The 144,179-nt window shown below is 41.6% G+C and overlaps 1 long non-coding RNA gene across 1 annotated transcript; it reads left to right on the plus strand.

Moving 5' to 3' along the window:
- The first annotated feature begins 13,005 nt into the window (after window positions 1-13,005).
- On the plus strand, window positions 13,006-103,701 carry LOC115084567. The gene is made up of 3 exons (XR_003854597.1): window positions 13,006-13,132; window positions 101,800-101,978; window positions 102,672-103,701. It is a non-coding gene; the product is annotated as an uncharacterized LOC115084567 (long non-coding RNA).
- The last annotated feature ends 40,478 nt before the right edge of the window (window positions 103,702-144,179 follow it).

A 144,179-nucleotide genomic window follows, 5' to 3' on the forward strand; every position in this document is an offset into this window, starting at 1 on the left:
TCTAAAGGGGACTATTGAACCCCAACCAAAGATAATTAGATCCCACTGTCAGTTACATTTTACCAAGGTCATTAGGAGGTCACCTCTCCAGAGCATTTCCAAGGGCACTCTAAGAGGCAACCACATTTGACTTACTCCTTTTGCAAGCCATTGGTGGCAAACCACCTGCCAGTGCCAGCTGCAATTTTAAAGTGCCATTTACAGTGAATCCATGATATCAGGGGGTTTGTCAATGTGTAGAGTTTAATCTTTCTAGGACATCTAGTTCAACCCACAGGGAACTCACTGAGCAGTTTGTACTGTATCTGGTTTGTACACTTTGTTACCTGCCGATTCCCTTCCACTGTATCTACCTGCCAGCATCCCTTTACTGGCTATTCCCTTTATAGATACAGTTCGTTCTTTCGCTTTCCTTTTTCTGTGCTCTGTTAAAAAGCCACTCTTTCTGTACTGAGTCACTCTGCCGTCTTAAACTTTTCTTCCCATATATATGACTATTTTCTTCCAGTTATGGGGAATTTGGATGAAATTGTTCCCCAGGTAATAGCATACCAATTAATAATTTAGGTGGTAACTTTCAGACTCGTCTACTGAAAATTGCATGCACACATTTGCATCTGCTGTTATATTTGGGTAATTTCTTTGACCATAAAAACACACATATTTGAATTTTCAAAAATAGATGCATAGCTCCAAACCTTGTCCTAACTCTGCCCCAAGAATGTCTTCCATTCTGTGAGTACCTGCTTAGTGGCACTATATGCATATTTTATCTGCACATTGGAGGGGGCAATTTTCAAAATGCCCATTTTAATGGATAAAGCACTGTCTTACCTATGAAAATGGTTTTGAAAATCCCCCCCATGTTTTATTTGAATATTTTTTATTAGTTACATATATACTGTACATATATTCACCAGTAACATATAACATTCACCATATAGTAACAGTTAAAAATAATACAACTTATGTCAAAACTACGTCAAAATCGATAACGCATTGTTTCTTTTTAAAATTTCTTCTTTATCATACGAGTCTTTTCTCTGTCCTCCACTTGCCACTTCCAAGGTTGGACTCTGTCTTCAACGAGACATCTCTGTTTTGGAAGTTTATTGGGTCCCACCATAATCAGAAGAAGCAGCAGCTTTGGGTGTAGGCATTTATCAACATGAAGTCTCCACTAGCTCTAATAAGCTGTCTGCTGGGGAAATCTTTATTATTCATTACACAAGTCATGTAGAATCATTTCTACAGTCCAAATGAGTTTCCTGCTGTGTGGCTCAGCTAGTTGTACAAATTTGTTCTGTGACCTCCCGTGTTGCAGAAAACCTCAGAACTTTTTTTGTTTTCTTGCCTGCTGATTGTACTATATCCACAGATACTTCTCCCATATAATATATTTATCGGGAGTAAATTATGGTATTTGTTAGAAACAAGATACCACAGTTTGCTTTTTATGTATTTTCTGTATTTTGCTGTTGAATCTATAAACCACAGTGTGATTCTTTTTGCAAGTATTTGTATACAAATGAGATTAGGCAGCAGGTGTCATAGCACCTGGGGCTTCATTTGTAAAAGAATCTCATCAGCAACACCACAGAGTTCAATTCATTTCTTTTTACTTCCTGGTGAGAGTTCTGTCTGCTTTCTCCAATTTGCTTTGCATTTGCAAAAGGCAACAGAACACAAAATAAAATAAAAAATAAATAAGTGCCTAAATATGCTTTCATGATATCCTAGATTACTGATCTTGTTCATGTTCCCAGAAGCCATTCAGAAAAATCAAAAGGATTAGGTGGAATCTTTACTGTGTCATATAGCTGATTAAGTTCAAGCAGTTTCAAAGAAATGTACACAGATCAGAAAGGCAAAGCTCTGTAAACATACCGAGGTCCAGATCCAGCAGCTGTGCGGCTCAGCTAGTTAGCCAGGTAAGTTTATCTGCTGAATTTAGCCTTTACATTCAGCAGCACATCTGGGCTGCTGAATATATCCAGCTATCTTAAACTAATCCAGATAAGTTTATTCTGCTAATCTTAGGATAGCTGTAATTATCTGCTAAATCAGCTCCTCCCAGTTATGCCTCAGGAATACCTCTGCCTTACCTGGCCAAATTTCAGCCAGATAAAAAATTATCCAGCTAGATTTAGCCAAATAAATTCCCAAATATTATTTTAGCTGGATAACTTACGAGTTATCCGGCTAAATGCTTCTGAGTATGGACCTCCCTGTGACCGGTGTCATAGCTAAAGTAACAGAGGCATGCATTATACCCTGTTTGGCCATCCTCTCATTGATCACATTTAACCACATTTGAACCAAAAATGTATTCGGATCTTAATGAAACATAGAAACATAGAAATGATGGCAGAAAAAGGCCAATCGGCCCCTCCAGTTTGCCCAGCAAGCTTCCCATACTTATCTGTTTCATCAACCACCAAGTTCAGGGCCCTTGTTGGTAACTGATTCAAATTTCCTGATGTCCCCTGTCATTGATGTAGAGAGTAGGGATGTGAATCGTGTGCCATATCGTCTTAACGATTGAAATCGTGTGGCAGGAGAAGAAAATCGTGTTTGGCACGATTATTTCATTGAAAAATCGTTAAAAATCGTTTTTTACGATTAGTGCGCACGTGCGCACTAATCGGAAAAAACGATTTTTAACGATTTTTCAATGAAATAATCGTGCCAAACACGATTTTCTTCTCCTGCCACACGATTTCAATCGTTAAGATGATATGGACCGGTAGCCAGGTCAGTTAAGGTCAGTTGAGGAATGAATATGTATTCCTATTGGCTGCCCTCTTATTTATTCATGTTACCAAGGTTCCCACTGACAGTATATGGGGGATGGGAAATGGAAACAGTTGGTAGCTTGACAAAAAAAGTAATGTGATCAGTCAATGTGACTAGAACTTGTGCCCTAACCCTGATACCAGGGGTGTTGTGATCTTCATGTACACACAGTGCCCTATCCCTATTAATACCAGGAGTGTTGTGATCTTCCTGCACACAGTGCACTAACCCTGACACCAGGGGTGTTGTGATCTTCCTGCATGCAGTGCCCTATTCCGCCTGCATTACTAGTGAGAGGCTGGCTTCACAGACAGGGGGGAGCTGCCTGACTGTAGTAGATTGAATAAAGATCTGATGTTTCTGCTCTCCTCACACCAAACAAAAGCAACACACAAGCAGAGAAGCCCTTCTTATAAAGTTGAGCTAGTGAGTTAAGTAGGAGGAAAAGTAAACATACTGGTGGCCAGTGTGGCTACTTAAAAAATACAATTACCTACAATCAATTACCACATATATTTGAACTGTGTATAATAGTTCCAGCCAGGACCACCTTTCTAAAATGCACAGTGATTGGCAAATTCAACATGCACTAGCATTTCACATGCCTGCTAACAAAAATAATAAACAAACAAGTTCTAGTCACATGAGTGATGATCATCACATTACTTTTTTTGTCAAGCTTCCAACTGTTTCCATTTCACATCCCCCCAACCATTACCTCAGTGGGAACATTGGTAACATCAATAGATAAGAGCACAGCCAGCCAATAGGAATACATATTCATTCCTAAGTGACCTTTACTGACCTGGGAAGTGTCAACACTTTGTTTCATTTTCTGTTGGTGTTCGTGAGTTTCCAGTTCCATTTCCCATCCCCCCAACCATCACCTCAGTGGAAACCTTGGTAACATCAATAGATAAGAGGGCAGCCAGCCAATAGGAACACATATTCATTCCTAACTGACCTTTACTGACCTGGAAAGTGTCAATTTGTATCATTTTCTGTTAGTGCGCACTAACTCCCGTTAGTGCGCACTAACACGATTTAACGATTTTTAACGATAAATCATTAGAATTTCTATTGTATTGTGTTCTATAACGATTTAAGACGATATTAAAAATATCGGACGATAATTTTAATCGTTGAAAAACGATTCACATCCCTAGTAGAGAGTAATGTTGGAGTTGCATCAAAGGTGGGCATAAGACTTAATGGTTGAGGGTAGTAACTGCCGGATCAAGCAAGTTACCCCGATGCTTGGTTACCCAGACTGCACAGATTAATGCCTTGTTGGATGTTGTCTGAATGTAAAACCTGTTGTCCACATTTCCCCCTACCGTTGAAGCAGAGAGCAATGCTGTATATGTATTCAAAGTGATGTATCAGGCTTAATTGGTTTAGGGTAGAAACCGCCCTAATAAGCAAGCTACCCTCCATGTTTATTTGTTTACCCAGATTGTGAAGTTCAGTCCTTGTTGGTGGTTGTCTGAATGCAAATCCTGTTTTCCACATTTCCCCCTGCCATAGAAGCAGAGAGCAACTCTGTATATGCATTCAAAGTGATGTATCAGGCTTAAATGACTTAGGGTAGTAACCACCGTAATAAGCAAGCTACACCCATGCTTATTTGTTTACCCAGATTGTGAAGTTCAGTCCTTGTTGGTTGTTATCTGAATGCAAATACTCTTTTCCACATTTCCGCGTGCCATTGAAGCAGAGAGCAATGCTGAATATGCATTCAAAGTGATGTATCAGGCTTAATTGGTTTAGGATAGTAACTGCCGTAATAAGCAAGCTACCCCCATGCTTCTTTGTTTACCCAGATTGTGAAGTTCAGTCCTTGTTGGTTGTTATCTGAATGCAATTCGTCTTTTCCACATTTCCCCTTGCCGTTGAAGCAGAGAGCAATGTTGGATTTGCGAAAGCTTATTGAGTAAGGGTAGTAATCATCAGGTAATGGCCTCCACTCCAGTACTCCATCCCCATGGCTCTTCTCTTCATTCACATCCTCTAGCTTTTATGGAGCCACAGTGTTTATCCCATGCCCCTTTAAAATCCTTCACAGTTTTAGTCTTCACCACTTCCTCCGGAAGGGCATTTCAGGCATCCACTACCCTCTCCGTGAAAAAATACTTCCTGACATTTGTTCTGAGTCTTCCTCCCTGGAGCTTCAAATTGTGACCCCTTGTTATACTGATTTAGATATCTAATAAACGGCTGACTGCAGCCATTTATTAGATACCTAACAAGGAAATCTAATGAGGGTGTTCAGGAGGTGTTCAGATTGCTCCTTCTGGTCAACCAAGGCCCACCTCCATTCCATGATGCTTTGCTCTATCAAACTCCCAGATGGGGGCCCGACCAGAAAAGCTGCCATGTAGGAAGCTTACAGTCCTCCCATCCCACTGTATGTAAGCCAACCCACTAGATTTCTTTATGGACCAAACTCCTGGGTCCATTGTCTGTAGCACCTTGGGTCATAATTCTTTGTGTCAAGGCCATGGCCTTAGCCATGCCTTATTATGCCCACTCCCCTGTCCCATGTTATCCTTTATCCCCAATATTGTTCTTGTGCACCCTACTATAGGAAGGACCACCATGTGTGGTCTTCCCCCATCCCATGGACTGGAGACATGTAAGAGGGGGGGGGCTGTGAAAGCTGTTGAGATTTAAATCTATCAGTTCTTCCCCCTCTCCTGACATCTTTGTGCTGACCAGAGACCAATCAGTGGCACTGACACTGACAGATGACGCCGGTGCCTTTGGCTGGCAGACAGATGATGCTGAGACATTGTCCCATGCCAGAAAACTGAGAGACAGTCTATGCACCAGCTGCATTGACCATGCAGCTAGCACCATCACGGCCTGCCTGCGGAATTACTTCTTTTCCTTCCCCACAGCTGGACTCAAACAATTGGTGGTGGTGAGTTGGGTGGCTTCCCCAGCCGAGTGCATGGGCACCCTACTACAGATGGCACCCATGCATCCCCACTAGAGGGGAGCCCATAAATTAATTGCCCTGCACAAAGAAAGCACCTTTCTTCTCCTTCACCAAATGGTTGACAGTAACAGTTCTATCACTGCTTATTATCTCGGCCAACTCAGTCTACACCTCTTTCAAAAATGTGCTCTGCTCTTAGCTATTCCAAGTTTTAGAAATGAAATGAAATTCCAATCTGGTGACATTTTACTTAATTTATAAAATGCATTACAATTAGATTGTTTAAATAAGAGGAACTACTGTAAAATACTACAAATAGAATTAATACGATTTCAATTCCTATCCTTAAAATGCTTTGATGTGGGGTAACTGGGGGGGGGGGGGGGGAGGAATGCAGGCTAAAGAACCAAGGGGGTTGGGAGGAGCTAGCTGAAAACTGGGCAAACTGGAGGATGAATTGATAAAATTGGTCCTCGCTGGATGCTCAACTGTTTTAAAATACCCTCAGTTGCACATCCATAAGCCAATTTATGCTGCTGGTAATGCACATGATTAAAATTAGGAGAACAAATATGCATACCTAGGCTATTTTATAACATGTGCATGTATATACGCACATGTTATAAAATTGGCATGCCTTTGGGTGAGCACCGAAGTATACATGTGTATATGTGCCTGTGTGCCTGTTTGAAAGTTACTGTCTAACTTTTTGGGGAGTAGATATTCACAGCTAATTGGCTAAGTAACTTAGCCAGATATAACTTATCCGGCTAAGTTACAAGGATATTCAGCGGCATGGATATCTAGTTAGCTGGGTTAAAGGTGGGCGGGCATCGGGGTGGCATTACCTAGCTGGAGCCGAGCCAATTTTCCACAAGGCGCATAAAGGCCGGTATGCTCACAACTGCTGGGCTTCCTGCAAGGGGTGGGCGGGGGAGGCCGGGACAGTGCCATTGTTTGTTGACCTAGAGCCTCACACGTCGGCTGGCTGCCGGCATGCGTAGCTTACTTCAGCTCCTGAGCTGAACTAAGATGCAAAAAAAGAAGAAAAAAAGAAAAAAGGTAGAGTTTAGGGGTGAAGAGAGGGAAAGGGGAAGGGAGATTAGGTAAGGGGTAGGAAATTGGGGAGCATCGCTGCGCGGAAATTGCAAAATTCCCCCCCTCTTGTGCGCGCTGCCTGCACATACGCGCGTGACTTATAAAATCCAGGGCGCATGTGCGCGTGGCCCATGGATTTTCCACCACACGTAGGCTTGCGCACGCTTGGTAGAAAATTGGCGCATCCATGTGCAAGCGCCAGGAAGCATGCACACATGGATGCAGCACGTTTATGTGGAAAATCTACCCATTACTGTGTGGAAGGACCTGTTTCCATCTGTTTTGCTCTGTTTTCCTAATGGGTGGTGAATTGATGTTCTAGGGCCTGGTGCAATATCTGGCTCTGTGATTGTTTGCAGGTAGTGAGTCTACCATGCGAGCAGCATCCAGGGCAGTCACCCCTGCCCTCCTGTCCCCTCCATCCCTTTGCTTATTTTTAGTAGACTTCAGACGCATTTCAAATTTTGAAGCTGCTCTAATTATGATTGGGAATTTTCCTATTGTTGGATGCACGCACAATATCTGCGCAACCCAATAAACAGGGTAAACCTGTAAGCCCAGTAATGGTATCTTTGTGAGTTTTTAGCCAAGTCTTTGATGGATTCCAGTGGATCGAGCACACCTATGAACATGCCGATTTAGATTCCATTCAGCCCCTGAAGCAGCCCTTTGATGGGCGAAATTCAGGCCTAGAGTCGGGCAATCAATAAAGATCTTCTGAAGGACTTTCGGCTATTTCTTTTTTTATCCCTCCATCCCCATCCCATCCCCAAGGATGGCCATGCACTCTGCACATGAGTACTGGCACATTTCTCTAGAAATAACAAAAAGCACTGGACTCCGCTGCTTATATTTTTTTTTTCACTTAGTATAAATGCATTATGCTTGCATTTTCTAACATTACTATATTTGTAAGTCATTGTATAATAATTGAGATGAAGAGCACTTTCAGCAAAATAAAACTTCTAGGGAACATTGTTTTTAAACATTATAGCTAACTTAACATGCCTGTAACACAACAATTAAAAAACTGAAAACATCCCTGAATGCATTTATAGGGAAGGGAAAACCAACATGATGTTTTCCAACTCTTCACTGTTGTTGGGGAATAGAGTGCTTCATCAATTGGCACCTTTCCTATGCTGAATCTCCAAATAAAATAGATCTTTCAGCTGGTTTTCCCAGCAGAGAATTATCTAAGGTGCTCTATATATGATTTGAATATTCATTTCAAGCTCAATTCATTCAAATTTAGGAGTTAGGAAAATTACCAGCAGAAAGATTTAGGACAACATCAGTGAATACTGAAAAGCATATCCTATATTTATAAAACACTCAGAGGTCATATGCATCTCAAGGTTCTTATGAAGGTTTTATTGACTCAACACAGAATCATGTAACACATTATCACTTTCACTGTGATGTGCATGACCCTCATTATCCTGCTTCAGAGTTGATTTTAATATCACCAACATCTAGATTTGGGGAAATGAATCTCTCTAAGCATATTCCTGCCAAGGAATTAGCTCAAACACTTGTCAACACCTCATTCTCTCTGGTGCCTCATTTAAATGTGCTAAAAATACCCCATATATAGTGAAATTTTATTGAAATCAAAGAGAGAAATTAAAAGAAAAATTGAATTTTGGCATTCCTAGAGAAAAACAAAAAAAAAACCCTGCTATCATTGGAGAAGAAAAAAAAAAGTATGCAGTGCTTGAGTTTGGGAAGGTTAACCTTTATGCAGAAAATAAAAATATCATACAATTTACACATTTTGTCTTGATCTCATTACTTTGGGGCCCAATGCAATAGATTGCGCTCAGCCGAGTGCACCGTTTAACCCGCTGTAGGTTAAATAGGCGCTAATCCACCCCCTAATGCTATAGGGGGATTAGTGCCTATTTAACGCGTGGACACGGAGTGAATGAGTTGGCGCTCATCATTCGCAAATGCATGTGAATGAGGCTATTAGTCATTCACTCCAAATGCAAAAAGATAAATGTGCATCATAATAGGCCGTCTGCCAGTAATGAAAATGGTCGCCGATAAACTCGGCGGCCGTTTTCATTACTGGCAGATTAGTATCGGGAAAGAGAAGGTGTAGGAAACAAAAGGAAGGAAAACCAGCAGTAAGGGTGACAGCCTGCTATTGTGGATAAGAGAATGTCGCGAGGTAGTGGGCGGCCTCTGGCACACCGTGCACCGAGGGGGACCCCGAAACAGCTGCGGCACGAGGCAGCGAGAGAAGCCTCACGCTGAAGGGAAGAAAGGCGGAGGGTTCCACAATGGCAGTGGCGCGAGCCAATGTGGTCTCTTTAAATCCCCCCACCCGCCGATAAAACCAGCTGGGTTTATTGGCATCGGTTTCCCTTACTGCCGTACGGCGGTCACGAAAAACGTTTGGGGTTCGCATTAGCAAGGATGCACTAAGGGTCGCAAGTGACCCTAGCGCATCCTTGCTAATGTGACCCCTTAATTTGAATATTGCATGGTGGCCCCCTTTGTGGGGCCATGCGCGCATTAAGAGAGCTTTCTACATGCCTTTATTGCATTGGCCTCTTTCTTTGCAGCTCTGCATATTAGGAAGGAACAACCAATTCAGCAATCCATGCCTACTTGTTTCAGTACTGAAAGCAGGATTGGTAACTTTCAAAAAACGCCGTGTGGCCCCACATACCTGCATATATGGCCAGGCGGAGATCTAATACGGTATATTATAACCTACCTATTATCGGGTATGCGCAGATTATAAAATACACATATGTGTATCCCGTAACATACATGTGTACGTTTCATAATGTGTGAATATCTACAGAAGATTTAAAGTGCATAATTTCTCTACTTATTTAAAAAAAAAAAACATACAAGTGTATATTTTACACACACAAAAAAATGTTGACTCACTCACATTAAACCCTGCTTATGTGCAGAACTCAATTGGGCAGATTTTCAAGGGGGTACGCGCGTATGATACGCGGGTACCCCCCGAAAACCTGCCCAAGCTCCCCCTGCATGTGCCGAGCCTATGTTGAATAGGTTTGGCGGCGCGTGAAAGCCCCAGGATGTGAGTAAGTCCTGGGGCTTTGCTAGGGGGGCGTGTCGGGGGCATGTCGGGGAGGGCGCAACATTCGGGGGCGTTCCAGGGGCATGGTGCCAGCCTGCAGGTGTTCCGGGGCCATGGCCAAGGCCTCTGGACCAGCCCTTGGGTCGGGTGATGGCGCGCCAGCAGCCCACCGGCGCGTGCGAGTTACGCCTGCCTCAGGCAGACGTAACTTTTCAAAGAGGTAGATCTTAAAACAGTACGCGCGCGCGTACTTTTGTTGGCGCAACCGGCGCCAACAAAAGTACGCCGGATTTTATAAGATAAGCGCGTAGCCACGTGTATCTTATAAAATCCAGGGTCAGCACGTGCAAGGCTGCGCAAAATTGGCAGCCTGCGCACGCCGAACCGCGCGCCTGCCTCCGTTCCCTCCGAGGCCGCTCCGAAATCGGAGTGGCCTGAGAGGGAACTTTCCTTCCACATCCCCCCACCTTCCCCTCCCTTCCCCTATCTACCCCACCCCCCAGCCCTACCTAAATCCCCCCTACCTTTTGTTGTGCAAGTTACGCCTGCTTGAAGCAGGCGTAACTTGCCCACGCCACCTCGGCATCCCCCGGCACAGGCTGCAGTGCCGGGGACTCGGGACTGCCCCCCACCCATCCCCGAACCATTGCCATGCCCCGGACTGCCGACATGCCCCCGGACATGCCCCCTCCCGCCCCTTTTACGCACGTCCCGGGGCTTTGCGTGCGCAGGTGGCCTATGCAAAATAGGCACGCTGGCGTGCGAGGGCCCTGCGCATAAATCTGGCAGGATTTACGCGTGCAGGGCTTTTAAAATCTAGCCCAAAGGTAGGGGAGGTTTAGATAGGGCTGGGGGGGGGGGGGGGTTAGGTAGGGGAAGGGAGGGGAAGGTGCGGGGGGAGGGTGGAAGGAAATTTCCCTCCAAGGCCTCTCCGCTTGGAGGGAACGGAGGCAGGCTGCGAGGCTCGGCGTGCGCAGGCTGCTGATTTTGCTCAGCCTTGCGCGCCGACCCCGGATTTTAAAAGATACGTGCAGCTACGCGCGTATCTATTAAAATAAACGTACTCTTGTTTGCGCTGGTCGCGCGAACAAAAGTAAGTGAGGGCGTCTTTTATAAAATAGCAACTTGTGCTCTTGGCCCTTTCTTGGACCGTTCTAGACTATGCCTTTCTTTCACATGTAAATGTAAGTGTAAGACCTTAAAAACCTGCTTATTTTTTATGTTTATAAAACAGCATGTACACAGTACAGGCTGCTTACACTCTTAGATGCCAATTTTATGTACATTAATGTTTTGAAATTTCACTTGCTTTTGCAGTGTAGGGCAACTTTGGACAGGAAGGAGAGGGTTACAGATAAAAGGGAAGCTCATCTGTCTCATAAAACAGAATTATCCTTGGTGTTCAACTCTCCATGACATGAAACTCACAATACAGGAGAGGCACATTCCATACGGAACATTTGCATCAGCTACATCCCAACCCAAGACTCTGAAAAAAGCCTGCAGAAAACTGGCCAAAACATGTAATTGTATTTCTTCTATTAATAAATCTTCATATTTTTCATATTACTTGTGGATTTTGTTACATTTTAATTCATGTATCAAACTGAAGATTTGGCATTTCAGTAATAATAAACAGAGGCTCTAACAGAGAAAAATGGAAGAATTAAGAAAAAAACAAACATATGCCATATGAAAAGTAACAGGCACTCCAAAGAAAGTATAATACTAAATAAACATTTATTGAAAACCCATATTGATCATTTTGGTTCCTGATTACTAATCTATTTTGAATGATGATGGATTGCTTTTCCATAAGAAAGTTCAGCTAGTGTATAAATTTATATAGCAAAAGTTGAGTTTTGATTCCAACTAGGTTTCCTTTCATCAAAAAGAAAAACAAAAAGTGTTTTAAATGAGTACTGTGGTTCCATAGGCAGTAATGGGAGATGCATCATTGTGTCAGACACTCCAGCCCTGATTCATGCCAGGCTCAGACAGGAGTAACTCTATTCAGGGCTTAACATTTCTGGAAGCAAATAAAAGATACACCCATATTTGAGTAACCAGGTGTTTGTGGACATGCGTTTTGGCAGAATGGAGGGCGTTAATGGAACGAATATGGTGCTTGCTTTCATAATCTCACTCCCTTTATCTTCTTTCTAGAGTTCTCAGTCTGAGGGAGAGGTCATCAGTTGTTCTCCTTCCCACTGTCAGTGATGCATTTCTCATACATGTACATTTCAGGGAAGTTCACTTGTTTATTTTCCAACACACAAACATGACATTACAATATCTTGCCATCAGTGGGGGCAGGGGAGGTACATGTTGTTTATACAGTTGATCAATTCTGTACCCCAAGTAGACTAGTTAGTTGTTGCTTAACCTTAGTACTTAAACACTACCACTTCCAGGTATTCTGTTCTCACTTGCTGAGATTCACCATTTACAGTATGGAGAGCCATATTGTGATGAGGTGCAGGCTGGCTCAGGGGAGAATAACCCGGACTGGATCACCCCAGGAAGAGACCGAAGAAGAGCTAAACAACACAGAAGTCATATTTCAGACCCTCGCAACACACTTCGGGAGGAAGGCTGATAGCCCCCCTCTCGACAAATGAAAATTCCATTGCGGCCTCTGCATCCCGCAGGAGTCGCACAAAATGACCTGAAAAAAAAATGTCACCGAATGCTATTGTGACCTGGCTGTCCAGAAGTGTCCCTGGCTCCCGAGCTCAGAGCATGGGGGGAGGAGGAGGGGGGGGGGGGGTTACCACTGCTCAGGTTCACTCCCAGGACACTTCTGAGAGGGGGTGGCTGTCTTCATGGGCCTGGGAGGAGGCGATGGGGAGCTGTAACCCTGGCAGGGAGGCTTCGGGGTTGCTCCCATCTGCCAAGCGGGACCCCAAGGCTCATGGCCAACTAAGGGAGGGAACGCCTCGCTCTTCCCGTGCACGCGCTCAGAAGAGGACGTATGTAGACAACAGAAGTTGCAGGGGAGCAGGGGGAAGACTACATTTCTCAGGATCTTTGAGCCTCAGCTAAACCAAAGAGGGAGAGGGAGAGAGAGAGAGAGAGTTGATGGTGCAGCTGAGCAGGACACCCAGGGAAGGCACACACACCTGAACCCATGATTGCTGAGGAGAGAGGCACTGAGGGTTAAAAGTTGAATGCAGCTCTTCAGAGGGGCAGGAAGCTATGGAAATGGCTGATACAGACATGGAGATAGAGTGAGTAAGGATTACTTGGTTTTGTTTTTTTTTTGCCTGTTTTCGTGTTTTCTAAGGACTGGGAGGACAGTGGCCTGCAGAACAACAGAAGGGAGTTGGGGGGACAGCTGTGCTACTGCCAAGCAGGGTGGTTTTTGCTGGCTGGAATGTGCAGCACATTAGTTTTTCCCCAATGAACTGAGAGCACCGGGGACTTTGTGTGGTTTTTGATCTTGAACTGGAAAAAAAAAGGCTGTTTTGGATACAAACTTCTTTTGTGCTTGATTTGCTGGGAGCTGCTCTGGACCTGCCACAGGGGAATCAAGGAGCACTTGTTTGAGCCCTGTTGGTGCCCCTGAGGCCAGGCTGGGGTGGGCGGTTGTGGAGCTGACGCTGAGTCCTGCAGGGTGGGACTACCTGCCAAAGGTGGTTCTGCAGGCAGCGGAAATATAGGACCTTCTTCAGCTGGCGCTTTACTACAATATTCAGAGGCATTTAGCTGGATAATTCAAAAGTTATTGAGCTAAATGAATATTTGGGCACTTACCTGGCTGAATTTTAGCTAGAGATCTTATTATTCCTCTAAAATTTAATTGGATAACTTAAGGGCACTGTGTGTGTGTGTGTGTGTGTGTGTGTGTGTGTGTGTGTGAGGGGGGGAGGGGTGTTTAGGGGAGCAGTTATGTTAGTTGTATAAGCTATTCATCTAACCCCAGTATTCAGAGATCTGTCTAAATCTGGTCTTGCCAAAGAGCTATCCTAAAGTTAGCATGATTGAACATACCTCCAAAGTTAGATAGATAAGTTAATGTGGCTACCTTTGCTATCCGGACTGAATATGAATAGTGACTGAATTTGTACCTCTGGTGCACAACTGTGGTACTCTGTGTAGATGGTTTGAGTGTAAAGCTCCAGATCAGGAGGAGTGCAGGTGAATTAGCTGACACAACCATGCTGGAGTTTTCAAAAGTGTTCTTTATTTATTTTGACAAATTTTATTTTTCTATACTGTCCTTTGGGGTGCCAATTATTGAAACAATTTCTAGTCTGCTTTTCCCTATTCAATGCAGATAACAATTACACATGCACAGCTTTAAAAAAAAAATGTACAAACAATAATTAAAACTATTGGGAACTGGCTCAACTAGGCCTACATGATATTATCAGAGGTCAGGCAGCACTTCTTCTATCTTTCACTCCAGTCAAAGAACTCTCCAGAAAGAAAGTCTACTGGAGCATGCTCAATTCAATCTCAGCATGGGAGTGCTGCAATGTACCAGTTTATTAAGTAACCATGGATTAGACTTTGCATATCTCTGTTTCAGGTCAAGATGAACATGTACTTTTCTTAAATAGAATGTAAACATTCCCTTTTAAGACAGATGCTAAATGCAAAAGATTCAACTATAATCCCTCTAGTGACAAAGAATTTGGGTAAATCAAGGTCTTCATCTCTAATGTTGATGCAAGTTATCCTGCCATATATCATAGCATATTTATTAGCATGGGAGTTGAAAGAAACATTAAAGTTAATGTATTTCTTTGCACCAACAATTTTTTATGTTGGAAACTGAACTGCTATGCTGCATTATTCTTACAGATGCTTAAATCAACCTGCAGGGAGCAACATTTTAAGCATTAGCTTTGTTTAGTAAACTGCTAGGATACTATATGGCTTATATGCCAGCATGAGGCAAATGACATCTCACTTGCTTGACCATTACCTAGTTCCTTAATAAACTGTAAGTATTATACCACTTATACTGTTATCTATGCAGTGTTTTATGTTAGTTACATTGCAGGTTGCAGAACTCTTGGTGGCAGATGTCAGTAGAGATGTTTTCTTTTTATAGTTTTTTTTTTTTTTTTCATTTTGTGGTTTGGGCCCCCCAAGGGTAATTTTTATTTTTTTTTGCGGGGGATTGGTTTTTTTTTCGTGGTTCTCAAATTTTGTGTTAGCATGCACTAACATGAAATACAAATTTTTCTGAAATTTTGGAAAAATTTCTTTCATTTTTGAATGCTCTGTACCATCATGAATTAGACAAAGTCATTGAAATTGTCTAATTTATTTAAAATTAATGTGCATCTCTAGATGTCAGTGGCTGGTACTGTGTTCTGCTGAAAAAGAGAGACAAGTAAAGGCTATCAGTTTCCATAAAACCCACTCAATACAGTACACCTCAGCTCTTTTTATCTTGTTTTTCATAGTGTACTCTTTTTTTGCAGAAATTAGAATATTATTTTCTCTGCTGAATGACTGCATTTGGCACTTAGGAACTCTTGATTGCGGGATGGAAGTGAAGAATACTGATTGTCATTTGTGCACTGTAACAGGGTTAATCTGCCTTGTGCACTAATATTACCCATGTCCGTAGGGGGTAACCTCTATGACAAGGTTAAATTCTGCCAACCACAGTATTCAGTTTCACTCTAATATATATAAATAATATAACTACTCATTTGAAAATAATCATGAAAACATGTCTACTTACAAAATATAACATAAATGGCAAATTTAGATGATCCAGCACGAAGGGAATATAACTTTCGAACAGATGTGTGTGTGTGCCCATATATCCATTTATATGGCCGCACACAAATCTATTCTGTTACTTTATAACTTGCATGTATATGAAGTACAGAGTTTATAAAATATGCATAAATATACACGGGAACATACATGTGCTTGTAAAAAGTGAGAGAACCAAAATACATTATTCTACTTATCCAGACAAGTTCCGAATTATCTGGGTAAGTAGCAGCATTTATCCAGATAAGTTCTGATTTATCCATCAAAGCTGCTACTTAGCATAAGTCTGAAAAGCACCACTTGTCCATCTAATTAGTGTTTTTCAGACTTATCCCATATGCGGGCCGATACAGTAAGATGCGGTAGAAAGAGGTGTGTTAGTGCCGGGCGCACCCGCGTTTGCCGCATGCACAGTTCGGATCACCTACCGCTTGATACTGTATTTAAATGGCATGCAAATGCAAGCCGCGTCCAATGTGCGTCCATGAAGCGCAATCCATTTTACTGTATAGGCGCTATACAGCACCTATACAGTATCCTGGGTGCGCTGGTACCTGTCATTTCAAATGACATTTGAAATGACAGGTACCAGGAAGTGGATCCCAAATTTAAGCAAAAGAGAACCTAAAATCCAACGCACAGGGGAAAGCCACTCTTTGGATCACGACTAATCCCATCCCCCAGCTCCCGCTCACCTGCCCTGGCCACGTCCATGGGTGCCGGTCTCCAGGGCAGCCCCAGTCCTCTCTCCCCTCTGCCCGGGGGCAGCCGGCGGCGAGAGCGAAAGCAGCCCGGGGCGGATCGCAAAGCGGCTTCCAGCCCCCGCCAGCGAAGGTGGATGAACGTACGCCCGTAGCGAAGGCGCATGAACAGGCGTACGTGACATAACGGCGTACATTCATACGCTTTCGCTGACGAGCGCCCGTCAAGTTGGGCGCATGAACAGGCGTGCATGATGTCACAAGCTGCAAGATGGCGCTGGGGAGGCAGTGAGCGGCAGAACGGAGGGAGGCAGGCAGGTGAGCCGGACCTGCCCCGCATGCAGGAAAGGTAGGGGAGCCGCCGCCCCACCCCCTCCCGTGCACCCCCCCCCCCCCTCCCGGCCTGGGCAGTTGCCTGCCGGTGCAATTTTTTTGGCATGATAGCTTGCACCGCCTGTACGTCCCATTTGGGCGCTGAAGGCAGTGAAGGTGCCTTGAGCACCCAAATTGGAAGTACAGGCGTGCATTCATGCATCTTCGCCGGCGGGGGCTGCTGGAAGACACCTCACGGAGAGCGCCTCGCGGAGAGCTCCCGATCCGCCCCGGGCTGCTGAAGCGGGAGAAGGAATGCTGAAAGAGAAAGTGAGACCGGCACCCATGGACGCGGCCAGGGCAGGTGAGCGGGGGCTGGGGGAAAGTTTGCCGCCTACCCTTACCCCTGCCTCTAACGAAGGGGTAAGGGTAGGCGGTAATTTAGCAGGTTAAAGACGCGGCTAAACTGCAGGTTAAAAAGGCAATAGTCGGGGCGCACGTTACTGTATGGAAGGGAATAGCTAATCAGAGCGTTTACATATCATTTACATGCCGCGGACGGAAAGGGTTACCCGTTGATTTAAAGAAGCGGTAAGGATGGGTTAAAAGTGATAGTGAATCGTGGGTTGGACTTACGCGGCCAAATTGTGGGTACAAAGCGGGTTAGAAATGGGGTAATCGCGGCCGTGTTTTACTGTATTGGCCTGTAAGTAAGATAACCAGCTATACAGCGCTCTTCAGACTTATCTGGCTAAGTAGCTGCTACTTAGCTGGATACCCGCATATTTCTACTTCTAATTTTAAAGTTATACATGAGTAGATTTTATACACAGAAATTAGGCACATTTACCCCTGTAAGTTGGCTTTTTTTTTAGTCTAAGTGGGGAGATGTTCTAACATGCATTCGGTGATGAAATTACTAGTTTTACCAATTAGTCTATCTGTTCACCCAGTCCATCTACTGGTCATCAATCTTTTCCTGGCTCTTCAAGCTGAACTTCCCCCATTTCACCCAGACCCCCTACCCAATCAGCATTTCCTCTTGAAGACATTTACGATCACTTACTGCAGATGAAAGCACGATAAAAACACACGAGCAAGCTGTTAAATCTATGGGTCTGCTTGAAAATTGTACAGCATAAGTTATTGAATTGTCCATAGAATATTCACATGTAAGTGCATGTACATGAGTATTTGCTATTTACATGCATATGTTCTGATTGTTACACACAGAACTCTTTGAAAGTTCACCTAAGTATGGAATATGGAGTCACTCTTAGTTTATTTGATATATAAGAAGGAAAAACGAAAGAAGAAACTGAAATAGTCTAAGCAGGGCATTGGACTCACTCTTGAAGTTTAGGGGAAAAATAGATCAATTCTATAGCAAAAATCTTCAATTTAAAAAATTCCATGTAAGAATTTGTTTGCAATTTCACAGATACCATACTTAATCATTATGAGGTCCATATTGAATGTGGTTTATCCGGCTAAGTTGGGAGTTAGCCAGACAAACTCTGAGGGATATAAAATACCCCCAAGTTATCTGGTGAAAAGGTTAGCTGGACAAAGTTTTTATCTGGATAACTTAGGACCGTTCCAGGTCAGGCCAAACTTATTCAGATAAGTTATCTGGCAAAGTTATCCGGTTAAGTTTAGGACTGCCACAGTGCTGCGTACCCAGATAATTTAAACCTTAGCCAGATTTATTCAGACTATAGCCAGTTAAATAAGTAAAAACATTTTTTCAGGTCAATAGCCTCAATCTCCCACACCCCAAAATACATAAAAGCAATATTGGGCATGACTAAGTTTAGAACACGATCACTCAGTGTGAAAGGTTTGAACTCGTACAGAAAAAGGCAAACCTCCTTGACGGTGTCCATTGTGTTGGTGCAATACATTTAAAGAGGCATTATAAGTATGTTAGCAAAACTGTAGATATTGGGCCGGATTTTAAGATGTACGCCCGATTTTATAACGTGCTCGCAGCTGCGCGCATGTTATAAAATCCGGGGTCTGCCTGCGCAAAGAATCCGGAGCAGCCTCTGAGGGAACTTTCCTTCTGCCCACCAACCCTACCTAACCCTCCCCCTCCAATCTTTATTTTATAAGTTGCGCCTGCCTCCGGGCAGGTGTAGGTTGCACTCTCCAGCCCCGGGACTTATGCGTGCCGCCGGGCCTTTTGAAAATAGCCCCCCCCTTACGTGCATAAATCCTTTGAAAATCTGCCCAATTATGTGGTAGGAGAAAAGAGGGAACATTTCTATGTTGCTCTTAATTTTCGATGCAGTGAAAGCTTTTGCCATGGTGCACTGGTCATTCCTCTTCAAAAGTTTGGGAAAAATGAACTTTGAGTGCTACTTCTTTGAGTGGATTCAAAAGTTGTATGATCACATGGGTGCGTGTGTTAAGGTGAATGGGAGTTATGCCTCACAATTTTATACCTTGTCGTGGAACATGGCAGGTATGCCCTCTATCACCACTGCTATTCGCCTTATCCTGGAACCTTTTGCTATCAATGTTTAGGGTGGATCCCTCTATACAAAGAGTATCAAATGACAGCTTTTTTTCTTAAGTTAGCCAGCTATATAGCTGGGTAGAGTTAAAGTTATCTGGGATATCTGGCAATGTTATTTAGGAGCTATATGTTTTCTGACAGTATCCAGTTTATGCGTCCAGTAGAACATGATTTGCAAGAGGCAATATGCCAACAATGTATGCTTGGACAATACCTCAGGATGGTTGCAAGATAATTGGTTGGCTCTAAATAAGACAAAAATGGAGATTTTGAGTGTGAGGTGTATTTTTTTGCAAAGTAGGATAGGAGGGTATGAAGTGAATATCCTGGACCAGGTCTTATTTTCAGCTTAAAAAATAATACATAAAATTATTCTATGAATTCTAAAACATGAATCATGTCCTAAGAGTCAATTATACATGTTTTGTGACAGTTCCAATGACATTTTATGTTCTAGTCAATTCTCACCCAGGCCTACTGTTTCAAAATTGTACAAATTAAATTGAGGGCGTTTGGTATAGCTTTGTTCCTTAATTTTCTTGAAACTTAAATCTATTCCAAAATTTTGAGACTTTTTTTTTTTTTTTTTTTTACTAGCATGAGTATTATCATTGCAGTACAAAATTGTCAACACATCCCCAGGAAAAGTGTGCTTGACCCTTTACAATCATTTCAGATTCCTTTGCCTCTGCCTCTGATACAAAAAAATCTAACTTTGAGACTTCCATACAGCAGTAACACTAATGATAAGCATCCAATTTAGAATGGTCATTCTACCCTCTAGTAAAGATAACTCTCTTTTGTAATATTCTGAAATATAAAAAAAAAATATATATATATGATGAACTACTGGTGCCTTTAATGTAAGGCTGTAATTTGCTAAGCTATATGATGTATGTTTTGTACATCAATTATCTAGAAAGCTCTTTGCAGTCAAAAGGTCATATTGACATGTTTGCCAGAAAACTTTGTGGATAAGCCAAGTTTTTTAAATGCATTCTACTTTACAGTGAAAGAGGAAAAAAGTCTCGAAAGAGGCCATTAATCCAATAAATTAGCCTAATGAATTTTTATTGAACTTGTAGACGTTTATCCTTATTTAGTGCATCTTACTTTAAGGTGCCCCATGCAATTTGTCATGATATAAGATTGGTATTGGATGTGAAATGAAACTTGGATTCAAGATCCTCATTTTGGGGGGTAATTTGTTAAAGGGACCTCTGCACATAAGACGGTATTCTGCATGCAGAAGTGACCTTCCAGGACAGCATGGCTTCCAGAGTAACTCTCCTATTCACTCTAAACTGGAAGCATATGCTTCCCACCTAGCTCACTTGGGATCGGCATGCTACTGCGATCTGGGCTGAAGATCATTCATTTTTATGGTACCAAAAGGGTAGGAGGGTTAGTGTGATTGGGGGGACAGGAGGGTATGTTTTACAGTACCAGGGAGTAGGCAGATTGGGGAGGGAGATGGAAGACTGGCACCTGGTCATTACTATTAACATTTTTATGAGTTTGAGGGGTTTGTGGGAGCTGCTGGATTTAGAGCTCAGAGGTGTGTGTGTAGGGGTCAGTAATAAGGCCACTAGATCTGTGATCTTCTTTAAAAATAATAGCAAAAAAAAGAACTGCAGCTCCACTTAACCGGCTATATTCTTTTATCCCACTGAATATCAGGGACAAGTTATCTAGTAACTGGAGGAGGATAATTTATTCACTAGCTGGCTTACTGAATATCACCCCCTCTCTTTCTTTTCGAGTCTAGCTAAAATATTGAAAGGTCAGCAGTACTGTGAGCCTTTAACAATTGTTCTGCTAGAATCACCAAACATAGGACAAAGAATGCTGCAGAGGCAGTGGTCACAGCCCACGTGTGAGCTAGAAGATGTGGTGGGGCATTATGAAGAGGAACGATTCCTAGTCATCATGCAATAGTGACACTTATAAGGGAATTTAAAAGCCCAGCACGCACAAAAACTGGGAGATACATGCATAAGTTGGGCTGGCGAGTGACGAGTGGATTTAAAAGGCGCCAGCATACGCACGTATCTACCACTACTTGCACATGGGCATGGACATGGACATTCCTGGATTTCACATTGAAACTAGTACGCAAATAATGATGTGAACAAGTGCCTGGGGTCACTTGCTGTGTAACTTTACTTCTGCAATGGAATTGGGACTGAATTGGAAAAACTGGTAATTGCATCAGTGCGTGTCTTTTTTTTTTTTTTTTTTTTAAATCCTCACTTACACAGTAGAAGCAAAATTTATGCCCATAGGTGCACTCCCACTTAAATGTGTGCACATGTGCGTGCATTCAGCCTATTTTATAACATGTGTGAATACTAGGGATGTGAATCGTTTTTTGACGATTTAAAATATCGTCCGATATATTTTAAATCGTCAAAAATCATTAGGGCCACGATACAATACCAATTCCCCCGATTTATCGTCAAAAAAATCGTAAATCAGGGGAAGGGGGAGGGCAGGAAAACCGGCACACTAAAACCCCCTAAAACCCACCCCCGACTCTTTAAATCCCCCACCCTCCTGAACCCCCCCCCCCAAATGCATTAAATTACCTGGGAGTCCTCTGTAGTGGCGGTTCGTGGCTAACTCGGGGGAAGGGGGAGAGCACGAAAACCGGCACACTAGATCGTGAGATCTTCAGCCGGCGCCATTTTTCAAAATGGCCGCCGCAAAATGGCGGCGGCCATAGACGAAAACGATTCGACGCAAGAGGTCGTTCCGGACCCCCGCTGGACTTTTGGCAAGTCTTGTGGGGGTCAGGAGGCCCCCCCCCAAGCTGGCCAAAAGTTCCTGGGGGTCCAGCGGGGGTCAAGGAGCGATTTCCTGCCGCGAATCGTTTTCCATATGGAAAATGGCGCCGGCAGGAGATCAACTGCAGGAGGTCGTTCAGCGAGGTCCGGAACCCTCGCGAGATTTCCGGACCTCGCTGAACGACCTCCTGCAGTCGATCTCCTGCCGCGCCATTTTCCGTACGGAAAATGATTCGCGGCAGGAAATCGCTCCTTGACCCCCGCTGGACCCCCAGGAACTTTTGGCCAGCTTGGGGGGGGGGGCCTCCTGACCCCCACAAGACTTGCCAAAAGTCCAGCGGGGGTCCGGAACGACCTCTTGCGTCGAATTGTTTTCGTCTATGGCCGCTGCCATTTTGCGGCGGCCATTTTGAAAAATGGCGCCGGCTGAAGACCTCACGATCGAGTGTGCTGGTTTTCGTGTTCTCCCCCTTCCCCCGATTTAGCCACGGACCGCCGCTACGGAGGACTCCCAGGTAATTTAATGCATTTGGGGGGGGGTTCGGGAGGGTGGGGGATTTAATTTAAAGGGTCGGGGGTGGGTTTTAGGGGGTTTTAGTGTGCCGGCTCACGATTTTAACTATTATGACGATACTTTACACACACAAACGGCAACAATACGATTCCCTCCCCCTCCCAGCCGAAATCGATCATTAAGACGATCGAGGACACGATTCACATCTCTAGTGAATACACATGTTTAAGTTATAAAATGCATACACAACAATAAGATAAGGTTTTTGGATCAATTTTTCAATTTTTACACGCCATATATGAAAAACAATGGTCCTAAGATCAAAATTTTTGTAAGATCAAAATTTTTGTAGGACCGCTACCAAAGGGATCTGTATAGCAATCAGACCCAGCATAGGAGAGGTCACTTTACTTTATTAATGTCAAAATTTTCCGAAAATTCTATTGCCACGGGAGAATGAACCAATAGATTCAAACAAAGCCACAAAAGGCTTTTGTCTCAAAACAATCATTTGCAAAAAATTGCAGTACTTAGCTACAAAAGCCAAAAGAGACAAAAGCCTTTTGTGGCTTTGTTTGAATCTATTGGTTCATTCTCCCGTGGCAATAGAATTTTCGGAAAATTTTGACATTAATAATAAAGTAAAGTGACTAGAGATGTGAATCGTGTGCCCGATCGTCTTAACGATCAGGTTCGGATGGTGGGAGGGAAAAATCGGATCGTTAGAGATTGTGAATTGGAATCGTTCCGATTCCAATTCACATTGTTAAATTTTTAGTGAGGCCTGAGCAGATAAACAAAACCCCACCGCCCCCCCCCCCAAAAAATGTTAAATTACCTGGTGGCCCAGTGGGGGTGGGGGGTCCCCGGCGCCGATGGACCGAAAAAAAAAAACCCACCCCGACCCTTTTCAAATTACCCCTTTGCTTCTCCCACCCTCCCCCCCCCCCCCCCCCCCCCCCAAAAAAAAAAAACCTTTTAGATGTACCTGGTGGTCTAGCGGGGGGTCCAGGAGCCATCCCTTCAATTGTGCCGGTGCTGGAGGTTTCAAAATGGCGCCGATCGCCTTTGCCCTTAACTTGTCACAGGGAGCAACGGTCGCTCTTTGTGACAAGCGGTCCTACAAAAATTTTGATCTTACAAAAATTTTGATCTTAGGACAATTGTTTTTCATATATGGCATGTAAAAATTGATCCAAAAACCTTATCTTATTGTTGTGTATGCGTACTTCCGGTTTTTGGAAGCTGGGCTTATTGTTTGTGATATATATATCGTAAGTTATAAAATGGCCATGTCCCTGGGTGCAAGTTGGCAAACAGGCGCACATGTGCGCCAACGCACCTGTTTAAATGTTACCATCCCTGTGGTCAGACTCACAGCTCATGATTCAAGGGCTCTGGTGCAAGTCCTAGGGTTTGGCCACTGACAGAGGATTTTCACTGTAAAGACTGGGATAAGTGAGTTGGGGAAGATGGTGTAAAATAAGGAATAAAAAAAACAATATCCCCGGTACTTGAAAATTATGCTCTTGAGGCTGTAGCTCACCAGAAGCTGGCTAAAGTTGAGCTGGAAGCCCAAAGAGCAGAAAGAAAATACCAAATCAAAATAACAAAGGAACAGAGTAAAATCTGAGAAGTTTTGTTAATAAAAATCATTAATATTAGTGGGTATAAAGACATCCAAATACTTAAAAATATGTATCTAAATATGAACACCTTTAAACTGTTTTTCCACTCCATTAATTCATGTTTGACATGGTGTTATTGTGATTATTAAGATTCATTTTAAAAGGAGCAATTTTCAAAACTTTTGGGTTGTTGCAAAAGGTGGTTACCCTTCAAACTCCGCGTGTTCTTTCCCTTTAAAAACTGCCCACAGGAAACAATACTGACAGAGATTCTCACTTGCCTTTCTGTGGATACCAGCGGAACAAGGCACCTAGCTCTGGAAATGCAGCCCTTGTTGCCCGAGCCCACCCACGTTTCCTGCAGGGAAGTGTGCACCTGCTGCTGATCCCCACGTGATATTTTTACTCATGTACAGGATGGGAAATTCTCAGAGCTACCACTCTGTCCTTCTAAAAATTTACAAAATATTGAGGTAAAGAAAGTTTTTAAGCTGTCATGAATATAGTGATAAACCATTAATATTTTTTTCAAAATTAGACTATTGCAATTCCCTATTGCTAGGTCTGCCTTCTTCCTATTCCAAACCATTACAGATGGTGCAAAATTCAGCAGCCCGACTACTAACAGACACAAGAAAAAGAGACCACATGTCACCCATCCTGAAAGAGCTACATTGGCTACCCGTATACTTCCGTATCATGTACAAAGCCATATGTATCATTTCAAAACTATACATCAATGCACTTCCCTCGATCTTCAATTCCCTCTCCAAGTATACAACTCGACAAGACCTACCAGAGATGTTTATAGAGGCACACTCCAAGTTCCCCCTGCGAAATCGACTAGACACATTACCCTAAGAGATTGCGCCACCTCCACAGCTGGCCCCCTTCTGTGGAATTCCTTACCCACAGATCTCAGACTAGAACCCTGCCTCCTAACTTTTAGGAAAAGACTTAAGACTTGGTTATTCAAGCAAGCTTTCCCAGACACAATTTAATGACACAATCCAAGGACTCCTCTAAAACATCCAGCCATTAATCATGCCATTTGCACATAACTTGTAATTTGACTTGTATATCGTTTAACCATTTTATTCTTTCCTATTTCTTCCTCTTCACCAAGTTTTGCTACCCTTGTTAATTGTAACTGTACCTTCGGTCACCTCAGTTCTAGTTTGATGTATTTAATGCACTCCCGTTTCATGTAAACCAGCAAGATATGTTCTCATGATTGCCGGTATATAAAAACCTTAAATAAAATAAAATAAATAAATAAAAATATGCTGGGATAATTTTCCAGCAGTAAGGGGTTCTGGGAGGGGGTGTCTAGAAGGTGAATAAAAGAGAATTTCTTCCCCCCCCCCTCCCCAAGTGGATGTGTTTAATGTGAGAATATAAAGGTGCTCCCACCATAACCGGAAGGATGAGAGAGACTTTTCAGTTAGGAGTTTCAGCCTTTCAGGAATTCAGGGCTAGTACAGTTGCTGTGTGGATTTTTTGCTAGAGGAGCAAAGGGAGCTTTTGTTTTGTATTAGCTAAGGGCCATCTGTGAGATAAACGATCCCTCAGTCGACAGGGATTTGTGTGCAGTCATATACATGCATAAATAGACATGTGCAGGTTTTAAAGTTATCCTTCCTGTGGGTAATTCCCTACTCAGCCCCCTGGAATTGCCTCTGTTTTGTGCTTCTAAAGATATGTGTAAAATCAGATTGTATGTACACTTTTATGTACACAACAGTCACAATTTTACAACAAGATGTTAATGTGCATAAGCCTGTGTTGTTTTGTTTAGTCTGCAGTGTCTGCAATTGTTAAAATGAGAAGTATGGCATATCAAAATAAGTTAAATAAGATAGAGGAATATAGCAGAGAGGAGCATATAATTGTTATACAGAGTGATTAATATACTGGTTGAAGAAGGGAATGAATGCACAAAAGTCAGGCCCTTACAGTATTACAGGTAAGAAAATAAGTTCAAATAACTTATTATAATACCAAACATTTTGTTTTCAATGTATTTAAACCCCCTAACACCCCCCCCCCCCCCCCCCTTTCACCAAAGATCACCTTCAGGGACTGCAAGGGTTGAAAAAACCTGACTACAGCCCCGGCATACCAGAATTCTTTCCACAGGGGAACAGCTCTTGCTATGGTGCACAAGGGCAGTGACATGCCAAAAACAGGATCCCACACCAAGATTGTTCCAAAATAGGAAAACAATAATAATGGATTTCAGAGTCCAACATTCAAAGTCCAGAAAGTTGGAAAAATATATGAAAAGATATATAAACTAGCACAATCCAGGCCCTAACCCTAGAAAAGACTTATTGATCACACAAAAAAAAAGAAAAAATCAGTTTTTCACAGTTCTCTTCCCTGTTTTAAACTCCTCTAAAACAGAACTGCTTCTCATCTCCCCAGATAACAATGCCATCTCTAATCCTCCAACTATCCCAACTACTACACAGGTGAGAGATCTAGGAGTATTAATTGATAACCGGATGAACCTTAAAGCTTACATCAACAGAACCACCAAGGACTGTTTCCACAAACTCCAAGTTCTGAAAAGAATTAGACCACTCTTCCACACTCAGGACTTCAGAACCATTCTACAAGCTATCATTTTTTCTAAGATCGATTACTGTAACTCTATCCTACTGGGCCTACCTTCCTCCTATACTAGACCCCTCCAGATGTTACAAAACGCTGCAGCAAGATTACTGACAAACTCCAGGAGGAGGGACCATATATCTCCAATCCTAAAAGATCTCCACTGGTTGCCTGTTCACTTTAGAATCCTCTACAAATCTCTTTCCATAATATACAAAACCATCCATCAACACACCCCACTCGACTTACAATTCCCATTCCAAATTTATAACTCCTCCAGACCAACAAGAGACACACTCAGAGGATCTCTTCAAGTGCCCCCAGCCAGATCTACCAAACACATTACCTTGAGAGATCGGGCCTTTTCAACAGCCGGCCCCCTTCTATGGAACTCCATCCCACCGGACCTAAGACAGGAGCCCAGCCTCCCAACCTTCAGGAAGAGACTTAAGACCTGGCTGTTTAAAAAAGCTTTCCTGGACACCGATTAATTCTATTCAGCCAGATTCTACCACTTCCACATGTAAAAATGTTATTACTAATGTAAATACCTATACCTAATGTTATTCTCTCCCTTTTCTTCTCTCCTCCCAGTTCTTTTACCTTGTTATTTGTAACTGCTTCCTTCTACACAAATAGGTTATTGAATTGTTCACTGTACACCCCTGTTATATGTAAACCGGCATGATGTGTTTGCAACATGAATGCCGGTATATAAAAATTTTAAATAAATAAATAAATAAATAAATAAATAATACTTGAACATGGTCCAAAAGGATTTTTCCCTCTCAGGCTCCCACGACGGCCTCTATCTTCCCCCAGGCCCAAGTAAAGAACCAAAAACAATCTCTTCTCCTTCAGTCACAATTCAGTCTGTGAGCGTACGGAAGCAGAAGTGTGTCTCTGTTGACTGAGGGATCTTTTATCTGACAGATGGCCCTTAGGTAATATGAAACAAAAGCTCCCTTTGCTCCTCTAGCAAAAATCCACACAGCATCTCTAGTACTAGCCCTGAATTCCTGAAAGGCAGAAACTCCTAGCTCAAGTGCTTCTCTCAGCTCCTCCTGGTATTGGTGGGAGCACCTTTACATGTGTATTTTGAGCTTTTAAAATAGTATATACACAAGTATATGCTATTTATAGGGGGGTGTGTGCTGATTTTCCACATGCGCAACCCTTTGAAAATTCACCTTTTTTACTTTTTTTGTTTTAAAATGTATGCATGTAAATTAACCTGCACAAGTTAAGGCCCTGCAAAGAGCAGGTGTAACTTTGCCTGGGTGAGTTTGTGCACATTCTTGGAGATAATTTTTAAAGTGAACTTCTGAGCTTTATTTTGCTTTGAAACCTGGCAAATCTTATGCACTTTGGCAATACATAAATGAGGCAGGATATTATTAAATTGCCCTCTGAAAGGGCATTCCTTTGTTTCTTTATAAGTCTTGGACTCATTTCATATAATTCTTTTAGACCTTCCTTATTGTGATTAATTTCATTAAATCTGAATTCTATATAAAATGTCTGGCATAAAACTCTGCCTGCACCCTTATACCCCGACAAACACCCTCAGCCCACGTAATTCAACACACTCAAAAACACTCCTCTTTTATAGCTGTGTTGGACAGTCTACTTTTAGAAAATATTTATTTCCACAAGTATAAATTACTCTCAAGCATTTTTTTTTCATAGGCAGCACATACATAAAAGCCCAGGCGCGGTTGGGATCTTGCCTAGGGAATAGGCTGGGGTCCAAACAAGGGGCCTTGGACTAGGTCCGAGCTTGACACTGGGGCATTGGCCGAGACACCAAAAATTGAACAAACTTACATGCTTCATCTGGGATCCAGCATTGAGGCCTAGGCGCAGGCCTGAGGCCAGGTCCTGATGCTGGGTCCTTGGACAAGACACAGACCGGACACTGAAGCCCAGTCTGGAAGCCGGGTCCTGATGTCAGGGCCTTATCCCGGATCCAGGTCTGATATCGAAGCTTGACCCTGATGCTGGGTCCTGACGCCTCAGCCTAAGCCAAGGCCAGGCCAAGACCTAGGGATTGGAGCCCAGGCCTCTTGTGACATTCTCTTCTTTCATCACCTGTAAAATGATGGTGTCCGCTGGAGACAAACTGGAGATAACTCGATATCTCCTTTTTCATTTAAACTTCCATATACCAAATGTGACTTCTGCTGAAGAGGGAGAGGCCACAGTTAATTGACTCTGGTGCATCCCTAGCATATGCAATCCAGCCACCATTATTCACTCCCTGATCCCCAGCTGCATTCACTATTGTAGTTTTCTATATAACAGTATTCTACAGCAATGCCTCAAGTGCCTCCAAATGTTGCAAAATACAGCAGCAAGGCTTTTGCCAGAGGCCAAGTCCAGCAAACATGGGAAGTCTGTCCTGTAAAGGGTCCATTGGCTCCCACTGAAAGCAGGACAAAATTTAAAGTATTTTGTTTGCATTCAAATGCTTGAATCAAACCACACCAGCATACTTATCACATTTCCTGCCCACATGTACCTGAAGGAGGAAACTTGCAACAGGCCCTTTTTATCTGCCCCTTCACCAGCTGCAGCAAGGTTAGCTTGCACCCGCCTTCATGCTTTCAGATGCTTGGCAATCTTCTTTTTGAAAAAGAATCAAAACTAGGCTATTTAGCCAAGCCTTCTCCTGAACTCTGCATATCCACCCAACATACTGCTAGGTATTGTCCATAAACTATGAAAACATTATTTTCCTTTTATGTGCTGTGTTTATCTTACTGCTTGGTATCCTCTCTTTCCTATGAAGTCAACGTACACTGTGTATTCCCAGTTTAATGTTCATATGCCAAAATCGATTACAGAAACAAGAAATATTTCCATATGGTGGTTCCTCCAGAAAACACATTGATAATGGTGCAAAATATTGCTATTACTTATAAAGTCATGCAACTATTTATACATTTGTTTTTCCAGAACTTTACGCAAGGTGGTGAAATTAGAGATGGCTCTGTAACTTCAAGGTTCATCTGCACATGCAGATATTACTGCAGTACAGAGAGTTATAAATTTACCCTACCCAAAGTTGTATCCAGAGTCATAAGACATCTAGTGCCCCCTTGAATTTGACTTTATTGTACTGTACTTATAGTATTCTTGTTCTTAGGAAAGCTTCCATAGAAAATTATTATTCCCTATGATAGGTTTTTGCCTAGGGAAGAACTAATGCAAATCATAAATTGTGAAGTTTCAGCCTTTTGGCTATGCAGTTCATTTATATTTATGCAGAGCCTACAAAGTGGAAACACAATCTTGTTTTGGATCTTTAAGGCCTAATGTTCCTTAGAGCTAATTTGCTTTGAGGTCCCTTGATGCATTTAATTTAATTTGTGGGAAGCACATTAATGTGAAATGATAAAATAATTATTAAAATGGAAATAAAAGTAACTGAATGAAACCAATCAACAGAGAAGAAAGACAGGTTGATTACTTTAGTTCAAAGGATAATTCCCACTTTAATTACATTTAACCTAGTTGTTAGGAAGAATATGATAGGACATATATCTACCACTTAATTGCACATGACAGACAAATAATGACAGAAAGACAGGACTTATCAGGGATTCATCAATACAAAAAATGTGATCATTTATTGCATATGATAAAATACAAATATGTAAACTAAATACACAGTTTGCAGAAGTATTAATATGGGATAGCAATTCATGAACTTTCTTCCATATAATAATGTAGTCAAGACAAATATATCAGAAACTCTAGACAGGATATTTATATTTCAATCTTCAACACCATATTATATAAATACCAACTTACAAGTATAGTACATAAAATGCAACAAAATAGCTTCAAATTGATCCATTTTTCATCATTATCGTTATACATATGTTTTTTCTTCAGGCATTATCTGTCTTTCAAAACTTTATATCTATATCTCTGTTATTCTTCATGGGGCAGGCATGAGTCCCATTTGTTCCTACCCCATCTGAGGTATGCTTATAAATGATGCTGAAAGACTGAGGCCAGAGTTATTAATTGTTAATAGAACAGCATTTAAATGAGATCATGGAGGAAAACTAATAGTAATTCAGAAACACATGGTTCAGAGAGAGGTATCTTCAAAGGATACTAGCAAAACAGAGAAGATAAATTATCCCAATAGAGAGGGTGAGGAAAGGCTGAAGGTAGCCCATTTTAGATTTAAATAAAGAGTGCATAGGTATGAATGACTCCAAGCTCCCTGACTGCCTACATCATCTGCTAATAAACAAATTGTGAATACAAATACAATAAGAAATACAAAAAAGACATTTTAAAGAATGTTTAATTTGAATGTCAGAAGTCTAAACAATTAAATTTGTGAGTTAGAATATCTAACATTTATGAGGATATAGACATAATAAGCATCTCAGAGATGTAGTAGAAGTAAGATAAGAAAAGAATACTGTGATACCAGGGTAGAAATTAAAACATGAAAGGGCAGATTAAATTGGAGGGTGAGTGGTGCTATATGAAAAGGAGGCATAGAGTAGTGTTTCCCAACTCTCTCCTGAAGGCACACCTAGCCAGTCGGGTTTTCAGGATTGTACAATGAATATGCATGAAATCGATTTGCATATCCTGGCTCTCCAATGTATGCAAATATACCTCATGCATATTCATTATAGATATCCTGAATATCTGGTTAGGTGTGCCTGCAAGAGAGAGTTGGGATAAGTCTTGCTCTGTGGAATCTTTGGGGTAGATTTTAAAAGGGTGCGTGCATGTTATAAAATTGGGGGTCAGTGCATGTAAGGGGGTGCACAATTGTGCACCTTGTGAATGCTGAGCCACGCTGCCTTCCTCCGTTCCCTTCCCCCTAGCCTGACCTTCCACTCCAACCCCCCCTGATTTTTGTCTTACCTTTTGCGCCTACCTCTGGGCAGGCGCAAGTTGTGTGCGCCGGCAGCCTGCCAGCATGTGATCCTCTAACACATCTTAAAAAATGGTGCGGGCCGGGAGGGGGATCTAAGATGACTGACAGGACCGAATGTGCATGACATGGGCTCTGAGAAAATTTGAGTACACTTGTAAGTACAATGCCGCATACATAACACTATGGAAAGAGTTGGAAAAGTTGAGGAAGAAATGAAAACACAAGCAATTAAATCTGCTAAGGTTGAAATTGATATTAAAGAAATGAGAAACCTTCAAAGTAGCATTATTAAAGAAAATACAATATTGGAGAATCGTATGGAAAATATGAAACAAATCAGAGGGAGAAATTTACGTTTAACTTTCCTAAAGATCCTATGGTGACTCCACGTGACATGTGGAGACAATATCTTTTACAGATATTAAAGGTTCCTGAAGTGGCGATTTCCCCCCCCCCCCCCCCCCGCGCCATTTTTTAAGATTGTGCCGGCCGTCCATTGCTCCTACCATGTGACAGAGGCCGGCCAATGACACCGATAGCCCCTGTCACACAGTAAGGGCAAAGGGCCATTCGTGCCATTTTGATTAGTGGCAGCCAATGGTCCGAGAGAGGGAGATCGCTCCCGGGACCCCCGCTGGACCACCAGGGAATTTCGGCAAGTTTTTTTTTTGGGGGGGGGGGGTCGGGAGGGTGGAGGTTGCAATTAATTAAATTTGAAGGGTTGGGGTAGGTTTCGTAATTCGTTTCAGGGGGCAGCCGAAATAAAATTGGCCCAAACCACAGGAAAACGAAATTTCCCATGGCGGGCCGATGATCAATTCCGAACTGAAAGGTTCGTCCGCGTCACATCTCTAGTAAATATAATGTGCATATGTACAGTATAATATACATATGTACTTTATCATTTTTCAAGTTAAATCTGTTATAAATGCAAAATTTTTCAATTGTGTGTGTGTGTGTGTGAGGAGAGTATGACCAATGGGGTGGGGGGTAATGCCAGGCTGTAAGGTTCACCTAGGGTGCATGACACTCTAACACTGGCCCTGACTATGGGGCTAATTATCTGAACGGCAGATGAAATTTAATGTTAAAAAATGCAAAGTAATGCACATAAGGAAAAATAATCCCCAGTACATGTACACAATGCTGGATTCTGTATTAGGAGATACCACCCAGGAGTAGGACCTTGGAGTTCTTTTGAACAATACATTGAAATCCTCAGCTAAGTGTGTAGGTAGAGTTCAAAAAAGCCAAAAGAATGCTAGGCATGATCTGAAAAGGAGAGAAGAATAAAATAGAGACTTTCATAATACTCTGCATCAACCCATTGTACAACTGCATCTTGAGTCTGCAGTTTCGGTCATCCCTACTAATAAAAAAAAATACAGAGCAGAATTAGAAAAGGTACGGAGAAGGGCAACAAAATGGTAATGGGGATGGAACATCTCTCCTATGATAAACTATGCAGGCTAGGGCTCTTCAGCTTGTGCAAGATGGCTGAGAGGGCACACGAGAGAAGATTATAAAATTATGAGTGGGGTGGAACAGATAAACAAAAGATGGTTATTTACACTTTTTCAAATAATGCAAAAGCAAGGCAATACTCCCTGACATCAGAGGATTTTAAGAAAACTTGGAGACATTTTGTCAGTTCCACTAGATGACATTTACAAAGCATTTTTAGAGTCGGGAGTAGATCCTGAGGACTGGAGACACATGAATGTGGTTCCTCTTCACAAAGTGGAATTAAGGAGGAGGCTGGAAATTAGAGGCCTGTTAGTCTGAACTCTGTGGTGAGTATATCAATGGATTTGCTGCAAAAACAGATGATAGTGCAGGTTCTATAATCCAATGCATTACAAGATCTGAGGCAGCATGACTTTACCAGAAGTAGATCAGATCAGACAAATCTGATCAATATCTTTGATTCAGTGATGAGAGAGGAGCATTAGATGTTGTGTACGTGGATTGGATGGTTCCGCACAGGCAATTTATAAATAAACTGAGCACTTAGTATGAGCCCTTAAGTGATTGACAAGGTTAGAAATGGTTTGAATGGGAGGCGACAAAGGGTAGTGGTAAATGGAGCTCTCGTTGAGGAGGGGGGTTTTATTAGTGGTTAGCCACAGGAATTGGTCCTTGGACAGGTTCTTTTCAACTTTTTTATAAACAATATTGCAGAATGACTATCAGGAAAGTTGCCTTTTTGCAGATGACACCAAAATGTGAAACAAAGTAGATAACCAGGAAAAGGAAGAGGATCTAGCAAAGCTTGATGAATTGTCTAGAGTTCAGAAGCTAAGATTTAATGCTAAAAAATGCAATCGTGCAATTGGGCTGCAAAACCCAAGGTAGTGGTACATTAGAGGGCAGGGCTTCCCAAACCTGTCTTGGGGGCCCTACAGCCACTTGGATTTTCAGGATATCCACAATGAGTATGCATGAGGTAAATTTGTATATACGTAGTCTCCATGATATGAACATTTATCTCATGAATATTCATTGTGGATATCCTGAAACCCAACTGACTGTGGGTGTGAAACTTTTCTAAGCAGAAAACAGAGTAAGATCTGGAGTTGATTGTATCTGATTTTTGGTCAGGTGGCCAAACAGGTGGAAAAAAACTGATTAAAATCTAGATACATGCTTGGGTGCATATGGAAAAGAATAGTCAGCAGAAAAAGGAGATGATTTTACCTCTGTATAAGTACCCGGTGAGGCTTCATTTGAAATACCGTGTACAATTCTGGAGAGTGCACCCTGAAAGAAATATAATTGGATGAAGTCAGTACAGGGGGTGGCTTCTAAAATGATGGTGGTCTTTGCTCTAAATCATATAGGGATAGACATAAAGATCTAAACATGTACACCCTAGAGGAAAGATGGGATAAGGGAGATATGATAGTAACATTTCAATAACTCCTACACATTAATACCCAGGAGGAGGGTCTCTTTTAACTGAAAGGAGGCTCTGTAACCTGAGGTATTAGAGGATGAAAGGAGGTAGATGCTGGAGTATCTAAGAAATATTTCTTTAAAAAAAAAGATAATGGAAGCATGGAACAGACAGGAGGTAATAAAGTTAAGGATAGTATTTGAGTTCAAAGAAGAATGGGTTAAATAAGCACAGGGGATCTCTAAGGGAGTGGTAGGGTTTGTAGAGCGGAGTCTATGGGCAGACTAGATAGGCCATATGGTCTTTGCCATCATGTTTCTGTTTCTAACATGGGAGTAGCAAAAAGGAAAGGTGGGCCCGGAGGCAAGATATGGATGCAGTGTGCCATATGTTATGTGTGAAACCCCTTGTGAATGTTTCATGATAAGTTGTGCCCGTTGCATTTTTTTTTTTTTGTAACATAGGATGTGACTATTTTTGTTTTCCAAATTCTATGAATAACAAACCAGAAAGTAACTTACATGCTGAATTTGGGTTTAAATCAACCTCATAAAATTTATGGGCTTGATTTTCAAAGTGATTGAAATGCTTAAAATCTTGTTTTATGCATGCAAATTGCTAAAAGTGCATATACTAATACCATCCCTTGCAAGAGGCATTCTGAGGAGAGGAGATTTACATGCATACTTTTAATTTTCAAAAAGATTCACTGCTCCGAGCAGAATATAACTTTCTGCTTTTATGTCCATGCACATAGCTGGACAACCTGCAAATTTTCAAAGTGGACTTATCTTTGAAAATTATCTTCTATAAAACAAAGCACCGGTAATAGAATTGGGCCCATATACCTACCTACCTACCTACCTGTAGTGGATGCAAAATTTTCATAACAGGGAGAAAGTCAATGAGTGCTATTAAAGACATTGCTTCTGGCTCAGTCTTGATACCGAAAGGTCCATTCTTACAGGAGATTTTGCTCCTCTAGTTTTCAATCAAAAAGAAAGGCTTGGTCAAATAATCCAGAGATGTATGAGGGGAAAAAACAGGGGAAGAAAATAGCATATAAAAATTAAAGGCGAAATAATAGAAAAATCATTGAAAGATTTTTGCAGATGCATTATTATGTCATACTTGGATGGATGGATCTCCAGTTCTAATTTAAATGAAATTTCATTCATGTAGGTATCTCTTCAAGTCTGGCTTAGCTTCTTTAATGACCCTTGCTGTTTTCTCTGGTTCTATTTATTCAACCTTGACACTTTAATCTATACATTACATTTCTGCAGCATCAAAATGTGCTGCTTGTATGACATAACCCACTGTTCCTAAGAAACTCAATTCAAATCCATTCTTGGCAATGGCCTTAAAGGATTATATACAGTGCGTATTCAAGCAAAACAACCGGTGTGTAACTGAATGAATAAGTAATAAAATAAATGCAGGCTGCTGATTATTGGAGAAAGAGAGGAAAGCAAGCAAAAATTTGCCTTTGTGTTGCCCCATTCCTTGGTCTGTATTTGTCAATAGCCACACTATGCTTGTGCCTAGGGCAATAGAAATCTGAGAGGAGCAGGCTGGCTGAAGATCTGTCACCTTCCAGCTGTGCTGAATTTACTCGGCTCTCTGCTTCCTAATCCAGCCTCTCCCCTCCCAGGTAGCGTGCAGGAAACAGGAGAGAAAGTGAGCCTGTAGCAGAACAAACAAGAGCTGCTCTGCTCCCTAATCTAATCCCACCCCTGCCCTCCTGTCATTCATAGATCGGAGTGAAGGGCATGACCCTGGAGCAGCCAGAGCAAAGGGGGATTATTTTGGGGAAGTTATGAATGGCCAAGTGGGGGATCATTAAGGGAGGTGAGGAGGATGAGAGGAGAGGTTGTGGGAGGAGAGAGGATCATATAGAGCATTTGTGTCTCTGTGTAATAGGGAGTGGAAAGAGAGCTGTGTGTGTGTGTGTGTGTGTGTGTGTGTGTGTGTGTCTGTGCCAGATTAGGTGGTAGGTTAGAGAGGGATGGAAGGAGGAACAAGACTAGAGCAAGGCAGGGACATTTGCTTTCTCCCTCCTCTCACATCTATCTTAATTCTGATTTGCTTTCTCTTGTTCTTGGATTTTATCCTCCTCGTCCTTCCTCTCCCTTCTTTACAGATTCTAAAACATAAGTCCCTCCTTCCTTCTTCTCTCCTCCTTTTCCCCAACCCTACCTCTCGTCCCATCCTCCTCATTCCTAGCCCTCTCCTCATCCTTCTTCCCCATCCCCAGTCTTCTTTTCTTCTCACACTCCTCCCCTTATCCCCAGTCCTCACCCCATTCTTGGTCCTCCTCTCTCCATCCCTTTTACTGCCCCAATAAAAAGAAAAATTATATAGGCACACAAGTTTTGAAAATGACTTTATTTTTATAATGTGAAATAAAATATGGAAATGTTTGTCAATGTGCTGGAGAATTGCCAAACTTTTGACACAGAACATTCTCCCGGTCTGCTGTAGGACTGTACCTTAGAAATTCTACTTCCTGTTATCCAGCCTATTGGGGGAGGGAGGACACAGAACCAAGAGTGCCTAGGGGCAGCAAAATCCTAATTGCCATGCTGCCCGTTCCCCAAAGTGGACTAGATTAAATAGGATATGGCTATTTTTTTTTTTTTTTGTTTGTTTTATGGAATACATTTTCATCATGCCAGAAAAATCATACAATCCCCAACAGTAATGGAAGACCAGCTAGGGCTTGATCCAGGGCTGTCCATTATAACATGGGTTCCTGACCCAGCCTTACTTTGTGCCCCCCCCCCCCTCCATTCCCACTGGATCTAGAAAGTTCCCTTGGGCTAGGCAGATGGGGGAGAGTTCATGCTCCTCCCTGTGGCTTTGAACTGCTCTGAGGGAATCTTGCCTGCTGGTTGGATCTTGAAACTGAGGAGCACGACAGGTGGTGGTGAAGGGAAGTGAATTAAGAAGGTGCAGCTTACTCCCGCCATCTTTTGCCTCCCTGCAGCTTCCTCCCTTCCATCCTTCCTCTCTCTCTGGTGAATTGTTCTTCGTATTTTCATTGTTTGCATTGCCGATTGCCTCCTTTGTTGCAGCATGCTGTGGGGATGGGGTTACCCAGGCTTTTTGGTCCAGGACAGCCTCATAGGCGTCGTTGGTTCTGGGATGCCCAGGTGATCTGGGTGTGTTTTGGGTGCAGTCACACCGGGTGTGAAACAGGAGCCCTATTTATTTATTTATTTATTTATTTATTTAACATTTCTTATATACCGATATCCGTTCGCACATCGTATCGGTTCACAGTGAACACAAAACTTTGGGCATTGGGTTAGTCCCCCACCTCCCTCCCTATAGGGAGGGAGGTGGGGGACTAACGTATGCCTACAGGCCGCCAGGTGGCCTGGAAATAGAAAATAATTGCTGGGGTGTGAAGGATAGACCATCATCAGGGCAAAGGTGAGGGCTGGAAAAGGAGTTTTGTGCTTGGTTTTTGGCTCAGGGCTACACCTCTGTTAACTAACAACGCTGCAGCCTTTGTTCTGTAGAAGGTTTGTCTGTATTTTTTCTGATCTTCGTGAAGTCATTTGATGTGTGAAAGAGAGTGGGTGCAGCAGGAGACTGGATAGTCCATGGTACAGGTTGTAATCATTTTAAACAATGTTCACATTTGCAAATCTTGTTATTATTATTTAATAAACAACATAGTACAGCAGCTCTGGGTCAGTAAAAATCTAAAACATGAAATTACAATTTGTGATGTTAATTAACTAATATGGAAAGGAAATAAAAACTCAAGTTAAAACTGAACTGAAAACTATTAACTTTTCATTTTAACTTTCATAAGTACAAGGAGCACACTGTACTGGATAATTAACATGCTGGAATAAGTCGAACCAACTAGTGTTGTTTCAATCCCCTTTGTCAGAGGATTTACTCTTAAGAGGGAGTATTTTAAACGAAAACTAAGCTGCCACAATGTAATCAAATTTGAGCTACATGCACTTTTGCACTGGAAAGGTTTTGTTCTGTTCTACTCTGCTTTTCTGAACATTGCTACCTGGCAAATAATTGTTAATGAACCAATCCTCCTGAAACTTGTCCAAACCTTTTTATTTATTTTTTTTAAAGCCAGCTCTACTATTAACTTTAACTACATCTCCCAGTAACAAATTCCACAGTTGAACTGTGTGTTGACTGCAAAAAAAATACTTTTTTCAATTAGTTTTAAACCTCCTACCAGTTGGATTTGAGGACACTCCATGAAACTAAGTTCTATTGAAAGTGTAAATAATGTTTCCCTATTAACCTTTTCCACCCCATTCATGACCTTATAAACTTCTATCACATCCCCTTTTCAGTCACTTCTTCTCCAACCTGTAGAGTCCTAATCCATTTAGCCTTTCTTCTCAAGGGAGCAGTTCAATCCCCACTATCATTTTTATTGCCTTTCTCCGTATCGTTTTCGGTTCTGCGCTCTCTATATTTTCCCGATGTGGTGCCAGAACTGCACACAGTACTCAAGATGTGGATGCATCATTCTTCCATATTGGAGGCATTTTGACATTCTCAGATTTATTCTCTCTTCCTTTCTAAAATAATTCCTAACATTCTATTTATTCTTTTTGAATGCTGCTGCAGGTTAAGCAGAAGATTTCAATACATTGTTCACAAGGACTCCGTGGTTTGATTTCCTGAGTGGTTTCTCTTCCTATGGAACCCTGGTTGTGCATATATAGTTAGAATTATTTTTTCCCTGTGTATTTGTCCACATTTAAATTTCATCTGCCTTTTAGATGTCCAGTTCCCTAGTCTGGTAAGATTCTCTTGCAATTCTTCACAGTCTGCTCGTGTTTAACTACTTTGAATATTTTGTGTTTTATGCAAATGTGATCATCTCACCCATTGCTCTCTTCTCCAGATCATTAATGATTAAGTTAAACACTAGCCCCAGCTCAGATCCCTGGGGCATGCTACTGTTTACTTCATTTTTTCCATTGGAAAAACTAATCATTTAGTTTATTCTTTTCCTGCTCTTTTTCTCTCTTTCCCTCTCCTTTTCTTTTTCTAGGTCTCCTTGTAGCTACAAGAGGAAATAAAGAAAAAATGTAAAGGAAAATAGTTTTGTGTATGACGGGCTTATGTTCCTTGCTTGCAATGAATAAACAGTTGAACTCCATTATCCATGTTTGATTCTTCTACCTCAATCCAACATTTAACACTGAGAAGATGCCACCATCCCATATACTTTTATTTCAGCACTTAACTCTGAGCATTCAGCAATTTAATCACTATGCTAGGTTTGATTATTTTAAAAACACCACTAGCCCTGTCTCTTGAACGAATACAATGGCACAACTATATATATACGTTCTATCATGATCATGGAAGTCTTCTTTGCCTTCTTCCCTGTAGGGAAAATCACCATGTCCATATGTCTTTCCCCCTTTGATATTAAGTGTGCCTCCCACCAAATAACGTTTGAAACATTCATTCAAATATCTGCCAGATAGTAGGGCACACGGCTCATATTTTTACATGCTCCCAATAACTCTCCCACTTCTCTGTTTTTTGGGGTTGGTTTTTTTACCTCCATTACCTCTAGTGAAATAAACCAGTTTAGTTTTAATCTCAGGCAGGAGAGAGCACTAGGGTGTGCATTGGGGGGGAGTTTGTCTTCTGAATTTTATTTTGTTGAGGGGGGGTTCTTTTTTTATTTTGTTTCAGGAAATAGTGTGCGCTATTCAGAAACAGTGTGCGCTAAAAATGAGAAAAAATAAAATTTCATGTACTCTCTAAAGAAGGAAAAAAAAGTGTAAATCTCAGGGAGGTCAGAGTGCATGGTGGAATCATCTAAGATGTTTAAAGCTCCCTTGCCATTGGTTGACACTGAACATTTTTGAAAGTTGCCCTCCTATTAGTTAATATTCATACTCTTATGCAAATTTCTACAGCAAAGAAGAAACTAGGCATTATGAAATGTTCACACATCCCCCTTGTTTCCAAGCTCTCAGGGTGATATTAAAAGAAAATGTAAATGTTAATATAACATGCTATCAAAATCCTACTTACCTGCCCTTGAAAATTGCTACAGTGTATGCTATTGATTTGTCAACATGTTTTACGCTCATAAACAGGCTGATACAATAAAGTGCTTTCCTAACACGCGCTCAGCAACCTCCCCTGGGAACCAGATACTGTATTTAAATGATGAGTCATGCTAAAAAGGATGCACTAGGGACAATAGCAGGCCCCTAGTGCCTCCTTAGCAGCAAAAGCCCAGGAGAGGTGGCTGTCAGCAAGTTTGGAAAACGGACGCTCAATTTTATGAGTGTCTGTTTTCGTAACCTGTGCACAGCCACGGGTTAGGAAAATGGGCGCTCATAAAACTGAGCATACATTTTCCTAACATGACCCGTCAGCACATATTGGGCCGGATTTTAAAACATACGTGCATGCTGGGTAGCGTGCACACATGTATGCCCAAATTTATAACATGGGGTCTGCGCATGCAAGGGGGTACACAATTGTGCACCTTGCACGGGCCGAGCCCTATCCAAGCCCCACTGCCTTCCCCTGTTCCCTCCCAGGCCACTCCGAAATCGGCCTCTGAGGGAAATTCCTTACCCCCGAAATCAGAGCGGCCTCGGAGGGACCTTTCTTCCCCCCCCCCCAGCCTTATCTAACCCCCCCTCCCCCCCCCCAATACCTTTATTTTATAAGTTGCGCCTGCCTCCAGGCAGGCATAGGATGAGCATGCTGGCCAGTGCGCAATCCCCTGGCCTAGTGGCCCTAGGATGTCCTCTGGCAATGCCCTGCCCCTTTTTTTCAAGCCCCGGGACATACGTGCGTCCTGGGGCTTGCGCGCATCGCCGGGCCTATCCAAATAGGCTCGGCGTGCGTAACCCCAGTTGGATTTACGTGCATAGGGCTTTTAAAATCTGCCCCTTATTGTATAAGAGGTAGTGGACGTGCATCCAATACGTGTGTCCAAGCACGGGTAAAACATTTCACTCAGCTGAGCACACTTTACTATATTGGCCTGTAAATGCACTTAACGCAGGTAAATGGATATTTGAAAATTGCTGCAATAGTGTGTGTTCTTTTTAAAATGACCCTGTTGGTAAAAGAAAAAAAATACAAGTAGCATTTTAGTGGCTCTTTATTTTTAAGTCCCCTGAAAGTATTTAAAGCAAACAGTAGTGTAATGCTTTCACTCAAGATCAGTTCAGTTCTTAAGGCCCCTGAACTAGGAGACTTCAAACTCTCTTTCCCTCTTTTTCTTAATTATCTCTTTGCAGCTATTTTTTTTAACCAAGTAAATGACCAGCTATAAATTGAGAGAATTAATTTAAAGTGAGATTGGGCTAAATAATTAATAGTAATTGTAAAGTTTTATATTGTCTTTTACAACTTCATTAAATTCATAATTTTTACTTTAATCTTAGGCCACTTTTAAAAAATGTTCTGTTTATTATTTTCCATGTTTATGTAAGACTGTTAAAGCAACAGCACAAAAAAAACCCCAAATCTTTGAGAATCTTCATCTGCCAATTTAAACCAATTCTCAGGGACAGTGACTTTCAAACGGGCGCACATATCCGCGCGTGTGTGGATGCCCGCGCCCAGAGACCTGGCAATTATACAACATGCATGCACATACGTGCACTTGTTATAAAACAGCCTAGATGTGTGCATCAGTGTTCCTATTTTTAAACTTCTGCACGCCCAGCAGCATAAGTCAGCTTACAGACACGCAACTGAGGGTATTTTATTACAGACGCGTGCCCAGCTGATGACCAGTTTCGCCAGTTGTCCATCAGTTTGCCCAGTGTTGAGCTAGGTCCTCCCAAACCCCCTGCTTCTTTAGCGTGCAGTTCCCCCGGTTACCCCGTTAACTTTTAACGCTTCCATATTTATTTATTTATTTAACATCTTTTATATACCGTCATTTAGTAATACACCATCACAGCGGTTTACATATAGGCACATATATTTGGTTTGGTTATAGATGAATTTACAAAAGTGCCATTACAATGTCGGTACATGCTCATCTAAAATAATGTATAAGAAAAGTGGCATGGACCTCGTCCATGTATATGATTAGTATGGTTATCATACAAGGGTTATGCTTAAGCTGGAGTTTTTCTAACTTAATTATTGAGTATAAAATAAATGTAAAAGTTGTGGGACCAATTATCTAGGTATCCTTATGTGTTTTTCATTCTCATTTCTCATTGTGAAATGCTTTTCTGAATAGCCAGGTTTTTAAACTTTTTTAGAAGATTTTTGGATCACTCTGTAATCTTGTCTCTAGTGGCAATGTGTTCCATAACGTTGGACTGGCCAAGGATTGTGCGCTCTCTCTGACTTGTGTTTAGTTTTGCCGTTTTTACCGATGGGATTGGTAGTAGGGCTTTATTGGCTGACCTCAGATTTCTTTGGGGTAAGTGTAAATGTAGCGCTGTGTTTAACCAGCTTTATCTTCATTGATTAGTTTGTGAATTATGCAAAGTGTTTTAAATTGCACTCTCTGTTCTATTGGTAGCCAGTGTAGTTTGGCCAGTGTTTGGGTAATGTGGTCTCTTTTGCCAGTGAGTATTCTTACGGCAGAGTTTTGAAGGACTTGTAGAGGTCTTATTGTGGAGTACGGTAATCCCAGAAATAGTGTGTTACAGTAGTCAGTACTTGTGAAGATAAGTTCTTGGAGGACTGTCCTGAAATATCGTATCAGAAGTAAAGTTACGTGGCTCTGGACCTGGGTGCTTGCCCAGGCATGTAGGTACTTGCACACACATCTCTTGACCCCCTCCCCAAAATGCCCACACCCTACCCGTCCCCCAGGGATGTGCAGAGGGACACCATACGTTGCATTCGGGATTCATATTCATCGGGCGGGCAGATACGTTGCATTCGGCAAGGGGGCCCCCCCGATACGTTTATACATTAATTCCTATTCGTTTCCCCGCTAAAATTAAATTAACTACAACCCCCCGCCCTCTGCATCATTTTGAAACTGGCAGCCGAGGGTGTGAGTGCAGGGGATGGCTCCCGGACCCCCCGCTGGACCACCAGGGAGTTTTGGTAAGTCTTGGGGGGGGGAGAGGGGGTCAGGAGGGTGGGGTGTTTGTTTAAATTGGCTCCTTTAGGCGGCCGAATAATTTGGCGAAGTCTCGTTATATTCGTGGGGCATCGCAATATGTTTCACTTCCCCCACGAATACAACAAATAGGGCCCTATACATTGTGGATTCCCAATTCGTAGGGAACGAATGCACACCCCTACCATCCCCATGCCCACACTTCGCTCCTTTTTTCTCCAATGTGAGATATTTATGCATTGGGACTTGTATGCGAATTTGAACAGCTTTTAAAATAGGGCGGACACGCACGCCCATTTTCTGTTTTTGGTGCACTCCCAGATTTTTAAATTCCCCTTCAAGAGGGTAATTTTCAAGCAACTCCACATGGCCCTATATACACCCATATTGGCCACACGCAGATCTACTATAGTATTTTATAAGCTGCGTGTTTCAGGTATGCTCAAATTATAAAAATATGCATATGTGTATCCCCTAACAGATGCGTGCATGATTCATAATGTGCGAATATCTGCAATGTGGAGAAAGCATGTACATTTTCTACTTGTTTTAAAAGCATACAATTGTATATTTTATGCATGACAAAAATTGTGACTTACAAACAGCCTTATTTATGTGTGGAGGTCAATATACTTTAAAACATGTGCATATAATTGAAATCACCAGTTTGCGGATACCTCCACCAGTTCACGCAGTCCTTCTCCAGGTCACGTAGACCCTCCTATTTCTTCACTCTGAACTCCCCACAGTTCACACTAGACCTCCCACCCAGCTAACTGTAGACCATAGACTAGCTTATCAATTGCGCAAGATAATTAGCAGGTGTGAAGCTGTGCAAATAAGTTGTGTATTAAGCCTCTTATAAAGTAGCAACTTGTGTGTGTACCTCTTGGCCTGACTTGGAATGCCCCTAGACCACACAAGACCAAAAGTATGTGCATACTTTTGATGTTTATAAAATAGCATGTGTGGGAGTACAAGCTACTTATGCATATATATATGCTAATTTTTGACATCGAAATATTGTGAAAATTCACCCCTAAGATTCTTCCTTTTTTAATGTAATGTGTTTTTTTTTTATTATTATTATTTCTGTGGAGATGGCGTTGAAAATTTATGAAATTGCTTCCAATTTATACACTCCAGTAATTAAGAATATAATTAATGGGGATCCCAGGTGTGCTGATCCTCATCTGAATCTCATGAAACATCAAGCTGTCAAAGCATGAAGACTTCATGACCTGCTGGGAAAGTGATTTGTGAAAACAAGCTGTATGGCGCATGTCATGAAAGCATGAATGGGAAGAATAATTAGGCAGGCATATGATTTTAGAAATGCAGTGTGTCCGGGTTTTATTCTTTACAGTATTATCCTGTATTTTAAGTCTACATTTGCCTATTCAAAATCTGTCAATCTATCAGGTAGATTCTTTTGTCTGTTTTAATATCCCCAAATCATTCTATTTAGGATTTGAAAAGTTAGTCTATTAATGGGAGATAAGGTGCAGTCTTATTATTATTGTTTTTTACAATGGAATTCAAATGCCCTCTTTATAAATGTATATAAAGTGTGGTGCATAATGTCATTTTTTTAAATCTCTTTATTGTAGGTTTCAATTAATACATTCAAATAAGAATAAACTACATATGGGGAAAGTAATTTTAATGTATGTATTTTCATGAAACGTTGTTGCCAAGATAGTGGGGATTTTCCCCCGAAAACAACACATAGCTTGATGCCATGCTCTTTTGTGTCATGGCCAAACACTTCAACACAACAAATGCGGTGAGCAGCCGTTTAATGTGATTGCAGCTCCAACCTTATGAGACCACAATTGTCTTAAGAGGCCACTGCCCCTCCCCCCAAAACAAAAAATGCAACCAAATTTGGAAGTTGAGAAGGGGTCAGTACTGATCCCCATTACAACCCGGGGTGGCCCAGACTCCCTGAAACTTTTTTTTTTTTTTTAAAGTTTAAATAATGTGAGTGGCAGTGGCTCCCTTGAAGCGTCCAAACTCCTACCTCCCTCCCTCCCGCTCCTTAGCCCTCTGAATCAAAACCCCACCCCTGGCCCCCATGAGTCAAAATCCCTCCCCCTCCCCCGATCCCCTCTAGAGTACACTTACCTTATCCTGGATCCTGCAATGGGGATGGTTGCACCCTTGCACCCATCCCGGTCAGCGCCATTTTCCAAAATGGCGCCAACCTGACCTTCCCCCAGCCTGGTTCAGTACTTTTGCATATCTTCTTCTACAAATAGGGCTTGCTGAAGATTCTCTTCTTATCTCCCTTGCTATTATTGGATTTTTCCTTCCTTTCTCTCACTCACATTTTCCTCCCTTTGTACCTGATTCACTTAAAGTTAGATTTTAAAAGACACGCACAGATTTTATGACATGCGCGTGTTGCCTCGCGCATGTTATAAAATCTGATGGCCGCACATACATGTGCACCAGATTTTGTATCAGCGCATGGGCGCCCACTCACACACAAGCGGGGGATTTTTTAAATCATGCGCGGCGACGCGATCGGGCCTGTACCCAGTTCCGCTCCAATTAAGGAGCGGACTGGGAGGGAACTTCTCTATTCCCCTAACCCTCCCCTATTTTTTTTTTTGTTTTAAAACTTACTCACTCTGAGCTGCAGTAAAGTTCTGTGTGCCGGCTGGCTGCCAATGCGTGCTTCCCCGGGAAAAGGCCTAATGGCCGCTGTCCTGGATGGGCCCCCAGCCTTCCCCTTTTACTTCCAGCTGGTATTTGGTGCATGCAAGGAGATACGTGTGTGGCCGGGGCCCTTTAAACATCCCCATGGCACATGCGCGGCCCAGCCATGCGGGTATCTCCTTGTTTTTACATGCACCTGCATTTGAAAAGTTAGCCGCAAGGGTTTTTCCCATAGACACACAAAAGGAGAAAATCTTAATGAATTTGGCCCTTTGTGTCTTACTCCTCTCTCTCTCTCTCTCTCTCCCCTGTTTCTTTCAATTCTTCTTTCCTTGCCACCACTGCTGTAGTGAGAGCACAGGAAGAGAGTTAATAATGGAAAAACATACCATTTTGCAAGGTGTCATCTTCTTTCTGTCTTACAATCTTACCTTAATGCCACCTTCTGTATTTCAAGTTTGTTTAATGATTTTAATTTCCTCATTATATATTGCAGAATTTATTTTGCCTTAATACATAGGCATGGAATGTCTAAACAACTCATTTTCTTCATTATCATTCCCATTACCATTTTTGCAAAGATGACCATAGCACTTATTAAAGCCTTGATTATGACATTTAACACTGGCATTTATCACACAATAAAATGTAAGTACATTAGCACCTTTGTGACATATTATGCAAAAGTACATTTTCTTCCTATTTCTGTTCAATAGAATTGTTCTATTGAAAAATGTTAGACATCTAAATTACCCCATCTCTCTATTTTCCATATGAGAGTCTCCTGGGGTTCTTTCCCAAAGGGACAATGTACTTCAAGGACAAACTGTTGGGAACTGGCAAAATGGCACTTCAAATACTGATTCTCTCTGAATGAACCATAGCAACACAGGTAGATTGTCTCAGAATCAATCTCTTAGTTGAAATATGATTAGCAGAACAGTCTTTACAGAATGAAAAATACAAAGGATCCAAAGCACCACAAAGAAATCAAGAATGAATATAAACTATGGCACTAAATATATGAAAATTTTAAAAGCATTAAAAAGACATTCAAAAAGATTTTAGGACCAGTATCTATATCTATCGTTTCTAGCTCCTAATCATCAGGTCCCAAATTTTGTTTTACTTTTCTTAGTAAATACAAATAAAGGCCATGAATTCTGTGGTCATACGAACATAAGAAATGCCATACTGGGTCAGACCAAAGGTCCATCAAGCCCAGCATCCTGTTTCTTACAGTGGCCAATCCAGGTCACAAGCACCTGGTAGGATCCCAAGGGGTAGATAAATTCCAAGCTGCTTATCCCAGAAATAAGCAGTGGATTTCTTCAACTCCATCTTAATGATGGTTTATGGATTATTCCCGTGTAGTAAAATTAATCAAGTCCTTACAGTTTATTTAATCTTTATATTGTTATTCAAAATGGCTCCTTGGTTTTAAATGGATATATTGGTACAATGCACTTGATAGATAGTCACCCACAGATACTGTGTTTCACCCCACAGGCTGTATCGGGAGGGACAAGAGTATATGAAGTAAAATGGACTCATGAGAGTATATGAACTTCTTCCACTCCAATTATTCTTTTATAGACCTCTATCACATCTCCCCTCAGCCTTCTCTTCTCCAAGCTGAAGAGTCCTAACTTCTTTAGTCTTTCCGTGTAGGGGAATCATTCCATTCCCTTTATCATTTTGGTTGCCCTTCTCTGTACCTTCTTAAATCCTGCTAAGATTAAGTCGCACCATGGAGCAATACAGAGGCATTATGATATTCTCTGTTTTACTCTCCATTCCTTTTCTAATAATTTCAAGTATTATATTTGCTTTCTTGACACCTCATCCCCAGTCCTTAGGCAGATGCAGTATCCCCAGTCCTGCACTGAAGCTTCACATCGGCCCAACTCTTTATTTGATCCCATAAGCCTCCAACATAGGTCCTTTTAGTGGACTCAAATTTCCAGCTTCTTCACTTCTCTAACTTTTCTTAGATTCCCCTTTTTCTCAGAGTTCTTGAGGGCTCACGGAAGCTCCTTAGCACAAGTGGGACCATTGTGGTGGTTATCTGCTACAGCTCTCCATTCTCTCAGTTTCTTACTATCCCTAGGACCCCTAAATCTTCATGGAAAGCATATTTTATGCTACTTTTTTGCACATAACCTCTACTGGACTGGACCACCTTGTCACTCAGTTTAATAGCCATCATACCCCTTGTCCTCTGAGTGAACTAGCAAGTTTCCCCATTATAAAGAATGGAACATACTATAAATTATCTCTGATGTCCTAGTGGGCTTTCCCTGCTGGAAAAATTTTATTGCTAGACATAGGACTAATTTTTTTTCTATTACCAGTATGCCATCTAGTGACCAAGTAGAGGCCACAGAGGCAAAAATACCTTACACTTTCCATGTTTCAAGGGAGTTCTGCATCAGGGATATGGGAACTCCAGGATTCCCTTCTTTATCCCCAGTAGCTTTCAAAAAGTATGTTTCGCTATTGTAGCCAACTTCTTACTTTCATTTGCCAGAGATGGTGGAAGCACATCTTGATCCTAAAAAAAACTCTGTGAATGCCCTTTATTAATCTCTTCAAACTCCAGAGAACCATACAGATGTGGTTTTTTTTTTTTTTAAACTGAGTCTTTTCTTTTCCACTTGACTCTAATTCGCTCACTTAAGTCAAGAAAATGATGATTATTACCTAGCCATCCACAGTATCTTACCTTCCTGCTGTGGAACTAGCATCTTTTTGACTGATTGATATCATTACACTTCCACGATTAGGCCACAGTCATAGTCCATTATGCAATATGCTATCCTCATTATTTGATTTTTCTTCCCTTTTTAACTCTGAGGATCTGTACACCCAAATTATGACTTATGTTCTTAAATTCCAATGCTTGAAAAGCTCATCTTTGGCTCAACAAAAAATAAAAATATTGCATCCTATCATAAAAAGAATCATTGATTTTAGAAGACATGGAAGGGAGGGGAAGGATGAATATGTTGCATAGCATGGAACTTTCATGTAAATGGTATTTATAAGGGCTGTAGGACCACACTGAGACATGGAATTATCAAAAGATGAAGGCATGTATAGTGTGTCTAAGGCTATGTCTCTTATGGGATTCAAACATTTCAATGAAACGTTTAACAAATATGTATATTTTTTTATTAAATAGCTTTATTCATAACTCTGGATAGTCATCAAAACTAAGATATATTCCAATATTTGACCTCTTTATGCCAAAAAATAACTTGAATGAGTTAAACCTGTGATATACAGGATTGTGTGTTTATACTTTGACAATGCACACACTAGCACTATTTTTTTTTATGTACTATCAGCACTTTGATAGGAAGCTATACAAATCTTACTGAAAACAAATCAAACACTAAAATTATGACATGTATTATGCATTTATATATTCAATGAGGTACTTAAGCTTTACAGAGCTCTGAAAAAAAACAACCAAAAACTGCACTTTAGTCCACTAATAGCAGGGAAAAGAGCCTAGGGAGCCTGGAGTCTGAGGAATATAGAAGGAAACAGCTAATTTTTACTTAATATTTTAATTTCCCACAGACACGGATAATTTCCCAAAGACTACAGGGGAAGAAAGGACATTACAAAAACAATTTCAAAACCTTGTTGACCTTTAGAATTGCCTTGGGGCTCAGTGGTAATGAACTCAGACATTCAGAAAATCTGACTTACAAATGATGAACATTGTGAGCTCTGACTAAAATTCCAAACCAGTAGTATAAGTGTTAAATCCATCAGGAGAAAAGGTGGCAAGATATTCACCCACAAATTTAATCTGCTCCTTTGGGTTGCAGCTCAGTCAGGATCCAGCATTTACTGGGCGATGGCTCTGTGGAATATAATTTGGTCAAAATAAAGTCATTCCATTCTCTTGGATCCCTTTATTTTTACTGCACTCTTACCACTCATTCGCACCTACCTGATGTATTTCCACATTTTGTAAAATTCTCCCTCCGATATCTAGTGCAGCCATTGCACCAATGTTCCTCAGTCAGGAACATTGTCCTAGTTTGTCCACAAGGTACCACTATTATGCAATGGCTGAGACTCCCTCTCCAATTGTATTGTGAATGCTGCCTCTGCAATATCTCCAGAATAAGCCAGTCTAAGGAACAAAAGCCAAGTTTAGGAATTGAAATTAAATTCAATTAAATTGTAACATGCAGCATCTGCAGTTGGTAACATTAAGCAATATTACTGGTGACCAGTCCAACGCATATATATTCTATGTATTTCTAGTGTCTAAATGAGGAGATGAGACAAGCAGGAATGTTTAAACTAGAATGAGAAAGAAGACGTTAAGTATCAATTGGAAAGCTGAAAAATTAATGGTTCATTATGTAGAATAAAAAACTTTTAATTGGTTTTGCTCCAAATAGGATTAAAGTTCAAACAAAAACCAAAAACTGGAAGTAAATGATGAAAGCAATGCTAATTGCAATGATTGTCTTGTTAAAATTAAAATAAACTTTCATAAACAGATTAATTTTGGCAGGAGATAAATGGAATTTCTGCTTATTTGGGCTTCATTTGCAAATAAAAAGGAAAAAATGGTGTGAGATCTGAAAAAAAGTGTGAATATTTTTGATCTTGGTGAGCAGCAAATCCATTATTGCTCCCTCCAGAAACACACAGAAAGTTATCTCTGGATGTCTCCTGCTTGCTGCCTCTGCATGGGCCAAGGTAAGGGATGCCCTGACTCTGCTTCCATCCTGCTGACATGAAAAGGCTGGTTTCACAGCAGAATGGGAGGTCGCTGGATGGGCTGTCTTTAAAAGGGTATCCCAAAGAAGATTGCCTCTTGGGGAGCTCCTTAGGAAGTGATTTAGGTGTGATTTATCCATTCATGCTGTCTTGTGATGGAGATAGTATTATAAGTCAGGGTGTCCTATTAATTGGGGGGGGGGGGGAGTTGGTGATATCTTTTGTCATAGCCATGTTTAGATTTTGTTTATTGTAATTATTTTTTTAATGTTTAGAAATTGTAACTTAGCTGAGTCTTTCCTTAGGGAGAGTAGTGAGGCTTAGACCGCGTGATTCACTATTCTCGCAGAGAATAGTGAATCGCAGGGGGGCGGGCCTGCGAAAGCCGGCAGCCATCGCACCACTGCAGTCGCTGGCTTCCGGCTTTCGCAAAACTGGCGGCGATAAGGGTCCTTACCTTTCGCCGCCAGCAATGTGTCGACCCCGGTGCCGCCCCAATTCCTCCTCTTCCGGGGCCGAACCTGCCCTGACTTCATCCCCAATCACCCTATCTCACGCGAAAGCTATTGAGAATGACCCCCCTTAGTGGTTATGGCTTTGTTATTGCCTTGTGTTAATTTTTATTATAAATTGTGTGTGAATTTTTTTGAATTTTCTTTTTTTATGATTTTTATTTAATTTGTGGTTACGAATTGCTTTTTTTAACATGCTGTATTTAATTTGTTGTAGTATTATTTTTAAATATGCTGTAAATCATGTTTGATAGTCCAAACAGACTGATGAGGCAGGATAACAGTGTAAGATTAGATTAGAAATGACAAAAGATTCAGATTTCACATGCTCTTTCTGGGGAAGTCAAGAATTCGGCACTCTTGAGCAATTTATAGTATTAATGAAAATGTTTTACTGATGTGAAAGAAAGCAGCTGGAGAACGGAGCCAGGAATGTCAATGTGGGCAAAATGAAATAATTCCATGCTCCTGGATCTCATTGCCTTTATTGCACACTAATGAATTGATCTCCTTCCTATCCAATGCAGACACAATAAAAAACCATGTTGGCTTTTGTACATGAAAAATAAAACTACAGCTAAAAGAATTAATTAATAACATTTAAAAGATTAGAAAGAAAAGCAAAAAAAAAAAAGGCAGCAATGAAAAAAGAGAAAAATATTATGAGTTTGTTTAACTGTTAAAAATCCTTTGGGATAAAAATAATTCCAGTGTACATATGTATACACAGTGCACATATGTATAAATTGCTGGAAACATGGAGAACAGAATAATATAAGCAGTGACTAGATACATCTGACATTATTCACTTTTTTTCAGGTAATATTCACATAGAAAAGGTACAGAGTAGAGTGACAAACATTTTAAAGGGGATGGAATAGCTCCCTTATGGAAAAAAAGTCTAAACAGATTAGGGCTGTTTAATTCGAAAAAGAGGTGACTGAGGGGATATGACCAATTTATAAAATCATGACTGGGGTAGAATGAGCAAATAGGGAATGGTTAATCTACCCTTTCAAATAATACTAAAACTAGTGGACACTCCATGAAACTAGCAACTAGCAGTTTTAAACTAAATCATAGGAAGTATTTTTTTCACTCTGAGCAATACAGAGCTATGGAATTTGTTGACAGAGGATGTGGTCAAGGTAACTAATACAGTGGGAGATAAAAGAGGGTTGGACAAGTTCCTGAATGAAAAGCCCATAAACAGTTATTTGCCAGGTAGACTTGGGGAAAGCCAGAGCTTATCCCTGGGAGTGAGATACAAGAAATAGTTCAACTATTGGGGGTTTGCCGGGTACTTGTCACCAAAACTTGTCATTGATGGAGATGGTATGTGAGGCTCAATGGACCTTGGTCTAAATGGCATGGCATTTCTTATGTTCATATTATCTATCTCCTCCCTTTAAAAAAAAAAAGAAAAAGAAAAAAAAGAATTATCAGGTTGATCAAAAAATAATAAAATCATATGTGTGTTTAAAACTGAATGTAAGTTATATCCTCCATATTTTATTCATGGAAAATAAGATTAGATTCCAAAATTATCTTAATACAGTCAGAAAAAGGATAGAACAAAATTCAACAAGAACAAAAATGAAATCCTACACTTTTGAATCAAATTAAGTTTGGGCAATAGTAGGACATACAACTAGGCCTAAATGGTTATTGCAAATGAAATGACAGAACAATGAACACTTTTTTTATTTTATTTAGTTTTGTGAGCAGCCAACACTATTTAAAAATAAAAAGTTGCCATTTTTACATAGCCCTCCTAGACTCTCTTCCCCATACCCCTTGAACTAGGTTCTTACCATATCCTAAAGTCTGGTGTTCATCCCAAGAGCAGTAGTTAACCCCAATCGCTGTTGCCCTACATGTGGCATTTCTCATGATGGCACTGGTCTATTGAAATTTTGCCTTACCAAAAATGATGCTGACATCAAGTTCATATAAGGGAGGAGAATGTCTACACCTTTTGGAGGTAGATAGCAAGAGTTTATTAAAGCAGCATTAAATATATCTAATGACCCCCTGGGCTCATTAACTTTAGGGACCTTGTGAGCTCCTTTAGGTAGGGACAGAGAGGTTGGGTATTGTGGAGGAGGTGCCATTCGGTACAGCCCTTCCCTTTGAGGGTGCTGGGATGGCCATTCCCTGGAGGTTATTTAAGCAGCTCTCTACTTAAAGAGTGGAGGCAATGCTTTTGATTTTTTTTTTTTTAGTTAGGTGGCAGTGCAGAAGCATTTTTCTTAATTGGATTTTTGGCCTACTTGGAGGATCAAGGCAAGACCAGCCTGGGGATCCTGAGCAAGGTCAGGAGGCTGCACTACCAGACCACTAAATGGCTGCTTAGGCTTACCTTCAGGTGGTTGTTCAGGTTTTGGACAATTTTCATAGTAGGAAGCCTTGTGAGACCCCTGGCTGTTGCCTGGGTATATAGGGCATGGAGAACCCTGTAGGAAGACTTGCCCCTTCGCAATCTCTTCAGGTACCAGAGGAATGGTGGTGGCCAGAATCCAAGATTTCAGGTGTGTTTGAACTAAGTTTGGGGAAAGGATATTTGGTTATCATAGCCAGGAAGAAGACTTCTGCTGCTCCTTCCTGCCTGAGGAGGAACCTCAAGAGTTTCGTGTTCCTGGAAGGATCCTTCCAATTGTGGGATCTAAGATTGAGAGAGATTTTAAGAGAGAGATTGGAGAGGAGAACCATGAGTAACACAGATTAGACACCTATCGAGGACCCCTACTTGTAGCCTTCAAACTCCTGGAGAGAGTTATTTGGACTCTCCGTGCAAGGACTGTTTTCTGACATTTGTGCCAGTCATGGAGGGCTTTTTTTTTTTCTGGCCACCCAAGGATACCCTGCCCACCTGGAAGCTTCACTTATCCAAGCCCTGGAGGGTGAAAGCTTTCCATGCCCCTGGTAGTAGAGATCGATGCACAGATAGAGTGGAAACTACTGTAACAAGAGGTCATCTGTGTCACTGAGGACTGTTAACTGTGCCATACACTCATTCTGATTCACCATCAGTAAAGTAATACATGGACGTTACATGTGGATAAAACGGAAATTATGTTCCTCTCGTGATCAAAGGGGTCTGACTTTTTTCCTTTTTTGTTGTTCCTATGGGGATGTGGCCATTCCCATTAAATATCAGGTATGCGATTTGGGAATGCTTCTCGACTCCTCACTTTCCTTTTGGCTCTATATATACAAATCTTGATTCACAATTCTTTTCTTAAACTTTGGCACCAGAGGTCCCTAAAGCCCTATATAAGAACTGCCGATTTCTGTTTAGTGATCCAGTCACTTATATTACCCTCATTGGATTATTGCAATGCTATTTTCTTGAGCCTCTCAAAGTTTTCATAACATTGCAGCTCATCCAGAATTTGGCAGCCCGTTTAATTTTGGGCGCCCTTGGTGGGACCATATATCACGGTTTCAACCAATCAGCACTGGCTCCCAGTACAGTATCGTACTAGGTTCAAAATACTATTGCTAGTATTTAAAAGTCCTATAAAGCCTGCTACTTTGGGTTTGTGAAGCTGACCTACAAATTTACCAGTGTTCCCGTACACTACAGTCAGCTGCTAAACATTTGCTGGAGATGCTGCCCTTAAAACAGCTTGTTTACAGGAATCATGGGATCACATTTTTGCAGTAGCAGGACCTTTTTTTGGAATGCATTTCCTGAATTTGTAAAAGCAATCTGAGATCTATCTAGTTTTAGGAAGCTACTTAAAACGTATTGTTTTAATGAGGCTTATGCATTTTGCTTATATTTTGTTTCTGAGCAGAGCTTCTGTTCTGTGTGCCATTAGAACTTTGACACTTGTGACTATTAATGTAGGTTTATTATGTTTGATTATATTTTGGTATTTATTATGCATCTGTATTGTGCCTTTGGAGTTTTATAATTATGTATGTATGTTCTCCGCCAAGATTTGTGGATTTGCGAGCTATACATTTTTATAAATAAATAAAGCATTTATTTTGGGCACTCAAATCTGAGTCTCCAGTGGGTTACTTGGCACTTGTAGCACTCATGGCAGAAAAAAAGGTATTACTTCTCAAAGGGGAAAGAGTTTATTGAGGCACCCCTGTCACTCTAGGCCCTGAAAGGAGGTTCCCCCCCCCCCCCCCCCCCCCCCCCCCCCCCCACCAATAAAGAGCTCCATCCCTTGGAGATAGAGACTTGTGCAAAGAGCTAGCCTGAGTGTTCCAGCCCCAAAAGAGACATAACTTACTTTTATGTCCAAATCTTTGTGTAGCCTGCACCCGGAGATGGTTTTATAGTGAGAGATTGCTTTCAATTTGGTTTAACAGAGTAAATCACTTTTGTTGCAAAGGTTACAAAAACACCTGTGCCTAGCCTGAAGTTAATTTACATATCTCAAACACATTGCCAGTTCACTACCCCAGCCTAAAGTAGCAATTTAGCCAGTTAATCTTATGCTGATCAAGAGTGCATGAAGACGTCTTGGGGATGGTCCCAGGCTCTCTCAGTCTCCGCTACATTCAGGTCATCCTTCTGAAGAATCTGACATTCAGCTGGACCTCCAGCGGCAAATGAGAGGTTTCAACCAAAATCTCAGGATGACAGATCCAGGGCTTATAGAAGCCTTTATAAGTTGTATAGACTGGTGGCCAGGAGCAAAGATCGACTTGACTTGCAAAGGCTTGTGCCAGAATAAGATCAGCAAAAACTCCAAAGTTCATGGAGAAGAGCTGGGCTGAGCAGAGCTCAGTCTCACTTCTTAGGCTTGATCTTCATTAAAAGTCTCAAGGTGTGAGGTTTGCATGAAGTGTGTTATTCGCGTGGAGTAGAGTTCTGAATTTCTAAGTGCAAAATACTTTTTTCTTAAACAAGACTTCATGCATATGTATTGTATGGGCTCAAAAAGTTGATAATGATTGGAGAGTACCACAATCCAGAGGGTGAGAATTGGTGGGCTTCAGGCATGATTTCTATGCATATTCTCACAGGGATGATGGTGCGAGTTGGAAGAATCTGGCAAATAATACTGAGCCTCATAATGAAATACAAAGTTGGTCAAGGCCGCAAGCTAGCACATTTTTTTCCAGCAGTACCAGTTACATTGTAAGGTGAAGACAGATTGCTTGATATGGAAAACAGACAAAGTATACAGTTCAAAGACTTCAATAGAATTATTCAAGCAGAAAGTCTTTTCTTGCTTTATTATTTTATAAACGGCTGCTCCACAGGCTCAATATAGTATACACAAGTTGTCAATCAGGTCCCCTGACATGGACTGTGTTTCACTCAAAGCTGCATAGGGAGGGACTAATGCAGTGTATAATTTCAACCACTACAAATAAAACAAAAAATACTTATTACATAAGGCATAACATAGGACTGTAAAATAAGGGCTAGTTACCAATTAGCGCCAGGACACATACCTTATGCATAGTCCAGATTTAGTTCTATGGAGAGCAAGTAGTGCAAACAAATGAAAATTAAAGAGCTGTGTTTTGGCTAGAAAAGGAGGTGCCAATTAGAATGCACCAACGCGGAATACAACAGCCAATCAGAAAGCATCAAGGACCTTACATAGTGCAGTCAAATAAAACGGAACCATTCTGTTTCGTTGTTCAGTCCCTTTGGAGATAAACAATCCAATTAGTATATCCTCTTCTGTTCCCTGTGTATTATAATTACTGCAAAATCCCCCCCCCCCCCCCCGTGGTGGGGGAGGAATAAAATCAATAACAAGAAATTTTAGATCAGATTCTATGTGTGCATGGGAGATCCAATGAGGAACCAATGGTGCTGTTTCTTGACCGGTGTTCAATAATTCTAGTACATACCAACCTAGAGGTTTTGCCCACATACAATTTGGGGCAGGGGCAAATAATCACATAAATGACCCCTCATGAAGCACAAGTTGTGGAGAAATTTAAATTACAAAAAAACTGAGAGATGGGATGATGAAAAGTAGTGCTAAAAAGAGCATGTGGACATACTGAACAATGTCCACAAGGCGAAAATCCAGAGTGAATGGCAGGGTTAAAGGGACTAATATCAGTAAGTGTACTAATATATCCCTGAGATTACGGCCTCAACGAAACGTGAACCGTAAAGGGAAATTGAGACAATCATGTAATTACGAGCCAAGGAAAAGACATGGCGTAAGAACCCCTCCCCGGCCCTTCAGGCTTCCTACAAACACACCCTCCACATCTACAGAACCTCCATTATGAAAACAAAAAGAGATTACTACACTCAGAAAATCCACAACTACCAATATGATGCCAAAGCCCTCTTTGCTTATGTTTCACCCCTCACAAACTCAACACTTCCTCCTATCTCAGATGCAGATGCCAAAAACAAGTGTATGGAACTAGCTAACTATTTCCACACCAAAATCACCAACATTATCTAGCAGTTCCCCCCCCCCCCTCTAACCTCCCCCCTCCTTACCACCCAAAAATCTCCCTGTAACCATCTCATCTCATTCAAACTCACCTCAGCCTCAGAGATAACTAGACTCCTAAAGAAAATGAAACCCTCCTCCCACCCAGAAGATTCCATCCCTACAAAATTGCTATTTGCTATTCCAGATGCCATAGCCAAACCTATCTTCAAAATCATTAACCAATCCCTCACCCTAGGTAAGGTCCCCGACGAACTGAAACAAGCCACCCTCAAACCCATCCTAAAGAAGCCCAATTTGGACCCAGCAGTCCCCACCAACTACCGACCGATATCCAACCTTTCATTCATAGCAAAACTCATGGAAAGGGTAGTTAACGCTCAGCTCATAGAACACCTTGATAGTCACAATTTGCTATTCCCGTCTCAATTCGGCTTCCGAAAATTCTTCAGTACGGAAACCTTGTTAATTTCTCTTACCAACACAATCCTCAAAGTGTTAGATAAAGGCCAAACTTACATCCTGGCCTTGCTAGATATCTCTGCAGCCTTTGATACCATCAACCATAAACTCCTTATCAATCGCCTTTCAGATATCGGTATCGCGGGCTCAGCCCTGAACTGGTTGTCCTCTTTCTTAGAGGACAACCAGTTTTTCTACAAAGTCAAAATTGGCAATCATGAATCAAACTCAAGTCAAGTTATCACATGGTGTTCCCCAAGGCTCTTCCCTCTCCCCCACCCTTTTTAATATTTACTTACTACCTCTATGCCAACTTCTTGCAGATCTTGGACTTACACACTATGTATATGCGGACGATGTCCAGATACTCCTACCGGTCACTGATTCTGTAACAAATGCCCTTAAAGTCTGGGATAAATGCCTCTCCTCAATCAACAGCCTTCTTACCAACCTTAACCTCGCCCTAAATTTCTCAAACTGAATTACTCTACATCTCTCCTGCCCGCCACCCTCCCACTTCTCCCCTTCCTCCTCACCCTTTCTCACAACATGTTAGAGACCTAGGGGGTCACCCTGGATGACCACCTCAATCTCCAAAAACACACAGCCAACGTTACAAAGGACTGCTTTTATAAATTACACATACTGAAGAAATTAAGACCCCCTTTTACACCATAACGATTTCCGAACTGTCCTCCAATCTACACTATTTTCAAAAATCGACTACTGCAATACCCTACTTCTAGGATTACCTGCGTCCACCACCAAACCAAAATGCAAAATGCAGCAGCTAGAATTCTTACCAACTTCCGCAGATCAGACCACATCATGCCTATCCTTAGAGACCTCCACTGGCTTCCTATCCCATCTAGAATCCTTCATAAAAGCCTAACTATTATCCACAAAACCCTACACAATAATGAGATTCACTGGCTTAATGACTCTCTCCAGTTTCATATCCCAGCAGATCTACTAGATCCGCCTACCTGGGGGCTCTAACTACCCCCTCATACAAATCTACCCGAGAACGTGCTCTCTCCATCGCAGGTCCTACGTTATGGAACTCGATGCCTCCAGACCTACGCTTGGAGCACTGTACAAACACTTTTAAAACAAGTTAAAAACTTGGTTGTTCAAACAAGTATTCACTTAAACCCAACCTAGTCTCTGTCCTCACCCCCAGTATCATAACTCTAACAATGTAACCCCTATTGCTACCTAACTTCCCTATAGCCAACTCTGGTAAACCTCAACTATTTTTCATTGTAACTACAATTTGCTGCATTAACTAGTGCTTATTAACTGTCATACAGTTTGTAAATATAATATGTTATATAGTTGCTGTCTTAACAAAGTTGTTTATTTTTGCTGTCTCCTTCATTGCTATTACGCTCACTTGGTCTCCTGACCATTCCTCTTTCTCACCCCGTTCCTTACGATTCCCTGTTAATTGTAACTTTATCCTTCCTTTCACCTTTCTAGTTTTTTGCTCCCCAGTTGTATGTGAACCGATGTGATATTCAATTGAATGTCTGTATATAAAAGTTATAAATAAAAAAAATGTAATGCTAAGATGGACCAATGACGTTTAATAATGGTGGTTAGGTCATGGGTGTGGGTTGAAAAGGGTAAGATACAATTGATCCAACCATCAGAAAACCGAGTTTGGGGAATAAAAAATCATGGTTTGTAAAAAGTGCACGTTTGAAAGCCCTTTGTAAAACTTGATGGGGCTACCCTCTTTCTTGAAACTGTAGAATCATCTGCTTAGCTTGATTAACAAACTCAGACCTGGATGAACAGAGTCAATGAAGCCTTATTAGTTGTCCCACCGGTATATTCTTTATTAAATGGGAAGGGTGATGACTGTCTAATTTTAACAATGTGTTGTGATCTGTAGTTTTTCTAAAAATAGTCATAGAAAAAATACCAGATAAAGAAATTGTGATGTCCAGAAATGCTATACTGTGAGGGCTAATACAAAAATTAAACTGTCTATTAAACGAGTTTAGCCAATCAAAAAACATATATAGAACTGTACATCAGTGCCCGTCCAAATCAAAAGGATGTCATCAATGTACCGCTTCCAAAAATGAATAAAAGATGTCCAAGGCGAAGGGTAAAGAAAAACTTCTTCAAATTTAGGTTAAAGGCACTGCCATGGGGGCTACCATGGCACCTAGCCTTGCTTGTCTCTATGTGAATAAATTCAAAGAAGTTTTTCTTTACCCTTCACCTTGGACAACTTTTTATTCATTTTTGGAAGCGGTACATTGATGACGTCTTTTTGATGTGGACGGGCATTGATGTACAGTTCTATATATGTTTTTTGATTGGCTAAACTCATTTAATAGACACAGTTTAATTTTTGTATTAGCCCTCACAGTATAGCATTTCTGGACGCCTTATAGCATTTTGATAAATGACCCTATTTGTGCACTGTAAGTTTTATTGGGGCGGACTAACTATCCTGTTAGTGCACACTAATAGGCCTTAATGCGCATTAACATCTAGCTAGTGCGCACTCATCTCATTCGGTGTACTGCGCACTAATGCGGAGATAGTGCACACTAACTGGTTGTGGGAAACCAAAATTTTTCATGCCCGAACCGATAAGCTTAAATAAAGCACATCTCTACTGAGAAGTGATATGATAGAGATTTTATAAAATCATGCATGGAGTGCAACAAGTAAATAGAGGGTAATTTATTTATACTATCAAATTGCACTAATACTAGGAGACACCACATGAAACTAAAAAGGTTTTAAAACAAATTAGAGAGAGTATTTTTTCATTCATCCTCAGTCAAGCTGAATCTGTTACTGGGGGACATGGTCAAATTATCTAGCATAGTTCTTCCTGGAAGAAAAGTCCAATAAAACACTATTAGCCAGGTCTTTTGGGAAAGCTACTACTTATCCCTGAGAGTCAGCAACAAGAAATTAATCTACTCTTCTGGCTCTGCTGGCTACTTATAATCCAAATTGGCCATTGTTGGAGACAGGATGCTGGGATCATTGGTGTTTTGGTCTGACTCAGCATGACATATTTTATGTTCTTATACATTTGTAAGCTTTCTTCCACATTCTCCGGTGAAACCATGGTAAGGTCTGAGCATTGAAATCATTAAGGGGTAGATTTTCAAAGGGTTATGCGCGTAACCCCGAAAACCTGCCCCTGCACGCGCTGAGCATGTCCCGGAGCTTTGAAAAAGGGGCGGGGGCATGGTGCCGATCCAGGGGCGATCCTGAGTCCTCCGACACAGCGGCCGTGCCGGAGGTTCACGTGCCGGCTGGTGGCCGGCGTGCGCAAGTTATGCCTGCCTTGGGGGGGGAATTAGGTAGGGCTGGGGGATGGGTTAGATAAGGGAAGGGAGGAGAAGGTGGGGGGGAGCGAATGGAAAGCTCCCTCCGAGGCCGGTCCGATTTCGGAGTGGCCTCGGAGGGAACGGGGAAAGCCATCGGACCTCCCCTAGGGCTCGGCGCGTGCAAGATGCACCCCCTTGCATATGCCGACCCCGGATTTTAAAACATGCGCGCAGCAGCACGCGCATGTTATAAAATCGGGTGTACATTTGTGCGCGCCGGGTAGCGCGCACAGATGTACCCTGCGCGTGCTCCTTTAAAAATCTGCCCCTAATTATTTTTGTATTTGAGGTGAACCCTAACATAGAATATAATAGAAGCAGCAAGTTTTTAGAGGTGCCTTGGAGTCAATATGTTACATTAGCAGATAAGAATCTAACTAGTTAATTAAGTAAGCCTTATTGAAAGCAAGATTTATGGTGTGATTTTCAGACTTTTTGTTTTGTCTCTAAATGTCTGTGTAGATAGTTTTGTTTTCTTTTTTTTTTTTTGGGGGGGGGGGCCCTACCACCCCAAACTCTGCTTTTCTTTTATAGATTGTTTCTGGGGCAAAGTAATTTTTTATGCAGATTTTACCCCCTTAGATTATGTGATCCCTGTCTTCAAATCATTCTCTTTCTAGAGTTCCAAACACCCAATTAGCTATTTTCTTAAATAGACTTTTAAGAAGCCAAATTCCTTGCATCTTTATTCAATTAAAGTTGCTCCTTCATCAAGTAATCCCACGTATAACCCATTTGGCTTCTTCTTTCCAATCATAGTTTCACTGTTTCAGCGTAAAACCTCTTATTTGTTTGTATGTCTTGTTTGTTGTAACCAGATTGTAAGCTCCAAGACTAGGGACAGTCCAATGTCTATCAAGTGTTTCTGTAAAGTGCTATACATCTGGTAAATGCTATACAAATTAATAATAATAATAGAAAATAAAACTAAATGATTTACATTTAAAGTGAAGAGATCCAGTGACCAACAATTGTCTGAAAAATTGTTGCATGACAGGTTTGTTGCATTGCAAAGGAAATATCTGGAACTTTTTATGCTTTGCAAATATACCAGATGGGTCTTCTTCATAGTACTGTTAAATTCACATATGCGGTAGATCTTCTCAGTCCCTAACACAAATTCACTGTAGCTCTCCGGAATTTTCTGACTGCCTCCTGTCCTTTATGTATAAACACTGATCTTCCATAATGACTTTGTAAGTCACTGCACAGTTCTCACACTTCTTATAATTTAAAAAGCTGCTCTAAAGATGTGGTGAATCATTTCATGCAATCTCATATCTTCATCTCTATAGTATTTGCTAAAGCCATTGGTTGTTGACAAAACTAATTTAAAGCTAAATTATGTATCAGTAAATATCTACAAGATTTCCATAGAGACATGGATTATGATGTTATATTTTCCCAGTATCCATTCCATCTCACATTAAATCTCTGGAAGGTTTTTCATATTGCTTAGAACCTTTCCATTATATACTACGAAGCCAGGCTCCATATGTGTTTGAGAAGATATTCCAATGAGGCAGGGTTATTATTGATGAAGGATAGTTTTTTTTGGCTTCTTGCCCATAGATCATGTTGTCATCAGTCTTTGACCGTATTCAATGCCTTACTCCTGATAATGTAACTGACATCATTAGATTAACTTTGCTTGTATAAAATGGAATAATGAAAGTCAAGCATATTTTAATGAGAAAAATAATACATTTTACCCCACAAATGAGGTCCAATATAAAATCTCTCATTATTGATCTATTTCTCACTATTCCAGTCATTTTTCGAACTCAGGATAGCAAATAAGATATTCACATATCCTTCCTTAATATTTCTTTGTCTTTGTACCTTTGCTAGTTTCTAAACAGGTGAAGCAATGTTTTAGTTACTTTCAGAAGCTCATATCATCTCCTCTTTGGCGTGAACATTTTCTTTCTTGATTCTTCTGTCAGTGGAGGCTATCTATTGGTCCTGAGGTCTCGGAGAGATTGTAACATTTTTCTCCATGGAGTCAGTTCATATTATTTAACTAATCGAATGTTGATCATGCATCCCACCGAATCAATCATTCTGATTTGTAAATTTCACCATTTCATATACTGCTGCAATGTGCAAGCAACTTGCAGCAAAAATAGCTATTCATTCTGTTGCCCATTTTGTACTGATGTTTGATTATAGCAGATATTTTGCTAGTATTGACGTTTTTTCTTTTTCTTCTAAACAGTTTCCTCCTGTTCCTTTGGGTTTTCAGTTCAATCAAAACTACCACCATTAGACTATAGTTCCATGAGCTTCATTTGCAACTATTTGGGATTTTTCTCCTGTTTTTATATCTCTCATAAATTCTGCCCAGCCATTGCTGTAACAGTACAGCAAGAGGCCACAAGCCATGGCCCTTTCTCAACCCTTGCTAATAGAACCTGAAGTTGGGCTATTGGCTGGGACTCCAAACTAGGGATGCACATTCCGATGATCTAAATGAGAAATTTGATCCAAATGAGTTGATTTTTGGTTCAATTTGAGTCATCCAAACTAAATGGGTACAGATTCCTTTTCAGCTCATTTGGCCCTAGATTCATCAAAATGCTTTAAATATTAGAGATGTACATTTGTTTGCAATGAAATAGGAAATAGAGACAATATGTTTCGGGGGGGGGGAATGAAACGATAAGAAAACCCATGAAACTTTGAGTGGTTTTCTTATCATTTTTAAAGGGGGGGGGAGAAAGGGCACATTAAAAAAAAACAAAAAACCTCAACCCTTCAAATTTAATTAATTGTGCCCCCCCCCCCCCCAAGACTTACTGAAGGTCCCTGGTGGTCCAGCAGGGTCCCGGGAGCAATCTCCCCCTTTCGGGCCATTGACCGCCACTAATCAAAATGGCGCCAATGGCTCTTTGCCCTTACCATGTGACAGGGGCTATCAGTGCCAGTGGTCGGCCCATGTCACATGGTAGGAGCAATGGATGGCCTGTGCCAATTTTTAAGATAGCACTGGCCGATCATTGCTCCTATCATGTGATATACAGTGCAACTGTATATCATTAGCGGGATAAGACTTCACTTTTACAGCAGGCAGGAAGCATGTCGGTGCCTGTAAGAAACAGAGAGAAAGAGTTTGATTTTCTGTTGTAACTTGTGAAAAAGGGCTGTCTCTGGGAGCAACTTGCTTTCTCTATGTAAAAGAGTCAATGACAGTATGGTACTGTACTAATATTTTTGTGTGTGACTCTTGCACTAAGTTCTTGGTGTAAATAGTCATCAAACATGATACCATACCATTGTGCTTGCTACCATACCCCTTACTCTGTGCCTTGGGGTATTCAAGCCATTATGATTCCTTCCATTTCTCCTCCCTCTATGTGTGAGGTTGTTTGTCGCTGTTGGGGTCCTTTACCCCTCTTTTGGTGTCGTGGCATATTCATGGCACTCTTGGGATCTTCGGGGTAGAATTGCATCTGCAGCTGATGGCTGTCCACAAGTTCATAAACCTTGGAGTGAAACCCCCCAAGAAAGGATATATTGCTTTCCCCTTTTGACTTTAATGGAAATGTACGAAATGAATGGTTTGAAGGAAATAAATGAGCTTCTTACCCATATCAAGCAAACCAAAATACCAAAATGTTTTTATGTGCACGTCCTACACTATACCCCTCTTTCCAAGTTCTGTAAATGTTGTGTTCACAACATCCTCAGTCCAAACAAACCTGGGAAATAGAAGCAAAGTAATCAAACCCAGATCCTCAGCATAGCAATGCAGCACACTACCACTGAGCCACTGGGTTGTTCAAGGATCAGTATTTTTGAAAGCTATTTTTAAACTTCATAAAACTATATTTTAAGTTTTGTTTCATAAAATTTACAGATGGAACATACCTCTATCCCTTCCTCCTATATTAACTCATCCATCTCCTGAGAAATAAAATATATTTACAGTCCATATAAGTTTTGTATTTCATATTTTAGCAGTTAATTCTCTGTATCTTAAATCTCCATTGGGACCTGAGTAATGTAAATTATTCCTTATTGTCATCCTGCTCTTGCCACTGTATTGTTATGCCGCTTTTGCATTTTGCTATGACAAATGCATGAGGCATGCCATCTAGACAGGCTAATATCTAAATTCAGTAGGAAGAGATGAACACGAATTGACAGAGCAGCTTCACAATTTCACTAGGATTTAATCAACCAAATTATATGCTAGATAGAAAAATACTGTAGGACTTTGCTCGGGCTCTGCTGCTGGTGTTGGCAAATTTGCCCTAATAAGGTACAGTACAATTTCAACATACTACTTTTTTCCTGCTGAGTGGAACTGGCAAATCTATCGCTCTTTCCTGGAACATGATGCTGACTGTTGATTAACAGATGACAGATACGTAAAATATATTGGAACAATAGTATGATTGAACATAACTAACCATAGGGATAAATGGTAAGATTGCCAGGCATAGAAAATATTAAAAACCTGAAAAGTGGTTCTTTAAAGAAAATGTTAGACAGTAAAGCCTTGCTAAATTATAACTGTACAGAAAAAAATATCTCCAGAAATGCCTCCTATTAGTTTTCTCTTCCCTTCATCTCTTCTTTTATCCTTGTTATACCATCTGCATGAAATACAGTTGGGGGTATGGTAGCATCACTAGCATGCCTCTTGTTCTGACTGCCCAGGCTTTGGTTGATCTTTTGTATACGGTACAGAATAAAGCGTTTGCTTTATTACACTGCTCTGTTTCTGTTTGTCATGCTTGAACTGAATGAGTTTTGGTTCAGCATTTGCTGTCTGTCTCAGTGACATTTTTCCTGTCACTTATGGGCACCAAGGCCAAAGGAGAAGTGAAATATTCCTGTGAGGGTTGCTTTGACTGACTGAGTACAGTTTAGCAACCAAAATGCACATTCATTTAAGCCTATGATCTCACTCTGCTGTAATTTGTCAGTAGTTTCAAATTAGAAAATTAAAATGGGGATTAAGAGCGACAGGGTTTCTACTCAGATGCCTATTCAAATTAGGCTAGCCCAATTCAAATATTTTGTTTCAGTATCCAAGACAGATGCATTGTATATTGGATCAAAATTCAAATTTTCTGAACTGGTTCAGATTAGTTTAACTCGGATCATATTTTTTAAACAGCCATCTCTGGTTCAATATGCATCAACACTGGTGGATGAGATATGTTCAGCTTGATAAAAGAATGTGGACAAGGAAATTTAATTTATCAGGATTTAAACAGTCATCCCAAATAACAACATGTGACTTTTCCCCACTAGCTAATAGCAGCTACAATTTATATCATATAGGAGGCTGATTATTATTTATTTATTTAAATATGTATTACCTACCCCTTTGAGGTTCAGAGCAAGGAACACTATTACATACATAAAAACTAATACATTGTTTAAAAATAAATACAAGGCAATAACTCACAGTCATGAATTGAATCCAGCTATAGGCTTAGGGTTCACTGGAGTTTATAGAGTAAAGATGGAATCTGAGCAGAGTAGGGAACCCAAGTTAGAGACTCAAATACAGCCTTGAAGAAATGGATTTTCAATCATTTTTAAAATGTTTTAGATTCCTTCATGTTGCCTACAGCTAAGGGCAGAACATTCCACAAAATAGGACCTGCTATGGAGATCGCTTGTTCTCATGTCTCATCTAAATAGTTAGGGGATGGGACATCTACAATGCCTTGATTAGATGACCAAAGGGTGTATAGAGAGTGTAAATTTTTAGAGTGGAAATAATCAGTGGAGAAATTGGCATTGTTTAGTAAATTGTGAATGATGACGTCTAATTTTTATTAGACGTGCCAATAAGTAGGAAGCCAGTGAAGTGACTGGAGGATTATTGCAATCCGCTCCTTACAGGTCTTCCAGTGAGTCATCCCTCCGCACTAAAATCTATCTTATATTCAGCTGCGTGATTTATCTTTCGTCAAAGTCGCTACACTCATATGATTCCTCTTCTGAGGCTTCCTCTCCATTCCTGCAGATAGCTAAAGCTCCTCTTACGAACAAGTACCTTCACTCCACTCCAGCTCCTCACTACCTCTCCTCTCTCTCTCCGAATCCTTCCTTATGTATTCCACTCATCAGACAAGTCACTCCTACCTATGATTTTCTTCTCTACTGCCAATTCCTGACTCCGTGCTTTCCACCTGACTGCACCATGTGCTTTGAATAGACTTCATAATCTGGTATGTTATGCTTTCTCTCTCACCTTGTTTAAATCACATCTAAAATTCCACCATTGTGAAGCTGCTTTTAAATCTTAAGCCAGATTCTTTGCCTTCAATCTCATTTAATAAATAATTTTAACCATTGTCTTAGTATATGAAACTCCCCAAGTCTCTCGACATGTGTATTTGTCTTGATTAGACTGTAAACTCTGAGCAGGGATTGCCTCTTATGTGTTTGTACAGGTCTATGTATGTCAAGTAGTGATATAAAAATTTTAATTAGGAGTAGAACAGAAGTGAGCTGATCATATATAGAGACATCAGTGAGCAAACAATGTCTGACAACTGATTTGATATGAGAATGCTTAGAAAATGCAGAGTCTAAGATTACGCCAAAGCTGTGTACCTTATTTGAAATCCAAAGCAGGTGGAAAGTTATCCACAGGGAAACAAGAAATAATAATTATTTCAGATTTGTCAAAATTACTGGATATTGTGCTGCAACCAACTTTGGATGGTAGGTAAGTAGAGTGATGCAACTTTTACAGTGAGAACCCAGGAAGTTTTTGGTGGAAAATAAAACTGAATATTGTCTGAGTAAAACCTGTAGTGGACCCTAAGGCTACCAAGCATCTGCTTTGGTTTTTAATGGCCATCATATTTAGATTTCAAATAAGGTATGCAACCTTGGCGTAATCTTAGACTCTGCATTTTCTAAGCATTCTCATATATATTAAAAAGAGATACTCATAATATGGAGCCTTGGGTGACACCAGTTGTAATGAGACCAGGTGGAGGTTTCTGAATTTATTCTTCACTGTTGTGTTTGGTATGAGAGAGTAGCCCTAAACAGGACCAGTGAGCTCCAAAGCAGAGAGATGTGATAAGGATAGCATGGTTTGGTGTTTAACTCCCAGGATATGTCAAATAATATGAGCATATTTTCTATTCCTGAGTCGGATCCCCATTGTACTGAATCAAGAGTAGACAATAAGCAGAGTCTCAGTTCTGTGAAGTTTACAAAAACTAAGCTGATATTGGTCTAATGCAGAATGGTCATCTAAGAATTCTGATAATTGGTGCAAAACCACATTCTCAATCATTTTTACAAGAAATAGCAGGGATGAGATGGGACTAGGATGCTAGGATTCTTGGATCAGCATTTTTTTTTTATTTATTTTTTTTTAGAATAGGGCGAATGGATATTTTCTTTAGGGAATCTGGTAGTTGGCCAGAAAGGAAGGATAAGTTGACAATGTTGGTCACAAAGTCTCCATTGTCATGGTGGACAAATTTAAGTAATGTGGTAGAACAAGGGTTTAAGGGGTATGTTGAAGAATTTCAGATTGAGAAACTGACAAAATTGGTCTCTCGTTCCATTCAAAATAATTATATTTACCTATTGATGACGTTATCAGGAAAAGTGACACATGTTAGCAACATTGGACACAAATTAAGAGATAAAAACCTTATTGGTAAAACAAATTAAGACATAAAAAACTTAGTGGTATTAGGTCCTACAGGTGGAAAGGCCTGGGATTTTGATGAGTCTTACAAGCTGTTTAAAAGTATGGCACTGTTCTCAGGAATTCTTTAAAGAAGCTGAGCTGAGATCTGATTGCAAAAATAAGATTTTTTTTTTTTTGCTGCAGTTATGGCAGACTGGTAGTGAGTTAAATTAATTCTGAATGCTTCCAAATTCTCAGGGATGGAATGCTTAAGCCATCTCCTCTCTAGCCTCCACAGGCTGCCTTTTGATTCTCTTGTAAAGAGTGGGTAAACCAAAGCATATTCTTTCTATGTTTCATAAATTTAGGTTGCACTGGAGCTAGCTCATCAGCTACCATCTGTTGCAAAGAATTCCATAAATCTGATAAGGCACTGAGCGAGTTTTCAATTGTGGTTTGCAGACTGGGTGAGTGTTTCCTCTTGAACTGATCTGGATCCATGAAACCTCACTTAGCTATCACTGACTGCTCACTATGCATCACTGGGGCAACAGATGTCCATTCAAGAGCTAGTGTGAGAATTAAATGATCTGGCCAAGGTACCTTTTTCATCCTTATCTTAAACTGATTGTTCCACCCATGCTTGATCTGATCCTTCTGAGTCCTCTGTTTTCAATCAGCTATCTGCTCCCACCTACAGATAGATAATGCATCTAAAAAGGTTTCACAGACATTTGACTATGGGACTTGTCCCACATGTAGGTTAAAGTCACCCAGAGTAATTATTTTAGTTAAATCAGTATTAACATAGGCTGATAGTTCTACTAATGGAGAAGAGTTATAAGATAAAAGATGAGGAGGACAGTATACTAAACAAATGTTCATGATATGAGATGTTAAGTGCAGGACCTCATATGGCAGAAAATAGAGACCTCCATTTCTGAAAATTGTAGAGACTGATAAAGAAAACCAAAAAGTCACTTTCTCACTGTTGTTCACCCCTGGACTGGGAAACAGGTGTAATCGGGTGGAAAGCATCTATTTAATAGGGAAACATCCTGGTCAGATAGCCAGGCTTCTGTCAGCGGAAACAGTCTGGATACAAAGTACCTAACATATCATACAGTACAGATGATTTTTTAGAAATAGACTAGGCATTTGCGAAGAGCATGTTTAATATAGTAGAAACAGTTTTAAGGTGAAGAGGTTGTACGGAAATGTTAATTAGTGGTGACCTGGATGCTCTCCATTTCTGAAGGTGAAGGAGAGCAGGAGAGTTGTATGTCCCTTATTCAGTTAAAATTGAAATGGGTTCATATTTTGTGTCCATTGCCATCCTCTTCAAAAGAAAACAAAATCTAGATGGGAAGAAAAATAAAATGTGTGAGCCTGAAGGACGCTCATGAAGGGATGCACAAAGGGTAACTTTGCACATGACTGAGGCACAAACTCCTCTGGCACAGGGTACCTCCGATGTCCGCAGCCTGGTTTTAACCTTGATGCCTCCAAAGATGTCATGGCGGGGGGGAGGGGTGCAGAGCAGGTAGGCTTGGGAAAGAGCTCCCTCAGAATCGCCATCTTCGGCAGCAGAGCCCAGGAGCAGGTCCCTTGATGGAATTGCAGTCTCTGCATACAGCAAGAGCTGGCATTGATGGAAAGTTAAATCCTCCAGCGTCCACAGCCCGATTTCACCCTTAACACCCCTTCCCCTGCCCCGAATGATGTTGCAGAGCCGGAGAAGTTAGCAGGTAGGTGCAGGAAGAACTCCCTTGGAGTGTTGGTCCTCGGTGGCAAAGCCTGGGAATATTCTAATCTGAGGGATTTCCCATTAGTTATGTATTTATTAGGCTTATATTCTACAACCTCCAAATGTATGATCAATGCAGATTGCATTGATACATACATAATAAAATAAGTTTGCAGCTTCCTTCATGCACACATTTTCAATCCATGCAAATGAGATAAGTATAAAATGTGCACATGAACCTCAGCTTTTGGGACAGCCAAAAAAAGATAACCACACCTCATTGAGGTGTAGTTGTGTTTTGGTTTTTTTTTTTTTTTTTTTTTTGCAAAAATAGGCCCACGAAAATATCTTTCTGAACTGAATTTCACTGATTTCTGCATTAATGAGCTGCTTTGCATGATATTGTACTGCTCATTACTTCAGAATTTTAGAACACTTTTGCACATACGAGATCATTGTTTCTAAAACACTGGTGCCTGGACTGGCAGCACTCCTTGGCATCAAATTTGCTGATTGCAGAGTAGCAGTCCTTGCAGGAGGAAGCAGATGCATTGTGCAGCCACTCTATGGCTGAGCAAGTAATGATTTCCACCCAGTAGCCCTCAGCTACAAGAGGGACATTATTGCCCTAAACGTCTGGGCCAAAATGTCCTGGTAGTGGCTGCACTCCAAGTCCCACAACGCTGCAGACTGCTGCTGACTCAGGATGCAGGAACAGATTCCTGGCACTCTCCAGCTATTCACTATTGATGGCACAGAACAGCTGATTTGGGCTGGCAGACTAAACATGGACATCGGGCTCAGGCTGAACCCCTGAATGTCTGCATTCTAGTTCTGTCAAACAAAAAAAAAAAAATAAATAAATAAAATGGGTTGCAGGGCTATGCAGCCATGAAGGCTGCTACGAGCACCAGGTCCCTTAAAGGGGTAGTATCCACACCTCTGTCACCAATGTGGCCCCTTGTTACACTGTGCTCTGGAATGAGGAGACCTGATTTTTTTTTTTTCCCTCTCCTGCTCTGGGTTCAAGAAGCAGAGATCCTTTGACATAATTCTTGTAATTAAATGACTAGGGAGTGGCTAGGTTGAGAATGGGGGAGACTCCTGAAAGGGGGTGGCCTGTACTCTCTCCCCACCCCCTTACACACACACCCACACCCATACACTTTAGCCACAGAAGGCCATCCCCATGTTTTTTAGACAAAGAAGGCAAGTCCGCTTCCCCCCCATTCTTCAGTTGTCTCCGCAAACTCTACCACCCAGTGTTGCGGGGGATGCTGGTGTGAGGTAGTGTACCCCTGGGCCAGGATGCGCCGAGGCAGGCAAGGAGTGCCCAAGCACGGGTGGACAGGCTGGAGATGGATGTGCTGAACCTGATGCATCGGAAAGACCCAGCAACGCAATGCCGGTCTCTGGAGTAGCCCCTCCGGTTACTCGACAGCCCTTTTTGGACCTGCCGTAGGGGAACGGCAGATGCGACAGTACAGACAAAGGCTGAGGGTGGAAGACACGGACTCTGAAGACTCAGACGACATTTCTGATGTCAACTAAAATACATTAGAGTTCAAGATAGCGGAGAAAACTGAAGGAGTACCGCCTCACCGAGCGCCCTACACAACCACTCCTGGGTGGTCGTGGACCACGCTGATTATGAAGCAAACTCCAGGTGAAAATTCCGATGAGGCCTGCAACTGAGGCGCACCCTCCACAGCCAGTAAAGGCAAGGCACTGCCACGCAGGAACGGAGAAGGTTGAGGCAGGATTTCAGATGTAGACTGAGGCAGACGCAGGAGCTCAGCAATCCAGGGTTCAGGAAACTGATTCAGATCTGAACCTCAGGATCCAAGGCTCTGAGAAAGGAACTCTGGACCGCTCTGAGTGGGATCTCGGAGCAAAAAGGAACTCTGAGCTGGAACCTGAGGCTTGAAGATAAAATGAAGGTCCCAGAGGCTTGTGCTGTTGATTAGAAGAGGCATCTGGACACATCAGTAATGGAAGAGACATCAGAAAGGACGAGGACACGGGATGAGACGAGAGACCAGGACAAAGACACAGGATCCCACGGAGAACAGAGTGCCTAGGAGAAGCTGTCTATTTTGCGCCCAATAACTACACCTTCTATGATGTAGTTATTGGGTGCGATGCCGGCAGCAATCGCACCGCGGCGGTGCGATCGCTGCCGGCTAGCACAGGACCGCCCCCCCCCCCCGCCCGATCCCCAGTAGCGCAATTTTCTAAAGTATTGAGGCCCAAAGAGACCAGATCACAACAGTTAACTAACAGATATTAGAATAGGTGTCCCACGTATCAGCATTGACATTATACAAATTGGTGTTTAGTCTATATTTTTAATGCCAAGTGCTATGCAGTAATTCACTGCTCTTAATATCACAATCAGGATGCTGCAACTTACTGAATATATTACGTGGAACATCCCATTGATGCTTTTAAATTGTTCTATGGAGAGCCTGAGATTCTCCTTATAGGAACTTATTTTTAGGTACTTTCTAATGCTAGAAGTGAACCAGAAATGATTCAGTTCACAAACATTTTTGTTCCATGTAAACAAAGCAACTTGCAGTAGGCCTGAGGCTGACACTTCAATACCTGCTATAAATTCACTTGAAAATGAATCACTTTGCAGGGAGGGAAATGTGTTCCCAAATGCCTCTCTTCTTAGGATTGATTTTACTGTTTGATAATTAACTACAAACATAGGTCTGCAAAGAAATCCTATAAGCTGTGAATAAATAATAGATTTTACCCCCTCAGCACTCCTCTCTTTCATCAGTTTAATTTCTTGCACAAACACTGATTCTAGGGGCTGATCCTTACTATTCTATGGCATTTAAATTGGACAATAGGCAATAAAATATTTCCTTTACTATGCAGGCTGACACACAATTATCTTTTAATAAGAACTAAGGCAACATAAGTGCATTATATTTGTTCTTATGATATTGATCATGGAAGAAGGTATGAAGCATTTTGCCAGCTGGAGGGAAATTGTCAAATTGTTGTAGCTTTATAGTTTTATGCTCCTGATCATAATCTGCTGAAAATAAGAATTCAGACATTAGCAGAATATAAAAATTAATAAATAAAAATAAGTAAATCAATTTTAACTTTTTTTCCAAAAGGATGCGGTTATATTTCACAGAATATAGATGCAGCTTAGTTTTGTTAAAGCTAGAAAATTCTCTTCCATTTATGCTTACAGGATGTTTTTGGTATTTCTGACAGTGTGACCAAATGCCTTGCATCTGCTGCAAAGTTAACTACTAAAAGATTATCATGGTATGCCAAAGGCTTTATTTTTTTTTTTAACATTTTTTGATTCCTTGGAATCCTGAAGTCACTAATACTCTTATCAGCAATTTAGCATAAAAGGGAAACCTGAGTTGAAATATTCACGTTGGATAGTGCCTGCTGATCATGGAGAAAGAGACCAGCTTAGAAGAGGAAAATGTTGGTGCGAATGTTTTGAGCACAAGCAACCCTATTTTCTTTTTAATATTTATGCAAATTCTCACATTTATATGAATAATAATTTAAGTGTTTATTTTCTATGATTTTATTACAATAATCTTAAATATACTGTACACTTGACAATCCAGAAAGTTAGGCTTCAAGGTGAATTTTCAAAATGCTACATGCATAAAATTTAGCATATATGTATGTAAGTAGTCTCTACACTTAAGGCCTGATTTTCAAATACATTTACACACTTACAAATGTACTTTACCCATGTGAGTGGGCTTTTGAAAATTGCTACAATAAAAGCCATTGACTTGTCCATAGGATTTACTCACATAAGTGCACTTTACACATGTAAATGGCTTTTGCAAATTGCTACGATAGTATGTTACATCTACATGGATAACTCCTCTGAAAATTCACCTACAATTCTGAAGTTTATAAACGTCAAAATACATGTGTATTTCAACTTTCACATGCACATGTACGTGAGTAAAAAAGGCGCAGTCTAGAGGCATTCCTAGATGGGTCCACAGTTATGCACTTAAGTTGCTACGTTAAATGACGACATTTCCGCGCATACATTTACCAGCTTGCTTGCACATTTCTATACCTGCTAATTAACTGTCATAAATAATATTAAATGTGTTTGTGTAGCACTGACTGGGTGGGAAGTCTGGGTAAGCGGGGGGGGGGGGGGGAGTTCAGGCTGAAAAACCAGGAGAATCTCAGTGACTTGGAGAGGGGCTGGGCAAACTGGTGGACAATTGTTTATTCTGGTAATTTCACTCATGCACATATGTTTTAAAATATACCGATTTACACTTGTAAATCCCAACTTATGTAAGTCCTACTTTATTTTCACACACAAAATATAAGCACGTACACTTTTCAAATGTGTAAGCAAAGTGTGCACGTTCAATGCATTGAAATATGTGGTTTCAATGCATTGCATATCTTTGTGCATTGGCCTACATGCACGTGTGTATTGTGGAGAAAACATACATGTATTTTATAATATACCAATATGAGATACATGCATGTTATAAAATACTGTGGTAAAAGTATGCATGGCTACATGCATGCACCTATATGCTGCCATGCACAGTTGCGTGAAAGCTATCCTCCCTGTTGTAAATAACCCAACCTCTAGAATATCCTGTAATAATGATTAGATGAATATAGAGAGTTTTATTCCTTACAATTCCTGCATTAATAATAGGAACAGGAGAATCATTCATATTGAATAAGGAATCAAATAACCCCCAAAACTTTGAACCTCAAATTGGCTTTTTTTGCTAATTTGTTCAGCCAACATTCAACCTTTTATTTGTTACATTTTTGAAAATTTCAAAATAGATTCTGAAAAGTCGCACAGACGAGGCAGAGACAAACTATGCTTTCCACTATTGGGTCCCACTCCACTTCCAGGGGTAGATTTTTTAAAAAAAAATACGTGCGCGCGCTGCCTAGTGCACGCACGTGGACCTGCAATTTTATAACATGCATGCACTGGCACGCGCAAGGGGGGTATACTTTAGCAAATTTGCGCAGCGACACATCGGGGCCTTCCCCAGTTCCCTACCAGTCTGCTCCAATTAAGGAGCGGACTGGGAGGGAACTTCCCAACCCCCTACCCTATCCTCCCTTCCCCTTTCCCTATCCTACCCACCCCTATTTTTTAATTTTACCTTTTGGCTCCTGCAAAGGAGCAAGAGCAAGTTGCATGCACCCAGCACCCTGCTAGTGTGCAATCGCCCGGCCTGCCCCTTTCAGGAAGGGCCACACTTATGCAAGTTCCGGCCTTTATATGCATGGCTGTAACTTTTTTGAAAATAGGCTGGGTGCGCGCTAGTCCCGGCCTCACACGTAAAGGCTGGATTTTACCTCATGGCCTTTTTAAAACCCTCCCTTAAGTCACAGTGCATCAACTATCTTTTTTTGTGGGTCTCCTACATTACCTTTTTAAGAATTTCAAAACAGGTTTTTTTTTTCCCCCTAATATGAATGCATGAATTGTGAATTCTTAAATTGTCTTATTCGTATAAATTAGGTGTGCGCAGCCAGCACATTTAAAAATGTTGTTTTTTCATATTTTTTTTTTCTATTTGTTTCATTAGGTTTTTCAAGTTGGGGAAATTTTTTATTTGCATTAGTGCATACTAAAATGAAAAATAGTGCATGCTAAATTCATTTAGTGCATACTATTTCAATTCAGTGCACACTAAAAAAAAATCTATGTGCACTATAAACTGAAAACAAATCAAACAAATTCACATCCCCAATATAAATGCAAACCCACTCTATATTAATATGATGACCATTATAAATAGGTTAGTATTTGACTTTGTAGGGCCTCTGTGCTGAATACTTTTACACCTTCTCGGAGCAGGAGTAAGCCCAGGTAACAGCTTTTTTGCTTTTATTTCCTATGGGAGGAAAACATAATTTTTAGTTTCTTTTCTTCCCATAAAAAATTATGAGAACTGATCTATGCCACTTTTTTCCTGTTTTATTTAATTCCATTGGAAGGGAATTAGAAGAAAATGTCAGGAAAAAAATTGGAGAAAATTTCAGTTTGAAACATTTTTCACTACCATTTTTAAAGAGGGTACTGTGGTCACTGCAGCATATCAAAGAACTCGTGTTTTGAAAAGCAGCTTTGACAGTTTCTAACTACCAGAGAAACATCCTAATAGGTCCACTAATCACACATGCCTCTCCACCTGCAATTGTACATCATCCTCATATTCAGACTCATAAAATTACACTACCAGGACTTGTATTGCACACACTCGAGACCTGAGACCCATAATTCACACTAACGTATCACTAAACCTGTTCCTTACCACACTCTCTAGTATACAGTAACTGCTGGAGTGGATAGGTAACTGAAGACAGAGAATCCAAAAAGGATGAATGGAGAAAAGGAAATGGAGTGATAAACTGGAAGTGAACAGTGTACATCAATGTCCCCCAAGGCTCTGCTTGGGACTCTATACTTCATTATCTGCACTTAAACTGCAATTTTCAATTCCCTATCCCATCACTCTTCAAAGCCACACTTTGAAGAGTGATGGGATATGGAATTGAAAAGTGAAATATAAACAAGCAGGGTGCTTCCTTGAATAACAAAGGTATATTGAATTGAAGACTGGAACGTAGAAATTCAAGTGAATTGAAGATATTTTGTGGAATAGTTTGATGGGAATAGGGATCTCCTTTACTGATTGGAATAGGATAGTCAATCCGTATTGAGGGTATGGTATCAGATGATTGTGATTTTATTTTGAATGTGTTAGGTATGAGTGATGTGAGTATGCCTGATCATTAGAGGCACATCTGTGTAGTAATAGTTAATGAGTTGCTTTGCATGATTTCCATTGCAGGATCTTGTTAAATATTAGTTTCAATAAAATTTCATATACAGAGAGTTACGTGCAAAATTGTACCATTTGCAAACACAAGAAAGTTGACTAAAAGCGCTGCTTCACATGCTAAATGCTGAAATAGTGTGCAATATTGCAAACAGTATGGGCTAGTTTGACATTCTAGCACGCAAAAAAACTCCATTTGCAAATTTTATCAAGGCCTGCTGTCTTCCTAGCCATGCAGTCAGATAACTTGTTCTGGATATTCAGTGGATTATATTTATCTGGCTAACTGTAGGAGAATAACTTGTCCATGCACCAGCTTACAGAATATTGGTCCCTTCTTTGTTTCGTATATTGGCCCCCAATTTATTCATCCCATCCTAAGAGACTCTGGATAGCACACTACTAAAAACAGAAAATAATTTAAGCATAATAAATAATGGGAAGAGGGGAACAAACATGGAAGGGGTGATTATAGATGAGACTAACATCTGAAAAGAAATAGTGACCTGCCTTGCAAGTTCAGTGACAGATCTTAGGATACACTCACCTCAGTGGGGCAAGGACATGAAAGTGGTACATTTAATCAATTAACCCCATCGCTATGCAGCTTTCTCTAGGTTTATTTTCTTTTCACGCAACAGATTTGCAAAACACTGTATCGCGACTAGGCGTTCTCTGCACACACTGCACAAGACATTCAAGAGCTTCTCCTGCAGCACAGGCAGGGAAGGAATATCTTGAACAAATCAGGGGTTGACATTCAGTGAGCTGGTGAGAGGGAAAGTTACCTGGGGTAACTTTACCTAGATAACTCAGCAGAGCAATCCCAGATGAGGGTTCCACCGCATATACCCAGATAAAGTTATCCGCGTAACTTTAGGACGGGAGTTTTTCTGCCCAGACTTACCCACCTCTCGTTTGCCAGGGAGCGCCAAGTATCAGTGCTCTCGGGCCGAAGTTTAACCCTGCCTCCAGCCTGCCCCAGTGCCACCTCTTTTGTGTGGATAAAATAGAACCAGGGAGTGTGTATGTGTGGGGTTGGGGGGGGGGGGGGAGGAATGAGGGGGGGACTGACATTTTCAAAGCTTTTGTCCAGGTAACTCCAAAAGTTGCCCAGACAAAGCATTTGTATATCAGCCTCTGATATGTCAGAGCCTGTGGCATTCCTTATGGTCTATACCAACTCTCACTGTGTGCTATGCCTTGCTGGATGAGATTGTCTCATTGTATAGCATAATTGCTTATGCCATATAACAATGGATTGCAATTCATTTTCCCCCTCCCTGTCACCCTCACTTTTGAATTCAGCCTGAAAAGATTTCCCTTCTATTCTTTTGTCCCTTTTCTGCCTGGAGACTGAATTAGCAAACTCTTCTGGGGAACCAGTGATTGAAATGATCGCATTCAATTATTGGTATGAAAGCTCTAGAGTTGAATTTGAATTGGTTGTGTGGTCCAGGGAATTTCTGGGTTTAATTAGAGACCTTGGATGTCATTTAGTTCAAATGACAGACTGCATATAATGGCATAATAAAATGACATATGCAACAAAAATCATTTCCAGTGGGGAAGTATCTCTGAAACATTTTTTTTTTCTTTTCAAAAGTTTGTATGCATTAGTTTCAGTTTGAAATAGCAATGAACTTTAAAATCCCCTTTTCATAATCACAGAACATTTGCTTGCATAGAAGTTCATACATAATGGACCCTCTTGGTCACATTCAGGCCGATTCAGAAAAAAACGCAGGAGAGCTGGCGAGCGCCCGCTCTCCCAGCATGCACACAAGCCACTCTCCTGGGCACGCGATTCAGGAGGGTGGCCTATGCAAATGAAGGCCCGCGGTAAAAGGAGGCGCTAGGGACACTAGCGCGTCCCTAGCGCCTCCTTTTTGACAGGAGCGGCGGCTCAATTTTTCCAGCATCTGTTCTGGAACCCGCTGACAGCCATGGGTTCGGAAAACGGATGCCAGCAAAATTGAGCGTCCGTCTTCCGATCCGCGGGCCGATTTTTTTTAATTTCTACTTTTTTTTAACTTTTGGGGCCTCCAACTTAATATCGCCATGATATTAAGTCAGAGGGTGCACAGAAAAGCAGTTTTTACTGCTTTTTTGTGCACTTCCCTGGCGCCAGCAGAAATTAATGCCTGCCTTTGGGCAGGCGTTAATTTCTGAAAGTAAAATGTGCGGCTTAGCTGCACATTTTACTTTCTGTATCGCGCGAGAATAACTAATAGGGCCATCAACATGCATTTGCATGTTGCAGGCACTATTAGTTTTGGGGGGGGGGGGGTGTTGGACACGCGTTTTCAACACGCTATTACCCCTTACTGAATACGGGGTAAAGCTAGCGTGTTGAAAACATGTGTCCAAATGCGGGTTAATAGTGCGCTCCACTGGAGTGCACTGTACTATATCGGCCTGTTACTGTTTTAAACTCTGATTTAATCTGTATTAAAACTCAGATTGGATTTTCATGAGATGTACTTAACTTCTTTTTAGTTTTAGCTTATTATTATTCTCTTTTCATGGTCCCCAGAGCCGGGACTAGGTAGGGGGGCAAGGTGGCGGCTGCCCCAGGTGTCAAGGCTGCTTTTATCTAAGAGCTTAAGCACACAAGGCTCTGCCCCGATGACTTTATTGACCGATGCTCAAAATCTCAGGCAGCAGAGATCAATCCTCTGCTTCCTACTCCAGCTCCTTCCCTCCCAGACAACATGCAAGGACCTGGATGGGGGTGGAGGTGAGCCTGGAGCAGACAGAACACCTGCAAAGAAGATCCCTCCCTAATCCAGCCCTTTATCCTCTCTTGTCCCCCACCGATCTGCAGGGAACAGAAGGAGGGAGGGTATTAGAGGAGAGCAGAACAACGAAGAGTTCCGATCTTATCTGCATATTTCTAATTTGTGATCCTTTATTCTGTGATGGTCTGTGTTCTTCACTTCCATCACAAATATAGTATTCTGGTAGCATATTGGTTCTGTGAAGGTATTTGTAGTAGAGATGTGATTCGGCCGAACCTTTTGGTTTGGCCTTAGTTATCGGCCCACCGTGGGAAATTTTGTTTTCCCGTGGTTCGGGCCGATTTATTTCGGCTGCCCCCCCAAAAAACAAAACAAACCCACCCCAACCCTTCAAATTCAATTAACTACAATACCCCCACCCTTATGACCCCCCACAAAACTTGCTGAAAGTCCCTGTGGTCCAGCGGGGGTCCTAAGAGCGATCTCCCACTCTCGGGCCGTCGGCTGCCAGTAATCAAAATGGTACCAGTGGCCCTTTGCCCTTACCGTCTGACATGGGCTATCGGTGCCATTGGCCGGCCTCTGTCACATGGTAGGAGCAATGGACGGCTGATGCCATCTTAAAAAATGGCGCGGGCCATCCATTGCTCCTACCATGTGACAGGGGCCGATCAATGGCACCGGTAGCCCCTGTCACATGGTAAGGGCAAAGGGCCACCAGCGCCATTTTGATTACTGGCAGCCGACGGCCCGAGAGTGGGAGATCACTCTTGGGACCCCCGCTGGACCACAGGGACTTTCGGTAAATCTTGGGGGGGGGGTGTCAGGCAAGTCTTGGGGGTCAACAGGGTGGGTGGGTTGGAATTAATTAAACTTGAAGGGTTGGGGTGGGTTTGGGGTTTTGTTTTTTTTTTAAATGTGCCCTTTCTCCTCCCCCCCAAAAAACAATAAGAAAACCACATGAAATTTTGTGGGTTTTCCTATCGTTTCATCAGCCCCCCAAAATGAAATAGGAAATAAAGATGATATTTCTTATTTCGTTGCAAACGAATGAACATCCCTAATCTGTAGTAGTCCAGCTTGTAGTTTCTTCCCACTAGAAGGCGTTTTGGTGTTTTAGGCCTAGGCGGAATAGGAAGTGTAGTCTTTTCATGCAGGGTTGTTGCTGTTTTGAGTTCTGGGAGTTAATGCTGTGTTGGTATTTCAGGCTTGCTACATAGGTTATGAGTGACATCTTGCAGGGTTTGTGTACTACTTCACAAAGGGGTAGATTTTAAAAAGGTGCGTGAGGGCATACATGTGCGCAGGGGTGGATTGTGGGAAAATAGTGGCGCGGGGGATTTTTCTCCATATTGGCCCATGGGTGCCCAATTACACATAACAATTTGGTGAGTCACCAAATACAGAATAAAGGGACCATTAAATATACACAGAAATGTACAAACTGAACTGGAAATCACTAGTTAGACTGTATGTAATGCAGCAATGGAAAAACTGAAAATACCATCATTCCTCATAAAACATCAAACAATAAAATCAAGAACTATAAAACATCAATCACAATAAGAAAATCATACTAAAAATATATATTTCAAAACTGCTGATGAATAGAACTTCCAGTAATTTAACTCATATACAAATTTTTGAAAATTTCCCTAACACCAATAAAATATTTCAAAAACAGCAGACATCAATTAATAATCAATAATTAAAACTAATAAAGATAGAAAAAAATCCCCGGTTCTCCATACCTGGGAACTTTTAATTCCAGTCACCTTGAGATGGTCATGAATAAGTTGTTCTCTAGCACAGTGGGTCTCAATCTTTTTTCTGTCAGGCCACACCTGACAGATGGTTCTTACATATGTGACACACTGAACACATGACCATCATAGGGCTAAATGTAAAAGTACAGTTTGCATCCACAGGAGCCCCCGTGACCCACAATTATGGATGTAAAGCAGAATTATGACATTCCCTGTACAACTCACCTTACGAAAAATATATTCTGGTTCTAGTGTCATCTCAGTAACAGCAACACAAACGCCAACTACCAGGCTCAATAGCCCTACTTATGAAAAGACAGTAGTTTAACACTATTGCATGTCTTCTTGAGAAAATACAAACAAATAAGACTGATACAGTAAAATATCTCACCTCGGTAGGGATGTGAATCGTTTTTTGATGATTTAAAATATCGTCCAATATATTTTAAAACGTCAAAAATCTTTAGAGGCGATATACAATAGGAATTCTCACGATTTATCGTCAAAAATCGTAAATCGGGGAAGGGGGAGGGCGGGAAAACCGGCACACTAAAACAACCCTAAAAGTGACTCCCCCCCAAAAAATGTCTTAAATTACCTGGGGTCCAGAGGGGGGGTCCCGGTGTGATCTTCCACTCTCGGGCCACGGGTGCGTTAATAGAAGTAGCGCCGGCGCCATTTTGGTTCCTGTACCCCGACGTCACGAGCGCAGGAGATCGCTCCCAGACCCCCGCTGGACCCCCAGGGACTTTTGGCCAGCTTGGGGGAGCCTCCTGACCCCCACAAGACTTGCCAAAAGTCCAGCGGGGGTCCGGAAGTGACCTCCTGCATTTGAATCGTATTTCCATATTGCAAAATGGCGCCAGCCATACGGCCGGCGCCAGTTTGCAATATGGCAATATGGCCATACGGCCGGCGCCATTTTGCAATACAAAAAGGCGCTGGCATTGTGTGCAAAAAGTATCAGTCTCTCAAACACACACATGCATACACAGTATATGTGTATATACTGCTGACTGACTCTTTTTGCGCACCAAAATATCTGTTAGAAAGATATTAAATGAAATGGTTGGCAAGGCTGCTATCACTTCAGTCTGTCTGAAGAAAACAAATACAATAGTGTACTGTGCAGAGTTAGACAGACAAAAAATAAGAGAGAAAGAAAGAGCACCTCTATAGGAACCAATATGTAACTCTACTATTTATACTACTGTAAAAGGGGACACTATTAACTCGGGGTAAAGTTTGGGAGTGGGGTAGGTTTTAGGAGGCAGTTTTACATACACAGTCAGAGGTACAAACGAAACAGCAAAGTTGATATCATGAAGATTTTCTGTCGTTTGGAGTGGTGATAAATAAGAGGAGTTGAATTGTACAATGTACTCTCTACCTAGCTTGATGCACTCTCTACCTAGCTGCAATCAAGCTAGGTAGAGAGTACATTGTACAAATCAACTCCTATTTTACCTTTCATCACTCCAAATGACAGAAAATATGCATTGAGGTCAACTTTGCTGTTTGGTCCTCTAACTGTGTATGTAAAACTGCCCCCCAAAACCTACCTCAAGTTAAGTGCCCCCTTTTGCAGTAGTATAAGTAGTAGAGTGACATCTTCTCTCTTTCTCTCTCATTAGACTTTCACTGCAAAAATCCAACAAAGAAAATGCAGTTTCTTTGCACATGCTTAGACTTTTCAGTGGGAGGATGTCATTATCAATTGATCTAGTCGGCAGCTGTAGACTAGTTAAAAAAAACAATGTTTAACCTTGATTGGTTTTCCATCCTGTCTACTTACCTACTGCTCCCTGATTCAAGCAATGATTGGTTCCTATAGTCACCAGTTAGTCCCTGCAATGTTTTCACTACAGCACTTTCAAAGTGCCATAGCCATGAATGGGAAACACAAACAAATGGAACAAATAATGTGTTTTCATTTATGCACACTCTCCATTCATTTTGGGAGATCTATGAATGAAACAAAAATGGTATCATTTCTTGTATTTTACCCATTCTTTTCAAATGACTGCACGTCCCGATTAGTCACCAAAACATATACTTCTAAACAGTATAAAACAATACTAATACTCACTACCTAAAAACATTTATAAATACAGAGGAAGCCAGAAAAGACCACCTCTTAAGCCATCTCTTCCTTGAATATAACAATTTCAACTCATTTCAGATTATAAACTTAGTATCCACAAATTGAGTAGTCATTTAATAATTAAATGCCTGGCAGAACATCCATGTTTTGAGCAATGTTCTGTAACTTGGTTCAGTCCAAATATGAAATAAGGCATTCCAGAGGCAGAGAGCTTGAATGTAGAAACCTATTTGCTGGAAACTATAGTGAATACACAAATTTAGGGTGTAATTTATTAAGCTGCAATAGGTGTTTTCCACATGGTAAGTACTTTGCATTAGCAATAATATGTGGTATTTTAAATACCATGCATTATATTGCTCCTAATAATGTACAAATAGTAATAAGCTGCTTTTCATGCAATTACAAAAATTAATGCAGTTTGCCTGAAAAATCGCAAGCCATGCTATTTTATTGAAAGGTAACTATAACTCTAGAGTTGTAGTTAATTTTCTCGGGGAACACTGGAATGCTAACGCACATCTTGATGATTCTGGGCTGCTAGTTAAATTGTCCAAGTAGCCAAATAAAGCTTCTGTAAACCGTTAAGAAAAATCTGCCTCAACCCACTCTGCCACCTCTAAATGTGGCCCCAATAGACCATAATATTTTTAAAAAGTTGACAAATACATACATAGTCCCTCCCCCTCCCTTTAAAGCCTGCCCCTTTGTAACAAACCCCCACCCTTAGCCTTTGACCCCCATCCCCCAACAGGTTCTGGACCCCCCTCAAGCTATAGAAACTCCCACCTTTAGCTCACCCCATTAATTGAATCCCTGGTGAGCTAGTGGGGCTCAGAGTGCCCCTCTGCTCTGGCCCCCTGTGCTGTTGACAAAAATGCTACTTTTTCAATTTATGCCCCTATCATGTGATAGCACAATATCCGCCAAGTCAGGTCAAAGATCCTACAAAATGAGACATATATTATATTCCAGGTTGAATATCTAGAAATATTCATCTAATTGTGTAGATCAGGAATGTTGCAGAATTAAGGCCAAAGATCTAAATTCACCCATATTTATTGGCCTCTGGAATATTGATATTGGAAATATTCCCCACCCCCAGAAAACTGCTACCATAAAAGCAGATATTCAGGAGACTTTCAGTAAAGAAAAATATTTATATCATAGCCTGAAAAGAAAAAGCACCCTTGACCATCCACAGGCATGCCCACTAATACTGATTTATCCACTACAATTACCCCTTTATTTGCTGTAACAAATCTCAGACTCGTACATATTTACTGTAGCTCAAGTTTAGCATATGTCTGTCTGTCAGAAGGCTGAGCAGTTATGCAACTCCAATTGCAATCTCTAAGGGTGCAATTTTGGCATGCTTAAAACGTTTTGATGCTTGGGATGGGGGGAATAAGAAAATAAGCAGTAATGAACTCTTCTTTTTTTATCAGATAAGGTTTCTAAGAAAAAAACTGAACAGACTTAGTCTCTTTAAACCTTGCCTAAACTTTCCCATCCAAAAGGCACATTTCCCACCAGGCATCTCAGTGTGTGCCTTTAAAAACATAAGAACATGCCATACTGGGTCAGACTAAGGGTCTATCAAGCCCAGCATCCTGTTTCCAACAGTGGCCAATCCAGGCCATAAGAACCTGGCAAGTACCCAAAAACTAAATCTATTCCATGTTAAACTAAGTCTATTCCACTTTGCCATACTCTTGACAACTACAGCCTCATTCACAATATGCATGCCATCTTTCATCCTAAACTAAAACTAGCTATCCTTACTTTCACACATTTACTCCTCCTCTCTCTCTTGCCTGTGCTCATTCATTCAGGATTCTCACATTCACAGTTGTACTCTGCCCACACTGTATTTATGCATGCAAACCCTTTTACACATATCCACCTCTCCTGTTCTCATACATTGATGCAAAAGTGCTACGTGTTGGTGATAGCAACTGACTTAGAGATATGTGGGCGGTGAATATTGGAAGTGGCTTTTTAATAGAACAGATGTAGCTTCTGTGCTTATAAAAACCCCTCATTAGACAGAAGCAGTAGGTCATTAGCATATCTTCTCATTAGGGTAATGCAGTTCAATAAAATGATATTCCATCATTCATCAAAAAGGAACAGGATGGAATGTTTTTTTATATAATACAATCATTTAGGGATTCATTTCATCTTTCTCAAATCTTTTTCATTCATTAAAAAATATGATTAATTATCCATGCGTTTTAGCTGCAATCCTAGCAAAATTCATTGATCATAAAGTTAACTTCGCAAAAGATATTAAGCATGCTTTTAATGAAATTAACATTCGGAACAAAACATAATTTAGAGAATATCTTTTGTTTTTAAAGTCATTAAAGTTAGTTTGCACCTAACGTTTTATTTTTACAATAAACTATTTTGGTATAATATGTATTCATCTTTCTAAATAATATATGAAACTGGATATGAGTACATTTAATACAAGGTACAAATATTTTATTGAAATTGTCATTTTATTTAGAAATTTTATATACCGACAGTCGTCGTGAACATCTCATCGGTTAACAGAGAACAGAATGCAGCAACAGGCTTTACAATGAACTAGTAACTTGCACATGTGAAATAGAAACTGCAGTGTAAAGGGACTAAAAGCTAAATAGGGGGAAAAGGGAGTATATACAGGGTACGTAACCAGCTTATACAGGGGGAATGGGAGGCAAATACAAGGGGAGAGGGGAGCATAAGGGCGGGCAACACAAGCTTATACAGAGAACACAACAGAGGGGTATAACAAGCTTGTGCAGGGAACATAGCAAGCTTCTACAGCGAACTTAAGGTTTAAGGGGTAGATGGATAGCCTGATACAAAATTTACAAATATAAGAAGGCAAGTGGAAGATCTGAAGAATAATTAATATAAGAAGTAGCTTAAGTACATTAAAATTAAAATCTCGAAACACATATAACGTGTATCGCTTAAGGTAAGAGAGGAGATGTTGCCGGTAGTATCGTTGGGGAAGACGAGAAGACAAATGTGAGGACAGGAGAATAGGAGTCTATATTAGGAGAGGATAGATATCGTCTATAGATCCCAAAGAAGGGGAGGGGGGGGGGCAGTGCGGTAGCTCAGGTGTAGGCCTGTTTGAATAGCCATGTCTTGAGGTTGTGTTTGAATTTTTTGGGGCATGATTCTTGGCTAAGATAGGATGACAATGTATTCCATAGAGTGGGACCTGCTATGGAAAAGGCATGGTCTTTGGTGGAGGTATGTTTAGATAGTTTGGGCGAGGGTGTGAGTATTGTTGCAAGGTATTGGTTTCTAGTGGGTCTGGCGGGGGTGCAAAAAGTGAGGAGTTCTCTGAACCATTGCACATTGCATATTATGGTTGTAAAGTGCTTTGTGGATAAGATTAAGTGATTTGTATATGATCTGAGATGTGATAGGTAGCCAATGCAAATGCTTGAGGACGGGGGTGATATGATCTTTTTTGTGGGCATTGGTGAGTATGTGGGCAGCAGCATTTTGGAGCAGTTGTAGGGGTTGTATTGCATTTTTGGGGAGGTCTAGTAGAATGGCATTACAGTAATCAATTTTTGATAGAATGAAGGCTTGGAGTATAGTGCGAAAGTCATTGAGGTGTAGAAGGAGTTTAAGTTTTTTTAAGGTGTGTAGTTTGATAAAACCATTTTTTAATGTGGCGTTGATGAATTTTTTGAGGTTGAATTGATTGTCGAGGGGGACACCGAGGCTACGAACATGTTGTGAAATTGTGATATCAGAGGGCGGTGTGTTGAGCAATAGGGGGTTAAACAAAATGGATAAATGTATTCATACTAAAATATCGATGTATGAAAAGATTATATTTACTGTGGAGAACACATTACAAAGTGACCATTGTATTAACAGGGAATATTTACCATGTATAGAGGGCAATTTTACATAATTTTGCTATCAATGCTAATGAGCTCTGAACTCATGTGCAACAAAATTGCATGAGACATTTTATGCATGTTGCCATTGACAGGAACTTTGTGCATTCTTGGCCGTGACAATGGGTGAAGCTGGCCAAAGACCTACACACTGCTACCTGGTGCTACAGGGACCTTGTGGCCCATGTGAACTCCTTCCTTGTCCTGTTTAGTGTATCCAAAAATTCCCTGGTGGACTCTCACACTGAGCTTTGAACCCCTCATGGTTCATAAATTTTGTAATATAAGGTTTGACATGAAAATAATTCAGGCAGGAGATCCAAAATGGCAGTGAGATGCTGCTGATCTGCTTCTTGTTCCATTATTTAATTGTGTTTCCTTCTTCAATTCTTTGCTGTATGAAGTGCAAGAGAAAGGCAAAGGGTTGAGATTTTCTTCCAAGATTTTTGGCTATGGCTGTATCAGGCCCAACTTGGTCCTTTATGAAACTAGCTGTACAGATGCAGACATTGACCCCTTTGATATTTGCAGCACTGAAGAAAAGAGGGGGCACTTCCCTGGCAAGCCAGGATGGAGGGACTTCCTCAGTTGTAGAAGTGTTCCTGTCTTCAGAGAGGTGATTCAGTCCCGTGCAACTTACGTTGAACCACCAGGAAGCCCTTGATGATCTTGCCTTGGCTGATGATGCAGCCTAATGGATGCATAAGGGAAATAGGCAATTGATCTTTTTCTTAGCTTTTGGGAAAGTACAAAATCTTGGTTTGATGGAGGAACTTTGTCCTTCAATAGAGTTTTAATCACAGAATAAGAAGGGTGCTGGATCTAGGGGCAATTTGGACTACATGGTCCCCTCAGGTATGCTACAACTTTCTCATCCTTTCTTTTGTTTAAAAAACCCTCATCAGTCTCTTCCTTTCTCACAGGACAAGCAGGATGGTAGTCCTCACCTATGGGTGACATCATCAGGATGGAGCCCAATCACGGAAAACTTCTGTCAAAGTTTCCAGAACTTTGACTGGCCCCTACTGGGTATGCCCAGCATGGCACTAACCCTGCAGCCAGCAGGGGTCCCCCTTCAGTCTTCTTTTTTCCGTGCAGCAGTAGCCTCGTGGTTTAGGAGCTCTGAAGAGATTCCTGACAGGAATTTTCCTCACGGAGTTAATTAAACTTAAATTGCCCCACAGGGGTCCCTCCTCTAACTTTTCTCAGGCGGCGGTACTCCGGTAAGTTTTTCGTCGATTACCGTCGAGTTTGGCCCTCGCAGCCTACTGGCCGTCGACCGTACCGTGGCTTGATTTCTCTATGGCCATGGCATCGGGGTTTCGTCGGTGCCCGGACTGTACTCGCACCATGTCCATCACAGACCCTCATGGAGTCTGTATAATGTGTTTAGGCCATGAGCATGATGTCCTGACTAGCACCAAATGTGCCCTCATGACACCAAAAGGTCGCAAAGCCAGAATGGAGAAGATGGGACTCCTTTTCCGTGCTCACACCCCGACGCTGTCCATCGCATCGACGTCATCGGAACCGGCACCGTCGAAGTCGCACCAGCATCGACAACCGTCTGGTGACCGCCCGCCATAGACGTCATCACGGCCATCGTCTCCCATTTCTCCCCCTCAAGATCGAGGGGATCCTAGGGAGAAACATCGCCACCGGCACCGTAAGTCTCGGACCGTCAAGGGAGCGAAATCATCGACCTCGCCATTGTCTGAGCCACCATCGAAGAAGCCCCGTCCAGGAATGGCACCGACCACTCCTGCGACCGGGACATCGAGGCAACCCTCACCCGATCGGGATTTGGGAGTTGCGATTCCACCTGTAAAGGTGGTCCCTCTGACTGTGCCTCAGCCTCCCGCTTCTGTCATGGAGCCGGGACTGATTGGCCCAGGTCTCCAGGAAGAACTGGACCGGCTGGTCCAGGAGGCCATTGACAAGGCAATGCAACGACTCCAGGTTCCTCCGGCCAGACACCGGCACAGAGAGTGGAACCGATCACCGACCCGATTCCAGCAGTGCTGGCACCGCTGCTATCCCGGATGGAGGCGCTCATGACCGCCCTTCCACCAGTGATTCCAAGGTCTCCGATGGCTCCGGTGCGCTCCCCGATGACAGCTTCATCGGGAGGAGAAACACCGTTCCGCATTCCTCCTTCGGGGGTATTGCCTCAGCCATTGATGCCATATCATCCCTCGCCACCGATTCATTCATCGGGGGCGATACGCACATTGGCGCCATCGATGCCTTCGATGGCGGCACCAATACCCCCAGGGTGTCCATGGTGCCTCCGGTGAGTCCGATTTTCTCGGAGCCTCAGCCGGGCCCTTCAGGTATCCAACACCCTTCTAGTCCTACAGGTCAGCCTGCTGATCCTTATGACACCTAGGGTGATGATACTTCCACAGACACCGATGACTTGCCTTCATCTCCCTCTCCTACTGAAAGTAGAAAGCGTTCTCTTCCAGAGACCTTTCTTTCATTAATTTTGTGAAGGAAATGTCGGAATTGGTCCCTTTTTCAGCTTCAGATGGAGCAAGATGATAGGCACCAGATGATGGAGCTTATCCAGTTCCTGGATGCCCCTGAAGTGATCACTTCTATTCCCATTCATCAAGTTCTTCTTGACCTCCTCAAAAAGAACTGGGAAAACCCTGGATGCATTACCCCAATACACAGAAAGGCTGACACTACCTATCTAGTACAGTCAGCCCCTGGCTTTCAAAAATCTCAGCTTGAACACCACTCAGTTGTGGTAGAATCAGCTCAAAAGAAAGCAAAAAGGACGAAGCCTCACTCCTCTTCCCCTCATGTCAAGGAACACAAGTTCCTAGACAATATTGGTCGATGAGTGTTCCAAAGGGCCATGCTCATCTCCAGAATTGCTTCTTACCAGCTGTACATGACCCAATACAACAGGGTCATTTTCAAGCAAATACAGGACTTCTCTGAAACCCTGCCTGACCAATTCCAAAAACATCTTCAAATCCTTGTCAACAAGGGGTTTGAGGCAGGAAAGCATGAGATAAGAACAGCTTACGATATCTTCAACACCTCTACTAGAGTGTCTGCAGCTGCCATTTCGGCAAGTCGCTGGGCCTGGCTCAAGTCTTCTGGCCTTCACCCAGAAGTACAAGACAGGCTCTCTGACCTGCCCTGTATAGGAGATAATCTGTTCAGTGAACAGATTCAGCAAATAATGGCTGAATTAAAGGACCATCATGAGACCCTCAAACAGCTCTCATTGATACCTTCTGACTTCCCTTCAAGACAGCCCTTCAAGAAGGACTCTTAGAAGTCATTCTTCTGCCCAAGGAAGTACTATCCTCCACCAACAAGGTCCCGAGTTACGAGGCCTTATCAAAAATCTCAGCCTTGCCAGCCCCGGAAACAAAAGCCACGAGCAGCTCCCCAGCCGGGGCCTACTTCAGGTTTTTGACTTTTCCTTGGAGAGCAGCAGCCTGATTCCTCTGCCAGGCATACCAGTGGGAGGTCGATTGTGCCACTTTCACGGCATGTGGCAATCACAACCGACCAATGGGTGCTAGCAATCATTGCTCAGGGTTACCACCTGAACTTTCTTGCTCTTCCACCGGAATCACCACTTCTACAAGTGTGGGGAGTAACCGACCACTCTGTCCTTCTGGAGCAGGTTTCCCTTCTTCTCCAGTTAAGGGCAATAGAACCCGTTCTTCTTTCGCAAAAAGGCCTAGGGTTCTATTCCCAGTACTTTTTGATCCCAAAAAATCTGGGGGCTTCATCCAATTCTGGACCCTACGTGCCCTCAACAAGTACCTCCAGCGGGAAAAGTTCAAGATGGTAACCTTGGGCTCGCTTCTACCTCTTCTACAAAGAGGAGACTGGCTCTGCTCTCTGGACCTCCAGGACGCATACACCCACATTGCGATAGCTCCAGCTCATCGCAAGTACCTCAGGTTTTTAGTAGGCCCAAGGCACTATCGATACCGGGTGCTTCCATTCGGCCTAGCATCGGCACCACGAGTCTTTACCAAATCTCTCGTAGTTGTCGTACTTTTCTCCGGAAAGAAGGTGTTCACGTCTACCCCTATCTAGACAACTGGTTAATCAGGGCCCCAACCCTGCAAGCCGCTCTATCGTCCCTGGATTTGACCCTACACACTCTAATTTCTCTAGGATCTCTCGTCAATTACGAACAATGAGTGCAAACCCTCATGTCCCTTGCTCACCAGTTGCAGTCTCAGTATACAGCAACAGCTCGGCAATTCCTTGTCCTTCTCAGACACATGGCATCCTCAGTCCGTCTCACACCAATGGCCCACCTGGCCATGAGGGTCATGCATTGGACTCTGAGGTCACAATGGATTCAAGCGACTCAGCCTCTGTCAACCATTGTTCACATCACTGACTCACTCCGTCTGTCTCTCGCCTGGTGGAAAGATCAGAACAATCTCCTCCAGGGACTACCTTTTCACCTGCCAGATCCTCAACTCATTCTCACCGCCGACGCTTCCAACCTCGGGTGGGGAGCTCATGTGAACGATCTACAATCACAAGGATTTTGGTCTCCAGAGGAAGCCAAACACCAGATACATTTCCTGGAGCTCGAGCAATGCGATATGCTCTCAGAGCTTTTCAGGATTACCCTATCAAATCACGTCATCCTAATTCAGACGGACAATCAGGTGGCCATGTGGTACATCAACAAGCAGGGAGGCACAGGCTCCTTCCTTCTGTGTCAGGAAGCTGCACAGATTTGGGCGGAAGCGTTCTCCCACTCGATATACCTCAGGGCCACCTATTTGCCGGGAGTGCACAATGTCTTGGCAGACAGTGAGTTGTGTCTTCCAACACACGAGTGGTCTCTCAATCCCTCTGTGGCGACCCTCTCTCTTCCAGCAATGGGGTCACCACCAAATAGACCTCTTTGCGTCCCCTCAGAACCACAAAATAGGCAATTACTGCTCCCTCATTTGGAGCGAGCGCTCTCAGCCCAGAGATGCATTCTCCCTCTCGTGGGCAACCGGTCTGCTTTATGCATTCCCTCCACTTCCTCTTCTCTCGAAGACTCTTGTGAAGCTCCGTCAGGACAAGGGAACCATAATCCTGATAGCACCTCACTGGCCATGCCAAGTGTGGTTTCCCATACTCCAGGATCTCTCCTTCCGCAGTTACATTCCCTTGGGAACGCACCCGCTTCTGATCACTCAGAAAGACGGATGTCTAAGCCATCCCAATCTTCAGGCCTTGTCCCTGATGGCATGGATGTTGAAAGGTTAATTCTTCAATCACTTAACCTTTCAGATTTGGTTTCTCGTGTCCTGATTGCTTCACGGAAGCCTTCCACAAGAAAGTCTTATTCCTATAAATGGAAAAGGTATACATCATGGTGTTCTTTGCAATCCCTTGATCCCTTTTCCTGTCCAATCCCAAGGTTTTTGGACTATCTCTGGCACTTATTGGAATCAGGTCTAAAGACCTCTTCCATCAGAATGCATGTCAGTGCGGTAGCCGCCTTCCATAAAGGTGTCGGGGATGTCCTATATCGGTACAACCCCTCAAAACATGTTTTCTTAAAGGCTTGCTCCATATCAAGCCACCTTTACGTCCTCCGGCCCCTTCTTGGGACCTTAATCTGGTTCTCGGGTGGCTCATGAAACCACCATTCGAGCCTCTTTACTCCTGTGACCTAAAATATCTCACATGGAAAGTGATTTTCCTTTTGGCTATCACTTCAGCTCGCAGGGTTAGTGAGTTACTTGCCCTAGTTACCTATCCGCCTTACACTAAACTCCTACAGGACTGGGCGGTACTCCGCACTCACCCTAAGTTTTTGCCTAAGGTAGTTTCTGAGTTTCACAATCAATCCATCATACTACCTATCTTCATTCCCAGGCCCCACTCCAACCCAGGGGAACAGGCTCTGCATACCCTTGACTGTAAACGGGCTCTAGCGTTCTACCTAGACCGTACAGTTGCCCACAGGAAGAGTACTCAGTTATTCGTCTCTTTCCATCCTAACAAATTAGGGCAACCTGTGGGTAAGCAGACTCTCTCCTCCTGGTTGGTGGACTGCATATCTTTTTGCTATCAGCAAGCAGGCATTCCCTTTCAAGACCGTGTTAAAGCACACTCTGTGAGGGCCATGGCGACTTCAGTAGCACACCTATGATTGGTGCCGCTTCCTGACATTTGCAGGGCTGCCACCTGGAGTTCTCCCCACACTTTTGCAGCCCACTATTGCTTGGACAAAGCCGGAAGACAGGATTCCATCTTCGGCCAATCTGTCCTGCGTAACCTATTTCCAACGTGACGTACCAACACCCTTCCGCCTGCCTGGTGGGGTTCAGGATGCCCTCGACCAAATTCTACCCCAGTTGTTGTGCCTGTTGCACGCCGTTGGGTATCTTTGGTGCATGTTCGGACATCCTCAACTCGGTACTCACCCATATGTGAGGACTACCATCCTGCTTGTCCTGTGAGAAAGCAAGTGTTGCTTACCTGTAACAGGTGTTCTCACAGGACATCAGGATGTTAGTCCTCACGAAACCCGCCCGCCGCCCCGCGGTGTTGGGTTCGTAACGTTTTGTTTTATTTTTCGGCACTGCCTGTAGCTATCAAATAAGACTGAAGGGGGGACCCCTGCTGGCTGCATGGTTAGTGCCATGCTGGGCATGCCCAGTAGGGGCCAGTCAAAGTTCTGGAAACGTTGACAGAAGTTTTCCGTAATTGGGCTCCATCCTGATGATGCCACCCACATGTGAGGACTAACATCCTGCTGTCCTGTGAGAACATCTGTTACAGGTAAGCAACACTTGCTTTCTCTCACTTACAAAAACCCTCAACAGACAACATGGAGGAGTTGTAGAAAGCTATTTATGATCTAGGGAAGTCTCTTTGAGGACAAATTGTCTGGATATATACTCATTTACATGATATCAAAAGGGAAGTGTATATGAGAGAGAGAGATTATGGAAGCTGGCTTGTCAAAATGGAACATGAAATTATGCAATTATGAAATGGTGCATGAAATTAGAGGAACATGAAAGTGCTGGGGCTGATAATCAGCCATGGAGCAGCTAGTTAAGTTAGTCAGATATAGATATAAGGCTAACTTAATGGGGATATTCAGTGGCTTGGCCACTCTGCTGCTCTAGGGCTATCTTAAAGTTGGCTGTATATATTTTTATCCAGCTAACTTTAAGATAGCCCTAGAGCGTGACCAGAGTTTGCCGCGTAAATTAAGTGAGTTAGCCACATAATGTATGCGGATAACTCTGCTCTGCCCAGAAACACCCCCAACTTATGTGGCTAAATTCTAGCCTCCTATGTCATTTTGCAGCTAGAATTTAACTGCATATGGCTTTGGATGTAGCCGAGTAGCCATTTAGACAACTTTTCAGTTAATCATCTAACACTTTTGAACACCGACCTTACTATTAATAAGGATAACTCTGTTTTAGATAGGAAGCTTGAAAACTTGGAAAAATGTGATGGTGTGCTGAGTGAAAAAATACTTTCTACAATCTGTGACTAATTCTGCTAAGTGCCCATTGAATATAGCCAGATATGTTCTACTTATCTAGATAAATCTTATTTGAATATCTGCCTCATAGTCTTACTCTCTTTTTCTGGCCTTTTAACAGTTCACAGTCCACAATAGGATGTTGCCTCCTATTTAATAACTTTGTAATTCCTTGTGGTGCATCTTATGGGGTACTCTGCTTGAGGGGAATTTCAATCACATTGACTGTCTTGATAGTTTCAATATTTCTTCATTATTCATAAATTAAGAGAGCTAGATGGTTTCATATTCAACTTTAATTGTGAGTTTTGCTTTGCAGTCAGAGAAATCTTTATCTTAGTCATTGGGATGACTTGTGCTGCTTATTTCTAAAATTAGAGACTTATTTTATGTAGCAAAAGAAGGCCCATCTAGGTCCATAGTCTAGCAGATTGGAGGAAGGGGGAAGCATTTGAAATATGCATGCAAATGCATAATTAGTTATCAAGGTGCTAGATTTGGGGATTTTTAATCTTCCCAGATCTCACTGTTTCTCTGTGAAAAGGTTATATTTTGGATAAAGAAGTATGGTTGCTATGAGGTCCATTTTCAAAAGCATTTAGCCAGATAACTGAAATGTTATCTGGCTAAATAAAAAATGTGGACACTTATCTGGCTGGATTCAAGCCAGATAATCAGTTTTCTGGTTAGAATTTAGCCAGATAAGTTAGGGATGTTCCAGCTAATTCTGGTCATCCTGTAAGCCTTTCCTAAAAAATATATCTGGCCAGCTTTAAGACAGCCGATATATTTAGCGCATAAAATAAGTTTATTATCCAGTATAGATTCCACACCAAAACAGAAAGTAAATATGCAACGAAGGAGGTAATGAAATGGTCAAACTTTGAAATTTCAACAATAGAAATTGAAAATCTCATTATGCAGCTAAATCCGGCAAACCATCTCCTTGACCCCATTCCAATTATTGCATTAAAACTTTTAGCACACAACTTAGCTCCCTGTATTGCTTCATTGTTAAATAACTCCTTGAAAGAAGGACATCTACCAGAAATATTAAAGGGAACAATAATTAGACCCGTGATAAAGCAAAACAAACTTGACCTAGCCATACTTACAACTATAGACCTATATTGAATCTGTCCTTCCTCACCAAATTGAAAATGTTCAGAAACAACTAACTGAACATCTAGAAAATAACATTCTTTTCCCTTCCCAATTCAGTTTTAGAAAAAATTTTAACACTGAAGTACTTTTGATAGCTTAAAGATGGAGCCGGCCATCCAGTGCTCCTACCATGTGACAGGGGCCGGCCAATGGCACAGATACCCTGTCACATGGTAAGGGCAAAGGGCCATCGGCGCCATTTTTATTTGCGCAGTCGATGGCCTGAGAGCGGGAGATCGCTCCCTGCGCCCCCACTGGACTACCAGGTAACTTTAAAACATTTTTGGGGTGTCGGGAGGGTGGGGGAAGCTAAGGGGTTGATTTTTAAGGGTCGGGGTTGATTTTTTGTTTATCTGCTCGAGCGCAGCCGATAAACAAAAACCCAATCGGACCGGACGATAAAAATTTTAAGATTTGAATCGGAACTGGAACCGATCAGATTCCAGTTCTGATTCACATCTCTAAAACTGAGCAGCAACATGAAAACTAGTAAACTACATATTTACTTTGCACTTTGCAGGGCCAAAGTATTTTTTTTTCCCCAACTGGGGGTCTCAGGATTTCAACTTGTAATCCTTTTAACTCCAATCCAGAGAGACTGCTACTTTTTTAATGGGAAGTTTCATTCATCCAACTTGGCTAGGATTCAGTTTCATGTCCCATTGGGGGGGACAGGAAACAGGGTATTGACCCTCATTTTATCCAGGTTCTCAGTCTCCACCAAAATACAAGAAGGGATTGACTTCAGTTCACCATTCTTTGAGTCATCGTAGCCATAAAATGTTGAGACTCTGCGACTGAGCAAAAGGAGCAGCTACCTTTAATAAAGTTTATATTTTATCATGGCTGTTCATATCCATCTCCTTTTCACTGTACCCTGCCAGAAAGTGCAAACCTCTGGTTGAAATGTCTGCAAGCTGCTTCCAAAGCATAACAAAATTGACAAAAGTAAACTGAAAAAAGCTCATCATTGTAATTAATGCAAAACAATGTAAAAAAAAAAAAAAAAGTCCTTGAGTCTGTATTCTGTTTTAACTGTGGCTGTTCTGAATGGAACAAGCGTGCTGTTTGCTTTTAGAGAAGTGAGGTCTATTGTGCTGTGAGGAGACTATGAGAGAAACTGTGCTCCTCATCCTCTTTCACCAGTTTATTATTCCCTCTTTTGCTCTGTCTTTCAACCTTAGTCAAGTTCCTCATCTTTTTGCATTTTTATAAGCCGATAAGAATGAGGACATTCATATTGACAAGCTCTGTTTTAAATAGTGATCACCTGCCTTGGTCATTTGTACATTTTATTATTTGATAAATGCATAATTTCTAAATTAAATCAGGTAAAAGCATTAGCAAGCAGCATAACAATATATGAGCAGATGGCAAGGATAAGTGAGCAGCTTTGCTAATTGCTTAAAAATTGGTTTTTTTCTCACACTTGATATAGTATCTCATACTGTATCTGGCAACAGTACCTGCAATAGAAATGTTTCTCCTATCCAAAGGGAGGGTGATTTTATTACTGTGGAAGCACTAGGCAAACTAGGGGAGTCACCTCGAGCACCATCATTCTCAGAACAGCGCAGCAATGGTGTCTCCTCCTTCCCAGAAGAGGAACTGGATCCATATGAGTCCATGGGGGCAGAAAGGAGGAGATGCCATATTCATCATAACCAGGAGCAATAGCAGCCAGCCTTCGGGGCCATGAGAAGAAGTGAGTAGGAGCTGTGGGATCCTGGAAATGTCAGGAGTAGGAGCAGTGGGCTTGTAGTGCCATATAGAGAAGAAGCAGGTTGGCGCAGCAGAGCCCTGATGGTGTTGGGAGCAGGAGTGGCATGGCTCTGGTGTTGGGAGTAGGAGAGTGATAGATCTATGACAGCCTTGGGAGAAGAAGCAGGCTAGAGCAGTGGGGCCTAGGCAATTTCAGGAGCTGGATCAATGGGTCTGCATGGCCCTGGAGAGAAAAATGCGGTCTGGATCAGAGTGGCTGGCACCAGGTCCAGAGTAGAAGCAGGCTGGAGCAGTGGGGCAGTGCTGCTATGGGAGCTGGAGCTGGATGGAATAGTGGGAGCCCCTGGGCCTGAAGGAAGAAACAGAGGTTACTTGCCAGCCCTTCTGCTTTTGGAAGGGGAAAAGTGAGTGATTGAGAGGGGGAGCCTGTGAAGGAGTATGAGCATGTGAATAAGCATGTGTGTGTGAGGGGTGTGTTTGTATGAGCATGCATGGGTATATGAAAGTACGTATGAGTTTGTTTGTCCATGCATGTAATTAAGCGTGTGTGACTGAGAGAAGATGAAAGAGAGAGCATGTGTGTTTGTATGTGTATATGAGAGAGAGAGAGAGGAGAAAGTTTGTGTGAAACAACTTCCCCTTCTCAGCCTAATCCAGAACAATCTAAAGGCATCTGGAAATCAATTGTTCCCAAGTATGGAGTATAGTATAGTTTTACCTTTATTGATATTTTATATTTCTTGATATAATTGTTTGATGCTTTATGAAGAGTGGTAATATTTCTGTTTTTTTTTCATTGCTGCACTGCATAAACAGTCTGTCTTGCAGTGGTTTCCAGTTCAGTTTGTGTCTGCATGTTACTATTTAGACTAGGTGATTTCTTTATTCTGTATTTAGTGAGGGTCTATTTGTGTTGTGTATATCTTACCAAGGTGAGGTATTCTGTTAGAGCGTAATTTCTGTTTAGGAATCAATAGCAGCCTGGTTTGTTCTGTTTTCCTAATAGGAGATGTATTGGTGTTTTAGGGCCTGGTGTAATATTTGCAGTATTGTCTTTTCATAGATAGGTTTGTTACTGTTGAACGCAGGCAGTTAGTTGTTTCTGTGAATACACTTACTGAAATAACACAATACAGAAAAGATTCCTAGTTAGACATTCCTTTCCAAACTTTCTATCATTAAAGATTCTCCCATACCATAGGTATACAGAGTGTTTTTTTGGAGAGTTTGACTAAGGATCTGGAAAAATCTCAGTGCTTAGAAGTGCATTATTGCTAATACATTACTCAGCTTTTCACCCTGACCAGAAACCCCGGGAAATCAGGAGGTCAAGGGCACTTGGCCCTCCCTGTGTGCACAAGTGCAAAGGACCTTCACAGGGCGAGGACCAGGTATATCAAAAAATGGTACAATGCATATAATAAATCATTCCATATACATACTTTGTCTGAGTTTCTTATATACAATGGTCATCTTGCTGGCATTCAGGTTGGGAGGTATCCAATCAGCCAACCTCTCCCACAGCTGCTTCCAAAATGGTGCTCAGCACCAACCATTCTCCTGCAGTGAAGCTGACCTGCTGGCTGTCAGGCCCATCAGCTATCATCCAGGCCTGCTTCCCTTTAAAAAGACATCAGAGTCCTGTCCTTCCTGTAGGACCCCAATCTCCAGGATTGGTGGCTATATAGGAGATGCTAGATCTTCATCATCTGATGGACCAGAAGGTCCACCTCCCTGGGTAGGAAGTTGAGCTTCCTCATGAGTGCTCCACTCCTTTGGGACATGGTGCAAGTAGGAAGCTATGCACTGGTAGCCAGCCCTTTATACCAGCATGCACTAATTTGTGCATATAAAGGTGCATGTTATACAAAAGTAAATATTGCACATGTAGATAATTCAAATAGATAGCAATTGTACATGCATTTGTTATTACTATCATAAATAAGAATAATAGGGAATTCCTTTTCTGGAAGCTGGTGATATAGGCTTCGCGGTAGATTCTGTATCAGGGTATTTAGCACTGGGATGTGGTCTACATGGCAAGGTATCATGGGCCATGATGCAGCACATTGTGTATGGTTGTTTCTAGGACAGGGAGTTATATACTTTCAGTTGTAATACACTTGGGAGTGGGTGCTAGCACCCTGAAGGGTTTCCAGCTAGGCCTGTTGGTGCCTTCCAAGTAATGCTTCAAGACAATGTTACCTGTGACCCAGAGAAATGCCAAGTGAAAGTATATTTGCATGAGGGTTTGTTTAAGCTCAAGGCAGAGATAGTCATTCTGAGTGATAGGCCAATAATATGAGTAATGATGGAAACAGAGCATAGACAGACCAGGTGAAAATCTCCCAAATAGCCATATCATGAACTTACCGCTAGCCCCATCCCAGCTGACACGGAACTGGTCCAGCCACCTCCATTGTTTCTGCTGCAACTCCCAAGTTGCCTTCTTCAGGTCCTCTGTCTATATGGAGAAATAGGAATATTTCTTTCTTTCTTTCTTTCTTTATTTAAGGCTTTTATATACCGACTTTCTTGATACAAATCAAATCAACTCGGTTTACATCGAACTGAGCGGTTAACCGTAACCAATTAACAAGAGACAAAATTTGATGAAGCATAAAGTTACATTATAACAAGGGTGCAAAAACTGGGGATAGGAAAATAAAGGGGGGAGAACAGAGATCGTATACTATATACAGGTAAGGGTGTGGGAGGGAGGCAGAGGAGCCAACCTCATTATGATGTATTTGTGTGTGTCTTAGTGCTTGTTTAATTACAGTGGAGATGGGAATATAAAAGTTGAGTGTTCACCATAGCTATTACTATGATCTCTGGAGTGAGTGCCATGGCTTTTTGTATTCCTTGAATGTACCCAGATGTGGCGTGCTGCCACCAGGCTTGAAAGTATCCCAGAACTGGGACCTTCCGTGAACTGCTATGGTACCCCTTTTCATGATGGAGCAAGCTGAGCAGTGCTGCTAGTGGGGATATCCCTTCATAGTAACAGATAGAAAAAAAGGGATGAACATAATACAACGGAGAACACACAGTTTTGGTGAGTAACAGAAACCATACAACAGGGCCAAATCTCTGCCTTCTGAAAGAAAGACAGTGGTTTATTCTTCTATTGGGGCCCCATTAAATGTATTACATTCTCAGAGGAAGTTCTAGGTCATCTTTGGACTTTTATTCTACTTGTGACTTTTGGTATAAGTCATTCCTTGTTGTTCTTGCCTAAGATTTCAGGCTTGCATTACATTACATTGGCAGCATATATACAATAATAATGCTATTAATAGAATGTACATCTGTTACTGATTCCAGATATACTTATTGATTCTAACACTACCTGTAGGCCATTTTAGGGGGCCCTCTAGTGACTCACCATGCACACCTTAACCTGCCCCCACTGCCACTCCCACACTCCTATAGCCCAATTAGAGATCTCCATCCATAGCCTAACCTGCCCCACTCGCAACCACACACCTCTATAGCCCATCTTGTGTTCCCCCATACACACCCTAATCTGCCCCTCTTCTGCACCCTTATAGCCCAATTCTTGCCCCTATGAACAATCTAACCTGCTACACCCCTATATCCTCAAGGTGACTCTCCATGCATACCTTAACCTGCCTTACCCCCACACCCCTATAACCCTCCTTGTTGACCCCCAATGCACTCCCTTAGCTTTCCTCATCCCTACTACCTCATGTGGATATGATATTCAGTGGTTAAATTCTCTCTGCAGGCCTTTTCAAGCCTGCTTGTTTTCTCTAAGGTTTCTTCTGACTCCCTGAATGGGGAACAGCACCTTCCCATGTTCCACCACCAGAGATACCAGGCAGAGGACGTCCCTGGCAGTGAAGTTGGGCTACCTTGTTGGTGGTGGCATGGCTGAATAAACCCACCCTGGAAAAAAAACAGAAGTTCTGTGTCACAGACGCATATATGAATGTGTTACATGTGGAAAATTGCATGCAAATAAGAAACCTCAAACAAATGTATATGCAAGAATTTCAAATATTAATGTGAAAGTTGTGCGTATTTTATATTGTGCGTGCATTTACGTATATAAAATTCATATACATGAGCTCACAAGCCCATATGGGCTCATGAATAATTCTTTTAAAGTTATCCTCATAGCTTTTAATATAATAAAATATGAGCATAAGTCCCAAATCTGCACCAACTCATCTCTGAGAATGGTTTTCCCCAGTTTGCATAAAAGTATCCATGAAACCAGGTTACGCACATCTTTCACACATACTGAGCCTTGGGCTATTTTGTAGCAGCCATTTAAGAGCAGAAAAATGTTTTATGTTTTAAATAGCTTTCAGGCCCACAATGACCACATGCTCTAATTCTACCTTTTTATATTTTAAGCCTGTAATGATTAAATTATCCTTCAACTGTTTATTATATATATATATATATATATATATATATATATATATATATATATATTAGCCAAAGATCTTATCACTTGATGATCATCTACAGAAACATTCAATGCTCTCTCTAAGGAGTTACTGTGTACAAATTTTTTTTTCATCTGAGCAAAAATGTCTTTAAATCAACTTTTGAGCACCAGTATTAGCATTGCATTTCTGTATATAACACAAAGAAAAATTTAAATAAGCAGCTATGTAAAATTGTGAGCAATGTTCCAAAATGTATGAGCAATTGCTTATGTGCTCAGCTTAGAGTAAAATATGGATACACCTATTGCTTTTAACCTTTCCTTATACAGTACATTGAAATGCTGCTTGTTGCTACCACTGTATAATAAGTTGGAATTCAATTATACAAATATAAATTTCAAAAAAACTTACAATTGCTATAATCAGGGTCATTCTTTATTCTGTGATGTGCCAGTATCATGTGCAGCATATATAAATCTATTTATTTATTTAGTTGAAAGAATGTATTTCCTGCATCTTCCAATGTCCGGGACAGGTTACAAAGAGACATACATAATTAATAAAAGAATATAAAATAAATTATAAAAACAAAATAAATACTATACAACAAACTTAAGATAATAAAACATATAAAATGAATAAAACTAAACAGAAAACAGACAACTCACATAGATCTGGGAAAGCTAGTCTGAAAATGTAGTGTGTTAGTGCTTTTCTGAAGTCTTAGTGTTGGAGAGTAATCTGAGGTCAGGAAGTAGTGTTCAATAAAATTGGGCCTGCAATTGAGAAAGCTCATTCCCATGTCATACTCATTCTGGTTGATTTAGGTGGTGGGACTTGTAGTAGAAGTTGATTTTTTGATCTGAGGTTTCTGCATGGGCTGTATAGATGTAAGGTAGCAGATAGCCATGAGTAGTTATTATAGATAAGATTGTGTATTATTAGGGTTTTATATTTAATGCACCATTTAATTGGGAGCCAGTGTAAGTGAAAGAGAACTGGGGATATGTGATCATGTAGATTGCAGTTATAAAGAAGCCAAGCTTCAGCACTTTGTGTGAGTTGGAGAGTACATAGAGAAGATTGAGATAGACCAAAATAGAGTTGCAGTAGTCTAGCCCAGTTAGAATCAAGGATTGAAGAACTGTGTAGAATAAAATGAAGATTTGATGGTGGATTTGATATGGGTGGACAGATTTAGTTTTGAGTCTAAGATGATACCTGGACTTGATTGGAAATTTTAATGGATATGTTGTCAACCAAGATGGAATTAGGAATATTTTCAAATTGTGGGAGTCCTAAAATTATTTCAGATTTTGCAAGATTTAGGATAAGTTTATTGTGGGATAGCCATATTTTGACTGTAGATAAGCAAAGTTCAAGAAATTTTAGAGTGAAGTTCCAGTTGTGTTTGGTTGGAAAGTAGAATTACATGTCATCAGAATACAAATTGTAGGAAACACCTAGAGTCAGCAGCAATTGACAAATGGACACAAGATAAGGCTGCTGATAGAGCAGATCCTTGCAGGACTCCTATTTTTAGGGGGAATTGAGCTGAGTTTGTATGTTTTATAAAGATTTGTTGATATCTATTTGTAAGATAGGATTGAAACCAGGAATAGACTGTCCAAGTTATACCTATGTTGGAAAGGCAAGAAAGTAGTATTTCATGATTTATGGTATCAAATGCAGCAAAGAGGTCTAAAAAAATGGAAATATATGAAATTCCTGCATCAAAGCTGTGGTGAATAATATCGGTACTTGAAGTCAGGATCATTTCAGTACAATGATTGGGTCTAAAGCCAAATTGATATTGGTCTAACAGTGAGTGATCGTCTAAAAATGTTGTAAATTGTTTTAATAAAATGGATTCAGTTATTTTGGCTAGGAACTGTAACAATGAAATTGGGCAGAAGTCACAGAAATCTGGATCATTAATTTATTTCTTAAGAATTGGGGTAATGTCAGCGATTTTTAAAGAGTCTGGTAGGATACCAGTAGAAAGAGAAGAATTAACAATCAGGCCCATACAGTAAACCACGCGGGAGAGCCGGTGCTCTGAGGCGAGCGCCCGCTCTCCCAACGCGTGCCCAGGTACCTCTCCTGGGCGCGCGATTCAGTATTTAAATTAGGGCCCACACTAATGAGACACTAAGGACACTAGCGCATCCCTAGCGCCTCCTTATTGGCGGAAGTGACGTCTGTCAGTGGGTTTGACAGCTGACGCTTAATTTTACCGGCATTGGTTAAGAACATAAGAACATGCCATTACTGGGTGAGACCAAGGGTCCATCAAGCCCAGCATCCTGTTTCCAACAGTAGCCAATCCAGGCCATAAGAACATGGCAAGTACCCGAAATTAAGTCTATTCCATGTTACCATTGCTAATGGCAGTGGCTATTCTCTAAGTGAACTTAATAGCAGGTAATGGACTTCTCCTCCAAGAACTTATCCAATCCTTTTTTAAACACAGCTATACTAACTGCACTAACCACATCCTCTGGTAACAAATTCCAGAGTTGAATTGTGCGTTGAGTAAAAAATAACTTTCTCCGCTGACAGCCATGGGTTCGGAACATGGACGCCGGCAAGCATCCGTTTTCCAACCCGCCTTTGGCAGGAGTTAATTTCTGAAAGTAAAATGTGCAGGTGAATACCCAATAGGCTCATCATGCGATGAGCGCTATTAGTTTTGTATAAGAGGTAATAATAGCGCGTCAAAAATGTGCGTCCAAATGGGAGCTAACGGTGCGCTCGGCCGAGTTCACCGCTCTGTATTGGCCTGAATGTTAGCAATAGGTAGGGCAATGTTGTCTTTAATGGCCTTCAAAAGAGAAGTTGAGCAGGGTTTCATTTTAGAAATTATTTGTATGATTTCAGTACTGGTGACAGTCTCAAATGTGACCCAAGTCTGGGTCAGCGGAATGGTTGAAGTTAGAAGAAGAGAATGATAAATCTAGGGGAATATTAGTCTGTAAAATAGCTATTGTTTCATTATCTTTGTTGCACCTTCCTGTGGCCAGATGTACTAAGCATGTTTTCCATAGATGCAAAATGGGTAGCAAAAAAAACCCCTTCAGTGCAACTGCTCCCAGAGGACCAGGGCTGGTGTTAGTGCTTTTGCTGCCCTGTGTGAAAAATTGCTGTGCTACCCTCCCCCAGTTTTTGTGTTTTTTTTAACATAACATTTTTGTTGTTTTCCCCAATAACCAACACACAATGCATCTGATGGAAGTGAACTATCCTTGAAAGCTCATGCTTTCAAAAATTGATTAGTCTATAAGGTGCCATCTGACTCCTGTCATTTCAGTACACAATAGAAACCGTCAGTCTTGCGCTCTGTCCCAATACCACTTCGACTGCCAAAAAAAGCCCTTCTCCCTCCGCCAATCGAAACTATGAAAATTATCACACTCCCCCAAACCTATTTTACCCAATCCACAGGTCCAAAGTTCCTAAATTGTGAAGGAATAATCCCCAGGGGCTCCTTTCCCACCTACTGGTACATAAAATTGATGATGGCTGGGCCCTGTAGCCGGCACCAGTTTTTTGTTTTTTTTTGTGGTGCTAACCAGAAAACTTGGCAAAAAAAGACACTTGGAACCCATATAGTAGTAAAGCTATTGTTATGTGTCATATAGCCCTTGGACAGCCAACAATATAGTAAAAATACCATACCAAAATAGTAAACTGCAAGCACTCAAACAGGAACAACCCTGTCTAAGAAAAGGCAAATTACACCAGGCCCTAACACCTCCTATTAAGAAAGCAGAACAAACCAGTCTGCTCTACATTCCTACATAGAAACTATACATCCTAGCAAAATACCTCACTTCGCTTATACATGTAGAACACAGACAGAACCTGACCAAATAGGAAATAAAGAATAAAAAGAAGTGTGTATAAAGAAACTGAACTGGAAACTCCAACAAGCTCGACTGAATATTAGGAAGCAATGGAAAAACAGAAACATCACCAATCCTCATAAATCAAACAATAAAATCAAGAAATTTAAATCAATCATAATAAGCTATACTAATAAAAAAAAAATTATTGCCAAAAAGACGACAAACAGAATAGCATCCGATAAGAACCAATATAAAATGTTTTAAAAATTTCCAAATGGCAATAAAATATTTTCAAAATAGCAGACACATCAAATACCTAATAATTAAAACAAGAAGGGAAAAATACCTCTATTCCCATACCTGAAAACTTTTGAATTTCAGTCATCTCCCCCCCCCCCCAAGACAAGCTCCCATTCATAACAACCAACTAACCTACCCACTCACCCATCCATGCCAGGCAGGCTCTCATTTATGACCAGCCCCTCCCCTCTCCCATCTCAGGCAGGCTCCCTCCAGGTAGGGTTTCATTCACATACACACACACACATCCCCCCCATCTCCTTCAGACAGGTTCCTAATCACTCACACATACACACCCTCATTCCCCTACCAGGCAGGCTTCATTTACACACAGTTTCTGTGCAGGCAGGGTCCATGGGTCTTTCTTGCCACTGTTGACATCCGATGCCTCGTTCCTTGGAAGAGAGGAGGATTCATCTCATAGCAGAGAAGCGGAGAGTGTACACTTTATCTTCTCTCATATATACAAACTCCCTAACATACATATTCATTCTCTCTTTCACACATTGACTATCAAGCACACTCCTCCTCTCTCACACACACAAAAACACATCTGCTCTCTCCCTACTCCTTACACACATTCTCTCTTCCCCCTCCCTCCCCACTCACACAGGCTCTCTTCTCTCCCCCCCAGACATACATACTAGTTCACTCCCACCCACACACTCAGTGGCTCATTCTCCTTTACATACACACAGATGCTTTTTCACACTCACTGGCTATCCACCCCCTACCCCCAGACACACAGACTCATTCTCCCTTACATACACACACAGGCTCTCTTCCCCCACCCCACCCTACATACACACAGAGGCTCTTTCACACTCACTAGCTCTTTCCCCCCCCCCCCCCCAATACGGGCTCTCACACATATAAGCTGTCCATGCTCACACGCTCAGTGGCTCTCCCTCACATACACACATACTCACAGACTCTCACACACTCAGACTCTCTCTCCCTCATATACATAGCTCTTGCACACTCATTCTCCATCTCCCTCCCTCACATACACACAGGCTGCTCTCCCCTCACCACACTCAACAGGCTCTCTCAAATTCTAGGGCTTTTCTGTCAAGGGCGAGAAGAAGATGCTGAAGGCCCCACCCCCTTCTGCTCATACATTTGCCTGACAGGGTTTGAATAACCTGCTGGCTCTCTACTTAAGAGATGTATCATCTTCCGCCGTCAGAGTCTGACTTCCCTGCCAGTTTGCTGCTCCAGGGGAGCAACGTTTTTGCCTGCAGGGCTTGGATTCCCTATCAGCCCACTGCTTCTTGTGGGACCCAGTCTTCTTCAACTGGCAGGGCTTGGGCTCCTGTCAGCTCGCTGCTCCTGAGGCACTTCCTCCTTTCTGTCTGGGCCGTGAATACCGTCCCTACTGCGAAGGTCGGCACAGTGCAGGTCAAACATCAGCTGTTTCAACCACGCAGGCTATGTAGGCCCCTCCATTTCAAACAGCTGTTTGACCTGCACCACCAGAGCAACAGAAGAGGTGCCGTGCTGACTTTCGAAGTAGGGATGATGTTAACCTAGTGGAAGTCGCTGGCACTGGGCAGGAGAAGGTTTTCAGGCTGGGTGGACTGCAGATGGATCGGAGGGCTAAAATCCAGACATTTTAGTCCTCCTTCTGGCTTCCGGACCTGTCCTCAAATCTCCATACTGTCTGGAGAAAATCTGAACAGTTGGCACGCTAGGGCACCCGGAGTTTGTGGGTGTTGGCCCGGAGACCCGTCAATTTGTTCAGAATTCCGGAGACTCCAGGCCAAATCCAGAGAGTTCCCAGGTATGCTGCTGCCCCCTCCATGTGTGCAGACCAGCCCACGGTTCTCAACACTGAAAGTGTTAGCACTTCCTCGATGCTCATCTCGTGCATTGCGAGATGCTGATACAGGAAGTAGTAGCACCGTGAGCACTGAGTACTGTGGGGCAGGCCATCACAAGAGGAGGACTCACAGAATGAGTTCCCTGTTTTCTTCTGCTGCTGCCTCCAATGATTGCACGGCCTTTGGCTGATCCCTTTCCTGGGCCCCCTTCCTTCATAGCTGCCACTCTACCAGGTGTGCTGCCCTGTACAATTGCACGGTTTGCACATTTGGTCGTGCCAGGCCTGTATAGGACAATGCTGGAATTACAATAAACTCCTTCAAAGTGCTGCAATAAAAAGAAAAACAAAATAAGCATGAAGAAGATGCAAGACCACACATTTCCAAATGGTCGGATTTTGGTGCCACCTTTTAGAATATGCTCTTGTTCTTGAAAACAAAACATAAAATCTATGATCCAGATGATAAGCCACAGCATTGCTTTCCAGACCTTTCCAGTCCACTGTTATTGCAACATTCCTATCCATTTTCATCAGATAAGTAACCTGGATTTGTCAGATATGCTAATTGAGCTGTTGGTTTTTTTTTGTTTTCGGTAGACATGTTAAACATGTACTAATAGCAAGGCTTCCTGAGGTATAATTGCAGAGAACATTTGGCCCTGAAAAGGCCTTTGTAGTAATTATACATGCTAATGAGAGTACAAAGACAGTGTTTTTTTCAATACTACTTCCATTTAACAAATTGTATTTTAGATTAGAAAAGTATTTTTTCAAAATCAGTAAGATAATCTGCTAGAGTCTGTAATGATGGTGCCAGACAGTATCATCCAGTTCTATCAATAGTATATACCAACCACGTATAATTCTGATAAGTTTTCTAAAATTTATTTTATACCATTTTAATGTCACAAGTTCTGTCGGTAAGTAGTTAAATTGTTGAATCTGCTGCCACCAGATGTAGTCACAGCAAGCATCATAGCAGGATATAAGATAGGTCCGGATATATTCCTGGAAGACAAGGACATAAACTGATAGGAATATGTACTCATTTCAGATTAATGCATAAAATATAATGGATAAGGTCTTCTTATCAATTACAATACCCAAAATTTGGGGGCTATTTTCGTATATGTTATAAACATTTTTAAAAATGGCCTTCTGAAGCCCTGAAAGTACCCTCCCCTGCCTCAAATGAACCTGGAGCCTCAGACTACATGGCCAGGCCTCCATGGGCTATGCAGGAGCCTCCCCATGCACCTCCAACCCCCAGTCTGATATCAAATATAATCCAGCCCAGGACTTGGACCCAGCTGGGCCCTCCACTAGACCCTCTCACCCTGTTAAAATTTACAAAACTGAAGAGCCCCTCTCCCCAGCCTTCACCTACCCCATTCCCACAAGCCTTGATCCAGCTCTAGTTTCAGCCCAAGACTCCAAACTGGGCCACACTCCAACTCCAAACTGAGACCCCAGATTAGTCCCTTTTTTTAAAATCCAGGACAGCAAAATTTGACTCTGTTTTTGACTCTAGACTGGCAAAGTCTAATCTTGTTCCTGATTCAGGCCTTGCAAAGTCTCACCCCCCCCCCCCCCCCCTTGCCTACTGTGAACTATGCTTCTCTTGATTGGGTCTATAAGACTGGGAGCCTTTGAGGGCATCCAGAGTAAATCTATAGGGGGGAGTCTTCTGACAGGGTGATGAGGCTTAAACCTATTACCCGGAGAAGTATAGATGGAAGACATTAAATAGATCCATGGAGGCTGTACTCATGAGGAATACTTATCCTTCATACTTTTGGCATCTGCCTTGTGGAACCTCTGTTCAACTTACCTTTTGATCCTACTTCTGGTTGCACCAGCATCTCCTGCTCCTGCTCCTGCTCCTCCCAGCCTCTGTTCAATACCAGAGCTCTTCCATGATGCTTGGATCCATCTATAATATTAGTAATAATAGTAATGCAGGTACTGTCCACTTTTCCAGCTATGAGAGTACAGCAGATAGAATATTTTATATAAGATATAAGCTCGTTAGAAATCTTAATATTACAGAGAACTATGCAGCTGCGATAAAGGGAAAAAGAGAGAGAAGGGGCAAGGTGTGTGTGTCTGTGAGAGAAAGTCTGTGTGTGTCTCTGCCTGTGCTTTAATGATTCCATTGTGTTATTGTTAAGTTTATGGCTCTTCATTTGCATTTCTCACTGAAGTACATATCTTTTGATTCTCACAGGATGGAAATATTACTCCTTTTTCTCTCTTTGAATTACAAAGATGTTACAGGAGCCACTAAGTCTGAGAAGTAAGGGTCAACTATAGCATAATACTAATCAGAGAATGATTGGACCTAGTCGTGCTTAGCAAAGCCTACAACAGATACTAGCCTCTCCCGGCAAACTACCTCCTTGCCATCAACGGGGACTTCATTCCCCATGTCAGCAGATTGGAGAGGCTGTTGTCCTGGAAGGCAGGTAGGTTCGGAGGAGCAAACTCATACCTTTCCCTTAGTTTAGGAGGCATATTGAAGAAATCCAAAAAGGTCAGGGAAACAGCACAGCAGCCCTGAGCCATTCCTTCATTATGCTGCCATCTTGTTCCTCAGGTATCTTGCATTTTTGAGAGCTGGAGAATATAGAAGAGTGTGAAGTGCTGACTTCGGTTATGTGTTCATAGAATGCTTGAATCAAGTAACTTAGTAAGTCTATATCATTCCAAAGGCTGAATATCTTAATATAAAATATATAGAGTACCTAATGTACAAAAAAAAAAAAGAAAACCACATGGTTAATATACCAAAAACTTCTACTTCACAATTGTTAATTAAATGTACTTCATATGAAGGTAGTGTAGGTCAAATAGCATGTGAGAGCACTGGGAGGAGAGGATCACCTTGCTGGTGGCTGAAAGGAATCAGTAAGTTTCTGCTTGGGAAATTTTCTTTTTTAAAAGTATTGGGGCAAAGTTAACTATTTGGGAGTATTATTTAGTGTGTTTGTGCTTTGAATAGTCTGTGAAGCAGCTAATAAACAGAAGTTAGTGTTTGTATATTAAAAATAAACAAAAAAAAAAAAAGTAGCCAGAAGCTAGAAATAAGCTAGGAGCAGTGTATACCTAAGTAAAAAGGTTGAAAAGTTCAGTTCAGTTACTCACCTTGGAAAGGTGTCGAGGTAGTGTGATTTGGTTTGATTAGGTACCAATATTTGTTAATCAAGAGAGCAGTGAGTCACTCTGGCTGACTAACTGAAGTTAGACTGTATTTCCCAACCCTCCCACCTCTCACCCACCCTCCCACCCTCACCTCTCACCCACTCACTCCTAGCTCATCCTTTAATTTATAGGCAGGTGCCACTGTCACAAAAAAACACCTTATTGAGAGTTTGATCTTTCCCCTGTAGGCCACTACCATATAGTGAATTCACTAATACATTTAAAGGACGTAAATTGGACACATTCCTACTCTCATAGCTACCTAAAACTTAAGTAGGAACTGAACTAATTTGAGATGAAGGCAGCACTCCAGCAGCAAGAAGGGGGCTTCTCATTCTTTTGCATCGAGTGTCACATGTATGAGAAATTGTGCATGTGCATGTGATACAAAGAGCTCCTGGCTCTCAGAGAACGAGTCCAATCTCTGGAGGCTAGAGTAGTAGACCTGGAGGAGCTGAGGCAGACAGAGAGGTTTATAGATGAGACCTTCAGGGATACAATAGCCAAGTCCCAACTTCAGACTGGCAGCCCTGATGCTGCCTTGGAGGAAGAAGTTCTCATGATTGGAGAGCATCAACCTGATGCAGCAGGAAAGGATCCTGTAGCAAGGACCTGCTGTCCAGGTGATACATTGTCCTTTCACACTGAGGATATCTCCCCAAGGCCTACTGCCCAGGAGGGAAGGGTTAGGTTGGCCTTCATAGTGATTCGATTATTAGGAATGTAGATAGCTGGGTGGCTGGTGGGCGTGAGGATCGCCTGGTAACATGCCTACCTGGTGCGAAGGTGGCGGACCTCACATGACACCTAGATAGGATTTTAGACATTGCTGGGGAGGAGCCAGCTGTCATGGTACATGTGGGCACCAACAACATAGAAAAATGTGGGAGGGAGGATCTGGAAGCCAAATTTAGGTTCTTAGGTAGAAAGCTTAAATCCAGAACCTCCAGGGTAGCATTCTCTGAAATGCTCCCTGTTCCACACGCAGGTCCCCAGAGGCAGGCAGAGCTCTGGAGTCTCAATGTGTGGATGAGACAATGGTGCAAGGAAGAGGGATTCAGTTTTGTAAGGAACTGGGGAACCTTTTGGGGAAGTGGGAGTCGCTTCCGAAAGTATGGGCTCCACTTTAACCAGGGTGGAACCAGATTGCTGGTGCTAACCTTTAAAAAGGAGAGAGAGCAGCTTTTAAACTAGAACAAAGGGGAAAACAGACAGTCACTCAGCAGTGCATGGTTCGGAGGCAGGCACATTCAAAGGATACTAATGATGCATTAGAATTAAGGCATCCTGACAGTGAGGTTCCAATAATAAGAAAAGTAGTCCAAGTGCCAGTAGCTAAAAACTCACCTGAGCTAAAAAAATTTCTAACTTATCCTTATCAATTAAAAAGCAGAATAGAAATACAAACAAAAAACAAACTTTGAAATGTTTGTATGCTAATACCAGAAGTCTAATAAGATGGGAAAATTAGAATGTATAGCAGTGAATAGTGACATGCACTTAATTGGCATCTCAGAGACAAGGTGGAAGGAGGATAACCAATGGGACAGTGCTATACCAGGGTACAAATTATATCAAAATGAGCGATAAGAGCACCCGGGATGTGGTGTAGCACTTTATGCCCGGGATGGCATAGAGTCCAACAGGATAAACATCTTGCATGAGACTCAATTCACAATCAAATCTTTATGGGTAGAAATCCCTTGTGTGTTGAGGAAGACTATAGTGATAGAAGTATACTACTGTCCACCTGCTCAAGATGGTGAGACGGACAGTGAAATGCTAAGAGAAATTAGGGAAGCTAACCAAATTGGTAGTGCAGTAATAATGGGAGATTTCAATTACCGTAGAAAACAAGGGCAACCGAATAAGATAATTATAGCCTAAGTGACTGTGTCATCAAACCAGACATTGTGATTTTAACCCAAAACCCAACTGGTCTTCTAATCATTCACCATCACTGTACAAGTTAAATTTATTAATTGAAAAAATATATTTTTTTGAATTTTTTTGTTTTTAACATAAAGTTAAAAAGTCAGTCAAAAAGACTTTCAAAAACAGTCTCTGATAGACATTCAACTCCGTTGACAGTGTGAAGAAGAGTTAATAAGCAATCTCTCAATGCGAGGTATAAACACAGCCCAACACCGGCCGATGTTTCGCAGGAAAAGCTTCCTCAGGGGCATATGAACAATATTAACATAGGAGTATTTGCCAGTTCAAGATGGACACAAAGTCTCAGAAGTTCTTCTTCATTGCAAGGCGAAGTCTTCATCGCAAGGCGAAGTCTCAGAAGTTCTTCTTCATCACAAGGCGATGAAGAAGAACTTCTGACACTTCGTGTCCATCTTGAACTAGCAAATACTCCTACGTTAATATTGTTCATATGCCCCTGAGGAAGCTTTTCCTGCGAAACACCGGCCGGTGTTGGGCTGTGTTTATACCTCGCATTGAGAGATTGCTTATTAACTCTTCTTCACACTGTCAACGGAGTTGAATGTCTATCAGAGACTGTTTTTGAAAGTCTTTTTGACTGACTTTTTAACTTTATGTTAAAAACAAAAAAATTCAAAAAAATATATTTTTTCAATTAATAAATTTAACTTGTACAGTGATGGTTAATGATTAGAAGACCAGTTGGGTTTTGGGTTAAAATCACAATGTCTGGTTTGATGACACAGTCACTTAGGCTATAATTATCTTATTCAGTTGCCCTTGTTTTCTACAGTTTTACCAATTGGGTTACTGTACTGACTCCTTTTGCTATAGATTTGAGATTTCAATTACCCCAATATTGACTGGGAAAATGTATCATCGGGACATGCTAGAGAGAGAAAGTTCCTAGATGGAATAAATGACAGTTTTATGGAGCATTTGGTTCAGGAAGAAACGAGAGGGAGCAATTTTAGATCTAATTCTCAGTGGAGCATAGGATTTGGTGAGAGAGGTAATGGTGGTGGGGCTGCTTGGCAATAGTGATCATAATATGATCAAATTTGAATTAATGATTGGAAGGGGGACAGTAAGCAAATCCACGGCTCTCGTGCTAAACTTTCAAAAGGGAAACTTTGATAAAATGAGAAAAAATAGAAAAAAACTGAAAGGAGCAGCTACAAAGGTAAAAAGTGTGCAAGAGGTGTGGTCATTGTTAAAAAAAAAAATAAATATATATATATATATATACCATCCTAGAAGCACAGTCCAGATATATTCCACACATTAAGAAAGGTGGAAAGAAGGCAAAGTGATTATCGGCATGGTTAAAAGGTGAGGTGAAAGAAGCTATTTTACTCAAAAGATCTTCATTCAAAAATTGGAAGAAGGATCCAGCAGAAGAAAATAGGATAATGCATAAGTGTTGGCAAGTTACATGTAAGACATTTATATGACAGGTTAAGAGAAAATTTGAAAAGAAGTTGGCCATAGATGCAAAAACTCACAGTAAAAACTTTTAAAAATATATCTGAAGCAGAAACTCTGTGAGGAAGTCAGTTGGATCGTTAGATGATCGAGGGGTTAAAGGGGCACTTAGAGAAGATAAGGCCATCATGGAAAGATTAAATTTATTTGCTTCGATGTTTACTGAAGAGGATGTTGGGGAGGTACCCATACCGGAGAAGGTTTTCATGGGTAATGATTCAGATGGACTGAACCAAATCACGGTGAACCTAAAAGATGTGGTAGGCCTGATTGACAAACTGAAGAGTAGTAAATCACCTGGACCAGATGGAATACACCCCAGGGTTCTGAAGGAGCTAAAAAATGAAATTTCAGACCTATTAGTAAAAATTTGCAACCTATCATTAAAATCATCCATTGTACCTGAAAACTTGATGGTGGCTAATGCAACCCCAATATTTAAAAATGGCTCCAGGGGCGATCCAGGAAACTAAAGACCAGTTTGCCTGACTTCAGAGCCAGGAAAAATAGTGGAACGTGTTTTAAAAATCACAGAACATATAGAAAGGCATGGTTTAATAGAACAAATTCAGCATGGCTTTATCCTCCTTATGAATATAAAGAAACTCACAAGTGGGGAAAAAGGAAGGGATTATGCAGAAGGTGGTAGGTTGAGGGCAAAACATAGTGAGCTCAATATTCAAAATGCATTCAGCGCTATTTAGCTGCATAAGTATAACTTATGTGGTCAAGTAGCAGCTGCTGAATATTAAGGGTGTTTTGTTAACCCCTGAAAAAGAAACTATACATTTTTCTCCCCAAGAATTTTTTTCATTTGTTTCTTTTGTTTAAAAAAAAAAAATCAAATATTAAACCCCCCCCCCCCTAAAACAGCAAAAAAAGGCAATGAGGCATCCCAATGCCTTTCATCCTTCCCACCCAGAAAAATGTCAAGGACAGGATCTCCTTTGGCTCCCACTTACCTGGTATAGGGGAATTTGCTGGTGAGGCCTAGGACCAGGCTGAAGCCTTAGCCTTACATAGGTTAAAGCTGAGGTAGGTCACCATGAACTCAGGCTAGGCTCTATGGAAGGCCAAGGCTTGGAGGCCTGGTCCTAATGCTTCGGCCTAGCCCTGTCCCCCAAGCCTAGACTGAATGCCTCGGCCTTAGACAGGTACCAACTTCTGGGCCTTGGAGTAGGCCTGAGTGCAGGCCCAGGCCCTACACTGGGGCCCAACCTGGAGGCTGGGTTCCAGTGCCTGGGCTTCAGCCTACACCAGAACCCGGACCCAAGCCAGATGCCAGGGAGCCCGGGCCTTGTCCACAAACTGGGTCCCAATGCTTGGATTTCGGTGTAAAGCCAAATGGTGCCCTTCATGGCAGAGGATGCAACAGAGTTAATTTACTCTGGTGTATCTCCAGCAGACAGCATCATTTGAAGAAGAAAGTAGAAAAAAAGAGAGAGCACCCCAACAAGGCCTGGGCCTAGGGTCTGGCCTAGGCCGAGGCCCAGGCATTGGGATATGGCCTCCAGGCTGGGCCTTGGTCTAAGCTGAGATCCAGCCTGGCAACAGCATCAGATCCCTAATGGATAAGGCAGGTGGGGGGTCAGGAAATTTCCCAATTCTGACCAATATTTCTAGTGGGCTTAGACCTTTGCTCGGGTCTCAGCCAAGATCCCGGCATAGGCCACTTTTGGTCTTGGCCTATTCTTTAGGAGAGGCCCCGACCTTGGACCTAGAAAAAATTTTTAACCAAATTAAATGAATAGGATTTGTTTAATTCATGTGCCCCCCCCCCCCACCCACTCAATTTGTTTTAGAGTACTCCGAAAGAAATGAATTGGCCCTTATTTGTTGTGTTTTTCATATTTGGTTAAATCAAATGCACATCTCTAGTGAATATGTGCCTGCATTTAGCAGCCACCACTTAGCCACATAAGGCTTATCTTATTAGTCTTCTTGGGCATATTCAATAATGAAGCCCTATTCTTATCTAGAGATCTCAGTTGGGATTTTAAAATTCTTTCATTGACCTACTTAATGCACTTTACAGCAGTGTTCTAAGTTGCTGTCCAGAAGTTTCGGGAGAAATAAAAAGTCACTAGCCATGTTTTGAGGAACTAAACATGATCACATCTGAGGGAGAAAAGAAATTTGATCAGTGTTGAGTAAGGAAGCTTGGTTTCAAAAACAGGAGGACTAATACATGCTATAATGTGACGTGACAACAGAAGTACCATTTTTCCTTTCTAAGGCTATAATAGAGGTAAGCTATCCTGTACTCAGAGAACTACTATCTCCCTGCCTTTTTGAGCTTACAGGTTAATTGGATAGGTGAGGTAAAGGGAGATTAATTCCATGGTAAGGAGAGAAGGAACAAGTGTATGAGAAGCTAGAAGTGAAACCTGCTGTCTTGGGTCTCAGTCCATTACTCTAAAGTCAAAGGTCATCCAGTGAGGTTTCTTAGAAACAACTTTGTCATCGTGTATCTAGACACTAATGACCTTTGAATTTGCCTTTGAAAAATGAGCCGATAAAGCTTCTACTGTGCAAAAATGAAAGCATCATGGCAGGAACCAGAATACTGTCTACCATTTCAGTAATCATACTTGTGGTATTGCACATCAGCATATTCAGACCGATGCAATATCATGTGCTGTGTCCACTACCCCTGATGCAAAACGGGGATTGATGTGTCCAAAATGTACGTCCAATCGAGTGCGTAGCTAATAGCACTCATCACATGTAAAATACATGTAGTTGAGACTAACAGCTAGTCCTCACAATGCAAAAAATTTCCTGTGTGGCCAATGCACCCTTGCAAAGTGGTAAATTTTACGCCAGCCCAGGACTGGTATAAAGGTCTGCCGCATTCAAGGGCGCATTGTAAAAACTCAAAATTTCTGCTTTCTGTGATCCCTCCTACTAGTAACATTGCAATACTAAGTAGGAGGGACCACTGAAAGCAGAATCATTTAAAATTGAAAAAAACCTGTTCAGGAAAAAAAAAATTTCTGGGTACCCAGTATACACCCACAATATACAGGGTCCAGGACACATATGTTGTGGTTGTATATTGTGCCAGTAGTGGGAGAAAACAGATGCTCTTATTGAGCGTCCGTTTCCAAATCCACTGACAGCCACCTTTCCTAGGCGCCCAATGTCAAGGAGGAGCTAGTGACACACAATTTCCCCTAGCGCTTCCTTTTTGACCACAACTGCTCATTTTAATAAAAAATCAGGTGCCCGGGAGGGGTGGATCGGCACGCGTTAGGAGAGCGGGCGTTCAATCATGAGCACCTGTTTTACGTGCGCCAATATTGCATCATCCTGATTGAGCGAGCAGAAAGATTTCCTGTTCCTGGAACTCCTCTTAGCAGCCTGTTTGTAATGCGAGTGAACTCAATTGCCCCCAAGACTTTTGTAAAAGCTGCTGTGTCCTAAAAATCTCTCATGGTTTGCTGCTGCTGCTGCTGTTTCTCAAGGATATTAATAATGATGATAATTCTTAGTATTTCAATTTATTACTCGCACATTGCACTGTTCATGGCAAGTTACAAAAAATGTTCCTAATTAAAAATTAACAGACTACATGATACAGGCCATGGTCATTTGCCGCATGTCAACTTGAAAATAGACCTGAACTCTGCTAGTCAGTGAAATCAAATACCTGCTGAAAAAAAGAAGCCTTTAAGGTTTTTCTTAAACAGCTTATGGCATACTATAGACCAGAGTTGTATTGGACTTGAGTTCCAATGAAAAAGTGCACACACCTTGCCTTTTCCAACCACATTTTCAAAGAGAAAGTTTTCTCTTTGGAAACTGATATAAAGTCTGTGGGTAAAACATACTCACAAATTTTACACTTCTATACACAATTTGAAAGTTGCGCTCTTGGGGAGTAATATTGTAATATCATGCCTAAGCTAGCCAGCTACACCAGTTTTCAATACAGACTGAAGTATATATAGTGAGTTTTCTTTGAAAATGATCCCGGCAATTCTATGCACTCACAATTACGTTTCCTGTTTGGTGCATGTAAATTTTGTCAAAATGTATGCACATGCTTTTTAAAATAAAATATGCACCTGTTGGTCCCAACCTCAATCAGACTTCACCTCCCCCCAGCAACCCTGTTACCTATGTGCATAAAAATACATGCAGCTTACAGCGTGTATGCACATAACCTTACACATGTTTCGGTTGTTCAATTTTCTGAAGGATTCTCTCTGTGAGTAAAGCACTTCTTTACCCACAGAGGTCCCTTTGAAAATCACCCTGCCTGAGACCCCCCAACAGCTAATGTACCAGAAAATAAAAGCCTAATGCATTGATGTTGGGCTAATAAAAGATATCACAACCTCCAAAGTATTCCATTTGTTTTCTGGAACCAATAAAGCAACAAGCATTTGAATCCATAAATAGAATTTGGCCTAGAATTTAAAGCAAAACATCAAATTCAATTTCCATAAACTTTTATGCTCAAGACAGAGTGTCTGGTAAATTGCTGTATCTTCTAAGGAATAGGGCATTGAATCCATTTCTGGCATTGCTTATTTCTTTTAAATCAATCTGTCTGTCTCTGCCCATGAAGTCTGTTTGCTTAGTACAGAAAAAAAAGGCTTTTACTCTCCAAGCTTTTCACTTCCTCTGCAAGTTATACAGCTTGCAGTTTTTTTAATCAATTGTTGAAATAGTAAGAAATGTGCCTCCACCCACTAAACAAATGGCACCATGTCTGTGTTCCTTGAGCACTACTGCTCAGTTAAGCTCTGCAAATGTCAATATAAAATGCCTCCTCCAGTAGCTTCTAAAGCATAACGAGAATTAGCAAATTGTTCTTCTATAGACGAGGTACAGTTTATATTTGTAAGTTCTACATCCTCTCAGCCCCCCAGTGCAATATATGAAAATACTTATTTAGCAGTCTCTGTTTTTATCTTGCTGAATAATACTGAATTTCAGCTACATGAGTGACTGTACTACCTCCATTAGAATTTGTGTATCTCCATTGGATTTCAAATGATTTAGATCAGTATTTCTCAGCCTTGTCAAGCCCAATGCACACCTAGATTAATGCATGTAATGGCCCTGCCGGGCACGGGACCATTAAGCCCTGGGTGACTCCCTGCTCAGCTGCTGTGGTGTAGGTTGGGAAACTGGGGAGGCACCATTCTCTACAGCCCCTCCCTTTAAGGGAGCTGGAATGGTGGACCCCCTTTGAGAAGATGTATAAGCAGCTCTCTCCTGAGAACTTGGGGGGGGGGGAGGGGGTGCAATATAGTTTAGTTGGAGATTTGGAGGAAATCTGGGGAGCTTTCTTCCTTGGTTGTGGTTTGGCCTACCTGGGGCTTGGGCTCCAGCCTGACCATGGTCTTTGGGCCGGGTCGGGGACTCCACTCCTTTATCTCACTCCTTTGGTTCAGGCAGGGCTGGTGCTAGGTTTTTTGCTGTCCTGTGCAAACAAGTAGTGTGCTGCCCCCCACCCTCGCCTATGGATTCACGCATCTCCCTTCAGTACTCTAAACTTTAAAATCTGACTTTCCTCCTTACCCGAATTCACCCCTTCTCCTCTAGAACTCATGACCAGTGCAAGAGTATTAGATGCCCTAGCACCTTCCCCTCCAAATCCAGCCCTCTACAAACACATAATTACAAATTATGCATCTATAATAGCAGATTTTGCATTAAAATGACATTCAGAGTACAGTCTTCTGAGGTGAAAATATCCTTACAACAACCTGCATATTTTATATAAATGCTCTGCTACGGTGCTAACCAGAAAACCCTGCAAAAATACCTATATTTTATTAGGCCTATTGTAATGCATGTTGAATGTGGACTTGACCCTCAGAAAGCCATGAGTAAACTATTACAAAATAGCAAACCTCCCATGCCAAAACAGCACTAACTGCCAGTGCTCAAACAATAACAATCTTGCTTATGATAAAGTAACACTGCAAATATAACAGCAGCTCCTAAAATACCAACAGACTTTCTATTAGGAAAGCGGAACACCCAGGCTGCTAAAGAACCCCTCGTACACATACACAAGCTCCCTCTCTCTCTCTCACAAAGCATGTGTGTATGAGAGACAGAGGGAGCATATTTTGTTTGTGTCTCTTTGTGTGTGTATCCCAAGTTCACAACAATCTCAGGATCACAGGTATGGAGAGTGGAGGATTTTAAAAATCCTTATTAGTTTTAATTACAGGGTGTTATTTGATGTCTGCTATTTTGAAATATTTTATTGATGTATAAGAAATTTTAAAAATTTGTGTGGGGCCATGGCCTATGCCCAGGCAAGGCTCCGACTTTGGTCCTAGGCTTTGGGCTTCAGCCTATTTCCTAGGTGAGGCCCTGACTTCATGCCTAGAAATAGGCCTGTCAGGAGATTTTTTTTAAATGAATGAAACAAATAGGATTCATTTAATTGAGGTCCCCCTCAATTTGTTTTGGGCCTTCCAAAAGAAACAAATTAGCCCTATTTGTTTCGTTTTGTAGTTTTGGGATATCCAAATATATTTCACTCTTGCTAGGATTGGTTCTAGGGCAGTGATGGCTTTTGAAATTAACCCCAATCTCAATTCCCCACCCTTCACACGTGAAATTCTATATTTTTATAGATTTTGTTTTTAATCAATGTTCACACAAAAAGTATTGAAAGTAGGGAAAGAATGGTTTCATATGATAACTGCAACTTGCTATGATAAGCCTTGTATGCAGTGTAATTCATCCATTGTAATCATGAACCAACCTTCCTCCTACCAGTATTTTATTTGTTTGTTATTTTTGTTTGTTATTTTTTTAAATTTCTAAAATTCTTGGGATAAATCTTTGTGAGATTAAAACTGAAGTTTTGAAAGACCATCAACCTTCTGTGAATATATTTTCTAGCTGTTTGCCGACATCTTGGTGGATTTACTCATCAAATGTCACTGATCAAATGATGTCGATACATGCCTCGATCTATACCTTTAAGTCGTCGGTGTTTTTTAAGTGTTCACATTCAAAGTAATATGTACCTTTAAATCGCCGATGTTTTTTTGAAAGTTCACTCTCAATGCAAAATTTTTTTCATTCAGACTTTCACATGCACGCCGCTATTGATTTAAAATGGCTCCCTCGGTTTCAAAAACTGCCTGGCGTGTCAGTATTTATTGAATGTCCACTTTCAATGTGAATCTTTTTTTGGTCAAATTTTATAAATAAATGCCACTTCTGACTTGGAACGGCTCTCTCTTTTCAATGACTTCCCGGCATCGTCAAAATTTCTTCCGCCGGGTCCGAGTAAACCAACTATGCTTTTAAACCTTCGGCGTTTAACTCAAATAACTTCCTGGCATCATTAAACTTTTCTGGTTCACCTACACCTCCGGCAATATTTTAATTCAGCGTTTTACTCACAAACGTTGACCCAACCTTTGTGAAAAATATTCATCGTTGACTTGACTTTCTAATCTTAAGATTTATAACATCTTTGTCACAAATAATTCCCCAAACTTCTATTAAATACTTAAAGTGTGTTCTCATTCTACTGAGCTTTCTCTTAGATATCTCAAGTGGGAAAGAGCGACCCGACGCTGAGGAGAAGATAAGAAAACTCCCTTGAAGATAAATTATATTTATCGAAACATGGTCATGTTGGGAGATATCTAAGAGAAAGCTAAGTAGACCTCCCCACTATGAACCCCAGTTTCCTCTATATACAGGTGCAGAAGAAGGCAGAAATCCATTTGGTGCAGGCAGCTGGCTCTATTAACTTGGCTGCCCCTGGAGGTGATCTACTGTATGTGCCTGCCAGAGCTTCACCATTGCAGTTGCTCCTAACACAGAATGATTCACATCCGGTGCTCAGGGCATGCTCTCTCTATCGCACTCAAAAATTGTAGCACTAAAGCAAGGGAGTAAAGGAGGTGCTATGTGCAAAGTGTGCCTATTTATTTCCAGCCCATAGCTCTAACTACTAGATCAGTCCATCAACTGCCAAGAAGGCAGGAAAAGTCTGCTAGTACCCCCCCCCCCCCCCCCCCCCCCCAATTGGGCTGGAAATGAATAGGAGGCATTTTTAACCAAATTGCATTACACACTAACATGCATTGTAAATAAATGGGCTGAAATGATTTCATTAGGGGCCCATTTACTAGCAACATGTGGCAGCGTGTAACACATTTTTCGTAAATAAGTCCTTTAATTGGAGGCAGAAATTCAGGGTTGTTCTTTTGTGAATACATTTCATCCATAAATGATAGTCTTGATGCCTGATGGGGAAATCTCTAGAATAAATCATCCTGAGTTTTGTATCCCATTGTGATATTCATCAGTCATTTAATTTAGTGTAATTTATTGTCTTATTAGATCACATTCTTGGATAAATCAAAGCAGTTTACAGCAAATATAACGTATAATCTTACAGAACATGAAATAGTTCATATACTAAAAACAACATACTTTAATTGAAATAAAACTCAGTTAAGATTATACACTGGCGCTCTGTATCCCAATTTTAGCATACTGTTTAACTGTAGATGTCCACCCCAGAGAGCTTATGGTTTGATTTTACTTGTCATGCCTTACCAAAATGGTATTGCATGTGAGATGGATATTGTTCACCTGTAGGTGTATGCCCCAGATTGGTTATGCTGTAAATATAACTCCATGTTTGGTCTGAGGTGGAGTAAACTCACACCCTGGTAACCAGTGCTATTCTGAAGTTCCCAGTGTGATTGAAACCCACTTGCCCTATGGCGCAGCAATGGCCACCAGAAATGTGAGTGAACTTTACGCCACCTCAAATCCAGGAGTTAACTTTCCAGCATTGTGCCAGCCAAAGCAATTTCAGTTATCTCATTCATACACACACACACGTTCACATACACCCCAGTACTTACCCACACACCCAAACGACCACTCATCCCCACAGACACAGACACACACAGACACACACATGCACAGGGGAGAGAGAGGGCTACGAAGTGGACAATGTAAGGGAGAGAGAAATAGTGTGCACACACACACTCTATACCTCCCGCCCAGGTGCACAGTTCCAATCTCACAAGAAAGGCCATTGTCCCATAGTTCCAGAGTGTATTGTTCAGATCTAAGTGCTGCTTACCCCAATGTATCAAGGCATGAAAAGTAAAACTGAAATGTAAGCACTCTGGGGGCAGGCACTTACAGCTGAATAGTACGCACCTGCACTGTGGCACAATGGCCTTGAATGCAAGATTGCATCTCGATTTGGGCATAGTCTTGCATGCCAGGCCCTTTGCGCAAGGCAGGCCAAGTAAAATGAAAGGGTAAGTTGTCTTGAGCAGGCACCTACAACCGTACAGTTAGCATTCTTTTGTGCTCTAGTCAAGATGCTCAGCACCAAAGTACATACTGTTTGGCTGAATATGCCTACCCCAGAGACCTTACCCTTTGATTTCACTTGGCATGCCTTGCCCAAAAAGGCCTTGCATGTGAGATTGTCCTCAAGCTGAGATACCCAGCACCAATCTTTCATGCAAGGCTATTTTGGTCACACTACTTCCAACTTCAAGCACTTACCTCTCTATTTCCTGTTTTAAAGTACATTTCTGCAGTAGTGCAGATTTTCAGGTTTTTGTTTTGTTTGTTTAATATGCTTGTTTTTACACCTGCTTCGATTTGCATCTCATTAGCTTTAAGCGGTATGGCTCATTTCTACCATGATCGTTCACCAAAACCTACTCGAAAATGTAACTCCTGTTTTAGTACAGGTTTTATTTTATTACATTGGTAAAGTGAGGTGCCTCGGCCCTTTGAAAATTGTTCCATAAGTGTGGGGAAAAATGAGTGCAAAAAACTTATTTCACTACAGAAATAGTATAGTAATTAAATGCATAACATAAGAGTGCTACCCTAGATCCTATGACAAGTGAAGGTGCTCCAGAGTTAAATCCCTGTTATATGTATGGTTTCAAGGGCAATGTCAGATCAGCTTTGGATGCCACACAGTGTGGAGGTTAAGAACTCTCTTCCAGGTGCCTTGCTATGATCCTTTTGGGACATCTTGTGGTGGGAAGGGAGATTGGAAAATATGTGGGGTAATCACTTTCCTGGGGTCCAAAGAGTGGGAGGGAGATCAAGGGGTGGTAAATATTCTAGGGGGGAGGAAGAGTGGGAAGAGCCTTCAAGTTTCAGGGAGGCTGGCAGATCGGAGCTGGGAGTTGTAGGGGATAAGAAGACACAGCCTTCATTTTTCAGGGGAGTCCCAGGAGATTGGGAGCTGGGACCTTCAGTTTCTATTTTTTTTTTTGGGGGGGGGGGGAGGACCCAGGAGATCAGGAGGTGAGGCCTTCACTATTTTTTGTTGTTGGGGCGGAGGTCAAGGCTCTCAACCAGTTGATTGCTAGTCTGCTGATCTGGCATGCTTGAAGTTTACTACAGCCCCAACAGAAAATACATTAAAAGTGCATGTTAAATTTAACTTCGGCTCAGTTAACTTTAGGGCATAAGCCATTAATAATTAATAATGTCATTAGCATGCTTTTTTTTTTTTTTTTTTACTAGTGTTTAATATGTGTAACTGCATTAAAATTTAAAGTGTCCACGCATAAGCTAAACCATACCCATTTTCTTTTGAATCAGAGCTGTTGTATCTAGCACATTAATAATTAACAAATAAATGAATGGGGTTAGCATGCATGTTAATTTTAATGATCGTTTAGTAGTTAGGTTCCTATGGTGTACTGTCCGTTTTTGGTACAATTTGGTGCATATGAAGATTTCAGATAAGGTTTGTAAATAGTCAAGGTAAGGCAAATATGCCAAAATTAGCAATGTAAGGGAAAGAGATTAATCCAGTAGATTCTCAGATTTACTAAGCGTTTGCCTCTGTCTCCAAGTCAGTTTTGGCTCGGGTAAACAGTAAGCAAAAGTCAGTACCATCTAAGAATCATTCTGTGACCTGAGGTAAACTGAGTTAGTAATTTCAGTCTACTTCCTAGTATCAGGTGTCCACATTACTAAATAGCTACTGTCACAAGTTGTAAGTATTGCTGGCAGTCTTCAGCAAAGAGGCCAATGAAATCACAGGATTAGGGGTGAATTTTCAAAGCGCTACGTGCGTAAAAAATAGCATGTAAACACATAAGTAGCATGTACTTGACTAGATGCTATTTTATAAACATCAAACATATATATGTAATTTTAAAGGCAAATTTTAAAAGCCCTTCATACACCAAAGCTGGGAGATAGGTGCAGAAGTTGGGCCCGCGGACGATGTATGGATTTTCAAAGGCGCCCACTTTTTTTCACGTATCTCCTGGTATGTGCACAAAACTTTTTTCACAGAAATGTGGTGGAGCATGAGCATAGTCTGGGCAGGGTATTAGTGTTCTTGAATTTATGAATAAAACCAGTGCGTTTAAAATTTATGCACACAAGTGTAACTTTACTTCAGCTATAGTTGTGTAAGTTGTAAAATTAAAAAAAAAAATCAATGCTAGTCAGTGAGGTTTTAAGGGTCACGGTTAACAGGGAAAAAGGGAGTCTAGCTAGGGGCTAAGGGAGGCCTCTCCTTTACCCGGGAGAATTGGGAACGAACTGGGGAAACTAGTAACTGCGTCAACACGTGTGTCTACTAAAATCCCCCCTCTAACGTGGTAGAGGCGCCATTTGTGCTCACGTGCACGTGTCCCTATAACATTGTATGCACCTGTACGCGTGCACAGCCTGTTTTATACCGTGCGCACATATACATGCATATGTTATAAAATGGCCGCGTCCTTTGGTACAAACCAGCGTACGTGCATATGTGTGCGCCCGCGTGGCTGTTTAAAAGTTATCCTCCCTGGGTTCACACATACACATGCAAAAAAGGTGGTGGGCTAGGGGCGTTCCAGGGTGGGGCCAACTTTTATGCACAGGGCCGATTAACTTTCAAAGGGGCGTGTGGGAGCACATTGCAGCGTGTGCATTGGCACATGCCCAGGGACGTGGCTAATTTATACCCTACATGCACATACACACATATTTTATAAAATAACATAGGTGCACATATGTATGCGCCCTATTTTGCCACTGGGCACACACAGCTGCACACTTCCGGGTCTGAGCCATGAAAGTGGGAGAATTTTCTAACCGGCACGCATCCACGCAATGACCACAGTTTTACCAGTTTTTCCACCAATTTACTCAGCGTAGAGCAAGGTCCTCAAAGCCCCCACCCCCCCCCCCCTTACCGGTTTAATAGCCTGTAGGGATGTGAATCGTTTTAGGACGATTAAAATTATCGTCCGATAATTTTAATATCGTCTTAAACCGTTATGGAACACAATACAATACAGATTCTAACGATTTATCGTTATAAATCGTTAGAATCGTGAGCCGGCACACTAAAACCCCCTAAAACCCACCCCCGACCCTTTAAATTAAATCCCCCACCCTCCCGAACCCCCCCCCCAAATAACTTAAATAACCTGCGGGTCCAGCGGCGGTCCGGAACGGCAGCGGTCCGGAACGGGCTCCTGCTCTGAATCTTGTCGTCTTCAGCCGGCGCCATTTTCCAAAATGGTGCCGAAAAATGGCGGCGGCCATAGACGAAAAAGATTGGACGGCAGGAGGTCCTTCCGGACCCCCGCTGGACTTTTGGCAAGTCTCGTGGGGGTCAGGAGGCCCCCCACAAGCTGGCCAAAAGTTCCTGGAGGTCCAGCGGGGGTCAGGGAGCGATTTCCCGCCGCGAATCGTTTTCATACGGAAAATGGCGCCGGCAGGAGATCGACTGCAGGAGGTCGTTCAGCGAGGCGCCAGAACCCTCGCTGAACGACCTCCTGCAGTCGATCTCCTGCCGGCGCCATTTTCCGTACGAAAACGATTCGCGGCGGGAAATCGCTCCCTGACCCCCGCTGGACCTCCAGGAACTTTTGGCCAGCTTGTGGGGGGCCTCCTGACCCCCACGAGACTTGCCAAAAGTCCAGCGGGGGTCCGGAAGGACCTCCTGCCGTCCAATCTTTTTCATCTATGGCCGCCGCCATTTTGGAAAATGGCGCCGGCTGAAGACGACAAGATTCAGAGCAGGAGCCCGTTCCGGACCGCTGCCGTTCCGGACCGCCGCTGGACCCGCAGGTTATTTAAGTTATTTGGGGGGGGGTTCGGGAGGGTGGGGGATTTAATTTAAAGGGTCGGGGGTGGGTTTTAGGGGGTTTTAATGTGCCGGTTTTTCGATTTTTCGATTTTTAACGATTTTTAACGATTTTTCACGATATTTTACCCCCCCAAACGGCAACAATACGATTCCCTCCCCCTCCCAGCCGAAATCGATCGTTAAGACGATCGAGGACACGATTCACATCCCTAATAGCCTGCACCCCTCTCCAGTTAACCCAGACCCTTTAAACCCCAGACTTTTTAAACCCCTCAGAAATGGTTGTTTTTTGTTTTGGGTTTTTTTTTTTTACACCTCCTCCATAGCAGAAGCAAAGTTATGTGGCACTGGACCTAGTGCGTGCTCAGACACGTAAGAATATGTGTGTACATCTCTTGGCCCCTCCCCAGAACACCCACGCCCTGCCCAAATCATGCCCACACTATGCCTCTTTTTGAAGCAGAGTGAGATGTATGAACCTCGGTCATGTAGGCAGCTTTTAAAATCTGGGGAACGGTGCATCTCCTGATTTTGATGCGCTACCGGCTTTTATAATTTGCTATTTAAAAAAACCAAACCATACAGGCATATTTATTAACCTCACTAAATCTTCAGTATTGAAAAATTTCTACAGTTGATGCATACGGTGTAAATGGAAATTGCCAGAATACGATGTAAAAATGACCCCTTTTATCATAAAAATACTATGCTGCAAACTCTTTTGGCCAAGGGCTTCATTATGATCAAGGATATTTAAATGTGAGCCTTTTTTGTTTAAATACTAAAGTTGTAGCAAACTCTGCCGTGCATCAGCAGTAAAAATTTAGCACTACCTCAAAATTCCCCAGCAGATTTAAATAATAATTTTAAAAAATTCCCCAAGGATTCAAGTCATAGACATCAGCAAAATCCATGGAATTCCATCTGGTTCACTTCTGTGATTAACAAATCTGCATATCCATAATTAATAATCATGATAATTATCTTGTACAGCACTGTGTACATTGGTTATGTTTTATAAATAACTAAAGCTGAGCAAAATATGCTAATCAAGCACAATTTGAATTCTAGGAATCAACTTAACATAATCAACTCCAACTTTGCAATTTACCACCAAAGTCAGTCTGTCATCTACTATGCTAGTACTCAGTTTCAGCTCTTAGTTCCATCTAGAATTCCCTCCCCCCCCAAAAAGCCCCATGGACAAATGGAGAGATGGCCCTGCAGGGCTATGTAGGGCTGACGTCTGCGGCTACTTTGCAATTCCGGTCTGTAGCCTGGATTTTCAAAGTAGATACATGGGCGGAAGTCCACGGGTCAGCCGGGTACATGAATGAATCCTTCCATGCAGAAAGTTACCCCTGCATCTGAGTCGGTAGAACTATCTGCATGTACATTTCTGCACGTACTTTCAAACATTCAAACATCAAAAGTATGTGTGTAAATGCTTTCCTCTCCCCCAACGCTCTGCTAGACACCCCCCCCCCCCCCCCCATGGAGTGTTTCTTCCTCATGCTGGTAAAAACAAGAGCAGAATGGGGTTGAACACACATTTTCAAAGCACTACTCATGTGCATAAAAAAGGGGTTTTATGCAGGTAGGTTCACTTTTGCAAATGACTTCCATACATAAAAACAGTTTTGTTGCTCCCAAGCAAAGTGTTTGTAGATTTGTTCTGGCACAGAATATTCTCTCCGATTTATTCCATCACATCGTCAAAGAAAGTAATCTGTCATATACTCTGCTAAAAGTATCTGCTTCCTGATCTGCCTACCAGCGGCGGTGCGACTTATAAATTGCGCTCTGCTAAGCAGATGCTTTTCTTTCAAAGTGGAAAATGGTTTCCTCCTTTTTTTTTTTTTCTCTTTCCTGTCATTTTTCGATCCTAAACAAAAGGGAGGTACAATATTCTTTAGACTTTAAATCTTCCCCCTCCCGTCCCCCCCAGTGAGTTAAAGAACTAAACAGAAAAACGTCTATGGACCCTACTGGTCTTTCCACCACTTCCTCACGGTTCAGTGAGCCTGCAAAATTGCAGGCTATTCCTATTCCAGCCACGGGTCAGGGCCAAGGTTCAAGGTGTTGGAGCATGCAGCAACAGCTCTCATCCATTTCTTCTCCTGACACGTGCTTCTGGGTTTATGTGCTGAAGCTTAGTCTGCGCTTACTCTTGAGACGGAGACAGTTCCAGTAACTCACATTCGAGAAGTAAAGAAACAGGCAGAGAATGTATTAGTCATGTATTTTTTATTTGGTGATGCTAGCCTGATTAATTCTCTACTTTTTTCATGGAGACTTATTTATTTATGTATGTATGTATTTAGTGGTTTTTATATACCAATTACTGTTTGCACATCATATTAGGGATGTGAATTGTTTTTTGACGATTTAAAAAAACGTCTGATATTTTTTAAATCATCAAAAATCGTTAGAGTGCGCGATACAATACAAATTCCCCCGATTTATCGTGAAAAATCATTAATTGGGTTTGGGAGCTATTTGGGGGGAGGGTGGGAAATCCGGCACACCAAAACAACCCCTTACCCTCCCAAACCCCCCCAAAATGTTTTAAATTACCTGGTGGTCCAGCGGGGGGGTCCCGGTGTGATCTCCCGCTCTCGGGCCTTCGGCGCCATTTTGGCTGTCACTAATAAAAATTGGCGCCAATGGCCCGATTTAAAAAAAAAACAAACACCCGACCCTTTAAAACTTACCCCTTAGCCTCCCCCACCCTCCTGACCCCCCAAAACCTTTTAAAATTACCTGGTGGTCCAGTGGGGGTGCGGGGAGCGATTTCCCGCTCTCGGGCCATCGGCTGCCACTAATAAAAATGGCGCCGATGGCCCTTTGCCCTTACCATGTGACAGGGAATCGTTGCCATTGGCCGGCCCCTGTCACATAGTAGGAGCACTGGATGGCCGGACATGGCCCGCACCATCTTTAAAGATGGCGCTGACCATCCAGTGCTCCTACCTCATGACAGCGGCCGGCCAATGGCACGGATTCCCTGTCACATGGTAAGGGCAAAGGGCCATCGGTGCCATTTTTATTAACGCAGCCGATGGCCCGAGAGCGGGAGATCGCTCCCCGCGTCCACAATGGACCACCAGGTAATTTTAAAATGTTGTTTGGGGGTTCGGGAGGGTGGGGGAGGGTTTTTTTGTTATCGGATCGGGCGCAGCTGATGATAAAAAAAAAATCGAGCCAGACGCTAAAAATTTTAAGATTTGAATCGGAACCGATCAGATTCTGGTTCCGATTCACATCTCTACATCATATTGGTTTACAAGGAACATAGTGGTTATATAGTATAGGTTTGCAAAGAACATTGTGATTAAAGAAATAGCATAGTTAATAAGATTAAACCATTTACATAGAACAAATTGGTAGAATGCATAATAACTGGAAGAAATTAAATTATTTACATAGAGCAAGGTTGCAGAGAGTAGGGTTAACATAAGTCTAAAATAAGCTGTAAATGATAAAACGCAAGAATATAGCAGGAGTTTAAGAGTTTATATAGTGCGGTTGGGAGGCATGTGGGGTTGCGAAAACTGGACAAACCTATGCAAATATATTTATACATGTTTACCTATTTCATATGTTGTGAAAAGAACAGTTGGGGACACACTTTTTTTTCTCCCATATGTGAATAATTATGATGGGGCAAATTTACACTTTTCCATTGTGGGAACACAAAAGAAGCTTATTGCTAATGCCTCTATTCTTTACCATGGAGACCAGCACTTCTATTTTAAGATTTGTGACTTTGTAGAGCAAGCTACAGCAAGTTAAAGCAAAGGTCTAACAAGGCAGCTGGCTACAGACGTTCCACTGGCTCCTAGTAGTTTGGTGTTTAGCACAATTCAAATCATTGACACTGGTTTTTCGTGTGCATTATAGTCAGGGCCCTGAATATTTGCAGAGCTTAATTCAGGTATATGAGCCCGCCAGAGGTTTCCAGCTGGAGAGCACATGGATACTCTTAGTACCAACCATCAGCCATGCTCGTTTGACTGTTACAAGCATTTTCCATTGCAGGCCCTATTCTTTGAAATTCACTCCTTCTAGAACTACGCTTAGCAAATGAATAAAAGACAAGCGTGCCCAGAATAAAATGCCACCACCGTTCCCAAAAATAGACTACCCCTCGTCTACTCTTTTCTCCTCATATTGAGGAACCATAGTTTGTCATCTTTTCTCATCTCATATTGAGGAACCATGTCATTGTTATTATCTATTTTACTTCTTGTTACCCCCTCCCAGTTTTGATTTCCCTGTTAAAATGTAATTTCCTAGTTTAACCAGTTTTGCTGTAAACCGGCATGATGTCCACAACTAATGCCGGTATATAAAAATGTTTAAATAAATAAATAATATTTAGGAAGAAAGTCAAAGGCCTTTTTCCCCCCACCAGAGTCCAGTTGAACAAAGAGCCTTGGCTGCAGTTTTTTAATATCAGTCTTATGCTGTTTTGTTGTTTTACCATATAATAGGTTGCAATTATAAAAGTGTGTAATGCTGATTACCATGCTGTGATTTGATGTATGTAGTGACTTTGTGCATTTTACTAACTAGATAACAATCCATAGGCACCTTTGTTACAGTACTATTATGGTTCACTTCCTATTTAGAAAACTGCATGCAACAAATTAAGATTGGACCAGAAACTTCAGATTGGTTTTAACATAACTCTAGTGTTCTCCAAGGGTCAGCTTTATCTGCCATCCTACATAATCTGTACATAGCCCCCTTAGGTCAAATTTTTGCTTGTCTAGGTATTAACCAGAATATTTATGCATAGAAAAGTAAATTTTAAATGGGCTACGTGTATACATTTCTGGGTTTGTGCACATGGCCTGGCCTTGCATTTTACAATGGGCCCGACCACATGCGTAACCCCCAGTATGAGTCGAAGTGCCAGGCCTCTCCAAAGGGTGGGGCCAGGGTTTGGGTCTGGGTGGTGAGGGGCAGGGCCGGAGGGCAGGCTGGGACCGCGCAATTTGACGCAGTCCTGGGGAAGCGCCTGCTGGCCAGCATGCGGAGATTGCTTCTACTCCAAAGGAGCAGTAAGTACTAAAATAAAAAAATGTGGAGATTGTTTAGCTTTAGGGGCAGGGAGGAGAGGGAGGAAATAGGGAGGAAAGTTAGATTATGGGGGTAGGGAAGTTCCCTCCCAGTCTGCTCCTTAATAGGAGAGGACTGGGAGGGAACAGGGGAAGGCCCAATTGCGTCCACAGTGAATTGAAAATTACCCCCCTATTTGTGCCATGTGTTGCAAGGCCATTAGATTTATAACATGCGTGTGCCGGCACATGCATGTTTTAAAATTGGCATTGTCCTTGTGTGTGACCGGGAAACCGTGCACACATGGACGCACATGCACTGCTTTTAAAATCGACCATATGACATTCAATTTTTCATACTGTATACTTCTTTGTCTTCATACTCTTAATTTAATATTCCTATGTTTAAATTCCATTAAAAGATGACTACATCATAGACTGCAATTAAATATTCAAAAACTGAAATACTGTTCTATCAGCAGTTAAGTCTCCATTCAATATAATTCCAATGACATTCACCTTTCTAAATCAATTGGACATCAGAAAAATTTACAGAAATCTTGGTATAACACTCGACACTAATCTGTCAATGAAAAATCACATTTGGTCAGAGGTTAATTCTCCTTTTATAAATTATGTATGCTGAAACACATTAAACCTTTCCTGGAACCTCAGGATTTCAGATCCATTTTAAAAGTTCTCATAGTAAGTCCCATAGATTACTATAATTCTTTATACTTTGGCCTCTCTGCCAATGTAACTCATACACTTTAGATTGTACAGAATTTGTCTGCCAGACTCCTTACTGGAATGAAAACACATAACCATATCTTGCCAGTACTTTCTGCACTATACTGGTTAGGTTACCAGTTGCTTGGAGAATTCAATATAAAATTCTGACAATCATCTACAGCATCATCCACAAAAACACAACAGCTTTGTTTAGCTCTGCCCTTCGAATATATAGACCCTCCAGATAATTGCATTTGACCACTAAAACTCTACTCGAAATTCTACCAATTAAAATAGTCAGACTGGACATAACCTGAAACAGAGCAATACCCATAGCAGGCCCTCATCTACGGAACTCTCTACAAGAGCTAATACGACTAGCGCCCATTTTAAAATCTTTTAAGAAAGAATTGAAAAGTGAAAACACATTTGTTCACTTCAGCTTCAAGGTTCAATGAAAAAGGCTTGTTTAAATGTATTTATGTTTCTATAATGTAGATTGTTTTTCTTTTGTATTATATTTCCTGTTTAGTGTTTTATGTCCTTGACTATGGATGTATAATATTGTATTCCACTATATAGTTTATAATTCTTTTCACCTCAGAGTGTTAATGATTGAAAATAATATTGTATGACCATCGTAATAGGCATCATCAAGTAATGTTTTCACATAATCTGTTCTCTGCCTTATGTAAACCATTAGTATATCATTTTTTAAAATCATTTTTGAAGCAAATAAAATGGCACAATTCGAGTTCTATATCATTTGTCTCTGAATATATATCCAATAAACAAACATATCTTCATTTTGCAATGGTGAACTAAACCTTGTCATTTGCCAGTAAACTTCTGGAACGCCCATCCTAGTCCAACATAGGACCATGTTTCGGACTAGTTAGTCCTTCTTTAGGGTACAGTCATCAAATATTATCTGTAAATAAAAACTATATTACTGCAAACAAGGATATTACTCCTAATTTTGTACTATCTCGGGAAAATAAATGCTCTAACTTCACGTTTCTCCAGTGTTCAAACTGGTGTGACACAAGAAATGATGCCATCACTACACTCCTCTATTTTCCCTTCCTTTAAATGGACAATATATTAATCAAATCAAATAGTGCCAATCTATTTCATTGTTCAACCCCTTAGGATGTACCATGTTGAAATGGAAAATCCAATGTTGTTCTCTGTAACTTACATTTACTCGTTTAATATCTCTCCACTTTAAATCCTCAAATCGATGCAAGTACTCAACACAATGTTGCACAATTGGAAGCTGCAACATTTTAGTCTGAACATAACTGCAGTGTTCAAAGAGGCACTTATGGACTTGGCTGTCAGTTCTACCTATATACTTCTTTTGGCATAGACATATGATCATATATATAATACCAGATGTCTGGCAATCACAAAAGTCTTTAGCCTCATAAGTCTTCCCTGTGTCCCCATCACTCCAATATGGACCTAAAATTGCCTGTTCACATAAAGAACATTGACTACAAGTCCAATGGCCTTTGTGGTGAACTTCCTCTAAGGAATCCTCCTCCTCCAAGGAATCCTGTACTGGCAACCATGAATGTACTAATGACTCATGGTTACCCAATTAATATCATAAAATGTGCTTTTAAAAGAACAAAAAATGCAGAAAAAAATGTGATTATTAATTGACAATGCAGCAATGGATAAGGATACCAGATTGATATGCGTATTGAAATACAATGCAAAAGTCCACAATAGTGGCTTCTTTAATTTTTAAATATTGGTCAATCTTATGGATACATTCTATCTTTTTGCAAGCACCGTAATAGCATATGCCTGAGGTAAGAGCATACGTGACTATGTACCAGTCCAGTAGCATATGTTTGTGTCATGGAGTAAATCAAGCCAAACACATCATAGGTACCCACGTGCGCAATACAGTGAAACTGTGAATGGGCCATGAAATCAGTTATGTTAATGGAGTGGTGCAACAAGTGTGTAGAAGAATGGATGGCCATGGCAAGAGCAAGAGCTAACAAGAAGGATAGTTCCATAGATGAAGATAAGAATGGTATTAAAAGCCTGAGGAATGTTTCAGAAAGTTTGTAAAGCAATGTGTGACTAGGGAAAGATGAAAAGTACTGTAGAGGAAAGGGATTTGGCAAGAACATTGAACACAGCTGGAGCAATGGGTGAAGCACTCTAAGGTACCAAGACCAGCTTGGCATGGCAGTGGTGATTCTGGTTTATATTAAGAATTGGAATGGTAGGAGCAGAGCAGTACAGGGGAGATATGATTTATTTATTATTTGTATATACACCAATATTTGATCTGAGATATCACATCAGTTTACATTCAGGTACTGTAAGTATTCCTCTATTCCCAGAGGGCTTACAATCTGTTTTTTGTACCTGAGGCAATGGAGGGTAAAGTGACTTACCCAAGGTCACAAGGAGCGACAGCAGGACTCGAACCCTGGTCTCCTGGTTCATAACCCAGTGCTCTAACCACTAGGCTATTCCTCCTCCCTTCAAACCTGCAGATAACTGAAAGGTTTTAATGATGCACAAACATCAAACCATTTCTGTTGGAAAGAAATCAATGGAACTAGAGGTCATGAAATGAAACTCCAGGGAGGACGGCTCAGAACCATATCAGGAAATGTTTCTTCACAGAAAGGGTGGTGAATGCCTGGAATGCCCTTCCAGAGGAAGTGGTGAAGATGAAAACAGTGAAGGAATACAAAGGAGCATGGGATAAACACTGTGGATCCCTAAAGGCTAGAGGATGGGAATAAAGAAAAGAGTGCATGGGGGTAACTTGCTTGTGTGGCAGTTGCTACCCTTAACAATTAAGCCTTGATACTGTTAATGCAGCTCCATCAATGCTCTCTGCTTCAATGGCAAAAAGAAAAGGGGAATTGAATTCAATAAGCAACCAACAAGGGCCCCTACTTTTACGGTTTGGGGAACAAATAAACATGAGGTTAACTTGCTGATGCTACTTTTACTACCCTTTAATCACTAAACCTGATACTTTTGATGCAGCTCCATCATTGCTCTCTGTTTCCACGGCAAGGGTTAAGGGGAATTAGATTCAAACAGCATCCGAGGGCCCTGATTTTTACCGTCTTGGAAACTGATAAGTATGAAGGTAACCTGCACAGTACAGCAGATATTGGCATAAGCTTGCTGGGCAGACTGGGTGGATTATTTGGTCTTTTTCTGACATCATTTCTATGTTTCTATGAGAGAGGCTGCCGTAACACCCCCAAAGGTATTTGCCCCAGTGCTTGCACATTCACAGAAAAGCAGAGCGAGCAAGCACTGTAAATGGCAAGAATGGTTTGGAGCAATGGCAGTAGAAATGGTATTGATACATAATTTATCAAAACTGGAATAGTAGTAGCAGAAGTGTAGCTGTAACATCCCCAAAGCTGTGGTATTGTCATAGTCAGATACATATAACATTTGTAAAATACCTATTCAAGCAGAAAATGTTGCATTATTAGGCATGGCAAAGTCTATTTGTAAAGAGTGGATCCTGAGCTTCTCTAAGACAGTTTTGGTATAGTATTTGGAGCATGGCAGGCCACAGTGGTTATGGTTGGAGCATGGAATGCTCCAACCATAACCACTGTGGCAGGTCACAGTGTCAGGCCTGTGGTTATGCTTTCGGGATCCCTTGCCTCTGTCCGCATCCTTGGGGGTGGATGATGCTGGCACTGAAGCGGTGATGGAGAGAGATGGTGCCTGAGAAACTAGGACTGAGGATTCACTCATCCTCTGTGTTATGAAGCATGTAAGGAACTCCCTCAGAACACTTTAAAGAACCTTGTATAGCTATCTGTACAGGTCCTCCTTAAGTCCCAACCCAGAAAGGGATTCTGGGATAGAGTGGAGCACTGCAAGTGTGGATAACAGACCCTGGGCTAGAGGAATGAGGGAGGCCCAGGGAGAGAAACAGAAGCTTCAAGAATACAAATTGTAAGTTACAATTGTTTTATTGAAGTGCTCAATCCAGCTGTTTTCTTTATTATTGCTTAACAATAAAGATACATAAAAAGATTGTTGCCAGAATCCAGCCTGGAGTCTGTTCTCTAGCTAGTCCTGACCGCTTGGCTTCACATATGGTGTCAGCTGTGGGATTGCTTGCCTAAGCAGGAAGCAGAGGTAAAACCCACAACCGCAGCAGAAAAAATAAAACTACTAAGTTTTTTTGTTTTTTATTCTGGTTTCTCCTGGAACCTTCCAGTTTCACTCTCCCAACTGAAGCTACAACAGGCTAAGCAGAGTAACTCTGCCTGTGCAGTCAGGAATCAAGCAGTGAGTCAGGGTCAAACAGGCCAGCAGGTTTTTTTGCTTTTTTCTCATCCTTTTGTCCTGAGAGACGCCCAATGGGCAAGTGGCTCAGAAAGCAGGGAAGATGGATCAAGTGATCCAGATCCTTGCTACAGGGCATCAGCAATTGCAGAACATTATACAAATGCAACTTGACCAGCAGCACATGCTGTGAGAACAACTTGAGCAGCAAAGCTCAGTGTTAACTCAGGTAGCACAGGCCATGCGGATCACTGTGTCCAGTTTAACCCAGGAGAATCTTTTATCTCACATCCTGTTTAAAATAAAGGCAGGTGAGGACCCGGAGGTCCTTCTGTATTCTTTGTTCAGGAAATTGTCATCAGGAGGACTGCTGCCCATTTAGAAAGGCTGAAAATAAAGAGCCCTTGAGGAGAATCACTAAAGGCAAAAATGAACCCACACGGTGGGCATACTCTATTTGTAAAGCACTGGATCATAATGTCAGAGGGTCCATGGTTAGACAACATGGAGTGCGAACACAAACTGGAGGAACAACACAAAAAAGAGAAGGGAGCAATAAAAGAACCCAGGAATGAGAATGAAAAAGCAGAAGAAGAGTCAATGAAAATGTTTGCAAAGCTACAAAGTTGTAGTTAAGTGGATATCCCTCACCAAGCATCACAAAGAGTTTGTGATCCAGATGGAACTGGACAAAGTCCCACCCAAGCATTGGTAGAGTCAGGGTCTGGCAAGACTCTTGTTCATGAAGACCTCCTCCAAAAAGAGTGCATTAATCACAAGAAAAGACAGACACTTACCTACGTAAATGGGAACAAACAGGAATAACCAAGTAATACTGCTCTGCAGATGACCACGGAAAGTCAAGCCATTATGGAAGCAGGAGTCCTCACTGAGCTCCTATACCCAGTTAACTCATAGGGAATCAAAGTAGGCAACCCAGGGGTGGGTCAGCAGTGAGGAAAAGCCAGGGAATTAGCCTGGACATGTCTGAATGTCTGGCTTGACAAGGCTGAGCTGAGGGGCGTGTATGTGAGGGATCATGAAAGAAACTCCTTCAGAACACCTTAAGAACATAAGAAAATGCCATACTGGGTCAGACCAAGGGTCCATCAAGCCCAGCATCGTGTTTCCAACAGTGGCCAATCCAGGCCATAAGAACCTGGCAATTACCCAAAAACTAAGTCTATTCCATGTTACCATTGCTAATGGCAGTGGCTATTCTCTAAGTGAACTTAATAGCAGGTAATGGACTTCTCCTCCAAGAACTTATCCAATCCTTTTTTAAACACAGCTATAGTAACTACACTAACCACATCCTCTGGCAACAAATTCCAGAGTTTAATTGTGCATTGAGTAAAAAAGAACTTTCTCTGATTAGTTTTAAATGTGCCCCATGCTAACTTCATAGAGTGCCCCCTAGTCTTTCTACTATCCGAAAGAGTAAATAACTGATTCACATCTACCCGTTCTAGACCTCTCATGATTTTAAAACACCTCTATCATATCCCCCCTCAGTCGTCTCTTCTCCAAGCTGAAAAGTCCTAACCTCTTTAGTCTTTCCTCATAGGGGAGCTGTTCCATTCCCCTTATCATTTTGGTAGCCCTTCTCTGTACCTTCTCCATCGCAATTATATCTTTTTTGAGATGCGGCGACCAGAATTGTACACAGTATTCAAGGTGTGGTCTCACCATGGAGCGATACAGAGGCATTATGACATTTTCCGTTTTATTCACCATTCCCTTTCTAATAATTCCCAACATTCTGTTTGCTTTTTTGACTGCCGCAGCACACTGTACCGACAATTTCAATGTGTTATCCACTATGACACCTAGATCTCTTTCTTGGGTTGTAGCACCTAATATGGAACCCAACATTGTGTAATTATAGCATGGGTTATTTTTCCCTATATGCATCACCTTGCACTTATCCACATTAAATTTCATCTGCCATTTGGATGCCCAATTTTCCAGTCTCACAAGGTCTTCCTGCAATTTATCACAATCTGCTTGTGATTTAACTACTCTGAACAATTTTGTGTCATCTGCAAATTTGATTATCTCACTCGTTGTATTTCTTTCCAGATCATTTATAAATATATTGAAAAGTAAGGGTCCCAATACAGATCCCTGAGGCACTCCACTGTCCACTGCCTTCCACTGAGAAAATTGCCCATTTAATCCCACTCTCCGTTTCCTGTCTTTTAGCCAGTTTGCAATCCACAAAAGGACATTGCCACCTATCCTATGACTTTTTACTTTTCCTAGAAGCCTCTCATGAGGAACTTTGTCAAACGCCTTCTGAAAATCCAAGTATACTATATCTACCGGTTCACCTTTATCCACATGTTTATTAACTCTTTCAAAAAAGTGAAGCAGATTTGTGAGGCAAGACTTGCCCTGGGTAAAGCCATGCTGACTTTTTTCTATTAAACCATGTCTTTCTATATGTTTAGAACACTTTCCACTATTTTTCCTGGCACTGAAGTCAGGCTAACCGGTCTGTAGTTTCCTGGATCGCCCCTGGAGCCCTTTTTAAATATTTTAGGGTTTTGCTCTGCTGACTAGTACACTGCATGAGCACACACACACAACGAGCAAAGAACGGTGATGTGCGTGAGTACATAGCACAGCCATTCAAAAGTAAATGCAGTAACAAAATCAATCCACAAACTGGATGGCTCTGCTTGTGATTGGCGACTGGTAACTTCTTTTCTTTATAGATGCACTGACTCCGGTACACAGAGACCCAGAGAGAGAGAATTTAAAAAAGCCTCATTCTGTCTTGGGCACTGTGGCACAGTTAGCTAGCATAACACTAGCGCTAGCTGGTGCCACTGCTAGTTCACTACAACAAGGTTAAATTTAAATGACTGCAGTCAGCAGCCGAAGCCTTTTCCTGAAAAGAGGAGAGGGGGCTTGAAAACATAAGCCTTCCTCTTGGTCAGTGGCAATTAAAAAAAAAAAAAAAAAATTAAAAACCTGTGCAGATAAACACAGCAGCCAAAACGGATTGGAATTCAATGTTTCTGTTGTTGAACAAGGGCGCACTGTTGATTTCAGAACACTGTGGAGTATGGAACGACACAGAGCTTGAAAGAATCAAATTCCGGTTGAAACAGTCTGCACATACTATGAAAATAGACAGAGCAGGGATTCTCTGATTTTGAAAAATGCTTCACTCTCCACTTTAAACTTCCCATTGGTCCCACCTCTGCTCCTGTAACATGCCTGAGGCCGGCCAGTGAAGGAGAATATGGGCCATACGGCATGCTGGCATTCTCCCCAAAAGCGCGCAGCCATGCGGTCCCCACCATTAGGTGGCTGCAGCAAGATGAAGCTACCATGAAACCGGAAGGGAGAAGGAAACATATCTTCCCCACCCCCACCACCACCACTTCTCCGATGTGGCCATGACAAAAGGGAAGGGGTGGATGCCTCTCCCATCCAACTTCTACTCACCAGCAATTTTGGGCTGCATTCTGTGATGCCAGAACTGGGACCCATATGCTCTGTTGCTGGTGGTGCCCTTACATGTGGCATAGCATCATTCAATTTGCTTTATAGGTGAAGATAAGTCCAAAAGAGGATTGCTTTATAGAAGCTTTGCAAGCATTGTTTGTGAATTGAATTAGTAAGAACTAATTCAAAAAGACCTCGGGATGAATAGATGGCCTTTTACTTCAGTCATTTAATTTGTTATTGCTGAATGACTTTGCCAATATTACTTTGTTTTGCTTGAGAAGTTTTAAGCAATCGGGTCTGTTCTGAGTTCTAGTAATGTCCTCAAATTGATGCTAGAGTTTTGTAATTAGTACTGTGTAAGACTTGATCACCTAAGCAAGGTGGTACTCATTTTTCAACAAGTGTTCATTATTTTCTGGTTCAAATTCTATTGAAATTATTCATTCATTCATTCCTCTTCATGCCTCAGGTGGCACATAATATAAACACACTGACAGACTGGATCTGGAAAGTAAATCTAGCACCACCATCCCCTAACAAGGCCTTTTCTCCCCCCCCCCCCCCCCCTCCACCCCCTCTTTGACAAATGGTCAACAGCAAGGCACTGATGCAATTTCATATAGACAAGGTACATAAGAACATAAGTCGCCATTGTGGGTCAGACCATCAAGCCCAGCATTCTGTTTCCAACAGTGGCCAATCCAAGTCGCAAGTACCTAGACATTGAATAGACCCCCATGCCACTAATGCTGGCAAAAACAGTGGCTATTCTCTATTGATTAATAACAGTTTATGGATTAAAGATTGGACTCGCTGCTGTCTATCTATCTATCTATATATATATATATATATATATATATATATATGATTTAGATTAAGTCACTTACACTTGTTCATAATTATTGCAGTTTCATAACCTGCTGGACAGAGCTCAAACGTTATCATCCTGTCACTCCGGACACAGACTTTCTTTAATTGGCAAGTGCTAGTCCGACCCCAGCCACCATTGTTCTGTTAGTCTGGACCTGGCTGATTGATTTCTTTACTTGGTCGCCTACTAGTCAGAGCCTTGTCACCATCATCTTGTTAATATGGACCCAGATGATTTATTTATGTAATTGGTGGCCTGATAATTAGAGCTCAGTTATGGTGATCCTGGGCCTGGATAATTCTTTACTAGAATCCTACCAGATAAAACCCTGCTACTTAATTATAGAGACTGCATTTGCTGCTCCACTCATTACCATTTCTAATGCTATTTTATTTATTTTAGATTTTTATATTCTACTTTTTAGCACTTCAAAACAGATTACATTCAGGTACTGTAGGTATTTCCCTATCCCCAGAGGGCTTACAATCTAATTTTGTACCTGAGGCAACTGAGAGTAAAGTGACTTGCTTAAGGTCACAAGGATTAATAATGGGATTTAAACACTGGTTTCCCTGGTTCATAGCCCTCTGATCTAACCACTAGGCTATACCTCTGCTACCATATTAGGAGGTATGGGCCCTTTCTTACTGGTATTTCAACTTACCACTTTCAAGGTATTTGAATTTAGGTGAAACTGGGATCACAATTGTTT

This window comes from Rhinatrema bivittatum, chromosome 2 (genome assembly GCF_901001135.1).
Source record: "Rhinatrema bivittatum chromosome 2, aRhiBiv1.1, whole genome shotgun sequence".
Classification (NCBI taxonomy): domain Eukaryota; kingdom Metazoa; phylum Chordata; class Amphibia; order Gymnophiona; family Rhinatrematidae; genus Rhinatrema; species Rhinatrema bivittatum.